This window comes from Spermophilus citellus (genome assembly GCF_964194105.1).
Source record: "Spermophilus citellus genome assembly, chromosome: 9".
NCBI lineage: Eukaryota > Metazoa > Chordata > Mammalia > Rodentia > Sciuridae > Spermophilus > Spermophilus citellus.
In genome coordinates, this window is record NC_138191.1 from 111663794 (window position 1) to 111805534 (window position 141741).

Genomic DNA, 141741 nt, shown 5'->3' on the forward strand with positions numbered 1-141741 from the left:
TAAAAATTATTATTTTTTTTTTTAAAGTGCTGGGGGTGTAACTGAGGGGTAGAATGTTTGCCTTGCATACACGAGGCCCTGAGTTCAGTCCCCAATACTGAAAAAAGTAAATAAATAAATGGAGAAATGACAGTTTCACATAAAGTTGAGGAAATAGAGGGAAAATATGCTAGTGATTTACCCATGTGCTACCACATATGATTGCATTTCCATCTCTTCATTCCTTCATATTTCCAAACGCAGTTTAAGCACAATTTTGTATCCTGCTTTTTCGTCTAAAAGTCAGGTTTTAGGGTTAGGGGCGTAGCTCAGTGATAGAGCTTCCCCAGTATGCGCGAGATCCTAGTTTCGATCCCCTCTCACAAAATTAAATTTTTTTTATTTGCCATAGTTTGCAAATAGTATACTAATGAAAGACCCCAGCCCCATAACCTAAGGCCCGATTATGAAAAGTAGAAAGTATGCAGTAAACAGGTGAGCTCACCACATAACCTGTTAGAAAGGGCACCCTGCCCACATTACAGGATATGCTTGAGCAAACTGGGATCATAAGCGGGAACAGGGAGGAAACAAAATGTAAACCTGTGAGATTTATGAGTTTTTCGGGAACCTATAGTGAAAAACAAGTTTATCATAGTGAAAAACAAGTTTACCCTTTAAGTGACATGTATGCTGGATTCAAAAACACCTGTTATTGTGCTAGATGGAAAACAACTCCTTTTTCCCTATAAAAGATCTGTACCCCAAAGCCCGGTGTGCCAGTTCACCAAAGCTTTGGCTGAGGTTCTGCTGTGCACCCGCAGGCGCCTGTGTATTAATAAACTTGCCTCTTGCTTTTGCAGCCAGTGTGACGCTAGTTCTCTTTTGGACGGGGGATTTGAGGGTCTGGGGGTCTTTCACTAATAACCACAATCCATCCAATAATCAACTAAATGATTCACTATTGCCATGCATTTGGATTATCTCCATTTACAATTACTAATAACGGAGCAACAAAAAGCCTTGGAAAGTGAAAAAACTCAGAAGTTTGCTTCCCCCCCCCCCAAGAGTAGAAATAGCTTTATTGATTATAATGAATTTCAAACGTAGAAACAGAAATAATAACAGTGGCCAAAATTTACTAAGCCTTTAAAACTGTGCCAACAATTATATGCTGACAGTTAAGTTTTCGTTATGAAATATAAAGGGCTGGGGGTGTAACTTGGAGGTGAAGCGCCAAGGTCTACCTATGAAGTAGTCACAAGTTTGCTTTTGAAACTTAAAATTCCCGCCTCCCGAGATGGGCCAATTGCGGTCCCGCCCAAGAAGGAATCGTCACGTGCTCAGCTTCTCCGCCGCGAGGGCTTCTGGGAGAGTGCGTACCCGGAAGCGGAAGTTCGGTGGCCAAATTCGTCATTTCCTTCAGGGAGAAGAGCGTAACGGACCTATTTTTTCTTTCGCTCAACCAAACTCGCAGAATGAAGGAGGTGAAAAGCGAGAGGGATCGAGGAAACCGGCGAAGGCACCGGGATGGGGACGTGATGGCGGCAGCGACGGTGGTGGTGAAGCAGGAGCGCCTCAGCCCGGAATCCGCGCCTCCAATCCACCGCCGTTCGGACTTCTCCGGCGGCAGCCCGTCCCCGCCACCCGGCGAGGCCGGCCGCCCCGGCCACCGTGGGAACCGAGCCCGAGGAGTTAGCCGGTACGTGGGAAGCAGCCCGAGTGGACCTTGGGTCGAGCTGATGGAGAAAGGAAGGCAGAGCTAACGTCAGAAATAGGCCTCGAATGCCGAGCGCAGCAGCCTGGGCTTAATGCTGAGACGTTGGGAGTGACCCCAAGGTGCCCGTATTAAAGAATGTTTACTCCAGCACCGGTCACTTGCATTGTAGCTGGATGTTGAGAATCTAAAGCTTATTACGGGCAGGATCCCGCCCCTTCATTCTTGTGTCCCCAGCACTTAGTACAGTACGGCCCAGCGGGTAGCACTGGTCGTCCGAGTTGAATGTCTCCCCATCTGCACAAGAATGGAGTGCAGGTGGTGTCTTTCCAGTTACGTGCCCCAAAAGATTGATAGGATTGATCCAGAATCTTGGCAGGGGAAACAACATGGGCAAAGAACTTAAAGTAGAATTGTCATTGTCTTAGAAACTAGGGGGAAAAATGTATTTGGAGTCTAGTGATTGAAGTAGATAGAGTGTTAAGGAGGAGGCAGAGCACAGGACTTGTGATTATTGGGGAAGGCAGGGTGTTGGTGGTGAGGAAAAAACCAAAGAGGCCAAGAGCAGCTTCTGGATGGTGGTACCAATTAGAGAGATGACACAGACTCTGAGAAGAAAGGTTTTTGAGGGTTGAGAACCAAGAGTTATGTTACCCAAGTGAGAAAGTTCAGTAGGCAGTTAGTTATATATGAGTGTCTGGAACTCAAGGGAGATATCAGGGCTGGGAAAATGAAGCCTCTGACTCCATTGGAGCTCAGCAGAGATCTTCACAAATGTGGTGTTTGTGTTTAGTTGGTAAGCCTGATATTTAAAGCTAACATGTGGGGGAAGGGAAATTGAGATAAAATCCTGTGTGTACCATGCTCCGAAAAGGTCCCCAGCCAAAAAGAAAAACAAGTCTTCAGGGAGAAGAAGCAAGTCTCCTCGGAATAAGAGAAGCCGAAGTCCTCATCACTCAACAGTCAAAGTGAAGCAGGTAAGTGGATTGGGTGTTTTGATAATTTGTCCAAATCTAGAGTCACTTCACTTGCCATCTAGCTAAAGTGTATATGTGTGTGTTCTGCAGTGGGCTTCTAAAAGCTGGGTGTGTTTGCTTTTTTTTTTTCTGCTTGTTTTTTTAAATTAGCTTTTTGTTTTGAGTAATTGTTCATTTACATGTGTTGGTTATATTTGTCACAATTAATAGAAAGGTGTACTCTACCTTGTTTTTGCTAATAGTAAAATCTTTCAGAGCTATAGTGCAGTATCACAATTGGAATTTTGTTGATACAGTCAAGATACAGCATATTTCTATCACCCTGATATTGTCCTTTTGTAACCACACCCATTTCTTTCACAGTTTTATCTTTATTTAACTCCAGGAGGCTTCTAATCTCTTCTGGAGGCTGCTAATCTGTTTTCCATTTCTATACTTTCGTTATTTCAAGAGTGTTACATAGGAGCTGGGGCTATTTGCGCGCGCGCGCGCGCGTGTGTGGTGTGTGTATGTGTGGTGTGTGTGTGTCAGTCACTAGGTTCAATTCTCAGCACCACATAAAAATAAATAAATATGGGGCTGGGGATGTGGCTCAAGCGGTAGCGCACTCGCCTGGCATGCGTGCGGCCCGGGTTTGATCCTCAGCCCACATGCAAACAAAGATGTTGTTGTGTCCGCCAAAAACTAAAAAATACATTTCAAAAATAAATAAATAAATAAAGATAGATATTGTGTCCATCTACAACTAAAAAATATTTTTTAAAAAAGAGAGTGTTACATAGATAGAATCATATGGTATGTGACCTTTGAGATTAGATTTTTTTCATTCAACAAAATTCTTTGGATTTCATTCAGGTTGTTGCATCCATCAGTAGTTTCTTCATTCCTTTTTACTGCTGAACAGTGTTCAGTGGTATGGATTTAGCCATTTGCCTGTTAAAAAAAACAGGTGCTTTTCATTTTGGGGCTGTTAAACATATAGCTGCTGTCTGATCATTTGTGTATAGGTTTTTCTGGGAACATTTCATTTCTCTGGATTAAATGCCTACAAATGAATTGCTGAATTGAATGGTAGTTGCATTTTTAATTTCTTAAGAATTGCCCAATAGTTTTTCTGGAGTGATTATTAATTTGCCAGGGCTGCCATAAAAATATCATAGACTAGGTGGCTTAAATAATGGATTTATTTTCTCATTGTTCTGTAAGCCAGAAGTCCTAGATTAAGGTCAGCAGATTTAGTTTCTTCTGAGACTTTTCTCCTTGGTTTACAGATGGCTGCCTTCTTGATGTGTCCTCACACAACCTTTTTTTCTGCACAGACTTACCTTTTGTCTGTTTTTTTTCTTTTTCTTTTTCTTTTTGTGTGTGTGAGTTGCTGGGGATTGAACCCAGGGCCTTGTGCCTGCAAGGCAAGCACTCTACCAACTGAGGTATATCTCCAGCCCATGTTGTCTATCCTTAAAAAGGACACCAGCCATATTGGATCAGGGATCCACCTGATCCAATTTTATAACCACACCCACTTTTTAACCACACCCACTTTCACAGTTTTATCTTTATTTAACTCATGGAGTTAAAGAAAGTTTGTTAATTATTATGAAATACAGTTTAACTTAATCATGTATTTCCAGACCTCATCTTCAAAAAATGGTTACAATCTGAGTATTGTGGTCTTGGAACTTTAATATATTAATTTTGTAGGATACCATTTAGTCCATAACCATGGCTGTACTATTTTACATTCCCACCAGCAATGTATGAGTGATCCAATTTCTCTGCCCATGCCCCCTTTTTAGGGGCAGTTCTGGGGTTGAATCCAGGGCCTTGTTCAAGCCAGGCAAGCATTCTGCCACGGAGCTACATGAATTTTTGAGACAGGATCTCAGCAAGTTGCCCAGGCTAGCCTTGAACATGGAGTCAGTCTCCTGAATAGCAGTCTTTTGGATGTGTGGTTTATAAATATTTTCTCTCACTCTGTAGCTTGTCTTTCATTTTCTTAACAGCTTTTTAAATTTTTTTCCAGAGCAAAAGTTTGTTAATTATTATGATACAGTTTATTTTTTTCTCTTATGGATTATGCTTTTGGAGGTCATAACAAATAACTTTTTGCCTAACTCTAGATCCTGAAGATTTTCTACTATATATTTTTTCTTTTTCTTTTTTTTAAGACATACTAGAAACAGATTTATCAAAAATAAAAACAGGGGCTGGGGACGTGGCTCAAGTGGTAGCGCACTCGCCTGGCATGCGTGCGGCCCGGCTTCGATCCTCAGCACCACATACAAAGATGTTGTGTCTACTGGAAAAAAAAAAACTAAAAAATAAATAAAATTCTCTCTCTCTCTCAAAAAAAAAAAAAAAAAAAAAAACAGTGATTCTTTTATACAACTACACACATGTAGAAAAACAGATTTTGGGGCTGGGGATGTGGCTCAAGCGGTAGCGTGCTTGCCTGGCATGCGTGCGGCCGGGGTTCGATCCTCAGCACCACATACAAACAACGATGTTGTGTCCGCCGAGAAATGGAAAATAAATATTAAAAAATTAAAAAAAAAAACAAAACAGATTTTGAAAACTGAGAAGCAAATAAAAACTGACCATAAAGGAATAAGCGCATCAACCCACAAAGACAGTAGCAGTAAAATAGACATATCCTTATAATTTACAGTTTCTGCTTTAAGTATTATTAAGGAACTAAAGGTAATAAATAACTCAGCATTTTCTTCCAAGGGAGGCTACATTTTAAGACACACACATGATAGTGTTTATCACTAGGGGGTCCTCATTAAATAACTTTTAAAGAATGTACTTTCTGGAGTGGGAAATTGAAGCTACCACAAAAGGATGACATGCAAGAAGAATTGTTGTCCAACAATCTGAGTTTACAATATAAGGCCATAAATATTCTCTGGGCACTTGGTGTACTTGCAACAACCCAATAACCAGCTGCCCTGAAAAACAAATGGACTAATGTAAGCCTGCAACATAAAGTTAGATGTCATGGAGAAAGACCTTCCATGACAGCTTTTGATTAGGAGCAGTGTTACCACTTAGATGATTGAAAAATCCATCAGACATATTTGCTATTTAATATAAATGCAGCAATACCACCACTGAGACCCCTAAAGTATGAGTTATCTTCAAAGCTTATCAAGGCTAAGGGTGTCATGTATTGGACTTCAAATAAGGAATAGGAGATAACATTCAAGTTTTAAACAGAAGGTATTGTGGACAATAGGACTTAAATACTATTTTTTTCTTTTCAAATTTCCTACATAATTGTGAGAAAATGAAAGCAATTTTCTTCTAAAGTATAATTTTTTTAAGTACTGCAAATATTTAAATTTTCTCATAAGTAAATAAACCAATTATTAAATATTCACATTTTATTAAATATTCACATTTTATTTTTGCATTGCTGGTGGGATAATAATAAAATTATTTTTCAATAATAAAATTAATTTTCTGGATATATTTCCTCTGAGTATTTGAAATATTATTAAAATTATAATTTTAAGCAATTTCTTTTAGCAGGTCCTGAACACAGGCACTAACTAGATGTTTTCTCTTAAAATTCTATATTTAAGTCCATTATCTATTTTTTTTTTTTTAAAGAGAGAGTGAGAGAGGAGAGAGTTAGAGAGGAGAGAGAGAGAGAATTTTTAATATTTATTTTTTAGTTCTCGGCGGACACAACATCTTTGTTGGTATGTGGTGCTGAGGATCGAACCTGGGCCGCACGCATGCCAGGCGAGTGCACTACAGCTTGAGCCACATCCCCAGCCCTCCATTATCTATTTTTAGTGTCTGTGTGGCAGGGTGATAGAACCCGGGAGTGCTCTACCATTGAGCTACATTCACAGTCCTTTTTATTTTATTTTTGAGGCAGGGTCTTGCTGAGTTGCCCAAGCTGGCCTCAAATTTGTAATTTTCCTGCCTCTGACTCCCCAGTTGCTGCGATTACAGGTATATGCCACCACACCTGGTTTAAAATAATATATATATATATATATTTTGAAAAAGGAAGTCTTAGGGGCTGGGAATATAGCTCAGTTGGTAGAGCGCTTGCCTCGCATGCACAAAGCCCAGGGTTTGATCTCCAGCACCCCATAAAAAAGCTAAAAAGGAAGTCTTTTTTTTTTTTTTTAAATAACTGCCTCAGCTTCCTGAGCCACTGGGTTACAGGTGTGACCACTGCACCCGGCTATAACTTTATTTTTTAAAAAACTTATTCTTATGTGGTGCTGAGGATCAAACCCAGTGCCTTACATGTGCAGGGCAAGTGCTCTACCACTGAGCAACAACCCTAGTCCAATTTTTTTTTTTTTTTAATTTTAGTTGTAGATGGACACAGTACCTACCTACCTACCTACCTTTCTTTCTTTCTTTCTTTCTTTCTTTTGAGAGAGAATTTTTTTAATATTTATTTCTTTTTTAGTTTTCAGTGGACACAACATCTTTGTTTGTATGTGGTGCTGAGGATCGAACCCGGGCCGCATGCATGCCAGACGAGCGCGCTGCCGCTTGAGCCACATCTCCAGCCCCCTTTATTTATTTTTATGTGGTGCTGAGGGATTGAACTCAGTGCCTTACGTGTGCTAGGCAAGTGCTGTACCACTGAGCTACAACCCCATCCCCTATAGTAATATTCTTGATGGGAGAGAATGAGATCAAGCTCCCAGGTATAGGAATTAGTTTTAGATAACAGTACAGATAGTTCATTTTTGGTCCCAGGAATGGGGGAAGGGAAGATAGAATATATGTGTGTAGGTACTGTTGGATAGATAGATGAGGGAAGATCTGACTCTCTAAGGAAGGGATGGAGAAGAGTTATTGGAGACTGAGGAGAGAGAAGGAGTGAAACAGTCATTAAGGGAAATTAATGGATTAGAAAAAGATAGGGTAGTTGCTGAACATCCTTAAAAGAGGCTTGAGTTGGGGGCAGGGAGCAAGATGTATGCATAAGTAAGCAGTCTTGCTTAACTCTGGTCTAGTTGATCATTCTTTCTGTTCTGGTTCTAGGAGGTGGCTCTGGAGAAGTCCTTATCACCTGATGGGGCAGTCTTCATTTTCTGGCTTTGTATGTTTGCCTGTCAGATTTGTGATCCTGAAAGGGGGCATTTTGGTTTCCATTATATGATTGCTCCTACTTGGTTGGGGGGCAGTCTTATCATGTGACAATGTGTCTGCAAGGCTCCACTGTTCTTAGAAGGTGTAGAGGAATGAATAAGGACTTGTAGATGCTACTACAGGGGTCTGAAACAGCATGCTATATTGTCCCTATAGATCTTGCATCTGTCTTGAAGGAGGACAAGATAGGTAAGGTATAGGGATGATAAACCTTGTATTGTTAGTTTTGGATTGAACATTCCATAAGTGTTTCATATGCCTGTGTGCAGAGCAGCAGGAAACTTACTCAAAGTTTAAATTAATAGAGGAGACAGATAATGAAGGTAAAGATGCCAGGCTTTATCCTGCTTTTAGTTACACATTGGGCATCTGCAAGCCTTAGAGTCTCTGCTTTTAGCAAAGGCAGCCTCTCTAAGTCACTCTTATATTGGGATCAGTCAGAGTGATTTTGATTTGATTTGATATTTTATTTGATTTTCAGCCATATTTATTTATTGGTGATGGTTGTGGTTTTGCCAAGAGAGTACAACAGAACAGCATGGGGACAAGAGATTTCAGTGTGCATGCAAGGGAGTGACCATACTGCTTGGCTGTGGAGCTTAATAGTAGGCTAAAAGAGAGTTTAGAGGTGGGAGACTTGTGCATAGGTGATAGAATCAAAGGATTGGCTTGCTGGGATAAGAGCCATTGGAGTTGGGATAAAATGTGAGCTGGAAAGAATAATGGTGGCCAGAAAGAAGGTTCCTTGAAATTAAGATTATAGTGGGGTTCAAGTTGCTAGAAATGAAAAAGGTCTATTGACAATAGGTGACTGAGGTGAAGGAGAGACAAATGGCATCCTTGAAAGAGAGGAACTCACTGCCTATGTGTTACCCAAGTCACTGAGGCTAATGTTGGAGAGGGTTAGAGTAGTGGGTGATAATCGTCTGTGAGATTCAGAACTGGGGGTTTGGGACAGGCGTGGTAGCACATGCCTGTAATCCAAGCTGCTCCGGAGGCTGAGTCAGGAGGAGCAAGTTCAAAAACCAGCCTCAGCAATGGTGAGGCACTTGGCAACTCAGTGAGACCCTGTTTCTAAATGAAATACAAAATAGGGCTGGGGATGTGGCTCGGTGGTTGAGTGTCCCTGAGTTCAATCCCCAGTACCAAAAGAAAGAAAAAAGAAACTGAGGTTTGGGGGTAGAGAGGAGGGTTTGGGTTGTGTATTACATTGGCAAGGAAGATACCTGACTTATATCCAGGCCCAGAGATGGTGTAGGAAGGAGGAGGGGTTGGGTGGGGGGAACTACTGCCATTTGAGAGCTGTAGGGGAGCACTGTCCTTAGAGCTGAGGGAGGGTTCTCTTTGAGCAAAAGGTGAAGGGAACAGAGAAAACATTGAGAATGTAGGTTTTGCTGAGCTTTATGTTCTAGGGAGAATAGTGCAGTGCGGTGGTTTCAGGAGTTAAAAAAGGGTGGGATTTGAACAGAGTATTGGAAGTATAGAGCCTTGTGGGAATATAGAATGCAAGGAGGTGGGTATATATGTATAATAAAAATTATTTAAAAAAAAGGAGAAGAATGCAAGGAGATGGGGTTGATGCTCTCTTTTTATTTTGTTTGTTTATTTTTATGTGGTGCTGAGGATCCAACCCAGTGCCTCACACATGCAAGGTAAGCGCTCTACCTCTGAGCTACAACCCTAGCCTGCATCCTAGCCCTTTTTATTTGTTAAGTCAAGGTCTTGCTAAATTGCTTAGGCCTTGCTAAGGCTGGCTTTAAACTTGAGATTCTCTTGCATTAGCCTCCTGAGCCACTGGGATTACAGGCATGCACCACCACACCCAGCTAGTGACTGATACTTGTTAAAATCAGGGATAATGGGGTATTGTGGTGTGTTCCTGTAATCCCAGTGACTTGGGAGGCTGAGGTAGAAAGGTGGCAAGTTTGAGGTTAGCCTAAGCAATTTAGTGAGACCCTGTCTCAAAAAATTAAAAAAAGGGCTTGGGATGCAGCTCATTGGTAAAGTGTTCCTGGGATCAATCCCCAGTACTACTACTACTACAACAACAACATCATCATCATCATCATCAATTAAATGATAAAGAACATAAAAGATTAGTTCTGGTGAACTCAAGGCAGGTACCACCTTGAATAATGTTTGCAGGTATGAAGGGGATCGGTGTTTGGGTATACCTCTGAATACTTATTTTTAGAGGCTAGGAAATCCAGAGAAACTTACTCTGAGCATTCAGGGTACATTTGATCCCTCTTTGTGCTAGAGAGAAGGATTTGGGGTGGGGAGAGACCTTTTGCTGCAGTACTCAGAAGTTCCTCCTCACCCTCTCCTGAGGTCATAGCTTTGCTCACATTGTTCAGGGTTCTGTCCCTCTTGACTCTGGACATGTTTAACATCTGGGGAAACCAGGACATCAGAATGATTATGCCCATGCCTTCCCTACCCTCCTTGTTCCCTGATGATAGGGAGACTTCTTTTTATTCCTTTGCTTCCAAAAAACTCCCTGACCCCCAAAAAAGGGTCTTTTTGCTTTGATGTTTTGCAGCGTGGTTACCATGTACCTAAACAGCAATTTTTTTTTTCCCTTTTGGTACCTGGGTGCTTTACCACTGAGCTATATTCACAGTCCTATTTATTTATTATTTTGAGTCAAGACTCTTACTTAGTTTCTGAGGCTGATCTTGAACTTGTAATCCTTCCACCTCAGCTTCCCAGGTCATTGGGATTATAAACAGTATCGCCATCCTAGAGGCAAATTTCTTTTTGTTTACCCACTTCAGGATTTTAAAAGCTCTGCTTGCTTCTTTTTCCTTTTTTTTTTTTTTTTCCTTTGGAGGTACAAGATTTTGAACATGTGTAGGCAAATGCTCTGCCATTGAGTTACATCCCCAGCCCTTATCTGGGTATTTTTGTTTAACTTTTTATTGAGAAAAATATAAAGCATATTTAATGAACCTTCATGTATCTGTCACTTGGCTTAAATAATTATAAGTAGTCAGCCTACCATGCCTATTCCTATCCACTTCCTTCTTTGCCCTGGATTGATTGTTTTAAAGCAAGTTCTGGATGTACCATTCCATCTGTAAATATTTTAAGCACATGTCCCTAAAAGATGAGGATTTAAAAAAAAAATAATGATAACCACAAATCCATTATCCCACCTAATGTTTTATTTTTCACTATTGGGGTTTGAACGCAGCAGTGCTGTACCACTGAGCTACAACCCCCACCCCGTTTTATTTTGGTTTGAGAAGAGGTCTTGCTAATTTGCCCACACTGGCCTCAAATTTGCAATCCTCCTGCATCAGCCACTTGAGTCACTGGGATTATAGATGTGTACCATTCTGCCCAGTTTAAGTATTCTAATTTTGGGAAAAATATAAAATTCACTCTTAACTTTTTAAAGTATCCAATTACTAGTATTAAATACATTCCCATTGTTGTGTAGCCATCAGCATCATCCTTCTCTAGAACTCTTTTTCATCTTGTAAAACTCTGTACCAGCTAAACAATAATTCCTCTCTCTTCCCAGCCCCTGGTAACCACCATTCTACTTTCTGTCTTTATAAATGTAACTACTTCAGGCAACTCTCATAAGGAGACTGATGTATTATTTGTCGTACTGGGTCTGGCTTATTTTACTTAGAATAATATCCTCATGATTCGTCCATGTTATAGCATGTGTCAGAATTTCCTTTTTAGGGTTAAATAATCTTACATTGTATGTATATACCACATTTTGTTTGTCCATTCATCTATGGATGGTGTGGGTTACTTTTACCTTTAGGCTATTGTGAATTATGTTGCTGAGTTCAAAAGGATTAAACCACATGTACAAATAACATTTTTTTTTGTACCCCCTGGTTCAATCCTTTTGAACTCAGAGGCACTCGACCACTGAGCCACATCCCTAGCCATGTTTTTATTTTATTTATAGACGGCGTCTCACTGAGTTGCTTAGCACCTTGCTTTTGCTGACGCTGGCTATGAACTCGTGATCCTCCTGCCTCAGCCTCCCAAACTGCTGGGATTACAGACGTGCCCCACCACGCCTGCCTACCAACAACTGTTTGAGATCCTGTTTTCTTTTTTTTTTTTTTTTTAAATACCGGCGATTGAACCCAGGAGTGCTTAACTACTGAGCCATATCCTCAGCACTTTTTTATTTTTGATTAACAAGACAGAGTCTTGTTAAGTTGCTTAGGGCCTCCCTAAATTGCTGAGGCTGGCTTTGAATTTGAGATCATCCTGCCTCAGCCTCCTGAGTTGCTGGGAATACAGGCATACACCACCCTGCCCAGATCATTTCTTTTCTACATACCCAGAAATGAAATTACTGAATCATATAATGGTTTTTAAATTTTTTGCAGACCACCATTTTGTTTGGCTATACCATTTTACATTCCTCTCAGTAGTACATAAGGGTTCCAGTCTTTCTGTGTTTTCACCAATAGTTGTTATTTTCTGGTTCTCCTCAACCTCCATCCCTGTGCTGGGATTGAACCTAGGGCTTTCTGGCTGTTTAAAAATTGTTAACTTTAATCATTTGTAATTCCTCCCTACCTCCCTTTTTTCCTTCTTTCCCATGTTGGGGGAAAAAACACCAAACTCAGGGCCTCACGCATGCTAGGCAAGTGCTCTACCACTGAGCTACATCCCTAACTGTTTTTATTTTATTTTGAGACAGGGTCTAGCTGAGTTGCTTAGGCTGGTCTCAAACTTGTAAAACTCTTGCCTCAGCCTCCTGAGTTCTGGGATTACAGGCATGTGCCACCATGCCCAACTGCAAACATTTTTATACATAAATATGCTTTATATTCTATATCTTACTAGTACAATGTCTGAAGTCCTTGGGGATTTAAATCTATAGGAGTTGTTTCTGTTGTTCCTCATAAACATAGGCTTGTTTTTTTGTGTGTCTAGTGCTTTTTAATTTTTGAGCTTATGTTTAGTTGATCCCCCTCCCAAAGATTTTCCCTTGCTTTCTGTGAGTTTAACAAAGTTTTATCTGATATTTAGTTGAATTGTAGTGGGAATACCCCTCTAAGTATCTTACCTGCTGAGTGGAGATTTTTCTATATATTGTGAAACTTATCCCCTTCTCTTTTATTTTAGGTATACTCTTTTGGGGGTGGGGAGGGTATTGGGGATTGAACCCAGGGGCTCTTAACCACTGAGCCACATCCCCAGTCCTCCTTTTTTTTTTGTACACGGGTCTTGCTAAGTTGCTGAGGCTGGCTTTGAACTTGGGATCTTTCTATTTCAACCTCCCAAGCTATCTCCTTTTTTTTAATAACTCTGAAGTAACCCTTTGTATGAATATATAGTCAATTTATTTAACCATTTTATTATTGTCTTCAGTTTTTATTACTACAAATAAGATTGCAGTAAGCATCCTTACATATTTATCTTTGTGCATTTTTGCCTGATATTTCTATAAAATAGATTCCTGTGAGTTGGATTACTGGTCGGTGAAATCAATATTGAATACTGCAGTATTGCCCTAATAGGATGTACCAGTTTGCATTTGCAGTAGCAGTGACTGAGGATATCTCATTTTCTTTTTTTTGTCACTAGCTATTATCTTTTTATGATCTTTTTAAATGAGCTTTTTAATTTTGCTGATCTAAGAAAATTCATATTATTTTTAGAACTTTTGTTTGGTTATTAGTGAGGGTAAACATCTCTTCAAGAATTTATTAGACATTTCATCTGAAAATTGCTTTTTTTTAATGCCCATTTTTCTATTGAACTTACTGTTTATTTTTAATTGTATATTAATATATGGGACCTGTGGTGAACATTTTCTGGCAGGCTGTTTTTCAACACTTGTTTTTCATGAAATTATGGTATGTGTATCCATTTTTTTCAGGTCTTTAATACATTTTTATAGATTTCTTTTATCTTTCATGTTTCTTAAGCTTATTCTTCAATATTGAGTAATTTTTATTACTGCTGAAGTAGGATTTTTGAAAAATTAACTATTATGGTTTCATTTTTGGCAGAAGAGAAAGGTAGTGTTTTCTTTTTTGAATCTTGGATATGCTGTTTAATTCTTTGTTCCATTTTCTTTATAGCTTCCCTGCAGGTTTGCCTGTAGTTAAGCATATTCTGAAAGGGAGGGTATTACTTTTTCTTCTCTGTATATGAATTAATCTCTTGATTTTAGGACTGTAGCCATGAATTTGTGCTGTTAGGGTTGTAGTTGAGCAGCAGCATGGCCTCATGAGGGAACATAACCACCATACTGTCAAAATCCAGAGGACAAATTACTTTTTGAATGCAGCTTTTTAAAAAATAAATTGTGGACTGCCTTTGATTTATTGAGTCCTTTTGAATTTTAGGAGCGGGAGGATCATCCCCGGAGAGGACGGGAGGATCGGCAGCACCGTGAATCATCAGAACAGGAACACAGGAGAGCTAGGAACAGTGACCGAGACAGACACCGTGGCCATTCCCGCCAAAGGAGAAGTTCTGATGAGAGGCCTGGGAGCGGGCAGGCCTCTGGACGGGATCGGGACAGCCAAAACCTGCAGGCTCAGGAGGAAGAGCGGGAGTTTTATAATGCCAGGCGCCGGGAGCATCGCCAGAAGAATGAAATCAGTGGCAGTGCTAATGAGGCTCAGGAGGTGATTCCTCGACCTGGTGGCAATAATAAAGACAAAGAGGTGCCTGCTAAAGAAAAACCAAGCTTTGAACTTTCTGGTGCACTTCTTGAGGACACCAACACTTTCCGGGGTGTAGTCATTAAATACAGTGAGCCCCCAGAAGCTCGTATCCCCAAAAAACGATGGCGTCTCTACCCCTTTAAAAATGATGAGGTACTTCCAGTCATGTATATCCATCGACAGAGTGCCTACCTTTTGGGTCGACACCGCCGCATTGCAGACATTCCAATTGATCATCCCTCGTGTTCAAAGCAACATGCAGTCTTTCAGTATCGGTAGGTATGCCTTCAGAGGAAGAACCTGAAATGCCAGCAGAAACCGAATAGCTTCCTTAGTTAAGATTACTAAGATTTGCATCATGTATTTGCAGAAGAATCCAGTACCCCTCGTGTCTAATATTAAATACCTTTCCCCCCTTGCATCCTGCCATGCTGGGAGTAGACCTAGGGCCCCAAGCATGCTAGGCAAGTGCTCTACCACTGAGCTGCGTCCCCAGCCCTAATGTTAATTTTAGAGTACTGTAAATCTAAATGCACATTTACTAATTGCTTATATGTGTAGAAGAGCTTGATCTTGGTATCAGAAACCCAGATTTAAAATCCTGTCATTGCCAGTTACAAGTATTTGACCCTGGGCAAGCTTCTCTCAGGGCCTGTTTCCATCTTCCCTACAGGGCTGTTATGAGGTTTAAATGGAAATATATCAAAAAATGCCTGGCATATATGTTACCTAAATCTGCATCTTAATAGCTTACATAATGTATCTGTGACCATTTGATTCTCAGAACAATCCTGTGAGGAAGATAGGATCAGTATTAATATCTCCATCTGACAGATGAGAAAACTAAAGCTCAGCAAAGCCAGGTGACTTCCTAATAAATAATTGCCATAATAGAACTCTGGCTCAAGTTTGGCTCCCTTGACTTTGAAGTCCAAGGCCATGGTTTTCTCCATTTGGAATGAAGCTAAAACATATCAAAATATAGGTTTAAGAAGCATTTTATTGATTAGAAACAACAGGGGAAAAAATTTTCTTTTTCATGGCAAAAGACTTGAATTCTGCATTTCGAACTTTTGATCTACCCCCCAAGAATGAACTCAAATGTACATTCTTACCTTTCTACTAAGTATATCTAAGCTGCTCCCAATTTCCCTATCCAAGGCAATGCTTTCCCCCTTTCCTAAAGTTTTAACTTGAATCCTGTTTCAGCCAGGTTATTGACATCATTAGCTCTAGAGAAGGCTAGATGATCTGAGGCAGGATTTTCCTCATAGGCTGTCTCCTTTCTCTCTTGCTAGGCTTGTGGAATACACCCGTGCTGATGGCACAATTGGCCGAAGGGTGAAGCCCTACATCATTGACCTTGGCTCAGGCAATGGAACCTTCTTGAACAACAAGCGCATTGAGCCACAGAGATATTATGAACTGAAAGAAAAGGATGTGCTTAAATTTGGATTCAGCAGCAGAGAGTATGTCTTGCTTCATGAGTCATCAGATACCTCTGAACTAGACAGAAAGGAAGATGAGGATGACGAGGAGGAGGAGGAAATAGTGTCTGACAGCTAGCAAACTTAACCAAACCATTGAGACATTTTTCCTTCTTGGAAGACTTTAGGATTGCCTCAAAGAGCACGGTGGTGCTCTCTGTAATGCCTTTTATTGCCTTAAGTCTTTCCTGTGTTGCTGACCAGCTTATTTTACAGTGTAAGAACACTGACTTAGGTTTTGTTGAACTTTTTTCTGTGGCCCATCAGCCACGTGTCTGTGCCATTTGTTTTCAGAAGAGTCTCACCAATTACAACACGTCGTTTTAGTAGAAGCATTGTGGCTTTAGTTGGTGCTTTCAGAACTGCTGCCTAGGAAACTAACCCTTATTTGAAGGGGAGTCATGGCTTGTTCTCTTTGTATAGTTACTTTATTATTTATTTAGTTGTTAAGCTTTGTGGACCAGGAGTTTTTGGGGGCAAACCTCTAAACAGAATCTTAATAAGCTTTGGTTGTCACCAAAACAGCCTCCACCAAAGCTTTGACCTGGTTGAGCTCTTGAGTCATAGAAGTTGATTTTGCACTTAGCTTTTTTGGGGGATGGGAGAGGAGGGGGTTTACCGTGTGACCTCATTAGTGACTGTTTAACTTAAACAGATGCTTTATGGCACCTGCTTAAGTACATGACTGTACAGGAAGATCATGGCTACTACCAACGGGTGCTGATTTAATATCATGAGAGGCTGAAATGCATTGTGGATCTGTTTCTTAAGAGAAAATTCCTGATTTCTTTGTAGAACATGTATATAACAATTTTGATCATCTTATCTGTTCTAAAGTTTGCCTTTTTGTTCAAATGTTATTTCCCTTTTTTTTTCCCCTTTGAGTAATAACACTGTTGCTAATGTGGCAGGATCCTTATTCTAACAACATGTATATATGTCTAAAGGAGATTGTGTAGCTTACATGTTTCTACACATTTCATCCTTAAAAAAATTGTTCAAAGGTTGTATTTACCATCCAAGTCTGGAAATCAAGGGGACTGTCCAGTTTCCAAATTTTCTACCAGAGGACTATGTGTAAGTAGGAAAAAAGTCTTTAACTACTTACATATAGTTTGTGTGTGTGTGTGTATGTGTGTATGTATGTATATACATATATATATATATATATATATACACACAAATTGTGTTAAAGAGCTGTGTACCAATTTTCATAAGACAATGTTTTGTGATATAAATGTAATACCACATGATAGGCAAAGGCCTCCCTGCATTTGAAGAGCAGGTTTTTGTTTATATGTATTTTTGGGATAAAAAATAAAATTTGTAAATATAGCCACATTTCAAAGGGTAATACTTTCCTAGCATAGAGGGCTATGTGTATATAGGTATGTTTGCTGCTGAAGGAGTCTTTGTATCCAGTGTTTTTAAGGTAAAAATAGGTAGTCTTGTTGAGTGCCACTGAGAGAGACCAGGAACTAATGAAGAGAGGACCTACATCTGCCCTGGAATCCAGTCTTCAGATCACAGTGAGTGAATATTGGTTACCTTGAAGCAACGGTGCTTTTCTGAACTGGCAGTGAAGGGTTTTTGCATCCTAGAGTATTCAGAACTTAAGGCAGGTTAGGTGTAATTGGCCTTTCACACAGTGAAACACCATCTCTACCATTTCGTCCTCACGTGGTAGGGGTGCTGGGCAAAAGGAGATGCAGCTCACTCAGTGCTGCTCTTGACTCTCCTAGGTTGAAACTTAGGCTGCTGTTGAGTTAGATTCTCTTCTTTTCCACTGTTTTTACATTATGGTATCACATATGCAGGTGTACTCAGGGGTAAAGTTTGGCTAGAGCAGGGAGGAGCAGCTCTGACTAGTGTTTATTCAAAAGAAATTGAAAGATCCCTTTGAAGAGTGACCACTTAATAAGGCCAATTAGATGAAAGGCAAGATTAAGGAAAACTACAGCAACCAAGGGAATGACAATTGCTACTTCACATCTCATGTGTTTTACACTGGCCCCTACAATTGCTACTTAGTGCCGTATGTCAGGTAATACATATGTGCATGTCTTAAAAGTAGATTCTGTTTTGATTAATTTTTCTCTTGGGGCTGGAATTGTGGCTCAGCGGTAGAGCGCACGCCTAGCACGGGCGGGACCCGGAGTTCGATCCTCAGCACCACATAAAAATAAAAGCATTGTGTTGTGTCCATCTACACCTAAAAAATAAATATTAAAAATTTTTTTTTTCCTCTTGACCCAGATAGGTTTTCTTTCTGGGATTAGGTAGTAATCTGATAATCTTACTCCAGGGCCCCTTTATTTGGTGTTTGTTGCTGAAATTGCTCCTTGGTAGCCTTGAACTTGGCTTCAAAACACCTTCCTTGTGGGCACTGTGATAGGCTGCTTTGCCTACATTATTTAAAAAGAGGTCCCAATTATATAGTGAACTTCTGCTTTAGTGGAGGAATAACTTCCTAAATTAAGGTATTTTTCCCTTCCTTGCTGAACGTGGTGGCTCATACCTGAAAATACCAGTGACTAGGGAGGCTGAGGCAGGAAGTTTGCAAGTTTGAGGACAGCCTCAGCAATTTTTCAAGGCCCCAAGCAATTTAGTGAGACCCTGTCTCAAAATAAAAAAGGGGTAGGAATATAGCTCAGAGATAAAGTGTCCCTGGTTTCACTCTCTATTCCTAAAGAAAAAGAAAAGAAAAACACTGTCTCCAGAACCTAGAAACTTCTGTTCATCGTGGCTATTTGCTGCTGCTTCATTCTTTCTCCTCTGGGGCTGGCTTTTCTGTGAATCATTGCTGTCAAAATCAAAGCTACATGCAAAACAGCCCTTTGCTTCTGAGTCCCTCCTCCAAGTCTTCTTGGTCATCAGCAATTCTGCGGAGGTATGAGACAAAATCTTCAGATTTTCCCCATTGGGCCTCTTATTTTCTTTTTCTCTCTAGTGCCTGGGATTGAGTCCAGGGGCCTGTACCACTGAGCTATGTCCATAGGATCTCACTCATTAAGTTGCTAAGGTTGTCCTAGAACTTAATCCTACTTCAGCCCTCAAATTGCTGAGTTCATGGAAGTGTGCCACAGTGCCCAGCTCCCATCAGTCTTCTAGCAACTCTAACCCACTCACTCATTCTATTATTGACAAAGGATAGCTCATTAAGTGCCATTGGTGATGTAACTTTATATTACTTTATTGTGTGCTGGTGATAAGATGAAACAGAAGTAACCAAGATAAAGAAAAATTTTTATTGTTTTGAGTGTGTTAGTATACAATAGCTTAGTTTTAAAGAACTTAGAACTTAAATATGTATTTCAGGTTGAGTATCCTTTGATATGTTGCACAGGTAGTTATATTTTTTAACATCCTTCCTGTTGTGAAAATCAGTTGTGGATCTGAGGAACAAAATGTCCTGTTAATTAGAGTCTAAATGTGGCACAGAATGTCAGCAATGCCTATTTAAGAAATAATGTTCTGGTTATGTGAGTTTATATCAAGTGAAAAGGCTACTTGGTTTAAATTAAAATTATGGATCTTAAAGCTTCAGTGTATTTATCAAATGGGAAACAATTTAAAAAGACAGTTGCTTAAAAACTCTTTTGAGATTTCCCTTCCCCAACAAGCACATTTTATGGTGGCATGTCGATTTTTTTCTTTTTTTTTTTTTTTTTGAGACAGGGTCTCCCTAAATTGCTGTGTGTACCACTGTGCTTGGTGGTATTCCACAGTATGTTAATTTTAAAAATTTAAAAGGGCTGGGGATGTAGTTCAGTGGTAGAGCACTTGCCTAGCACTTCTAGCAAGGAGCCAGGGATAATATAACCCCCAAGGGCATGTATCCAGTGACCTACTTCCTCCAGCCACATCCTACTTGCCTACAGTTACCATCCATTAAAATTATTAATCCAGCTCTGTGTGGTGGCACATACCTTGATCTTCAGCACTGCAAAAATACGTAAAAAAAAAGTAAAAAGTGGTTTTTTCATTAAAAAAATAGAAGTGAATTTGTTTATACTGAGTGAATTTCCCATCAGCAGATGCATAGTGTGCTAGCAGTTGGTTTATCACTGAGTCAGACATAGGGAGCAAAAATTTGAAGGTGAACTGCATCTTGTATAAGAGATGATGTGTGGTTTGGATATGAGTTATTCCCTGAAAGCTTGTGTGCAGGGATGTTCAGAGGTGAAATCATTCAATTATGAGAGATAACTAATCAGTGGGTTAAACCATTTGCTGGATTAATACATATGAATATATATTTTTGGTACTAGGGATGAACTCAGAGGCACTTAACCACTGAGCCACAATCCCAATCCTATTTTGTATTTTATGTAAAGATAGGGTCTCGCTGAGTTGCGTAGTGCCTCGCCATTGCTGAGGCTGGCTTTGAACTGGCAATCCTCTTGTCTCAGCCTCCCAAGCCGCTGGGATTACAGGCATGTGCCACCACACTGGGCTGGATTAATAATTTTAATGGATGGTAATTGTAGGCAAGTAGGATGTGGCTGGAGGAAGTAGGTCACTGGGTACATGCCTTTGGGGGTTATATTATCTCTGGCTCCTTGCTTGCAAGTTCTCTTTGCTTCCTAGCTGTCAAGAACTGATCAGCTTTCTTCTGCCACGCCCTCTCTACCATGATGCTTTGCCTCACCTATGGCCTAGGGCTATGGAGTGAACTGACCATAGACTGGACTAAAATAAACTTTTCTTCCTCTAAGTTGTTTTTGTCAGGTCTTTTGGTCACAGTGATTCAAAGCTGAACTAACAGATGGAATCTGAAATATGCCTTAGAGGACAGGCTGATTTTGGACTACTGAAGAAGCCTGAATAGTCTAGGGAGCAACACCCACAGTGGGGGATTTTGGAAAGGATTCTATACATTGTTTGCCTCAAGTTCCATAATGATAGTGAGAAATCATGCAGTCCTGGTTCAAGTCATCTTTCCTCTGGACTGTTGGTGTCCAACTGCAGAACTTCATAAAAAGAAGACAGATGATTCATTAAGCTGCCCATTTCACAGGGATCTCAAGGAGATCAGATTAGATGGGACTTCTGGGGGTAGAGAAGTCACCCCCAAACTTACATCACCAAGTCACAGCTGGAGCTACTTGGAAATGATCTTGTTGATTCATAAAAGTTTTCAGTAATTGAATGTGGAAGAAGTGCTATCAATTTGAGACTTTAATAATAAAGCTGGCTGGGATTGAGGAGCACTTTCTATGAATAAGTACAGAGCTAAGCATGTACTAACTCTCATGTATTCTTAATTCATCTTCATAACTCAGATGAGGCAGGCTTCAACCATTGTTCCATTTTGCAAATGGGAAAACTGAGGCATAGAAGGTTAAGGTCATACAATGGTAGGCAGTACTGGTATTATTCAAACACTCTTTTCTTTCTGAGATGGGCTTTTGGTATGTTGCCCAGGCTGCTCTTCAACTCCTGGGTTCAAATGAGTGAATCTCAGTATCCCAAGTAGCTAGACCTTTAGCGTTAAGATGTACAAAGGCTGGCCCTTGCAGAGCCATAGAATCAGCCATATACATCAATAGATGGATGACACATTGGGGATTGTTTAAGTGAAAAGCTGGGGTTAAGGGAGCCTTATGAATAGAAGAATGAGGAGTTACACAGAACAAGCCAAGCAATGGCACTAGAAATGCTAAAGGAGGCTTTGGGAAAACTTGAAGTTCAGTAGGGTAATTGAGGTAGTGAGACTTCTGGTTTCTTTTCACAATGGAACTACATTATTTTGATGAACCCACCTGCAAAAACTTAAAGGTAAAATATGAACAGAAAAAGTTCTTGATGATTCCAAGAACAGACAAATTAGTAAAAAGTTATCAGTCAAACTAGGCATGGTGATGCATATAATCTAGCAACTCAGGAGGCTGAGGCCAGACCCTGTCTCCAAAACAAAACAAAAAACAAAAAAACTGGGGATGTAGCTTAGTGGTAGAGTGTTTACCTAGCATGTGGGAAACCCTGGGTTTGATCCCTGGTAGCAAACACAAAGTTAACAGTCAAAAGTGAAGATAAAACCAGGTGTAGTGGCCCATGTCTGTAATCCCAGCAACTCAGGAGGCTGAGGCAGGAGGATCACAAGTTTGAGGCCCTGTCTTTTTTAAGGGTTGGGGATGTGCCTTGTGGTTAAGTATACCTGTGTTTGATCCCCAGGCCCAAAAAAAGAAAATAAAGATAAACAAGAATCCAGAAAGAAATGGAGTACGGATGCAATGCTGGAGATCACATTGAGGGTATGGTGTATGCTAGGTAAGTACTCAACCACTGAGCTACACTGCTGCTCAACCCCAGCCATGTAAACCACATTTGACCTAAAGGAAAACCATGTTTGATTCTAGCAAATCAGACTTCACATTGAGTGGGACAGAAATCAAAACCCAAAGTCCACATATAATGGGGAGTCTAATGTTTCATTTTTAAACAAAAACTGGCATACCGTACACCTTTCAGAGTAAAAGAGTAGGTCAGGAATAAAATCTTAAGGATTTACAACTCAGGAATTTAGGAATACTCAAGCTATGTTTCTGTATTGTTAGTGTCTTGGATATCTGATAGAAATAAATGAAAATACTTTCTAGAAGAATGGATTTTCTAATCTAATTATTTCTATATTCTTTCCCCAGAGACACAGTTATTTTTATTTTTTTTGGGGGGGTGGGGTACCGAGGATTGAATTTACGGGCACTCAGCCACTGAGCCATATCTCCAGCCCTATTTTGTATTTTATTTAGAGACGGTCTCACTGAGTCCATTGCTGAGACTGTTTTGAACTCTTGATCCTCCTTCCTCAGCCTCCCAAGCAGCTGGGATTACACATGTGAGCCGCCATGCCCAGCTCACAGTTATATTTCTTAAAACACAGGAAAACATGCCATCATAATCCCAGGTAGTTGGTAGGCTGAGGCAGGAGGATCTCAAATGTGAGGCCAGCCTGGGCAACTTAACCAGACCCTGCCACAAAAAGGGCTGGGGATGTGGCTCAGTGGTAGAGGGCTTGCCTAGCATATGTGAGGTCATGGGTTCAATCTGCAGTACCCCACAAAGAAAAATCTGTAACCCATTGTATCAACAGGCTACAGAAGAAAAATAACATGATCATGCCAACTGATTCAGGAAAAAAAAACCTTGATAATATTCAATGGTAATTGGTGATTCTAGGCATATAGAAGAACTTTCTGGCCTTGATAAAGAGCATCTACAAAACCTCTAAATAGCTAACATACTTCATGGTGAAAGACTGCTTTTCCCCTTTGAAAAAGAACAAGGCAAATATGTCCACTTTTATCACTCTTAGTACATATAAAAGTCCTCCTACTCAGGGTAATAAGGCAGAAAGGAAAATAAAAAGCATTCAGACTGGAAAGGGAAAAAAAATCAACTTCCTATTTGCAGATGAAATTTGCAGGGAAATGCCAAGGAACGAACACACAAAACACACACACACTCTACAAAATTAATAAGGGAGACCAGCAAGATGCCAGGTTGTATTGTACTGACACAAAACAAATTATCCAGGGGCTGGGGATGTGGCTCAAGCGGTAGCCTGCTGGCCTGGCATGCGTGCAGCCCGGGTTCAATCCTCAGCACCACATACCAACAAAGATGTTGTGTCCGCCAAATACTAAAAAATAAATATTAAAAATTCTCTCTCTCTCTCTCTCTCTTAAAACAACAACAACAACAACAAAAAACACAAATTATCCAGACTGTTGTAACAGAGAGACAAAAAGAAAATGCAGACAGTTGGTTAAAAAAAAAAAATTCTTATGTCTTAATTACAGGGGAGAGAAAAATGAATAGGCATTTGAAGAAAAATGACAGAATTTTCCAGGATTGATGAAAGATACCAACTTCAAGATTAAAGAAACCCAACAGGGCTGGGGATGTGGCTCAAGCGGTAGCGCGCTCGCCTGGCATGCGTGCGGCCCAGGTTCGATCCTCAGCACCACATACCAACAAAGATGTTGTGTCCGCCGAGAACTAAAAAATAAATATTAAAAATTCTCTCTCTCTCCCTCCCTCCCTCCCTCCCTCCCTCCCTCCCTCCTCTCTCACTCTCTCTTAAAAAAAAAAAAAAAAAAAAAAAAAAAAACCCAACAGCTTCCATGCAAGGGAGGAAAATAGAATCCCACCTAGACCTGTTGCAAAATTGCAAAATATTCAGAACGGGGCTGGAGAAGTTAGATGGGGCCAACGTTAACAATATTGGACCTAATGATAAAAACTAATACATGATCCTTTTTATTTGCCAAGCCCCTTACATACATCAAGCGATTTATTCCTTACAGCATCATGTAGGTTCTATAATAAGGGAGTTGAGATAAGTTTAGTCCTTGCCAAGGTGGCACAGTTTACGAATGTAGAGGAAAGATCTTGAACAAGGTAGTTCTGGCCCCCATTTGTGCTCTTACCTGCTATACACATTTGTCTCTCTAAGACAAGGGGGAAGCCGTTAAAAACCTTACCCAAGGGAGGGACATCACATTTGTTTTGGGAAGATCATCCAGGCACCACTCCGGATAAGGGATTGGATGGAGCCAAAGATAGAGGTGTGAGACTTTTGGAAAATGGGGGCCCAAATAGGGAGGGCCTGAATGAACTAAGGAAGTGATAAGAGGGGCAGACAAAAGTGAACGGGTTGCGAGGTCATCTGGGGTGCAGTCCACGGGACTCGGTTTTGGATGGATCTAAATCAAGGGTGGATTGAGGATGGTACCCAAGTTCTGACGGGCAATTCCGAGAACAGTGAAAGGCATTCACCGAGGCGGGGCACACAGGATTCTTGGGAGGCTTAAGGAGCTTCTCGGCTTTGGCACCGTACAGGTGTGGCGTCCGCAGATCCCGGCCGCAGAAGCCCCATTGGCCCCACGCGGCAAGCTGGGCTAGGAGCACGCGGGCGCCCCGCGGCGCCGGAAGCCGCGCGCGCAGGCGCAGTGCAGCGGGCGCCCCCTGGCGGGCGGCGGCGGCGCGCAGAGACCGCCCCCAGCCTCGCGCCGCCGCCGCCGCCGCCGCCGCCTCAGCCCAACATGGCGATGCACAACAAGGCGGCGCCACCGCAGATCCCGGACACCCGGCGGGAGCTGGCAGAGCTCGTGAAGCGGAAGCAGGAGCTGGCGGTGAGCGGCTGGGGCCGGGACACCGGCCTGGGCCCCGCGCCCGCTGCCGCCCGCCGCGCAGGCCGTTGGTTACGCCAGGGCGAGCGCGGCGGGCTGGGGCCCGGAGCGCGCTGCGCGGCCCTCCGGCAGCTCTGCTGCCCGGGCTGCGGAGCCCGCGGGAAGCGGGCGGCGCGGGGCGGAGGCCGGGCGGGCTGCCGTGAGGGCGCCGGCTGGCCGTGCGTGAGGGCGGCCGCAGCCGCGGGCGCGGGCGTCGCCTCGGTGGGCATCGGGGTGGGAGGGAGGCGGCGGTGGGAGGGTCTCCCGGCGCCCGGTCTGGCCGCCGAGGGTGGGGAAAGCATGTCCATTTCGGTGCTGGGAGGAGGTGGCTGGGGATTTTGATGGACAGGGATGTGATGTGTTTGGGAACATCTGGAAGGTGACAGGCAAAGGGAGAGGACCCGGGCTAGGGAATTCGGATTGTGACGTGCACCCAGGGTCCCATGCAGCCTGCGGCTCGGTCCCCCCTGCCCCCAGCGCTTTGGCTTGCGCAATCGGGAGGCTCATCTCACCTGAAGCTGCCCTTCCAGGTTTCCATAGCAACTGCAGCCCGCGCAGAGGGGAGCCCGTGGATGCTGAAAAGCTTCTCACCCTTGGCTCTCCTGGTAGCAACACCTTTAGTGAGTGGGAGTGGAGACTGCCCACGTTCCGTCTCAGACCTGTTCTTGACACTCAGGTTTCCCTTTGGAGTATATGCAGAATTTTGCCTGTGTGTGCGTTTTTCTGAGGACAGGCTCTATATATTCCATTCTGTTCACCAAAGGGTTCATCATCCCCAGGAGGTCTGGACTGTCTTTGGCTTGGACTACCTGGCACTCCCCATATCATCCCTCTCTCCACAAAAATGTATCCGTGAGGGCGAGCTTGGCTTTACAAGGCTGATATCAGGATTTCATATTATCCTTAATAGACACATTAAAAAGACTTTCCATGACCTTGTTTTTCCATCTCTAGGAAACACTGGCAAACTTGGAGAGACAGATTTATGCTTTTGAAGGAAGCTACCTGGAAGACACTCAGATGTATGGCAATATTATTCGTGGCTGGGATCGGTATTTGACCAACCAAAAGTGAGTGTCAGAAGCCAGTAATGTTCCTGTTGTGCCCTAGTAATATTTGTTTGGAGGACAGTGTTCTTGGTAGCAACTTTGCAGAGAGGCAGTAGTAAAAATGATGGTATGAAAAGAGGTCTGGGTTTGAACTTGGCTTCTGGCTCACTTCTGCCACTGCCACCACCTCACTGAGTAACCTTGGACAGAGCCCACATCTGTAAATGGGGAAGTTGGCCCTATCAGCAGAGTTGTGTGAGGTTTAAATGAAATACAGCATATGCCAGTACCTTATACAACAGCACTCTATTGGTATTTTCCACATTTCCACCCTCAGTCTGCCATACTTGTATGCCAATTTTACCACTATTTACTTAATAATATTCTGTAAAAAATTTCTAAAGTTTTGGAAAATTTTCAAACCTAGAAAAATTGAAAGAATATGGTACATGAACATTTTTTATCCTTCACCTATACTCACAAATTGTTAACATGTTGCCACATTTGTGCTGTTATGTATTCTCTTCTCCTTCTGTGATATAAACACCTGCATATACTTAAGATTTTTTAAAATTTGAATAATATTTTATTATTTGAAATAATTATAGATTCATGGGAAGTTGCAAAAAATGGTATACAGAGGTCTCATGTACCCCTTCACTCAGTTTTCCCCAGTGGTTGCATTTCATGTAAATGTAGTATATTATTAAAACCAGGAATCAACATAGGTACAATGTGTATATATAGTTCTATGGCATATTATCACATGTGTAGATTCATATAACCATAGTCAAGGTACAGAGCTATTCAATCACCATGAAGCTCTCCCTCATGCTATTCCAGATATCATGAGACTTTGCACCTAATTATGTCAATGGTTACCTCCAGAGAACAAGAACATTTCTTCTACCATTGTATGGCTACGCAATGATCATACTTAGTATATTAACAATGCTAATGTATTATTAACATTATGTGTAATGTTAGTAGTATCATCTGTTATAGTCTTTCTTCATATTTCCTCAGTTGTCCTGAAAATGCTTTGCGTTAATCCAGCATCCAGTCAGTATTTCAGTATTAAGTCTCTGTAGTCTTAATATTTAGGAGTCCCTCTCTTTTTTTTTTTTTTTTTTCCAGCAGTGCTTTACTGCTGAGCCACATCCCTAGGCCTTTTTATTTTTTATTTTTATTTATTTATTTATTTATTTATTTATTTTTAAAGAGAGAGTGAGAGAGGAGAGAGAGTGAGAGAGAGAGAATTTTTAATATTTATTTTTTTTTTAGTTCTCGGCGGACACAACATCTTTGTTGGTATGTGGTGCTGAGGATCGAACCCAGGCCGCACGCATGCGAGGCGAGCACGCTACCGCTTGAGCCACATCCCCAGCCCTTATTTTTTGTTTTGAGACAGGTCTTACTAAGTTGCTGAGGCTGGCCTTGAACTTGTGATCCTCTTGCCCCCTCCCAAGTTGCTGGGATTATAGTTGAGCACCACTGCTTCTGGTGCTGTCACTCTTTTTGTAGTGGTAGTCATGACATTGTCCCATAGAATGTTCTAGTTCACACTTTTCTTATTGTGACCTCATGAGCAATCCTTTAAAGATTTTTGGCAAAAACAGTGTGATTTGTGTGCCTTTTATTATATGTCTATGATCAGGAGGCACATACTGCCAGATTGTCTAATTATTGGTGCTGCTGAGATTGGGCATATAATATCTCTGCTGTAAAAGTTCACCTCCCGTGGTGATTAGAAGGTTACTCTTTAAGATATTATGAATATATTGCTTCCCCCAAGTGTTTATTCAGTAGTTTTACTATATATTACTGATTTTACCAACATTGGTTTTTATACTGGAAGTTGTAAAATGATGATTTTCTAATTTTATTATTTCCTTTACATTTTTTGTTTCAAAATATATTTTTTAGTTGTCAATGGACCTTTATGTTATTTATTTAAAATGGTGCTGAGAATCGAACCCAGTGCCTCACACATGCTAGGCAAGTGCTCTTTACTGAGCTACAACCCCAGCTCTCCTTTACATTTATTGTTGGTATTCTGAAAGAAAAGTCTTAATTTTTTTTTATTCTGTTCCTTTTGTTCTCTCTCTTTTTTTCCTCTTGGTACTGGGGATTGAAATCAGGGGCACTTGACCCCTGAGCCACAACTCCAGCCCTGTTTTGTATTTTATTTAGAGACAGGGTCTCACTAAGGTGCTTAGTGCTGTGTGGTTGCCGGGGCTAACTTTGAATTAGCCATCCTCCTGTCTCAGCCTCCCAAGCTGTTGGGATTACAGGCATACATCACTGGCCCAGCTCTTTCTCCTCTCTCTTTTTTGATTAATAGAGTCATAAATTGAAACAAATTGGCCATATGTGGTACACGTCTTGCTGAGGCAAGAGGATCACAAGTTTGAGAGCCTGAGCAAATTCAAGAGACCCTGTCTCAAAATAAAAAATAAAAAGGTCTGGAATGTAGCTCAGTGGTAGAACACCCCTGGGTTACATCCCCAGTACTGCAAAACAAACCACAAAAAAAGCCAAAGTGAATCAGTGTTGAAATCTAGTATTGTCACTTTTCTCTCTTTTTTATAGAGGCTTATTTTTAGTGAAATATATACAAATAAGTACACAAGTCTTAAGTATACTGCTCATTGCTTTTTCATAATGTAAACATACTCTTTGTTATCCTTTTTGATGTTTTCTTTGTCCCAACTGTAGAGCCTTCTTGAAATGTTTCTTTGTCCTTTTGACATAACTCTGTTAGTCTCTGAGCACTTGTACTTTCTGGCCCAAAAGAGGTCCTAGACTGACCATGTCCTTTTCTTGCCCTAGCCATTTCTCTAAGGAAACTGTTCTTATAAATTAGAAAATTAAGTTTATTTAACAAAGATACTGCATATCACTAGCGTGTGCTGATTGTGTTCTTTTTCTTTTTTAATAGCATTACTGGTGATTGAGCCCAGGAGTATTCTGCCTTTGGGTTAGATCCCCAGCTCTTTTGAGGGTCTTACTAAGTTGCCCAGGCTGACTTTGAATTTACAATCCTGCCTCAGCCTTCTGGGTCGCTGAGATTACAGATTTGTGCCACCATGCCTGGGTTTGTGCTGAGGTGTTTTTCTTTCTTTCCTTTTTTTTTTTTTTTTTTTTGTGCTGGGTATTGAACCCAGGGTTGTTTAACCACTGAGCCACATCCCCAGCACCCCCCTCCCCCCGCCCTTTTTTTGGAATTTTTTTTTTTTGAGACAAGGCATTGTTAAGTTGCTGAGGTTGGTCTCAGACTTGTAATCCTCCTGACTCAGCCTCCCAAATTGCTGGGATTACAGGCATGTACCACAGTGCCTGGCTGTGCTAGTTATTTTTACTAATAAACATTCAAATAAATTCTTAATAAAGTAAAATGGGGAGAAGGGTTTGGGCTGGGCAGGCACCTGGTGCCCACCAACCACATATTGGCTGGGCATTAGTACACTATATTTTGATGATAGGCAAGACATGCCTTAAATGTGCTCCAGGCCTCTGAGCCCCTTAAAAGATAGATAGATAGATAGATAGATAGATAAAATGAAAATATTTGTGAAGCAACTAAAATAATCTCTCTTCCCATAGTGGGGCATATGCCATACATTGGGAAACATTGCTATCTCCTTAGGCATTCAACATAATAATTGTTTGGGCCAATCCAAAAGGATTGGAGGCATTCCTGTAAGGAACTTGATTAAAAAAAAAAAAAAGTCTTTTTATATTTGCCCTGGACATCCCCAACTTGAGCGATGGACTTAATTTGATGTTTATAATGAATTTCTTTTGTGTGCTTTTAGAAACTCCAATAGCAAAAATGATAGAAGAAACCGGAAGTTTAAGGAAGCTGAGCGGCTCTTCAGTAAATCCTCAGTTACGTCGGCAGCTGTAAGTGGTAGTGGTGGTGGCTTGGAGGGCGGTGTGTGTTTTCTATGGTATGTAGTTAAGGAAGGTGAGTTTTCTCTTTCCCTTCCTCTCTATATGGAAATGCTCTCCTGAGGTCTGTGGTCACTTTTCTAGTAACTGGTGGCTTTTCTTTTAGGCAGTAAGTGCATTGGCAGGAGTTCAGGACCAGCTCATTGAAAAGAGTAAGTTTATGTTTTCACTTTCCTTGTCGGTTTATTTTTAAGCTGCCACAATCCCTAAATTTAACTTGTATCCAACTGTGTATCTGCGATCTGCATCACTTAATGCTCTGCCTTTTCTATCTAGAAGTTGGGAAGCCTTTTGGGCATCTTTAATCATGCCTTTCTTTGGAGGAAGAAACTACTATGCCCTTCTTGCCTCTTCTGTCACATGAAGATTGGCTTTATTGCTCAGAGACACAAAGCTATGTCGTTGCTCCTGATAAGTCTTTTAAATTCTTAGAGATTTAAAAAAAATTTATTTTATATATATTTTTTAATATTTATTTTTTAGGGCTGGGGATGTGGCTCAAGTGGTAGCGCGCTCGCCTCGCATGCGTGCGGCCCGGGTTCGATCCTCAGCACCACATACAAACAAAGATGTTGTGTCTGCCGAAAACTAATAAATAAATATTAAAAATTCTCTCTCTCTCTCTCTCTCTCTCTCTCTCTCTCTCTCTCCCTCCCCCCCTGTCTCACTCTCTTTAAAAAAAAAAAAATTATTTTTTAGTTGTAGTTGGACACAATACCTTTATTTTACTTATTTATTTTTATGTGGTGCTGAGAATTGAACCCAGGGCCTTGCACATGCTAAGCAAGCACTCTACCACTGAGCCACAACCCCAGCCCAGGGATTTTTTTTTTTAATTAAAAAAACTTTTGTGGAAAGTTGCAAACATATAATGAAATCTTAGAGCTCAATAATTTAAAATAAATTCTAAGTAGTACCTATGTTCTTAAATATAAAATGGGGAATATGTACCATTTATTTTATTTAAAAATTCCACTATTTTCTGTATGTAAGCCAGATGGTCTAATTTTGTTCTAATTTCTAGTGATGAGACATAGATCTGTACATTTTACTTTGCTGAATCAGGCTCTCCGTAGCTGAATTGGGTATCCTCTGTGTGCATGGGATCACTTTGAAATATAACCTGTTTTTTGTATTTCACCTGTGTACTTCTTTCAGATGATATATCTTGTTGTAGGATCTAGTTCTCTAGTTTTCCTTGGGGCAGTGTTTTGTGGAAAAGGAATTTTGGTATTTGGGAATTATAACTACTCAGTGACTTCAGTTTCTCTTGTCTTATCTCATACACCTTTCCTGAACATTAATCCTGCCTTTCCTTTAGACATTTCCATTTGGATATTTAAACTCAAACATTTCATCTAAAACAGAACTGTTCTGTTTTCTTCTATTGTCTGCCTAATTTTTTTGTTATGATACTACTGTTCTCCCTCATTCAGAACTCTTTTACTCCTTTCTACCATCCTTATCAATTGTACCAAGTCTTTTTGATTTTTCCTTTACTATGACTCTCAGCTGAGTCTTATTATTTAATTTTTTCAATTAATACCAACCTCTCAAGTGTAGAGGAACTTTGTAGAGTACCAAGACTAGTTAAAGAATATGCTGGACCTCTCTTCTGAGTTGAGATGGAGTGATGTTGGACTTCTCAGTTTTCACAGGAGCCTGTAATTCTTCCCCTGCTTATGTGATAATTCAGTATGTGGCTCTGTACTTATTTTAGGATATCTATGCCCAGGCCCTTCTCAGGAAAAGACTCTTAAATTAAGTCACTCCTTTCAGAAACTTGACTGAAACAAAAACTTACGTATGAAAGATTTTCTAAAGTGTACGCAGGCCATTCATTCCCCTAAAATCTTTGTTCTGGATGGAGCCACCTGCCTGGGTTGCATCATAACTGCTTTTCTTTGTTTTTTCCCAAAAAGTTATTTTTTGCAAAATTATATACTTTGGTCCCTTAAAATGTTATTGTGTTGTTACAAGGACATTCCAGATGTTGTTTATTATCAAAACTGACTCCTGTAGGAATAGTTCTCCCTGGCTGGGCACAGTGGTGCACACCTGTAATCCCAACAGCTTGGGAGGCTGAGGCAGGAGAATTGCAAATTCAAAGCCATCCTCAGCAACTCAGCGAGATCCTGTTTCTAAATAAAATATAAAAAAAAGGGCTGGGGATGTGATTCCCTGGGTTCAATCCCTGGTACTAAAAAAAAAAAAAAAAAAAAAGGAATAGTTTTCCCTAAATACTTGTTTTTTCTTTTTTAACTGAAAAATCTTTTATTTTAATTTTTGTGGTGCTAGGATTGAACCCAGGGCTTGATATGTGCTAGGCAAGCACTCTGCCAGTGAACCACATCCTCAGACCTTTAAATCTTGTTTGATTGTTTCCATTTGTGTGGTCACTAAAATTCATAAAGCCAAATTTGTGGTCTACCCCTAGCCCAAGCAAGCAAGTAGGAATTTGTAACATGCATTTTGGGAATGAATCTCAGTGCTGTATCCAGCTTACTTTCCTCTTCTGTTTATCATTGCTTTACTTATTCATTTATTCTTATTTTATATTTATTCTGTTGGATAGCATTATATGATTCTTAGTAAGCTCCCTTGAGTTCCTTTTGGAGGAAGGCAGGTATACTGAATTAAATGAATAATGGAGTTCATTAATTCAAATGGTCAGAGCCCTTTTACATAACCCTCTTTATCCCCATATTGGGGATTGAACCCAGGGGTGCAAACTGAGCAATATCCCTAGCCCTTTCTGTGTTTTTTATTTTTGAGAGAAGGTCTTTCCAAGTTGTCCAGGCTGGTGTCAAGCTTCTTATCCTCCTCCCTCAGCCTCCCAACTAGCTGTAGTTACAGGTGTGAGCCACTGCTCCTAGCCCTTTATTTTTATTCTATGGCATTTTATTTCACCATTTTCACCATTACCACTTCCCACTGCTAGTTTTTAAATTTTTATTTTTATCTAGATTTTCTGCAGTTAACTACTGTTGTTTAAATGTAAATTTCTTATTTATCTGGATGGGTTTCTTTTATTTTTTAATTGGTCCATAGTAATTACACATTTATTGGGCACATTTCATAATATGTGTGATATTTCATTATGTTTACAATGGGTAACAATCAAACTTGAGTAATTAGCATATCCATCACCTCAAGCATTATCAAAATCCTTTTTTTTCTGGCTATTTTGAATAATACATTGTATAGTACATTAATATGAATACCTAATATTATTAGTGAACCATAGTTACTCTACTGTGCAGGAAAATATGAGAACTTATTCCTACTGTCCGTAGCTTTGTACATGTTGTCCAGCCTCTCCTCAGCCCCGCTCCCCACCCTATTCTGGTAACCAACTTTCTGTTTTCCAGTTCTATGAGATCAACTTTTGTGATACCCAAATGAATGAGGTCATGCCTGATTTGATTTTCCTCTGTGCCTGGCTTATTTCACTTAGCATAACATCCTCTAGGCTCATCTATGTTGCCACAAATTACAAAATTTCATTCTTTTTAATGGCCAAATAGTATTTCATTAGACTTTTTGAAACAGTGGTTTGGTATTTTTTATCATTTCTTGAAAATTTCTTCTGTTACCTCTTCAGAGATTGCATTTGCCCCAAGCCCTCTTTACTTTCCTCCTGATACCTGATTAAATGTATTTAAACCTTCTCGTTTTAGCCTTTATTTATTATTTTTTTACTATCCTTTCATTTTTGCCTCTGCTCTCTCATGAGTGCTTCTTTCCCTGACCTATCTACGAGTTCACTAGTTCCCTTTAACTGTTTGATCTGTTGTTAAACCTTCCCTTGATTTTAAGTCCTTTGTTTTTGCAATTTTAATTTCCATAAGTTCTACTTATTTTAAAAAAACATATTTAACTTTTTCATACCTTTCTCTACAGCTATTTTATTTTTGGTGCTAGGGATTGAACCCAGTGCATGTAAGGCAAGCATTCTACCAACTAAGCTATATCTCCAACTCTTTCTACAGTTATTTTTAAACTTGTCTTTACTCTGTGAAAATTGTCAGAATCACAGTGGAGTCACTTGTATCAAGCCCTGTCAACAACAGAAAAATAAAGCCAAGAGGTTATGAACGAGGGGATCTCATGTACATATGTTTGAAAACAAAAACTATCACAAAAGACTTCGAGAACCACAACCTTGCAGGATGGCCACCACAACCTTACACAGAAAATACTTCTGCAAGGACATCTGTCCAGGAACTGTCTGTCCAACCTTAGACTGACGCCACCCTTGCTATTGATCCTTGTAACCAAGAATAGTTGATCCAGAACCCTCCTCATTTTGCCTTTAAAATCTCCCCCTTGCCATATCCTCTTTCCAGTCAACCTAGGCATTAAATTTAATTAATTAATTAATTAATTTAGACAGTCCTAGGAATTAAACTCAGGTCCTCAAGCATGCTGGGCCAGCACATAACCACTGAGCTGCATTCCTAGCTCTTTCTAGATCTCTTTGAGTATGCTCATATGACACATCCATGTCACACATCTTCCCATTGCAGGCTCTTTTGTCCTGAATAAATTTATTAATCTTTGGAGAATCTTTTTCTGTTTGTTATTTAGGATGACAACCTCTTTAAGTATATTAAGCATTGTCACTTTGTACTCTGTTTAATTTAAATCTCTGAAGTCTTTATGAATCTGTTTGTGTCTGGGCCTAGTGGTGTACACCTATAATCCTAGCCATTTGGAAGGTTTAGGATTCAGAGATTGAGTCCAGTCTGGGCAATTTAGCAAAACTCCTCCAAAAAAACAGGAGCTTCTTTCTGTAATCTGTTGTTTCTGTTGGTTATTGTTTGTGAAGTCTACTTTCCTTGAGTACTAGGTAATCTTTGTGTCTGCTCATTTTAGTTAAAAATACAGTGTTTTTGGTATATGTCAGAATCCCATTCCAAGACAGACTTAGTATACTAATATCCATGGATATTCAAGTTCCTTATTTTAAATGATAGGGTATTTATATATAACTTCCACATATCCTTCTGAATGCTTTATTTATTATTTTGTGGTATTGGGAATTGAATCTAGTTCCTTTCTTATATACTTTGTTTTTTTATTTTTATATTTTACAGAACTGGGAATTGAATCCCAGGGGTGTTCTACTGCTGAGCTCTATATCCAGCTCTTTTAATTTTTTTTAACATTTTTTTTTTTTTTAATAATAGATGGACACAATACCTGTATGTGGTGCTGAGGTTCGAATTCAGTGCCTCACACGTGCTAGCCAAGCACTGTACCAACTGAACTACAACCCCATCCCTATTTTTTTTATTTTTTAGACAAGGTCTTACTTAGTTGCTGAGGCTGGCCTTAAGTTTGTGATCCTCCTGTCTTAGCCTCCTGAATAGCTGGAATATCATATATATAGCCTGGTTTCTTATATACTTTAAATTGTCTCTAGATTACTTATGATACCTAATGCGATATAAGTGCTGCAAAAATTGTTTTTGTATTGTATTGTTTAAGGAATAATGACAAGGAAAATAGGTCTTTGTGTGTTTAATACAGATGCAGGTTTTTTCTGAATATTTTCTTTTTGTGGGGGCATGCTGAGGATTGAACCCAGGGGCATTTAACCACTGAGCCACTTAACCAGTCTTTTTTTTTTTTTTTTTTTTGGTATTTTATTTAGAGACAGGGTCTTACTGAATTGCTTAGGCTTTCACTAAATTATTGAGGCTGGCTTGTGATCCTTCTGCTTCAGGCTCCCAAGCTGCCGGGAATTCAGGCGTGTACCACCATGCCTGGCTGTTCTGAATATTTTCTGTCTGCAGTTGGTTGATTCCTCAGAAGTGGGACCCAGGAATGTGGACTACATTAGTGAAAAAAAAAAAAATTTTTTTTTTTTTTTTTAAGAGAGAGAGAGAGAGAAAGAGAGAGAATTTTAATATTTATTTTTTTTAGTTTTCGGCGGACAACATCTTTGTTTGTATGTGGTGCTGAGGATCGAACCCGGGCCGCACGCATGCCAGGCGAGCACGCTACCGCTTGAGCCACATCCCCAGCCCATAGTGAAAAAATTTGAGGGCTAGGAAAGGTACTGTCTTCCAGAGAGAAGACTTGTGTTTGCTTCTGGTTGGTGCTTGGGCCTCTTTAAGCCAGGTTTAGTGCTTGAGGGTCCCTGGAAGATCCAGATAATTCAAACCAAGCTTTAATTCCATGAGAGGAATTGTCTACTTTCTCTTTTATTCCTCCCCCTTTTTTTTTTGTACCAGAGATTGAACCAGAGGTGCTTTACCACTGAGCCACATCTCTAGCCCTTTTTTAGTTTTTTATTTTTGAGACAGGATCTCACTAAGTTGCTAGGGCCTCACTAAGTTGCTGAGGCTGGCCTTAAACCTGCAATCCTCCTGTCTCAGCCTCCGGAGCCACTGGAATTATAGGTATGCACCACCAGGCCCATTTTACTTCTTTTGTTTTATGTAGAATCCCTCCAGTGCTTCAGAATTTCTGAGAAACAAGTCTGGTGAGATGAGTTTTGTGTTTTTAATGCCTTTGCTTTTTGATAGGAATGAAATAAACATTCTTTTAGAATTTTGCCTTGCATATTCTTTTTTTAAAATATATATTTTTTTAGTTGTAAGTGGACACAATATTTTATTTTATTTATTTATATGTGGTGCTGAGGATCGAACCCAGGGCCTCACCCATGCTAGGCGAGCACTCTACCACTGAACCGAAACCCCAGCCCCTTGCCTTACATGTTCTTAGATGTCCTGATTTTGGAGTTTTGCACTTTGAGAATTTTATTTTAAACCATTTTGAAAAACTTCCTCAAAAATGCGATACTTGGGCTGGGGCTGTAGCTTGGTGGCAGAGTGCTTGCCTGCCATGTGTGAGGCACTAGGTTCCATCCTTAGCACCACATAAAGACAAATAAATAAAATAATTTTTTTAAATGCAATACTTGAGGGCCTGGGGTTGTAGCTTAGTGGTAGAGCGCTTGCTTAGTGCAAGGAGGCCCTGGGTTCGATCCTCAACACCACATAATTAAAAAAAAAAAAAATGTAATACTTGACGGGTTTTGTGGTGCAAGCCTGGAATCCCAGTGACTTGGGAGGATGAGACATTAGAATCTCAAGTTCGAGGCCAGCCTCAGCAACTTAAATGACATCCTGTCTCAAAATAAAAATAAATAAAAAGGGCTGGGGATGTAGCTCAGTGGTATAGCACCCTTGGATTAAATCCCTAGTACTATCCCCCAAAATGCAATGCTTTCTACTATCTTTGGTTTCGTATGTATCCAGGCTAGAAAGAAAGTGTATTTGCATCATCCCTAAAGAGGACTTTTTGCAAATTTATGAAGCATTCTAAAAAGAATAAAGCAGAAGAAAAGGAAAATAGGCAGATTTGTATCTGGTTTCCTTTGAAAGATCAACAATCTCTACTGTTTGTTTTACTGAGCTTCTCTGAAACAGATCTCTCTTCAGCATTTATTTACATCATTCAAGTAGGTAAGTATGATTCTGGATAGTTTTCCTTCTCCTCTAGCCTTTTCATGCTGATTAGAAGTTACACCTTTAATAGCCATTCCTTTCTTTTAGTAGCTAGACTTTCTCATTTGTAGATTTATTTATTTATTTCGGATAGATGCCTTTATTTTATTTTTTTATGTGGTGCTAAGGATTGAACCCAGTGCCTCATACATGTTAGGCAAGCACTCTGCCACTGAACTATAGCCCCAGCCCTCATTTATAGATTCATTAATCAAAATCTGATCTTTGCTCAAAGAACAAGTTGCTTTTTAAAAAAACGTTTTGAATTTTTTCAATTGTTGTTGGACAACAATATATTTTATTTATTTATGTATTTATTTTTGTGTGGTGCTGAGGATCGAACCCAAGGCCTCACACGGGCTAGGTGACCGTTCTACCTTTGAGCCACAACCCCAGCCCCACTTTTTTTTATTTTTTATTTTTAATATCATGTTCATGTCTTGCACAGTGACAGCATCATTCAGTGGAATGATTGACTTTCTGCTGCACTTGGAGGTATTGTGACCTGCTCCTGTTATGAGCATGCTTCTTGTGTTTCTATGAACTAAAGAAAAATGTTTTTCTTATTTTGTGGTCTTACTTTGTATTTTAATAGCACTTAGTCTTCCCATCCCTCTTATAAACCACTACCAGCCTAGTAATCCTACAATACAGGTCTGTACAAAGAGCTGAATATTGATCATTTTATGTCATTCAGAAATTCCTGGTAGCTTTCCCTTGTTCTGTCACAGTTGTTTCACTACATATAGTCTTCACTCTATTTAGAGTTTGACTTGCACGTTTGTAGATCTCAAAGGTATCGAGATTTGAGCACTTACTAGGTTCCAGACTCTGAGCAGTTTCTTTTGTTTGTTTATTTATTTTTTAGTTGTAGTTTCACACAATACCTTAATTTTACTTATTTATTTTTATGTGGAGTTGAGATTCCAACCCAGGGCCTTGCATGGGATACCTCTGAGCCACAACCCCAGCCCCTCTGAGCAGGTTCTTTACTTGCATTACCTTCTTTAATTCTTAGAGCTGCTTCCTGAGGATAGGTGTAGATTGCAAACTCCATGGAAGCAGGGACTGTTGCCGAAGGACTGTGTCCAGCTAGTTCCTCGCCCATGAGAGAGATTCAAGTGTTTGCACATGAGAGGAAGAATTCCTATTTTGCTGTTGGGGGAACAGGCTCAAAAGGTTAAGCAAAAAGTCATTTCTCTTCTCTGTCACCTTATACTGTCTTCCTAGATGAAGTCTGACAAATATGACTTATTAACCTGTCTTTCCATTTTACCTTCCATTTCTCAGGCTCTCTATTTAATTCATTTGTCCCTTGTGTTTTCTTACCTATGTACCTTATCTTGTGCTTTTTTTGTACTTTTTTTTTTTTTTGCTTTTCATTTTTCAAATTCTAGGTGGTTTTTTTTTTTTTAATATTTATCCAGGCCCTCAGTTATAACTAAGCTATATCCCCAACCTCAAAGTCCATTTTAAATTCTATTCCCTCAGTGAAACTTTTTCTGAACAATATATACTTTTCTCTGCTGTGGTATTTCATGTCCATATGAGTCCTTTGAGGTGTCTGTTATTGCCTCAGGTGTTATCTTTTCAGAGACAGGACACAAGTGAATTCTCCATCATAGGACTTTGGTAGGATTGAAACTGTTTCCTAAGTGTACTTATAGAATGTGAGTGACACATTCATTTACTTAGTAGTGCCACAGCAGCTTGCCCCAAATGAGAAAACAGTTGGGTTTTCCTGTCGGTGTCTTTAATAGAATTGCAGCATGGACAGAATTTGCTGTGTCTAACTTGCCTTTCTTGCCTTTCTCTTATATTTCAGTTATTCCTTTTCTCTTCCTGTATCCAGCCCACTTACTTACCCAGTCCTGTGTCCCTTCTGCCATCCTGTCTCTGATGCAAAGCTTTGTGGCCTCATGCCCTGTCAGCCTTCTTCTCATCAACCAGTGCTTTCACAGAGTTGTATTTTCAGAAATGATTTTTTTTTTTTTTTGTCTATGGGAAAGGAGGGCTGTCTTGACCATCCTTCAGGTTTTATATTTCATTAGTTTGGTTTTTTTTTTTTTTTTTTTTAATGTGGTGCTGAGGATTGAACACAGGGCCTTATGCATGCTAGACAAGCACTCTACCAATTGAGCTATACCCCCAGCCCTCATTAGATTTTTTTTTTTTTTTAAAGAGAGAGTGAGAGAGGAGGGAGAGAGAGAGAATTTTCAATATTTATTTTTTAGTTCTCGGCGGACACAACATCTTTGTTGGTATGTGGTGCTGAGGATCGAACCCGGGCCGCACGCATGCCAGGCGAGCGCGCTACCGCTTGAGCCACATCCCCAGCCCCTCATTAGATTTTTTTAAAACTACAAAAGTAACCCCTTCTTATTGTGGTAAGTAATTTAGTCATGTAAAAAAGTTACTCCTACTTCCATCCTAACTTTGTGAGGTAACTGACATTAACAGGTTGGTATTAGCCTAACACATCTTTCTGAATGACTTATTGGTCATTTATATATCTTTAGAGAAATATCTATTCAAATTCTTTGCTAAGTTATTTTAATTTAATTTTTTAATACTTTGCCCAGGCTGGTCTTGAACTTGTGGGCTCCAGTTATCCTACCTCAGTCTTCTGAGTAGCTGGAACTGGGGGCCCAACTTTTCCACTGTGCCAGGCTCCTTTGATAATTTAAATTTCACTTTGTATATCTTTTTTTTTTTTTTTTTTTTTTGTACTGGGGATTGAACCCAGGGCCACTTTACCACAGACCTATATCCCCAGTTCTCTTTATTTTTTATTTTGAGACAGGGTCTTGCTAAATTGCTTAGGGCCTTATTAAATTGCTAAGTCTGGCCTTGAACTTGCAATTTGTGATCCTTCAGTCCTAGCCTCCCAAGTTACTAGAATTACAGGCATGGGCCGGAGTGCCCAGCCCTGCTTCATTCTTTTGCATGTAAATATTTGGTTGTCCAGCATTGTTTATTGAAAAACTTTTCATTGAATTGCTTGCCTTATTGCTCTTTTCAAAAATTAATTGACATTAAAGGTACAGTTTTATATCTGGATTCTGAATTCTGTTCCCTTGATATATGTGTTTATGCTTCTGCCACTATCACACACTATTGATTACTGTAGCTTTGGTAGTAAGTTTTTAGAATCTTTTGGTAATATTTACTTATTTAGGTATTTACGTGGTGCTGGGGATTGAACCCAGGGCCTCAAATGATAGGCAAGTGCTTTACCAATGAGCTACCACTCCAGCCCTCTTTTGGTAATTTTTTCTCCCCAGTACTGAGGATTGAACCCAGGTCTGTTCCACTTCTGAACTACATCCCAATCCCCCCTGCCTTTTAATTTTTAATTTTGAGCAAGGGTCTCAGTAAGTTGGTGATGCTGGCCTCAAACTTGGGCTCTTCCTGACTCAATGTTCTGAGTAGTTGGAATTACAGACAGGTGCCACATACCTAGCCTTTTGCAATAATTTTTTGTGTGAAATCAGTTTTGAATTTTAGAAGGGTGGGATACTTTTTCTGGTTTCATAGCTCTAGAGCTCCCTCTTCTGTTGCGTTTATGAAATGTGTTCAAAATAGTGCATGATTTCTGAGATCTGGCTGTTTCTTCTGATATTTTGGGAATTTTTTTTCCCTCTACTTCTGGTGTGCTTTCCATACAATCAAAAAAAAATTTTTTTTGAGGGGGGGATACTGGGGATAGAACTTAGGAATATTCTCCCTCTGAGCTACATCCCCAGTCCTTTTTTATATTGAAATAGGGTCTTGCAAAGTTGCTGAGGCTGGCCTTGAACTTGCAGTCCTCCTGCCTCAGCTTCCTGAGCAGTTGGAATTATAGGGTATGCATCACTGTGCCTGGTCCTTTTGACAGTTTTTAGCAAGAGATAATGCATTTATTTATGGTCCATTGATGGTTGAGTAAAGTGAAAATCTTTCCCCCATCCTTATCCATTAAGTTTCAAGAAACACCTTCCTGGGGCTGGGGATCCTCAGCACCACATACAAATAAAATAAAGATGTTGTGTCCACTGAAAACTAAAAAAATAAATAATAAAAAAATTTAAAAAAAAAAGAATCATTTCCCATTCTTTAAAAAAAAAAAAAGAAAGAAAAAAGAAACACCTTCCTTCTGGGCGTGCTGGCATACACCGGTAATCCCAGTGGCTTGGGAAGGTGAGGTAGGAGGATTGCAAGTTCAAATCCAGTCTCAGCATCTTAGTGAGGCCTTAAACAACTCAGAGACCCTGTCTCTAAATAAAATATAAAAAAATTAAAAAGGGCTGGGGATAGGGCTAAGTGGTTAAGTGCCCTGGGTTCAATCCCTGATACTAAAAAAAAAAAAAGGAAGAAAGAAAAAATTTTTTTCAGGATAAACTAGTATATATTTAAAGGGAAAGAAACTAGTGTGTTTTTTTCCAAAATATGTTTAATTTAATTTATTTTTAAAAAATTTCCTTGGGCTGAGGATGGAATTCAGGGCTAGTAGTCAAGAGCGCTACCATTTAGCAACATCCTTAGCCCTTAAATCACCTTCTCCCCATACTGGGGATTGAACTCATGGGCACTCTATCACAGAGCTACACCCCCATCTTTATTTGTTTGTTTGTTTGTTTATTTATTGAAAGGATCTCACTAAGTTGCTGAGGCTGTTTTTATTGACTGAAAGGATCTCACTAAGTTGCTGAGGCTGGCCTCAAATTTGTGATCCTCTTGCCTCAGCTTCCTGAGTTGCTGGGATTATAGGCATGTGCCATTGCACCTTGCTAATTATACTCTTAAGAATAAATGCATACTTAAAATGTTCTTGAGCTTGGTTCTGTTTAATTAGTATAACAAGTGAACTTTTTTAGGGGATAGGAAAGGTAGCAGAATACAACAATTACTAATAGGGCATTATGTAAAATTGTGGATGTGTAACCGACGTGATTCTGCAATCTGCATTTGGGGTAAAATTGGGGGTTCATAACCCACTTCAATCTAATGTATGAAATATGATATGTCAAGAGCTTTGTAATGTTGTGAACAACCAATAAAAAAAAAAGAAAAAAAAACCAAGTGAACTTTTAAAATAGGGCTCGTATGTCAGGTGAAGAGTACTGTTACTGCTTTTTCAAAACATTCTTGGATTGGGAATGTAGCTGAGTTTTAGAGCACTTGCCTAGCATGTGGGAGGCCCTGGGTTTGATCTCAAATACCACCATACATAAATAAATAAATACTTACGACTTATTGAGGTAATTTAGGGAATGGACTCTTCTCCCTTTTTGGTATGTTTTTCGGGGCAGGGGCCAACTTTTCTTGATAGATTTTCTGTATGATTTGGGTAAAGAATCAGGGCCAGCTGTGGGCAATTTTGTCAAGATCATCCCTTGTCTCCTGGAGACCTGTCTAATATTTTCAGTCACACTTTTTGTATAATTATTAACCCCATTATTGTATTCTATGTTTAAATAAACTTTATGCGGGGAGGTTATCCTGGTTGTATGTTCCCAACTCCCAGCTGTCCTTAGACCTCTTGCCCCTGGTTACACTGTTTCAGATTACATGTTTTTTAGGAACTCTAGTAACTTTGTATCTTCTCTGTCATTTAGCATGTATGCTCAAAAAACTCTTTCCAGATAATGGACCAGTTGTCTGAGGTTTTGGGGGGATTTGTGTTTTATTTCTTCCAGGGGAGCCAGGAAGTGGGACAGAAAGTGATACTTCTCCAGACTTCCACAATCAGGAAAATGAGCCCAGCCAGGAGGACCCTGAGGATCTGGATGGATCTGTGCAGGGAGTGAAACCTCAGAAGGCTGCTTCTTCTACTTCCTCAGGGAGTCATCACAGCAGCCATAAAAAACGGAAGAATAAAAACCGGCACAGGTCAGTGACAGGGACCCCATTCCCAGACCTTCCGTGTACTTTCCTAGAGTAAAACACTATAGGATTGTTTCAGAGCCTTCTACTGTGGATGGGCAAGAATTCCTTTGGGCCAAATGAAATGGGCTAGTGTTCTCTCTGAGGGAGGACTTGGTGGGTATCAGAGTAACCCTGAATGATTCGGGTCAAAAGTCAGGGCCAGCTGTGAGCAATTTTGCCAAGATGGACTCCAGGGCATCTATGTATGTAGTTTGAAACATGACACTAGGAAGTTTTGCAAAGCTGCAAAGTTAGAGGCTTTTCATTCTGATTCCTGCTTTACGAGAACCGATGTGACTCGTCTTTTTTCTATTCTAATTACAAGTTTTTTTGATTGCTTATGGTTTTTCTGTTTTGGTATTTCTCTGCAATATGCTAACTTCAGATATTGGAAAACAATATAAAGCCTATAAAATATGACAGTGCCTTCCTAGAGAACATTTGTCCACCATGTTTTTTTGCAGTACATAATGAGTTAGGCCTGACATCAGTGGACAGAGAGGTCAGGTGTCTTCCAGAGAGGATTTTTAGCTTTCACTCTCTCTGGGGTTTGTATGACAATGCTGGGGCCTGTTAACTCAGATAATTGGAATTTACACAGCTTCATTAAGAGAGGGTAATAAATAGTTTCTACAGTGAGGAATCTTGTCCTGGCCTCATACCTTCTGAGAGGCATGGAAACTGGATTTGCATTGACTGGCTTTGTCCTACTGTCCTTGGAGGCCTGCATGCAGAAAAGGTGAAAGGGGCATGCAAGGGTTGGGTGGGGTTCTTTGTCCTCCAATTGGCTTCGATATTGTGTTATTTTAGAAACCTGTAGGATATTCCTTCATGTACCCACAGTATTAAAACTGTTGGCTTTATGGATATGGATGGGGATATGTAGAATTTATTCTCACTGGTTTGAACCTCTTTGGCATTAGCTGATTCTTTAATTCACTTAAGAATGTTTTTTGTTGTTGATGGTAATGGTGAAATAGTATTTCCTGCAAATAGTGACAAAGGACTGCTGCTTAACATTTTTCTGCAAACCAGAAGTCACCATGCCAGCCTCAAAACTGTAGTAGGAAATAGCAAAATTTGCTTTCGCTTTTTTTGGGGGGCTATGGATTATTTGACCACCATGATGGTATTGGTGCTGGCTTCTAAACAGCAGATACTTATACTCTTAAAAAATTCATTAATTTATTTTTTGTTGTTGGGATCAAACACAGGACCTCATGCTTGCTAGGCAAGCACTGTTACACTCCCCTAGCCCGTTAAAGAAATATTTTTAAAATTGTCAAGATAATTAAATATTATGCTTTATGTTGCTCTTATTTAATTTACTCCAGTGGGTTTTTTTTTTTTTTTTTTAATGTGTGTGTGTATATGTGGTACTAAGGTCCAGTGTCATTTTAAAGTAATTCTTTTCCTATTTCAGAGTCTAGAGTAGGGACAATATTCTTGAAAAAAAAGTCTGTGACTTTTTCCATTACTGATAAGTTTACTCTCTAGACAGCTATTTATTTCAGGTAATACTTCATTTTCATTAATGACCCGACCATTAGTGACTGAAGATTGACAAAAGGGAATTGGAGAGGCATGAAACTTAATTAACTTTCTTCTTGAAGTTTTCTAGTAAATTTCCATAGGATCTATATTTCTTGCTTATTCTTTCCTCGGCTGGCCTAGGAACTAATTCCTCCCAGAAAAACACTAGCATTTATAAAGATTTTTGTGTTAGTTATTGCTCTCATCAATGATGTCTCCAGTTCAGAGAGCAGGGTCCTAATTTTTATTGCTTTCCCTGTCTTTCCTTTCTCCTTAAGGGCTTATCTGCCTGAATGAAGGGGGGGACCTGATTTGCTTTCTTTCTTGGGAAACCAGGTTCAGGACACCTTAGTAGCATCTTAGGGGCCAGTTAAGATGTTTGGGTTCCTGCCATCTTTAGTGAGGAATTGTATCTGGCCCAAATCCCTTGCCCCTGGAGGATGGCTTAGTGGTGCTGACCACTCAGGGTGAAGATGGAGTAGGTCCTCTAGGCATATTGGTAGGTCAGTACCGGGTACATAGTTGTTTCTCCTCCAAGGTGCTGATAGTAGACTATTTTAAGAAATGTTTGAGTATACTATATGCGAGGCACTGTCTAGTGGTGAATTAAGATGGTACTTTAGCAGAAGGAAATAACTTGAATTTGCCCTCTTCTGGAATATGAAAATATATCAGTTTTTCAACATTCATAAATGATCAAATGAATGCTTACATTTGTATGTTATCTGAACAATAATTAAGTCCTAGTGTCTTTAAAGAAAAAATTGAAAGAATAACTCACAGCTGTTAGAGTTTTACTACTATAGCAAGCCCAAGTTTAACCAAGATTAACCAAGTACACTCTTTTTTATATATTTATTTCCAGTGCTAGGGATTGAACATGTTAAGCAACATACTCTACCAATGAGCTGCACCCTGTTTTTTAATTGTCTTTTTTTTTGGCGGTGGGTACTGGGGATTGAACTCAGGAGCACTCAACCACTGAGCCACATCCCCAGCTCTGTTTTGTATTTTATTTAGAGACAGGGTCTCACTGAGTTGCTTTAATACCTCGCTAAATTGCTGAGGCTGGCTTTGAACTCGCGATCCTCCTGCTTCTGGCTCCTGAGGCTCTGGGATTACAGCCTTGCGCCACTGCACCTGGCTTGTCTTATTTTTATATTGTCTATTTTAGTGATGAACAAAATTAAAGTCAGGCTGAAAGTAAAATATTTTTTAATTCCTGGTTTGTACACTGTATGCTTTCCCAAATGTCATAAATGAAACTATTGAATAAGGGATATGGCAGTTAAACTTCCAATTTCACTCTTGTAAACATGGTCTAGGAGGAAAGCTCTTTGCATATTGTTTTTCCCCTTTTCTACAGTGTGAAAGGCACTGGAGTCAGCTGTGGAGCTGGTGTCATGCTCCAAGTTGATGTTTGCTTTGGGGCTCTGCCCGGACCATCATCTGTTATAGCAGTGATGGCACACAATGGCCTCCTCTCTACTGCTCCCTTCCAGATCCTTGAGGCTGGGGTGCTTATGGATGCCAACTTTCCTTTGTTTTAAAAAGGGTTCTGAAAAAAGGGGGGAGGGTTCTGCAGACTTTGGTGTTAAATGTCACCTTGATATAAACAATTAATTGTCATCACCATCTTATGGGGCCGAATAGTGTTTTACTCTTCAGTTTCTGGAACAAGACTCAACCCTACAGCATGTTCATTCAACCCCTGACTTCTAGGATGAATGCTGTAGCAATGGAGCACCAGCTTCCTGGACACATTTAGAACATAAAACTTGAGTACAAGTTGCAAAATGTTTTCCTTTTTTTAAAGTTTAAAATGTTTTTGTCATCTTACTTTAGCGAAAGCCTATTATGCTGAGTTTTATAAGCACCTTTCATTATATGACTAAACCTTTCTTTCTCTGTTTCTTCTAATGCCCTAATTATATTTTATGATACAAATATTTTGAAAGTTCTAACTCTGAATCTGGTAGCTAATAAAAAGGCTCCAGGTGTCTGTAGTTTTCTAATGATATAACTTTTTCTTTCATAGTCTATTCTTTGGCTGTGGAATCTGTTGAGGGAAGGGATTCTTCTGACCATAGAATCTTTGGTGCTTTCATGTTTAAAACTTATGGCTTAAGATCTTAAAGCTGGTTTTGTTTCTATAAATCTTGCTAGGGTGGCTAATCGACTAATTTATTCAATTAGTGTATTAATTTCTATTGCTTTCTTCCTTTCAAATGCTGCCCCTCAGCCCGTCTGGCATGTTTGATTATGACTTTGAGTAAGTTTGATTTGAATTAGTATTTGTGCTGTGTTTTTTAGTGTGTAGACACCAGTATGCCTTTTTGAGACCTTTCTAACCCATAGTTTATCTGTTTAATTGTAGGTATGTATATTAGGTTAGGCTGGGAAGTTTTTTTTAAAAACAGAAAAACGTGATGGAGGTAACATTTTATTTAATAACTTAAGCAAAATTAAGTAAACTTCACTTTTATGCATTTTAATTTCTTTTTAAATAGATAACCTTTAATTCATATTTAAATTGATTTTCTGGCTTTGCTTCATAAGGAGATTAATAGTTAAAGATTTTGATATTTTGCTTTGGAAAGATTTAAAAATTGAAATTCATGTAATTTCTTTTGTGTTTCATGTCCAGAAATACAAACTCCTAGTCTCTCTTCTATTCTTAATCACCACATGTCTCAGTAATTTTCAGTGATATAGTTATAAAGCTAACATATTAACATAGAGCATGCCTTCTTAATCCAATCTCTTTAACATGTAACTTTGGAATATTTTTAAAAGATTAAATGACTTTTGCAACTGCTGTATATTTCTTTTTAAATTATCCAAGTTTACCTTATGGCAAAAGTATCTGCTCATATTTTTTAATACTTGCTTAATATCTGGGTAAACAACTAAATATGACATAGTCTAATGAAGAATGTGGATTTTACTTAACCAAATAGCCTTTGTTATAGCTTATGCCCTATGCAATAGCTAATTGTTGGACCCTTTTTCTGTAAATTAAAATGCAAATATCTTTTATCTTTCCTATCACAGAATTGATCTGAAGTTAAACAAAAAACCACGAGCTGTAAGTATCAGCCAGACTACTTCAGAAAGGCTGGAAATTTTGTAGATGATTAGGAAAATGTATCATCTTCAGAGTCTGAGTGTCTCTAATCTGGGTCACACTCTAATTTTAAAGTCTGGGATGTCCATTTGTATATACTGCAACTTTTAGATAATATTTGCTTTATTTTGGAGAAAGAGCAGTTGCGCATATTTTTACTGAAGAAAAATTCCCTCTGATTAAATAACAAGTTGTTGATACTAACTCCTTTTTTTGGGGAGGGCTGGTGAGTTTAGGTCTAGGAAGAGCAGAGTTGATGTTTCAGTTGATTTTCCTTATAGACTCAGAAGACAGGCCATTTTCCGTTGTGAAATGTTCTACATTACATTTGAGATATCTTGGAGTATAGAACAATCCCCTAGTACAGTTGTTTGTGAGATTTTTTTTTTCTCTAGATTGAAATGAGTGTTTTGTTGAGTAAGTTGAGATTTTTCTTTCTTTCTCTTTAGGACTATTAGAAGACTCATTAGTGCAGAAGCCTCCAGGCTGTAGAGCTCTGCTTCCCTTCTCCGACCTCATACAGATAAAGATAAACATCCCTCACCTGAGTGCGTGGCCATCCACCCCTGCTCTCCCAGACCCAGTGCCTGTGACTCTGAGTAGTTTGTTCTAAATGTTGTGACAAACAAGTCATTTCTGTAAGACATCGGATCATTTGCTTTGTGTCATTTTTAGTAACAGAGCTGCAGGAAGACCAAGACATGGTTATAATCGCAGCAAGTTGTTAACTGTGCATTTCTCCCTTCTTAGAATGAACATTTTTCCCCAAACTGGCTGCTGCCAGCCACATCCATGATCCCTGTTGAGAAATATTCTCTGGTTTTCTTTTATGCTAAGTAGAACACAAGTCACAATGATGTAGGCTGTAAATATCTGGCATTCTCTTACTTTGTTGTGTTTTATTTTCTGTTGTTATTTTACCATCTCATTTTCTTTGGGGACTTTTTGTAATGCCTTTGTACAGCTCATACCTTCCTGCCAACATATCTGGTAATCTATTTCATGCAGTTGCCAATATTCCAACTGAAAATAATGTGGCTTACCATAGTAAAATGGGAAACTTGGCTCTTTGTTTTCTTGCAGGAGGAAGGTAAAGAGTGTTTATTTAAAAATTACCTATCTTAAATCTTTGAGTTGAAAGCAGTTTCATGTTCAAGGAACAGGAAAAGCGGAAAAACACAAGTTAAAATCAGTTCTTTTAAAATAGATATTTTTATTCTTTTGTATAAATAAAATTTCACAGGCTTTGACTTCTCATGCTTTACTTTTAAACCTGAGATTGTTTTTTTACTTATTTATTCATATCATGCCTTATTGGAAATTTCTTTTTTCCCATCTTTTTGTTAGTAATCACCTGATTAAATATTGCTATAAAAATCACCAAGGCAATGGAAAGTCTCAAAATTCCACCAGAAGCTGATAATGTAAGGTTCTTGAGCGGAGTGAAAGGTAGCATCAGCAGAGCCAGCACTGCCCCAGGGACATTGTCCTTGCAGGGGTCAGTAGGCAGAGGAACTTGCTGATGATTGTGCTTGATTCAGTGCAGTGGTCACATACTTTGGCAGCAGATTGTAATCACCTAGGAACCCTAAAAATGCTGATGTCTGGGCCCTGCTCCCAGAGACCCTAGGGTCCATACAGCCTGCTTACTAGGATTTCTTTTCGAAGGGTCCTGGTGATGCTGATAAGAAGCCATGTGGAGAGCCACTGCCTTAGGAAACTGAATACTTTGATTAAGTGCTATGCTGTGAATCATTCTAAGATTTGGGCCTTGCCTTTCTGTGACTCTATTTAGTCATAGTCCTTTATGTATGTCCATCTCTTTGTAAGAAGAAATATGTTCATTGTGATCTCAGTGGAGCTGAATATGGATGGCATCTGTTATCAGAACAAAGCTGCCTTGTCAGGTGTGCAAAACCTTTCACTTTTGTTCTCAAATAAACTTTTTTTTTTTTTCCTCTGTGATGATTTAGACATCTTTGGCTATGTCTTTGGCAGCAGAACTCCAATGTTGCAATGTTTTAAGGAAATAGTTTCTTAGATTGTTCCTTTAAAACAAAAACCTTGAAGTATTCTGTGTCCTTCTTTGTCAGTTCATCTCCTTTTCCAAGAAGGAAGAGTGGGATTTCCTGCACTTTCCTTACCTCTAAGGAAAGTGCTGAGCTGACTTTAAAATATCTCTGACACTCAGAGTTTGGCATTTGCTAGAGATGCAGTAGTATTGTTGTTTAAAAGGTATGTTATTTATTTTGTTTTATTTATTTTTACAATGCTTGGGGTAGAACCAGGGCCTCAAGCACATTTTACTGCTGAGCTACACTCCCAGCCCTTCTAAAGATATTGTTTAAAAGATATCTATGCCAGGTATGGTGATACACACCTATAATCCCAGTAACTCATGAGGCTAAGACATGAGGATCACAAGTTCAAGGCTAGCCTCAGGAATTTAGGGAGGATCTGAACAACTTAGGGAAACCCTATTTCAAATTTTTTAAAAATTAAAAGGACTTGGGGATATAGCTCAGTGCTAAAGTGCCCCTGGATTCAATCCCCAGTACCAATAAAAAATAAAAGTGTATCTATGTGATTACACCTGTGTGTATATAAAAATCATGATTATGGGCAGGCTACTGGCTTTATAGCTATATAAAGTTTAACCACTGATTAGCAGACCTTTCAGTTTTCCTGTAAGTTGGCCAGGGATACTGGTCTGAGAGATTACTTAGTTTCCCTACATGGGGATATTTTAGAAAAAAAGCACCAAGGGGTGCACCATTGTGCTTATAATACTTAACTTTGGTTATTAGTTAGATTGCTTGTGAGTGAATGTGCCAACCTAAAGAGACATTAATGTCAGTGGATGGATAACATTGGTAGCATGTGCAAGGCTCTAGGTTCAGCACTGAAGAAAAAAGCAAGTCCATCCACTGGGTGGCTTGTGTTCTCCCACTTTAGCCCTGCTGCAGCCTCTTAACTGGACCTTCTCTGAGGACCACTGAGAAGATGCTTCCTCCCAGGCCTGCCCTCACTGGCTCAGTTTTTAAAAACAATATTTTTAGTTGTATAAGGATACAATCCCTTTATTTTTATGCGGCACTGGGGTTGAACTCAGTGCCTTACACGTGCTAGGCAAGTGCTCCCAGCCCTCAGTTGGGTTTTGAGTAGTGCTTTGCTACACATTATAGGTTATTGAACAAATTGGTTTAAAGAACTAGAGCTGATTGAGGAAGCTGTGTCCTGGAATATATCCTTCCTTCTTCCCTTTTTTCCTATTCCAGAGGGACTAAAGTGGGAATGGGAAGACTGAGGGGGCCGTACATGTTTGTTTCTGCCATCTGGGTACACTTTCTGTACTTTACATTTCTCTTAAACGTGGGAATAGGTTTTCCTTTGCTCCTCTTAGTAGATATGACATTAGAATAAAAAGTCAAGGCCCTTGTAACATTTTTGTCTCCTACTAGGAGCATAGTGCCAGCGCAGAGTTCCTGGGAATCTCAGGTGAACTCAGCCCCTCTGAGGACTGGGAAAATGGTTCATTCTATTTAAACGTAGAATGTTTTAAACCCATCATACCGAACAAGTTGAAGATGGAGAGCAGGAGTAAACCACAGAGTAGAAGCCTGGAAGCCATTTGGGGCCTAGGGGAGGGCTATGGGCAAGGCCAGTGGGAACCGATAGAGGCCTCCAAAGCTGCTGTGGTGATCTGGAGAGGCCATATATCTTAGGGGCCTTGGAACACAGAAAGAAATTGATCAATCATGACATGGGTCAAACATTTTCCCCACAAATGAGTTCATACTATTTGCTTAGAAGATCCTTTGTTCTGTAAGAGAAGGAAGCAGTATTTCTGCCTCCACACTTGAGCCCTTGGTTTCTGGGTACAGTACTCTAAATATCCTGTGAAGAGTGAGCTTGACATCTTGACCCGTACAGTAAATAAGAGCATTGAAATGAGTGTTAAATAGCCTACACTTGCTTGTAAGTGGTTACATGTATTGTTTTGAAATACCGTTTTTCATTGCATAATCATCACAGATTTTATGCCAAAAAAATTTTTTTTAAAGTGGGATGCAACTTTATGTGAAGCCCCTCTCTCTTTTAAAAAAGAAGTCATGCTCGTATTAACTTAAAAATTATTTATTACTAAACTATCTTTGGTGTAAGATTAGAATGCATGGGATACTCGTGAATATATGTTACTGCATCAGTGATGATTATGTGGTGAAATACAGCACTCCTTGTTTTTGTATTCTGACTTTTCTGTCCCTCAGCCTTCTCTGGATTTCTGAAGCAAAGTCACATCTGAAGTCCTGATTCCATGCTGTTCGGGTAGGAGAAAGTACAGGACTGTTTTGTGCACCTTTACTTCTCCAGGGTGGTGTATTCAGTGCCTAGGAAGGTGATACAGTGGTGATGGGAAGGGATTGGAATTTTCATTCTATGATACTCTAAATGAGTATTATCATGTCTGAATCTTCTAAGTGGTAAACTTCATGATTTCAAACAGTTTTCTGGAGTAAAAGTTGTCATTACTGGTAGGGATGTGTGCATTTGGTGTTGATCCTCAGGGTAGTGGTCTCCAAGGAAGAGGGTATGGAGGATGGCCGGGGGGTGTGGGAAGGAAAGATTAGATTAGGACTTTGATGTGTGCTTCACTTTTGAGATCAGCATTATGTAGTTCTTCACTTTGAATGTGTTGTATAATATGAGTAAATATTAGCTCATTACTACATGCAGATAATTTATAAATAAATATTAGGTTGAACCACAAGAAATTGCTGATATTCAAATCATTTTGATCTATTAAAAATGAAAGTTATTGCCAGGCACAGTGGTACATGCCTATTATCCCAACAACTTGGGACACCAAGGTAGGAGGATCACAAGTTCAAGGCCAACCTCAGCAATTTAGTGAGACTCTGTCTCAAAAAAATAAAAAGGGCTGGGAATGTGGCTCAGTAATAGAGAACTCCTGGGTTTAATCCCCAATACCACAAAACAAACAAAAACATCTATCATGGTTTAATAACACATACCTGTTATAGATGTATATATTCCAAAATTTTTTGCACTGGAGATTGAACCCAGGGGTGCTTTACAACTGAACTACATCCCAAACCCTTTTTATTATTTTTTTTTATTTTTAAAAAAATATTTATTCTTAAGTTTTAGGTGGACACAATATCTTTATGTGGTGCTGAGGATCGAACCTAGTGTCCTGTGCATGGTAGGCGAGCACTTTACCACTGAGCCACAACCCCTGCCCCCCTTTTTATTTTTTACGACAGAGTCTTCCTAAGTTGCTGAGACTGGCCTAGAACTTGGGATCCTGCTGCCCCAGCCTTTTGAGTCACTGGAATTACTAGTATCACTGCACCTGATCCAAGTTTGACCTTTGGCCAGTATAGCCCTCCCTACTGCTACCCACTTACTGGTAACCCCAAAACTTATTTCTGTATCCTAGAATGGGGGACATTAAAATATTTAATTAATTTGAATTCATATGTCAGTCTGTTAGGACTGCTATAACAAAATTAGCATAAACTAAGATGGCTTATAAATCGTAAACATTTCTCACAGCTCTGGAAGCTAGTACATCTAGGTCAGCTATCAGCAGATTCAGCCTCTGGTGCAGGCCTGATTTCTGGTTCTTAGCCCTTCACATGATGGAAGGGGAACAAGCTCTTTTATAAAAACATTAATTCCATGGGCTGGGGATGTGGCTCAAGCGGTAGCACGCTTGCCTGGCATGCGTGCGGCCCAGGTTCGATCTTCAGCACCACATACAAACAAAGATGTTGTGTCCGCCGAGAACTAAAAAATAAATATGAAAAAATTCTCTCTAAACAAACAAACAAACAAACAAACATTATTTCCATTCATGATCTGATCGCCTCCTAAAGACCTCCCTCTCGACACCATCTCCTTGGGGTTTAGAATTTGGGTAGAATTTGGGGGAGACACAACATTCAAACCATAGCAACATGAAACTAGCATACATTTAAATGGTCCTGAAGTGTATTCAGTGGAAAAGCAAGTCCTCCTGTCCTCCAACCACCAGTTTCCTTCCCAAAGACAACTCTGAGGGTCTTGTGTTCCTTCAGAGGAACTTGGTACATGTATGAGCAGTGTACACACATGTGTCTATTTACAAAAATGGGTAGAGGAAGTAGTAGTGTAATATGCACTATTTCTACCCTTGCTTTTTAAATTTAGCAATCTAGCAAAAAGTGTTCAGCTATTTATTTTTACTGACTCCTTAATGTTCCGTTGCATGTGGGTATCAGAATTTATACAGCCAGTGCCCTGTTGCTGACATTAATATTGTTCCCCATCTTTTGCTGTGTCAGACAGTCCTGTAGTAAATAGCCTTAACACATGTAATTTTGCAAATGAGCGCCTGTGGGATAAATTCATAGCATTGGTATTGTTGAGTTGAGGGGTATGTACCGCTATGCATGCTAGGCAAGTGCTCTACAACTGAGCTATATCACCAACCTGAGTTGTTTTTTTTTTTTTTTTTTTTTTTTTTTTTTTATAATTTGTTACCTGGAACAGTCAAAACCTTCTGGAATTTTAGACTGTAGAAGGTATGACAGTGACCTCTGGTTGCAAGTCATTAAGAATCCCCTATTTTAGCCAAGTAGTGGTGCATGCTTGTCATCTCAGTAACTTGAGAAGCTGAGGCAGGAGGATCACAGGTTCAAAGCCAGTTTCAGCAATTTAGTGAGCCCCTAGGCAACTTAGTGAGACCCTGTCTCAAGATGAACATGAAAAGGGCTGGAGTGTAGCTCAGTTGTGGAGTACTTGCCTAGTACACTAGGCCCTGTCTTCTATCCCCAGAAATAAAGAAGAAAAAGAGACAGGCATAAACCAGGCAAGGTGGTTCATGCCTGGTTCACCCCACTGACTCAGAAGACTAAGGCAGGAGGTTCGCAAGTTTGAGGCCAACCTGGGCAACTCAGTGAGACTCCAGTCTCAGGAAAAAAAAAATCCTGCTAACAAAGAAGGAGTTCCCTGCTTTTGCTTTAGCATGTCATTTGCCATATTCTCCTAGATTCTTGTTTCCAAGGCCCATCATTCCAGGCCAGTGCTGGTCATCCCAGGGAGTAGGCAGGGTTTTCCCTAGGCAGTAGTGCCAGGAGGCACCAGCAGGTGGCAGGCAAGACACCACATGCCTTCAGTGAGCTTCCTCTGGAGCGCTGCCAGAATGGGAGCCTTTGGGTGGTTTCCTGACCTGACCTCCCAGCAGCAGACCTGGCTTAATGTTGGGTGGGGTGCCTGATCCTTTCCTCCCACCTAGTCTTCTGCCATTTCTTAAATTGGTGAGCAGTTTAAGTTCACTAGCAGCTGCCTTGAGAGGAGCTCCAAGAGGCCACACCCAGAGGTGCCAGGCTGGGCCGCCACCCCCTCCAGGAACTGGCTGGAAGTATTTGCATGCTGTGGCCTGGGATGACTTAGGTTTCCTTAATTGCAGGGCTCTACTTCCTGTCTCTTTCAGCCAAATCTCCCACACCCTTCCCATGAACTAGGAGGTCCCCAGAACAGACATTTACCACTTGTACTCCACCCACTTTGCTACGGGCTAAGGAAAAAGAATGAGCTAGAGGTCTGAGCAGGGCCCTGGACTGCCTTACCTGGGAGTCAGGGCTCAGGCTGTTGGCCCCGCCCCCCGAGACTACTGTTTCCTCTGCTCAGGCAGTCTGGTAGAGGCCTGCCTACCACTTCCCTTGGGTCCAGTTAGAGGACGTGTGCAGGTTGCCCTTCAGTGCCTGGGGGAGTCTTGGGGAAGGAGGGAGAGCAGAGGACTTGGGAAGTGGGATGAAATAGCATCTGTGGTAAGTGCTGACCCCTTCCCAGCTACTATCTGGTCTATTGCCCCACAAGAGACTAGCAATATTTGGGGATTAACAGCACTGGGAGGGCTGATCCCCTGGAGCCCAAAGCTCTCCTGCCCTTAGTTTAGGTCTCCCGATCTTCAGAGACTGCCTAATTTCCCCTCAGCCTGAAGGAGTATGATGGGATGGAGGGGCAGAGACATAATGAGCAGGGAAGTTTTATCTCACTGTGGGCTGATGAGTCTCTGCTGTGAGGGAGGCCCAGGAGGCTGGAGGTTTCCTGTCTTACACACAGTCTGTGCCCCAGAGTAACTCCTGCAAGACAGAGCTTGCAAGAAAATTCAGGGTCAGCCCCTGCTGCTGATGAGAGCCTGAGGGCCAGGGGTGGGGACCCATGGTGGGAAAAGGTGGGCAGGCAGCTGTCCTCTGTGGCTCCCCAGGATCATTTCCCAGCATGCAGGAATTTGCATATCTCTGGTTTCCCCATCAGTTTCTTGGCTTGTGGAACCAGGAAAACAAGAAGAGGAAAAAGCAAGTGGGGCAGCTACTTGGAATTTGATCCCTTCTAGTCCACGCCTCGTGGCTTGAGCTTTGGTCTCAGGAATCATATTCTGTCCGTGTCTGCCACCCTCTCCCTGGAAGCTCACGTGGAGCTGGGTGGGCCAGGCAGCTGAGGCCCTAAGAAGGGTAATAAGTTGTCTTGAACAGTCCATGAGTGGTGCTCGAACCCAGGTCTTTCCTGCTGCCTCTACATGAATTGAAGTATCAGATTGTCAAATCTAGAAAAAGACAAGGATCACTGTGTTCTTTTATAGGTGGTGAGGCTGAGACCCCATGAGTGAATGCCACCTGACTAAGCTGCTTGAACAGGCAGTGGGACAGGAGGTAGTAGGAGAATTTTGGAGTTAAAACCCAAGTCATGGGAAAAAAACAGCCTTGGCATTGGACCTGGCAACTTGAGTAGCTCTGCGCGGAAGCCAGATTGAGGAAGAGGCCCAGAGGGGAGGCTCTAAACACTGGACGGCAGGCCCAGCCGGGCTGAGCTTGTCAGAAAAGTACAGGATGCTAGCATGGGTCGTTGGTGGTGCTGAACTGACCCAGCCATCCCGAGGGCTTGGCCCTGGCTGGTGCCTGCTGCACAAGCCCTCCTTGGTGCCCATCTGAACCAGCAAGGCCAGACCCAGCCTCCTGCCATTAGCTGCAGCCGGCTGGGACTAACACCACTGCCCACTTGCCCCGGGAATACTTGGTTGCCCTCACACCCACGGAGCAGGAGGGCACATGAGCACAAGTTCAGCTCTGGTTCAGGAACAGGTGTGAGAGAGTGCCCTACTTCTTCCAGGTGACCCCTGTGGCACACACAAGACAAGGCTGTGGCACCTGCTGCTGAGCGGGTGGGTAGAGTGACCATCCCACCTGCTGCCAGAGAACTCATTGGAATGTTGTCAAACTCAGGGGCTGAGGGCACCCTGTGTCCCTCCAAGGCCCAAGGTGCTGCAAGCAGGTGCCAAGGCTGCCCTTCCTCAGGTGTGGGGGCCAAGGACTAGTGTTCAAGCCCTGGCCCAGCCAGTCCTCCTCCATGGGACCTTGGGCAAGTCACTCAACATTGCCAAGTGGCCGATAATGAACTAGATGGTCCGGTATTTTAGTTTCCTGCCCAAACAGGCCCATAAATAGCCTTTTAATCTGGAATACAGTCCTTTATTTATTTTTTACCTTTATTTTCTTCTACCTGGTTTTTTTTTTTGGTGCATTAGTTGTAAGTGTTGATAGGATTTGGTGCTGCATATTCCTGTATGCACATGGTGTGACCATATGATTTGGCCAGTTCCACTTTCCAGCACTCCCCCCCGCCCCCCAGAATACAGTTCTTGATTGGAAAAAAATAAAAATAGGGCGAGGGCATTTCCCTGTGTAGATAACACCTGAGCCATCTGGAAGGAACAGGCAGCGGTGCCTTGAACAGCACTCAGTGGGAGACTGAGCTACTGCTTGCCAAAGTCCTGAGTGCCGAATCCCTCCTTGATTTCTGTCTGGAAGCGCTGGCTTCCAGAGCTGCTCCAGGGTGAAGAAGGTGGTGAGGCCCCAGGTACAGGGCTGGCCACGATGGCACTGTCTCCCACGTGCTTTACAGCTGTTCTGTGCTGAAGCAGTTCCTCCAAAAAAAATGCAAATACTATAAAAGCCTCATGACAAAGTACAAGTCAGGTGAGATGTTCAAGACACAATTATTAAAACTGCATTTTATCCATTTTACCTGACTGATAATGTATGTTTGGAGAATCATTTGATGACCTTTTGCATTTAAAATATTTAACATTCAGCCAGGTGCAGTGGCTTATGCCTGTAATCCCAGCAACTGGGAAGGTTGAGGTGTGAGGATCACAAGTTTGAGGCTAGCCTCAGCAACTTGGCAAGACCTTCAGCAACCTAGGGTGACTGTCTCAAAATAAAATAAAAAAAATTTAAAAAAGGGCTGGGGATGTGGCTCAGTGGTAAAGTACTCCTGGTTTCAATTCCCAGTACCAAAAGGAAAAAAAAAATTCACACTCATCTTTTCAACTGCAAGGGAAAGGGAGAGAGGAAGAAAAGAAAGGTCTCTTTCTGAGGTCAGATGAGAAGTTAAGACTGGATGAAGGTGGAAATTCTGCGAACGTAGCAGTGGGTCATTCTAGAGGCCTCTTAAAGAGCAGTTGCTATGTGCCAAGTCTGGGGTCACCTAGCATACGTTATCTCCTGTAATCCCCATGACAACCCCAAGGTAGGTGCCATTATTATCCCCATTTCATAAATGAGGAAACTGGAGACCCAGTAAGGGCCAATCATTTGCCCCAGATGATAAAGTCAGTGGCAGAGCCAGTTCTTGAGTTTGAGGTAGACCAGGCCTAACCTGGAAGACCCCCTGGCATTGTCTCTCCAACTGCTGCTGCCCAGCACTCCTCCCCAGCCCTGTAGCCCCATTTCTAGAGCAAGGCAACATCTAGAAGATGGGGCCAGCACTGAGCACCGAGGAGCTCCTCTACACCTGCTCCAAGCCCCCAGAAGCCACCATCTCACTCCTTTGCCATCCTCAGCTCTGGTCAGCACACAAAAAAGGAGAAACCCTCTACTACCCCTCAGAGCCATCCCTCCCCATGCTGCAGCCACAGGACTCTAAACCCTTAAACTTCTGCTTAACCCCCACATCCTGTCCCAAACCCTTCCTGTGTCAATAGCTACCTCCAACAGAGGACCAGCCGGAGGCCGCAGGAAAGATGCCTCCTCTCCAAGAGACCCAGCACTCTTGGAAACCTGCCTTCCAGAGGAGGGTCAGGGCACTTGGCATAGCATGGTTCCCTTGGGAGGCAGGTCAGCTTGCCCCCCCCCCCCCCATGAAGATGATCACCTCCCGAAAGGGCTCACATTGATTTTTATTGATGTCTTACAGGTAAGGACATTCCACCTATATTTCAAATTTATAACTGTACACAGCATACACATGTCCCCCCACCTTTGGGGAAGGGCGCAGAAGACAGGGTGGGGACAGAGGCCCTGGAGCCCTGGCAGGGGTGGTGGGGCAGATAAACAGAGTGGGTAGAGGTGGGTTTAAAGAAGCATCTTGCTTACTGACATGAAGCCTCACGACCCACAAGGGGTGCGGATGAGGCCTCATTGGCTTATGGGAGGGGTGTTGGAGGGCAGGCACACGGTGCCCAACTAGCCGGCCACGCCGGCGTCCCAGGGACGGGGTGGAGGTGGGGGCCCTGCCCAGGCCTCTGTTCTCCCAGGCCTCTCTCCCCGCCCTCTGAGAGAAAAGAGGGTTTGGGCCTCAGCCACGGACCAACGGCCTAATCGGCAGCGTCTCCTTAAACGAGATACAATGTGCATCAACGGGGCGATCGCCTCTGGCCCACAGGGCAGGCTGCGGGTGCCACGTGCGCCAGAGCCAATCCTACAGGATCTTAGGTGGGGGTCCCTTCCCTACTAGAATTCTCCCTCTGCCCAGCATCCAGGCGGCCTCGGGGCTGGCTTGGGAGCCCCTTGCGGGCCACGCGGCTGGCTCACTCAGTGAGGTGCTGCGACTTGTAAGAAAGGATCTCCACCGCCAGCTGCTGGGGGTCCAGGAGCTGTGGGAAGCGCCCCATCACGGCCTCCACCAGGTGCGGGGGGAAGACGCCACACAGCTTGGTGTACACACTGGCCCGCTCCTTGGCCAGGCCCCCCGCCCCGCCCCAGGGACCCCCGCCAGCCCCTGGGCCTGGCACCGGGGCCTCCTGGAGGACTGGGGTAGGTGGGGGCAGCGGGTACGGCTCAGACCAGTACTCTCGGGAGGCGAATGCACGTGGTGGGGGTGTGTAATCAGCAGGGACACTGAAGTGGCCGGCACCCATGGCCCGTCCAAAGGCAGGGAAGGCAGGCACAGCCTGGAGCTCGGACCCATAATGGCGGTAGCCAGAGTAGGGGCCCTGAGGGGGTCCCGGCTCACCAGGGCCTCCCGCCCGAACCCCCCACAGTTCTGACATCTGACTTTCCAGGGAGCCGATGCCAGAGTCCAGGCAATCCTGGGAGATGTATGGGAGCGAGTCCAGGGTCTGCGGGAGCCAGTCTGTGGGCCCCAAGTGGCCGCCGCTGCCTCCGCTGGGTGGGCGGCCCCTGCCCGCAGGGGCAAAGGTCTGTGTCAGCCCCTCCTGGCGGGGCCCTGAGGGTGCTTGAGCCCCCAGCTTCTTTCCCTCCTGGCTGCTCTGCTCACCCTCTGCAGGCAGAGAACCAGACTGAGAGGAAGTGGAAGGCCGCTGGCTACTTTTGTCCTTGCCAGGGGCCCTGGGGGGTGAGAGGAGGGCGTTGGCACGGAGCTCATCAGCCACGGAGCGCTGGGGGCGGCTGGGCCGCTCAGGGTGGAAGAATCGGCACTTGACCCCGTAGGTGCATTTCCTCCCTGCAGAGGGGAAGGGAGGTGGGCTGAGTCGGGCAGGAGGTGGTCGTGGCAGGGAAACTTGGGGCTGGCTGGTCCCATGATGGTGCCACCCAGGAGGAGGCACCTAGGGCCCAGGTGAGGGGAGGGCAGAGCTGGGTCTCACCATAAGGGCACGGCTGTTTTCTGTGCTCAGAAGGAAGTGGCTTCTTACGCAGGAAGTTGTCCAGGCTGGGTCCGTGCCGGCCCAAGGGGTCATCCGGAGGCATGAACCTGTAGAGGGCAAAAAGAACTCTCAGGAGTGGGAGACACAAAGGGGGACTTCCAATTGCTGAGGACATCCAGCCTTGCTGCAAATTCAGCCATAAAACTGGGGCCTATCTTTAGGACAGAACAGTGCCAAAGTAGAAGGGGGATCCCCCAGCTCAGGGGTCACAGCTCAGGGGCATCTTTAGGGCAACTCCCAGGCTAGGATCTTTCCAAGGTCATCAGGAAACCACAATAGGTATCCCAGCTTCGGGCTGCTTTCAAGAGAAATAGTGTGCAGCTGGACAGGCTGTCCTGACGCTGACCACATCCTGTCTCAAGTGCTACTTCTCCATCCCTGAATCAAAGAACAACCGTCCCACCTAGTCCTAGCCGGATATCTGCTGTCCCTTTCACTCCCAAAGCTGCCAGGAGCCCAGGTGGTGGCTCCCAATGGCCATAGGACCCAGCAGAGCCTGGTACCAGCCCCACCCTCGGGAGGGCATCCCTGGCTGCCTCCCAGAGCCAAGTTCATTGGGTCCCCCAGAACATACTTGTCATTGACAAAGGAGTACATGAGCAGTCGCTCCTCGATGAAGCGCTTCCACTCCTGCCGTTCGCCCTGGAGGTCCCGGTAGGTGTCATTGGAGACCACAACCCCATCCGAGTCGTAAGCGAGCTTCACGATGAAGCGGTCATCATAGCATACCACCCGCTTGCCTCCCACGCGCCGGGACGGCGTGAACACCAGGATCTTCTTCTTCTCCAGTTCCCGCAGAATGTGCTGGTCTGGGGGTGACAGGGAGAAAGTCAGGGCCCACTCAGGACCTAGAGCCAGGCCACAGGGCTCCCTAACCTCCCAGTGGCCAGGCTCTGGGGCTGTTAACCCACATTCACAAGGGTGGAGACCCGTTCTGCGGAGGCCCCTGCTGGTTTGCTGCCTGAAGACTATGGACACCTGAGCCCAGGCTGCAGTGGGGCTCTGGGCACGGACTGGCCCTTTGGCTTCTCACACTCTGACATCAGGCCTGCTCAATCAGAGGGGTTTGGCTTTGGCTGTCCACCCAGCCTGTCCTGTAGGGGTCCATGAAGAAGTGTCCTGGCTCTGTCCCTGGACAAGGGACAGAGTTCCCTTTGGAAAGGGCCACTCCTCCTGGAGCTCACAGCCAGACAGCCTGCCCCTGGATCTCCAGACTCCTGGAGAAATGGTGGTTTTAATCTAGGCTGGGGCTCGAGAGCGTGCAGCCGGGGTTAGCACAGGCTGACACTCACCAGGCACCAGGAGAGCACCTCTAGATTAGCTCACAGGTCCACAGCAGGTGGGAGGAAGGCTCTGTACCAAACCCTGCCCCACCCTGTTTTTCAGATGAGGAACGAGATTTAGAGCAGGGCTTCGGGGTCCTTGCCTGGGTCCCAGAGCCAGGAATGGACAGTCAGAATGCCAGGCCTCACTGTCCTGGCCCAGAGCCATCAGCCCTAACCACTGAGACACACGGCCCCTCTGCCACTGGGGATGATGAATGAGTGACATGCCACCAGAAGGATGAGGGAGGCACCCAGTATCTAAGGCAGAGGCCTGGACAAGGTGACATCTAGACCACTGTTTACAGCAGGGTTTTGGGGATACAAAAGCCCTGGAAAGAGATGCTGATCCCTGGTCTCGAAGTCTAAAAGTTGTCAGCCCTGCCCAAGGGGTCCCTCTTGAGGAGAACCAGGGCTGTGGGACAGTGATATTGGTCACCTCCAGAGTCCCACACACCTGTGATGGGCACGTCGGGCCGAGGCTGCTCCTTCCTCCAGGACGGTACGAACACTGTGATGTCGGTGTGGCCCCGCTCTAGAAACCAGGTCACAGCCAGTAGGATGCCCCGGCAGGAGAACACCTCCTTGTTCCCGTGGCTGGGGGGAAGGAGGGACAGGTCAGCCCACAGGGCCAGCTAGCTGGTCCTCACCCTACAGCAGGGCTCAGCTCGGGTCCTCTGTCTGTGGGCCCAAGGCCTCTGTTCCTGGGCTGGTTCCCACAACGCCTGAATGGCCAGACCAGCTGCGGGACTTTCCCCAAGATTCCATCTGCCTAAAGTGGGGATCCACCCAGGAATCTGGCAGCACTGGCTCCCCGTGGAGGGGAGGGTCAGGCACTTGCAACACACCTGGGGGTGGGGAAAAGGTGCAGGGAGATTTCTGGTTCCTGCCCCACCCGGAGCTTCTGGGACCAGGGGACACAGATGTGCACAGGCAGACTGAGTCACCTCCCTCCCTGCTCCACTGCGGCTCCTTGTCAGAGGTGGGGGTGGGGGAAGAACCAGCCGGCTAACCAGGGAGAAACCAGATTGTTCCGGATTAAAGTTCGGCCACGCACACAGCCTAGGGCAGGGACCCCAAGGGGTTCAGGGCAGGGGCTGGTGCTTCCACCCTTCCAGGAGGGACAGGAAGTGACGGCAGGAGGTGCTGGCTGGTTCCCTTTCAGTGTGAAAGTGAAAGGCCAGAGCTTTTCCTCCCAAGGCACCAGCTCCCGGCACCGCCAGGGCCAGCCCCACGCCTCCTCACTGAGCCAGGAGGGTGTGACCTACAGCAGAAAAATAGTCAGAAAGGGGCTGGAAGGCTGGGGGATTCAGCCACTCCCAAAGAGAACCCAGAGAGGGACCTCCTCCCTGCCCTGGTCTGAGGGCAGTTCCATACAAATGCATCTGGACCCAGAAGAAAGCCTGGAGGTGCTGGGCTGCAACAGCTCAGTTTCTTCAGCTGAGAAAAGGGCCCAGTGGCCTGCAGCTTTCTTAAGATGGATGGGTCAGTGACACAGGTTTACACTGGCTGGAGGCCAGAGACCTGCAAAGCAGAGATTCCCTGGGACTTCCTGGGAGGGCTGGAGGGGGCACTGGGGCTTCTTCCCCAGAGGCCCTGCCTGTCACTGGCCCCTTGGTGACAACTCAGACTCTCATATTTGGCAAATCAAACTGAATAAATGTTACGCAAAAGAGGCAAGTCCAGGGTCGACCACATCCTGTGGGTGGCTTGTTGGGGTGATAGCTGGAGGCCCGAGAGAAGGCAGGCGGGAGGTGTGGGGCGAGGCTGGGGTTCCAGATGCCGAAGGTCTTGCAAATTGTAGGGGAGACAAAGTCCAGCCCCAAGGCAGCACTCATCCCCATCTGCTGTCCCCCAGTAGCCTGCTCATAACAAGAGTTAACATGTATTGAGAGCTGTGGCCTTGACTGCTCTAAGTGCAAGCCCATGAGGAGAGTACCATAGTGACCATTCCCTTCCCTTTTGTCAGATGAGGAAACTGTAGTCCAGAGAGGGTAACAGTCACCAGGGTCACACAACAATAATGCAGAGATGCAGACCCAGAGCCACGGCTTGGATGCCACTCTGTGGATGCTTGGACAGGTTCAAGGACAGGCACAGACTCTGATGGAGGGGAAGGGGCAGGGGAGGGGGTTCTGAGCTCCAGTGAACAGCTTCATCCTACAAGGCTTGCTACAGTAAAGGAAAGGAAGTTTCCATGACCTACCCAAGGTCACCTGGCTAGTGCCAAGAGTTGGAAATTGAACCCAGTTTGGGGCCAGTGAGTTGCCACCTGTCCCTAACAGAAGTCCTGGAGTCTATTTGGGAGGAAAAAAGCTCCAAACGTGTTTGCACAAAGTGTGCCGCAAGAGAAGAGCAGGTGGGAGTGGGAGGAAGGGCGTCTCTCCTGCTCTTCCTGCAGGAACACAGGTTAGGAGACTTCGAGGCTTCCCTGGCTGGCCAGGTCCCTGGTCTGTGGTCCTCACAATGCCCTGTGCTGCCCCCTTCCCTGGGCCCTCTGCATGGTCTCCCAAGGCCTGGCTGTGGTTGTTCCCAGGCTCTGCTGCCTGTCCCAGCCACACAAGTGTGCTGCTCACCTGCCTCCCTCTGAACACATGAACACACTCAGGTATGTGCTTGTGCCCCTCCTGGCCAGCGTCTTCAAGCCCTGGGACCTGGTGTCCTGCCTGTGGGCACCAAACACACTGGTGGGGACATCTACTCTCAGCAGGTGGAGCCCTCCTCTTCCTGCAGTGGAGAGCTCCGTGGGCTCAGGAGACCAGACCTCTCCTCACCCTCACTGAGTCCTAACTGCCCAGGAGGTCAGGGCCCCCCAGCCTGGCCAAGGAGACTGATAGGATGTGTACATGGGAGCCTCCAGCCGCTGTTCCTGCTCCAGACAGAGGCAGGGCTGGGCGGGCTCCAAGGTGAAAAGACCTGCCTGGGCTGGGTCTGATTAGAGGAGAAAAATTCCCTTAGAAGGAAACAGAGGTGAATTTCCCCACGATTTGCATATGGTGGGGGCTAGCCAGCCTGCCTGCCCCTGGGGGGAGGGGGCATCAGGGCAGGAACCCAGCGACAGCTGAGACAGGAAGTGTGAAGCTGGAATTCCCCTCCTGCCACAGCCCCAGCTCAGAAACCCCCAGCAGGCAGGCGGGCAGGCGGTGCTGTCTCCAGGGTCAGCTCCCAAGTGCCCCCCACTGCTGCCCTCCTCCCTCCTCCCAGGCTCCTCCTCCTTTTACCAGGACACAAACACACAGAGCACATGGCTGTCCCCAGGGCTCAGCCACTTCTGTGGGCCTGAAGCCCACAGGGGCAGAGTCACAGGCTCATCCTAGCTCCTCAGCCTGGCTCAGGCTCGAGCGTGAGGGGACCCGACCTTCCTGTGACCTGCCTCCCTCTGGCATGGAAGCCCCCTTTTCTCAGCCTCCCATCCAGGACCTACCCAGTTCAGGAATGGGAATGGTGGGGAAGGGGCTCCCCTGCGCTTGTGCTGAGCTAGGCCAGGACCAGCTGACCTGGTCTGCCCTGCTGGGCTGGAGCAGGTGGAGGGCAGAGGCTGACTGGGAGAGTCCTCAGGGAAGCGGGGAAGGTGCTCACACCGCCTCCCGCCCTGTGTTTGGGGTCTCCCCGCATCCCTGCCAACAGGAACTTTTCCTGATGAGTGATCCACCCGTCCTGACTCACCAGCCACCTCGTAGGGAACTGGGAGAAAGCAGCAGGGAAGGCGGGGCCACAGATCCAAGGGAGAAGTCAGATTCTCAGGTCAGGAGCAACCCTGGCCTCATCCTCGGCTCCCACCCCTCCCCACATAGGAGGCCACAGTTAGGGGGCTGTGTGCTGACTTTGGCTCTGGGAGCCCCAGAGACCAGTCTAGCAGAGACTTGGGTCACCTGAGGCCAGAGCATCAGGCCACCCACCCACACCCCATGGAGAATCAGAGCCAGCCTTGAGGTCACTCCAGGTCACAGCCCTGAAGGTCTCAGTAGCTGGGCCTGCTTCCATGGGAGCCCGGGCCTGGGACAGGAAGGCCTCAGAAGACCCAGGCCCTGAACAGTAACAACAACTCCTGTTCACTGAGCACCTGTGACTTTCCAGGTGCCATGCCTTTGCTCTCACAATGACCACCTGAAGCAGCAGGAGATAAAGCCCAGAGTGGCTAAGTAACCGCTCCCATCTGGAGCACTGGCGCTCACAGGCAAATCCCCGGCCGCCACGGTCTCGCCTCCTGTTACAGGCGAGGAATTTAGATGGACATGGCTGGCCTCAGGAGACCCAAACATAAAGGGAATTCTGGGGACACAGAACCTGAATTCCAATCCTTGCTCCACTAGCTACCAGTAGTGTGACCCTGGACAAGGCTTTGAGCCCGAGTTTCATCCGCATGACCTGTCACAAGGCTTAAGGGAGCCTCCTGGCGTGAAACAGGCCCTCATAAGGGCTTTCCCTTCCTCTAGCCCAGTCCACCAGAGAAGTCAACTCCTGCCTGAAAGCTCCTCCACAGAACAGCAGGGACAGAGCCACCTCTCCACTCATCTCCACAGAAGTGACGCGTACCTCATGGCCACGTTGCTCCCATCGATGACCACTGGCCTCAGGTCACTGCCCTCCTTGTCCTCCTCTGGGAGTGAGGGCTCCAGGCTGGGGGCCTTGGGGGTGCCCCCACCCCGGGGCACCAGAGGGAGCTGAGGGCCGGGGTCTTGAGAGGCCTGGCGCTCATGCTCGTTAGCTGCGCTATGCTTCACCAGCTCCCCCAGCACTGTGTTGGTGTCTGCCTGGACCCCCAGCTTCTGCAGGACGCTGTGGATCTCAGAGGATGAGTAGCCCAGCTTCCGGAAGAAGTCCACCTTCATCTGTAGCTCCAAAGCTGACGCCTCCTCTGGGGTGGGCTCCCGGGCAGGCCGGGGGGTACCCCGACAGCTGTGGCTGTCCTCAAGCCCCCACAGACTCATGGTGGGGCTGGCTTCCTGGACAGGCCTCTCTCCTCGGGTGCCACTCATATCTCACACTCCTGGAAGGCACCTGTCACAGCTCCTATGGGACAACACAGGGTTAGGGATGGGGAATGTTGCTCTCATCCCCTCTCCTGCCTGCCCTTCCCAACAGGATGAGGCAACACTGGACTGGTGACACTATGTCGGCTCAGGTTGTCCCCTCAAAAGCTCTCTCAGCTAAGGATTATCTTTCCCATTATATAAAGGGGGAAACTGAGGCACGGGTGCTAAGAACTTGCTCAAGGTCTTCCAACTGTTAGCTGGTGACGCAAGAATTTGAAGTTAGTCTGATCCCACCCCCAAGCCCAACCCCTCACGCTAACACCGGGAGGGAGGGGGCCAGAAGGCAGGGGCGGGGCTCTCATACGGAAACCTGGGCGGGAAGTGCGCTCCGGGATGTGGGGGCCACGGGGCCAGTGGGCTGGCGGGCCAGGGTGGGGGGCTTCCCCGTTGAGGTCATCGCCTTCATCCGCCCGCCCGCCCCACACTCAGAACCCAGGCCTAGAAGGGGCAGGGCCGGGGCCAGCCTCCCGGGCCGCGGGAGGGCAAGTTTCCGGGGTGACCCACTGGAGAAAAAAGTTGCTGGGAGACTCTGGTTGGCTCCCGGGCGCCGGTGACGCGGAGGCTGTCCCGGTAGAGACCCGCACTGTCGCGGCGCTGCCCCAGGACCTCGGGACCCTCCCCGGGGCTCCCCCAACTGGAGCTAAGTTGGAGGGGGTCTAGAGGAGCCGGGGAAGCCGGACCCCGCCGCGCCCTCCCCGCTCCCTTCTCCCCGGGCCCCGCCGCGCGCCTCACCCCGCTGCGCCCCAGCCGCGGCCGGCGGCGGATCCATGGGGCCGAGTCCCCGGCGCCTTTGTACCGCAGGGGGCGAGGCAGGTGCTTTAAGAACCGTGACGCGGAAGCCGGGCAGGGCCGTCGCCCCTTCCTGCTCCGCCCCCCGCGCCCGCCCCGCCCCCGGGCTCGGCCCCTCCCCCCAGGCTCAGTCCCACCCCGCCCCGGGCTCGGCCCCGCCCCCGGCCCCGGCGCCTCGCCCCGCTCCCGGCCCCTGCGCCTCGCCTCGCCCAGCCAGTGCAGGGTCGGCGCGCGCAGCACCCGACGCGCTGACCGGCCCTGCAGCGGCGTGACCTGCCCGCGGGTGGAGCGCACAGGCCGCCTGCATCCCCTCTGCGTGAGGTCACCAGGTACGCGCACCTGTCAGGTAAGGGCCGACGGAGGTGCGCACCAGCAGTACAAGAACAGGTACAGTTTTCATCGTTCGAATGGAAGAACTTAAAAGGATGCGCGCGAAATGAATCTGGTACGCAAAGGTGGGACCGTAGTTTTAAAGAGAGGTACACCCAGACAGGCACTTCTCAGATGGAGCCAGGACTCCCAATGATCGGTCGTGGTTGAAGCGGTTACCCAGAGGCGCGCCACACCCAGAATCAGGTACACTTTTTCTGATGTAAGCACCTTCTAAAATAGGATGATGCACAACGAGTGGGAGAAAACCCAGGGAAAGAAGGGACATTGACACCAATCCCCATCTGTTCATGGAAGGATACTGTTACCTATGGCCTCACTGGAGGAAGCACCCACCCCCTCCATGAGGATATCTATAGGTCCTGGGTCAGTTGGTCATGATTCCTCACATGTGAACAGCACTTTACAGTGTCTACCCAGGGGCTTTTATAAGGAAGGCAGAGATTGTTGTGCCCACTTGCCTTGGGGAAATTCAAAAAAAGCTAAATCTCCCCAGCTAGAGAGACTTGGAACCAGGACCAGTGCATCGGTGCCATCTCAGGAGCCTCCAATGGCCCCGGGTAGGGGGAGCTGACTTTCAGTCTGGGCATGCTGGCGGGTGGGGGCCATAGAGAATCCATAAGCTAGAGGACAAAGTCTCCATCTTTCCATCCAGTTGTCTTGCAGATGGGGACACTGATGCCCAAAGAGCTCAAAACTAAGTGCTTCTTACTCTGTGCTGGTACTTTAATTACGTCATCTCAGCCTTCTTAAAAGCACCTGTCCTGTAAGGGCACTATTTTGTTGTAATAAAAAATATGTATTGTAAAAGACACCATGTACAACCGTACAGGTACAGCTTAAAGAATAACAGTATTCACTTCAAAAAAACCCATGCATTTATTATCTAACTTAAAAATACCAGTACTTAAGCTGGGCATCACATGCCTGTCGTTCCAGCCACCTGGGAGGCTGCAGCAAGAGAATCTCAAGTTCAAAGAAGCAACTTAGCAAGACTCTGTCTCAAAATTAAAATAAGAGCAGTTTTTAAAAGGGCTGGGGATGTGGCTCAGTGGCTAAGCGCTACTGGGTTCACTCCCAGGTACAAACAAACATACAAGCAAACAAGCAGCCTGTACTTTTGAGGCCTTCTGGGTGCCCCTGGCAATCTCCTTCACTCATCCTGAGGAACCACTTTCCTGGATTGGCACTAGTCGTTCTTTGGCTTTTTTTAAACCACCTTCGTATAAATTCTTCAATACTATATTGTTCTGTTTTCCTTTATGTAAATAGAATCACTCTATAATTATGTGCTTCCTTTTTTAATATTTATTTTTTATGTGTAGTTGGACACGATGCCTTTATTTTATTTACTTATTTTTATGTGGTGCTGAGGATCGAACCCAGGATACTGTTACCCAGGGCCTCACACATACCAGGCGAGTACTCTACCCACTGAGCTACTACCCCAGCCCCGTGTGCTTCCTTTTTCACACTGCATGTTTTTTAAAATCCATGTCTATTACCTACCTATAATTTATTTATTTTACTACTGACCAGTACTCCATTTTGTGAATATACTCCTGGTTATTTATCCATTCAAAATATCATAAATTTTAAATTTTTTTTTTCTATTACATGCCTGGGTTCAAACCCCCCCCCCCACACACATACACATTGAGTCCCTTTGATATTCTCGATGTGTCTTCCCAGTTGCAGAGTTGAAGAAATAATGGCTCATGGGATTAGGAAAGGTAAGTGCCTTGTGCAAGGCCCTGGACTCCTGCTCATGGGGAGGCCGCAGGAGACCACGAGGAGGAGGAGGGCGTGTGCATGGCAGGTCAGGTCTGAGGCTGTCCCTTGGGCTTGCCTGACCCCACCTCATTATGTACTTGTTTTTGTGCCTTTGAAGACCCCAAGTGTCCCCCTCTCTGTGTCTCTCCAGTCCCCAGGACTGTGGAGCAAGGGGACACGGAGCCAGCTCTGTGTCAGAGTTGAGCACACACAGTCACTGCAGCCGGGCACAGTGCAACTATGTCCCTGTCACCGCCCCTCTTGTGGATGCAGTCGGGCACACTGCAACTATGTCCCCGTCACCGCCCCTCTTGTGGACCAGGAGAGCTCAGGGGTGGCAGGCACTTACTCATTGCAGTAACTGCCTTTAAGATGGGAAAAATATTAAGTGATGTGTCCAGGTTAATATAATAATGAGACTAATAATTTGCCACAGTGATCATGCCTCACGTTTGGAGAGGGCTTGTGGGGTGGGCACTGTGCCAGCCCTGGAAGACACTTTTCCTCTGCTTCTGCTCGTCTCTCAGCGGGAGTGCCCTCCCCACTCCACCTGATGGCTGCCTGGCCAGTTCCATCAATCTTTCTGATGATGTCACCTCCCCCATGAGTCCTGCCAGGACTCCTGAGATGCTGGAGATGCTGAGCGGCTTCCTCCTGGGGCTCCCGCTGCACCCTGCTTGTGCCCTCCCTACGTGCTGAATCGCTGTGGCCAACCTCGGACCTCCTTCCGGCCAGGACCGGGCTGGGATTCCACCCACGCTCCAGGCCCCATGCTGTCCGGCACGTGCTATGGGAGCTGGCAGGACTGGGCCATGAGTCACACGCCTCCCTGCCCTCTGAAGTCTCGCTCTCTTCCTGCTCCTGATGGTGGCTCCTTCCTGAGAAGCTGAAGCTCTTCTGCAGAACCCAGGGCTGCTCTGGGGAGCCCCTGCTCCACTGAGAGCTGGAGTTTGCAGACCTCAGTCCCGTCCCCAGGAGCCCTGTGGACCCAATGGTGCTGACCAGCGCCCCGCCCACCTCTTGCACCCCCTTCTTGGAGCCTTGGCCTGCCAGTCCCTTCCTGGAGCTTGCCTGTCCCCTGGCCACCTGCCTGTGCCCAGCCAGCCGTGGTGAAGGCTACAGAACTCCTCAGCTGGTCACCTCTTGGGGTCTGTGGGTGAGGCTGGACATGGGAAGATCCCAGGAATGACCTCAGGCAGCTCAGCCTGGGGAGGGCACCAGGAGCTAGGCCGCCTCTGTCTGTGGAACGCCCCCCTAACATAGCAGAGAGGCTGAAGAATTCAACAAGGGCTCCCGGACCTAGGGAAGGGCTCAGGCCCCTCCTGTGTTTTGAGGCTCTTTCTACATTTTGAAACTATTTGTTGTGAGCTGGGTGCAGTGGCAAATGACTGTAATCCTAGCAGTGGCCCGGGAGACGGAGGCAGGAGGATCCCAAGTTCAAGGCCAGCCTCAGTGATTTAGTGAGGTCCTAAGCAACTTAGTGAGACCCTGTCTCAAAAAATAAAAAGAGCCAGGCATGGTGGCGCAGGCCTGTAATCCCAGTGGCTTCGGAGGCTGAGACTGGAGGATCTCGAGTTGAAAGCCAGCCTCAGGGAGCTGGGGTTGTGGCTCAGCAGTAGAGCACTCGCCTACCATGTGTGAGGCCCTGAGTTCGATCCTCAGCACCATGTATAAATAGAGGTATTGTGTGCAAGTACAACTAAAAAATAAATAAGTTAAAAAAAAAGAAAGAAAGCCAGCCTCAGCAAAAGCCAGGCCCTAGGCAACTCAGTGAGACCCTGTCTCTAAATAAAATACAAAATAGGGCGGGGGGTGTGGCTCAGTGGTTAAGTACCCCTGGGTTCAGTCCCTGGTACCAAAAGGAAAAGACCAAAACCAAACTTGTCAAAGCCGGTCTACAAAAACTGACGTATGTTTTATTTATTTATTTATTTATTTATTTTAAAGAGAGAGAGAGAGAGAGAATTTTAATATTTATTTTTTAGCTCTCGGCGGACACAACATCTTTGTTGGTATGTGGTGCTGAGGATCGAACCCGGGCCGCACGCATGCCAGGCGAGCGCGCTACCGCTTGAGCCACATCCCCAGCCCAGGTAACTGAGCAAATGCATTCTTTTGATTGTGCACTGGAAGGCGGTGCAGTGTGTGCATTACCAACGAGAAAATTAGAGGACTTGACTTAGAAATATTTATTTCCTTTGACAAATGTCTGATTCTACAGCTGGAACAGGGGAAAGGTGAGCCTGGAGCATCTTGTGGTGCCCAAGAGTTGAAAAGTTGCTCTGAGGGCAAAATAATTGAGACCATGAGCTGAAAGGGCCCCCAGGGGACAATGAACAATGGAACAACTAGGAGAATATTGGATTATAGGATGACCATCCCTGAATCCAGACAATAGGAATCAAGTACTGAATGGATAGCTAACTGAGGGAGGGGAATGTGAACCCCGTGGTGGGACGAGTGCGCTCTGGGCTCGGTGACTCCTTCCTAACAAGAGTATGGAAAGGACAAAAGCCCACAACTCTGCAGTAGACTCCTAACGGATGGCGCCTCAGCCAGGGCCTCCAGGGAACATGACCGGCGATAGTCAAGTGGACGTCATGTGACACCCTTTATCCTCTATGATGTTATGTGACCCAAAGGGGAACTTCACCGCTGTGGTGTCAGAGAAAAGCACCGGACGATCCAAGTTAAAGAACAGTCTACAGCTGGGAGTGATGTTGGCCGATCCTGTGTCAAAGAATCCCATCGTCGTGTGCAATTATAGTGCACCAGGACAAGATAAGAACAAGTGCAGCCTAAGAAGGACCCGACCAGGACTCCTCCACACCGTCAAGGTCGTGAACACCACAGAAGCCAGCAATGGTCACCGACCACAGGACTCTGAGACAGACTGGGTGGGTGCAGGAGGGTGCCCTGGGCGGGTGCCCGGGACAGAGGAGTAAATGCCAAGGCTGCTGAGACCCCAGAGGCCCTGGAGTCGGCTCCCGGTGTTGTGCTGAGACGGCGTCCTGACAGGTATTCCCTGGTGGTGAAGGATGATGATCCTGGGGGAGCCGGGTCTGGGTGAGGGGTCCACGGGACTCTGTGCTCTCTTTGTAGCTTTTCTCTAAACCTAAAGTTCATCCCCAAATCCAACAGTTTATTCGGGAAGTGCACACATAATGTCCTGGGCCTCTCAGATGGTGTGTGTGGGTGACGGGCCACGGTCTGTGTCCAGTTCTGTGGGTGTGCATCTTGCGACTGACTGTGATCCCATCTGGGGAAGATCTCCAAAGTCTATACTTGAGATCTTTTTGTCCAGATGAGCTTCCGGCCTCTCCTCTTCTCCCCGTACCCCCAGTTTGGCTGCCCCCCACTCCCTCCTTTCCAACCCGAGAATCCATCGGCTGGAGTTGGAAAGCCCCGTGGACACTTATTAACCCGGAGCTGGTTTATGGTTGGGGAGAAGTGGGGGTGGAGGGAGGGCGGCGAGAGCCGGACCCCTGGCCACGTGCCAAGGTGACTTAGGCCCAGCTACAAAGGAGGGAGCCAGGCTCTCTCCATGTCAGGCATCCCTGGGGACCTGGTGGGGACAGTGCTTGATGGGAAGGAAGGGCAGGACAGCAGAGGCCAACCAGGAGTGGACGCTGTTCCTTGGGCTTTGGGGTGTGTCCCCTTTGCAGGTGAATCCCACCTGGTGTGGAAGTTCCGGGAGGAGGTAGGTCCTAAAAGGGGGCCAAGAATTGAGTATCTGTCCCCTGCCACCCCCACCCAAAGCCACTGCACCCAAGGGCCAGAGAGGACCCTGCAAAGGCCCGAGCATGTGAAGAGGGGTTGGGTCCCGTCTTGGGGTCCGAAGCTCCCTGGTCTGCACTGGGGGACACAGTGTTGAGGACATACTCGAAGCTGCCAGAGAACCCCCTGGCCTTCCCTGGGACCTGGGGCCTGGGCCCTGGGCTGTGGGTGCTGGGCGCACACTCCTGCCTGCGGGCCTGGGAGGTACAGTGCCCGCCTCAGGGCTTCCCCACCCACGTCATCTCCAAGGCCCCACCATGGCCCCTCAGGGCAGTGGCTCCCCAAAGGTGGGCCCACCTCTATGACCTCTCCTCCCCAGGACAGGACCGTGGCAGATGGACGTCCCCGGGTATCCACCAAGGGCAGTCACAGGCCTGGGGACTCCAGGCTCCCCTGGGGTCTTCAGGAAACCAACCCTGAAGATCCCCTGGGAGTGGAGGACTGAACCCACCGTGAGGCCGGATCTCGCCACAGGGTCAAGAGCTTGCTGTTGGCTGGGCTGATGTCAGCTGTGTGATCAGAATGGCCACTCACAGGGTGGTCACAGCAAGTGCCCCACAGGATCCTGGGGGCACTAATGTGCAGTTCACAGGCTGGTCAGAAATCCCATGGTGCATGCCTGTAATCCCAGAGACTTGGGAGGCTGAGGCAGGAGGATCAAAAGGTTGAGCCTCAGAAACTTAGCGAGGCTCTAAGCAACTCAGCAAGGCCTTGTCTCAAAGTAAAAAATAGAAAGGGCTGGGATACAGCTCAGAGGTAAAGCACCCGGGGTTTGATCCCAAGGACCAAAAAAAAAAAAAAAAAAAAAAACCAGAGATTTCACTGGCTGATGAACACGCCACAGCGAGAGACTGACAGTACTGGGAATTTCCTAGCCTTATTATCTGGTCAGAAATGACCCCGTCCCAGGGGTGGGGCTTAGCCGGCTTAAGCAAATCAGAAAATCTCATCCTCTAGGCTCTAGAAATTGGTCCAGAAAAGACAACATGGCCCAATTTAGGCCAATCAGAGCTAATGAATCTCAATGCCAGGTCTTTTCTTCAAGCCAACTGGGAGGCACACTGTTTATCACTAATCACAAATGACAAAAGCAAGTAGTGCCAGGAATTTCTGGCAGCTACCTTGGACACATCATAGGAGGTGGAGCCAAGAGACAGAGCACAGATCCTTGGTAACCCGCTGCTGGATCAAGCTTTGCCTGAAGCTATCCCGAGTGCTAGGCTTTTAGGTTATGTAAGCCCCATAAATATAGCCACTCACAACCAAAAATATCCTTTCTAATGGTAACAATAATCACTTGGTAATTGTTAAGTATATAGTAATTACATAAATACAGCTTGGGAGATAAAAACCTTACAAACTATGAAGTCTGTATTTGGAGATAATTAAATAGACTGAGTGGTGAAAAGTCCAGCAGATTGCTGGTGTAGTTCAGGCTTAGCTCTTTGGCACATGGTTAAACTCAGGCTCAGAGAAGTCGTGAGGCTGGTTCAAGATTTTTACAGCTGCTTAGTAAGGCTTCCTGTCCCTCAGCCCACCGATTCTTGATTTTTGAATGATAACTGGAATGTTTGAATTTCGGTGCTTTCTCAGTGAAATCATCACTCCGTGTTTTTCTCTTTCCTTTGAGAATGGCAGTAATTCTTTTCATTCCAAATGGGGAGGCAGAAGCCCAGAGAGGCTAATAGATTTAGTAAAGGTCACACAGCAAAGCACTGATAGTGTTCCCTGGATGCCAGATGTCCTGAATGTCACTTTGGGTTCAGCCACCTCCACCCCACCCCTTGCTACCCGCCTCTGCCTCCCTTAAGACAGGAGTCAAGATTAGGGGCATGTTGGGGCTCTTTTCTGGCCCTCCTTCTCAGTTGCTCAGTAACTTGACGTTCTCTTGAAACAGCCTGATGGAGAGATTGTGGGTAGCAGTAGATGAGTCCCTTCCCCTACCTTAGGAAACTTATGGTTATACGGCTCAGAGAAAACTTAGGATGTGTGTGTTGCTAGAGGCTCCAAAAGGGAGGCCAGCTTAGATGAGAGGCTATATGCATGAGATTCTGGCCTCATATCCCTACAACCTCAGCCGTGGCACCTGCCCTCTCTTGAACCCCAATCATCTGTGGCTCTCCAGCATTTTCAGTAGCCACAGGATTGATGTTCATGGCTGTTCTGGTGATGCCCTGCAGAATTTGGATTAGGGTCTGCATGGTGCCCTCTGAAGTTGTGCAGTTTACAGCTTGCGCGACCACACGTAGCAGGCCTCATTTGCATTTCTCAACGTGTTTGGGTGATCAAATAATTTTCTCAGCAATTGATGACCTTGCAAATCACTTTTTAATAAGAAAAACATTTTATTGGTATAAGATACAGAAGATATATTGATAAACTTATCTTATTTTAGATCATTCTGATTCCAGAAATTATGTTAAAATGTCTACAGGTAGCCGGGCATGGTGGCTCACACCAGTAATCCCTGCTACTCGGGAGTTTGAGGCTGAAAGATCACACGTTCCAGTTTAGCCCCAGCAACTCAGCAAGACCTTTACAAACAAACAAACAAACAATCAACAACAAGAAAAACAGGCTGGAGGTGTAGCTTAGTGGAAAAGTGCCCTGGGTTTCAACCCTGAGTAACCCCCTCCAAAAAAAAAAAATTACTGTAGCCAGATATGGTGGTGCACACCTATAATCCTAACTCCTCAGGGGGCTGAGGCAGGAGGATTGCAGGTTTCAGGCCAGGCTGGGCAATGTAGTGAGACTGTGTCACAAAAATAAATAAATAAATAAATGGGACTGGGGATGTGGCTGGAGATATAGTGGGGCACCCCTGGATTCAGCCCCCCATATGGGGCTGGGGGGGAGTTCACATGTAGAAAGATTCATTATTTTTAAGGGCTACTTTTGGTTGTTTTCTATTTAATAAGCAGAGCCTACTGTTTAATAGAATTTAAATTAATTTCATGATGAAAAGCAAGATTTATAGGCAAATGAATTAGGAATAATTGGTCAGGCTTGACTTAGGAGCTGAAGGTACACCAAAGTCATCACTGCCGATCGAACCTTACGTGCTGTCAAATTGTCACAAATGGGATTTATTTGCTTTTAATACCTGGGGGTTTAGAATTCTTGCATCTTGGGCTTCGCCTTTGTGACGGATTTGGTGATTTTAAAAACAAATTTTCTGCTTTGTTTCTAAATGAAGAGATAAGAGAGAAGATATCACTTCCTCAAATGACCCATTGCTGTTCCGAATAGCTGTTATTTTCAAAAAAGATGAAAAGCCCCAAATGGCTATATTTTCCCTCTTTACTCTCCATTTTTGAAGTAGTAGAAACATCTTGATGTTCTCCATAAGATTAAAAAAACAAACAAACAAACAGGTGACACATTAACAATGGGAAGGCATCAAAGGTGCAGGTGTGTTTGCAGCCGAGACAAGATCTCTCCCTGTCCTCTGTGTGTGGCTCCCCAGGACATTCGAAGTTTGCAGTTTCTCCTGTGTCTTGCCCAGAAGAATCTTTGCATCTGTGAGCAAATATTTACACATGCACATCCATATTTCTTTGTCTTTATCTTTATTATATTATATTTTTGTTATTATTATTGTTTTTGGTACTGGGGATTGAACCCAGGGGCACTCAACCACTGAGCCTCTTCCCCAGCCCTTCTTTGTATTTTATTTAGAGACAGGGTCTCACTGAGTTGCTTAGCGCCTCATTAAGTTGCTGAGGCTGGTTTTGAACTCACAATCCTCCTGCCTCAGCCTCCCAAGCCACTGGGATTATTGTGTGCCACTGAGCCCAGCTATTATTATTATTATATTTTGTGGTGCTGGGGACGAAACCCAGGGCCTCGAACATGCTAAGCAAGCTCTCTCCCTCTGAGCTGCACCCCAGCCCTGTTTCTCTTTATTTTTATACAAATGAGGCCTTCTCCACAGCCATCTGCACTGTGCTTTTCTCATTTGAGAATGATTTGAGATCATTCTAATCAGTACACACTACCCTGTTTCAATTCTGTCATCAGTTGATAAAACCATTCTACTGTAACAACGTGCCACAGTGTATCTCGGCAGTGTGTGATGGACAGGTGTCTAGAGTGCTTGTGGTCTTCAGCCATTACAAACACAACTGCAACATAATCCCCTTCTACTCAGCTCTCTCCTTCACTGTGACAAAACGCCTGAGAAAAATCAACTTAAAAGGAGGAAAGATGCATTTTGACTCCCAGTTTCAGAGATTTCAGCCCATGGTTGCTTGGCCCCATGGTCACTGGGCCTATGGTGAGGTGAGATGGGCACAAGAAGCTTCTCACTTCATATCAGCCAGGAAGGAGAGAGAGGGAGGAAGGGGCCAGGGCCCATTAGCCCTTCAAGGGCGTTCCCTGTGACCTCACTTCCTTCTGCTAGGCCCCACCTCCTCAAGTTTCCGCCATCTCCCAATAGTGGCACAGGCTGAGGTCCAGGCCTTCAACACATGGGGGAGAGTTCAAATTTAAGCTATAGCAGTATCCTCTTGCTTAGTCAAGGGGCCTTGGTTTGCTAGGCTGTGGTGATAAAGTACTACCACCGGTAGCTAGAGCAGCAGATATGGGTTCCTTATGGCTCAGGGGCTAGAAATCCAAGATACCTTGCACCTAATAAAAGTAAAAGGTGTCTGGCAGGCAGAGCTGGCTCCTTCTGAAGGCTGTGACGTAGCTCTACCCTTAGCAATGCCTCAGCGCTTTTTATTTTTTTTTTATTTTGAGATAGGGTGTCACTAAGTTGCTGAGGTTGGCCTCCAACTGGCAATCCTCCTGCCTCAGCCTCCCAAATAGCTGGGATCACAGGTGTGCACCCCTGTGCACGATGCCCAGCTCGTGGGTTAGGATTTCAACACATGAATTAGTTGGTGTGGGTGATAGAATACAACCCACGACGTAAAGTCCCTGAGCATTTACTTGCATAGTCTACTTTTTGCAGTGCTGGGGATGGAACCCGGGGCCTCACACCCTAGGCAAGTGCTTTCTCACTGAGCCACATTCCCAGCCTGGGATTTACTTTTAGGAAAATATTGCCCAATGACTCTTCATAGAAATCGTGCCATTTCCTCCCCACAGGCAACAATGAAGACAATCTAGGTCATGTGGGTGCAGCCCAGCCAACAGCAGGCCACAGACCTGTCCGCCTTTGCCCATTGAGTAGGAGAAAATGGCCTCTCGTGGGTGGGCATCCACCTTGCACGACCCCTCCAGGTGAGGACGAAGGCTCCTTTTCACACATTGAAGACCAAGTTACATGGCTTTGGGGACCAGTCTTCTATATCCTTCTATATCCTGTTTTTCTGTTTGTTGCATGATTGGCCTTTTATTTTCCTTGATTGGAGGAGCTCTTTTAAGATGAGGGAAATGAGCATTTTGTGATCTTTTTCATATATTTTCTTTTCCTGCTAGTTGATTGTTATTTGACTTTGTATATTAATTTCTTTCTTCTTCTTCTTTTTTAAACCTGGGAAAATGTTCAGTTTTATGTAGACAAAGAGATCCTTTTCCTTTTATGAAATTGGGGTTTTCTGTGATTTTTTAAAAAGAAGTCCTTTCATTTTAAGATTAAGACACAAATTTTCACACTCTTTTCTAACACATTTTTTTTAAAGGGGGAATTACCAGGGATGGAAGCACCCAAGGGTGCTTAGCCACTGAGCTACATCCCCATCCCCAGCCCTTTTTAATATTTTATTTAGAGACAGGGTCTTGCTAAGTTGCTTAGGGCCTTGCTAAGTTCCTGAAGCTGGCTTTGAACTCACGATCCTCCTGTCTCAACCTCCGGAGCCGTTGGTGTGCACCACCAGGCCTGGCCACATTCATGGTTGTTATGTGCAGTGTTTTTGCTCCGTTGGGATGCATTTTGCCCTAAGATGTAAGGAAGAGACCCCATTTAACAATCCTGGTGGATGGATGCTTCGTGGTTCCCAGCAGCATTTATCAGCCAATGTACGAGAATTATGATCGGGTACCAGCATGAATAGTTAGGGGATTTACAGAAATATTTTTGTTAAAAAAAAAACAAACAAAAAACCTTCCCTGGTGAACTTGTATTTCAGCATCAATGTTATTTAGAGTTTTTGTCTTTCATCAGTAATCCGCTATGGGCAGAGGACTACACATTTCTTATTATAATAAAAGGAATTTAAAACTATTTAGAAAGCAAAACTGCCCCAGGGACTGGCAGTGTTCCACGTAGTGACAAAAAGACTGCATTTGACAAGCTCGGAGTCTCCAGAACTGTTCCACTTAACAAAATTAATAAACAAGTATCAATTGGTTCAAATGTAGAAATAGAAACAGACACTAGTTTCTATTTCCAGCTGCAACAAATGACACAATTTCCTGGAAGGTGCTAGGAAACCTGGGGCCTCATGGGAGGAGGGTCGGGAATCTGCCCCCTTCCAGCCCTCTGCCACCTGGAGTAACTTGCTTCATGTCCCTGGGCCACTTTTCTCCTCAGTTATAAAAGGGATAGTAACTGAAAGATGACATTAGGGGAATAAGAATTGTAGGGTCTGCAACTTATGTGAACGGGAGGGGGGCACTTAGAAGTTACAGACAGAGGGCTGGCGTGTGGCTCAGGCAGAGCACCAGCCTCCACACAGGAGAATCCGGGTTCGATTCCCAGCAGTGCCTCAAAAACAAACAAAAAGTTACAAATAAGAAATTCGGCACTCGCCCTGAAGGATCTGGGAAGGGACCTTGGAGGTTGAACTTGGCCTGCTTCCTGCAAACGCATCTGTGTTAATAGTGGAAGCTCCATGGGACTCCTGGGAGTAGGGACAGCGGTGGTGTCTTCTGCATCTGGCACCTGGCTGGGGTGCGGCAGGTCTGACTCCCAGACTACAAGCTCAGGTGTGCAAGAACCTCACTTTCTTCACAGCCTGCCTGAGGTTGTGACGCTGTGCCCCAGTTTCACGGAGCTGCCAAACATCCTGTCTTCAGTCATTGTGAAGCTCAATCCAACTTGCCTCAGCCTCCCAGATAGCTGGGATCATGGGCCAGGCTTGGTGTCCCTTTCTGAAGTTCCTCCCCAGCCTTCAGCTCTCCCCTGCTTCTGAGCTGTGCGTGGGACTTGGAGGGCTTGAGAGGAGTTTGAAGGGTCTGTACTGGGGTCCCTGGGGCCCTGTTCTAGGCTACACCTGAGGTCCTGCTCTCTCAAGATGGGCAGTGAGCCAGGGTGATTGAGAGCATCGTTTTATGTGCCAGACAGAATGGGGTTCAAATCCTGCCAGGTCTTGTTTTCCTACCTGAGAATGAGGAGGAGGATAGCAATACCTCCCTCAAGGAACTGGTGTGAAAAATCACATCACAATGTTCGCAAAGAGCGTTGGCCTAGTGTCCCCCACATAATACAGAGATGTGTTCACTGAGGTCCTCTCTGTACTCTTGTTCTACCAGACAGGGAAACCAAGGTCCCAGACACAGTGGCTGGCCAGAGCACAGTCCCCATCCGACCTTCCTGTCAACAACTAGGCAAAGGCACAGAAAGCGCCATCATCTGACTCTCATGTGACTCAAAACTGAAAGCAGGGGTTGTTTTTCTGTTTGTTTATTTCTCCAGGCACTGGGTACCCAGGGGTGCTCTACCGTGGAGCTACATCTGCAGCCCTTTCTATTTTTAATTTGGAGGCAGGCTCTAAGTTGCCTGTGTTGGCCTTGAACTTAGGATTTTCCTTTCTCAGCCTTCCCAGTAACCAGGGTTGCAGGCCTGCGCCACAACACTTGGCTGCAGGAACAGAGGTTTTAAATGACCAAAGAAGGTCCCCCAAAGCACCCAAACCAGATGACACAATAGACCGACCCCTCTGAAGTAAATAGGGATGCGATGTCAAATGTAAAGATTTTTGCGAGAAAAAGGTTTTGTACGAATGTTCAACCTAATCCTAGGTCACTGCCCCACCCTGCTGTGCTCTCTGGCTGCATCCACAGATGGGCAGGGTGCAGGGAGGTGACACTGGAGCACTGTGTTCACTTCTGGTTGAACGCGACCCATGTTTGAAGAGGCAGGGAGAGAAGAGAGTCCAGTTTTTGAAGGAGGAAGAACTGTGTGGAGGAACTGGGGACCCTGAACTTGAAGAGAGGACATGGCACACTGCTGGGCCTCACTGTCACTCACGGAGACAAGGAGCAGAGAAGTAGCTCTGGCTGTCAGAACTATCTGGAAAGGAAAAGGATTGCTCTCAGAGGTAGAGAATTCCCCGTCCCCAATGGCAGGTTTTAGCAACAAGTCCTAGACCCTCTGTAGGGTCTAAATTCCTTGTTGGCTATCTATACTCAGATGATAGTCAGCCATGTAGCATCTGCATTTCCCATATTTTGACCTACCTTATATTATTGTCACTGAATGGCAGTGTTGGGGATGGAACCCAGGGCCTCATGCATGTGAGGTGAGTGCACTTCCCCTCGGCTACATCTCCAGTCCCAAAGTCACCGAAACTGGGACTATTTTACAGTCGTTGAATACATCCTTCTTTCTGGAAAAGTTGTTATTCGAATCAGGAAAACTAAAGTGTATCATCCAGGAAGTCCTCTGTGACAATCCCTGTTTCATCATAATGTGTGTCATTGGAATGGACGTCTTGAATTAAGAAAAAAAAAAAAAAAGCGGGCATTCTCTTCTTAGTGAAGCCATGCTCCATCCATTGAATCCATCAACCAGCGACATTCCACCTGTCACGGCCGCCCTGGCATCTGAAACGGAGTGGAGACAGGTTATTAAACCACTCTTAACAAATTCAGAGCAGCGGGTTCTTGGCCCCGGGGAGGGATTGCATTTAGCAAGAGACTTTATTCCTCCAAAGGACCAGGCTCTACTTCTCAAAGAGCATTGGGAGGGGGCTTTTGTTCTGCGGGGACAGCATCTGGATTTGAAGGTGCCCGTGGGGAGAGGAGATGTCTCATAATGGACCAAACACTTCAAGCACAAGGCACCTGGCCAGGCCCTGGAGGACTGGACTGGTCAGGCCCTGGCGTCCACTGCACGAGCTCTGGAGATGGGACAGCTCCTGCTCCCTGCGTGTCCCTGTCGCCCTGAAAGACTCGCTGCCACCCTCTGTCCTCGGCCCCCTCCGGGAATTTGGGAGCTGAATTCATTTATAAAACATTTGTGGTTGCAGGAGTCAGTCTCTCTCTCTCTCTCTCTCTCTCTCTCTCTCTCTCTCTCAGAGCTGCCGAGGGCTCCCAGGGCCTGGAGAGGGGAAAGGCCAGGCCAAGGCCGAGGCCAGCCTCCCAGCTGCGCTCCCGGGCTGCGTGCAGCCACCTGCGCGCGGTGGGGCGCCCCGGGGCCAATCCCTGCCCTGCCAGTCAGCTGGCCGCCCGCCACCTCGGGGGAAGTTGTGTAACCCAGGCCCGCGACGCCCTTTCCTGGAGCCCGGAGCTGGAGCGAAGCCCCTGGGGCCTTGACATCAGAGGTGACGCGAGTCTTCGCAGGCGATGACTCGGCAGAGGACTGGCCACTCCCTTTCCCACGTCCGGCTGCTCGGGGTGGGTCCCCTCCCACCAGATGGCCTGGCCCCTCCAACAGCTCTCCCGATGTTCTGAACTCGGGGTCCTCACGACCCCTCGGACCCTCACTAGGCCTTGGGACCTTCACTGTACCCTGTGTGACAGACCCCGTTTCAGATAACCGTCCTAAGACTGGCCTGTGGCGCTCCCTCCTGGTGACTGCAGGGAGTACCCTGAACAAAAGGAAGTCCCTCCTGGGGTCTAACCTCCATCTCGGGGGAGGGGTGGTGGTGGAGGGTTTCCTTGAGAGTGCAGAACAGCTGAAGGTAGCTTGTTCCCTCCTCCACCTTACAGCATAGACTGTGGAGTCCAGGCAGGTATTTTATTTTTGTTGGGCTGGGCCATCTTGAGGCCCAAATGGACTGGACCACCGGGAACGTGCCCTAGGCAGGATTTCTGTGTAAACTGGCCCTGTGGGGAGTAGGCTTGGGGACTGTGAGGGCGGGGTGCGCGTGCGTGCGTGTGTGTGTGTGTGTGTGTGTGTGTGTGTGTGTGTCTCTTACCTGGGTGTGGGAGGCCTTGGTGGAGGGGGGAAGGAAAGGATGTAGGTTAGGGCTTTGTGGAGGGAAAAACTGAGGGTGGGGAGTTTGGGCCTGGACAGGTTTCTGTGGCCCCTAACCCTACCCCTGGAGTGGGCTTCAGCCCCTACCCTGCCCCCCACCCCATCTTCCCTTCATCAACATTGGTGAAAGGCCTTTCTCATAGGAAAAGAGAAAGCAAGAGGGTTCTGAGTGAAACACGAGGCAGAACTTCCCAATTATGAGGAACATCTGACATCTGGCCTCAGAAAGGCAAACAGAAAAGGGACCTTCCCATTTGGAGAGTCCCAGGGGAAGCGGGGCGTGGGAGAAGAGGTGAGATGTCCCCCGAAGTTGACTGTCAAGAGGTGGGAGTCGCTAGAGGGTAGCCCGTGGGGTCCTGGCACTGGAAGGCCTCTGGTGAGGTTCTGGGTGGCGTGGCCTTTGGGGTGGGAGGAGTCTGCAGGTGAGGAAGGCAGGGGCCATTGCCACCCATGCTGCCCTGCCTGGGGACTCGGCCTGCTCCTCTGCTTGGCTCCTGGCTCCCCTCCGTGGGCTCCCTTCCATCATGGCCGCCCGGCTGTGCCGTCCACGCAGGCTGAGGCCTGCCTTGCCCCATCCTGGCTGTGTCCCCAGCCATGGCAGCACCCGCCAGCACATCCCTGGTGCTCAGTGAATGCTGGAGGACTTGGACTGACTTGGGCAGGGGCCTGGGTCTCCCTTGGGTCAGCTCCGCTTGGCTTTAGAAGGTGCAGGCAGAGGAGAGGCAGGGCCCTGAGGCTGGACTGACGGGTGACCTGGACGGGCCACCTCTCATTCTCTGCCGTCTCCCCCCCCTTGTTTATTTATTTATTTATTTATTTATTTATTTATTTATTTATTTTTTATTGGATGTTCACAACATTACAAAGCTCATGACAAATCATATTTCATAGATTAGAATCAATTGGGTTATGAACTCCCATTTTTACCCCAAACACAGATTGCAGAATCACATCGGTTACACATCCACATTTTTACATACTGCCATATTAGTGACTGTTGTATTCTGCTACCTTTCCTATCCTCTACTATCCCCCCTCCCCTCCCCTCCCATCTTCTCTCTACCCCATCTACTGTAATTCATTTCCCTCCATGTTTGTTATCCCCTTCCCCTCGTAAACTCTTATATGTTATTTTGTATAACTATGAGGGTCTCCCTCCATTTCCATGTGATTTCCCTTTTTTTTTCTCCCTTTCCCTCCCGCCTCATGTCTCTGTTTAATGCTAATCTTTTCTTCCTGCTCATCCTCCCTGTTTTGTTCTTAGTTGCTCTCATTATATCAAAGAAGACATTTGGTATTTGTTTTTTAGGGATTGGCTAGCTTCACTAAGCATAATCTGCTCTAGTGCCATCCATTTCCCTGCAAATTCCGTGATTTTGTCATTTTTTAGTGCTGCGTAATACTCCATGGTGTATAACTGCCACATTTTTTTTTATCCATTCATCTATTGAAGGGCCTCTGGGTTGATTCCACAGTCTAGCAATTGTGAATTATGCTGCTATGAACATCGATGTGGCAGTATCCCTGTAGTGTGCTCTTTTAAGGTCTTCAGGAAATAGTCCGAGTAGGGCAATAGCTGGGTCAAATGGTGGTTCCATTCCCAGCTTTCCCAGGAATCTCCATACTGCTTTCCAAATAAGATGGAAAAATATACCCTGTTCATGGATAGGCAGAACTAACATCATCAAAATGGCGATATTACCAAAAGTTCTCTATAGGTTCAATGCAATGCCAATCAAAATCCCAATGGCATTTCTTGTAGAAATAGATAAAGCAATCATGAAATTCATATGGAAAAATAAAAGACCCAGAATAGCAAAAACAATTCTAAGCAGGAAGTGTGAATCAGGTGGTATAGCGATACCAGATTTCAAACTATATTACAGAGCAATAGTAATAAAAACAGCATGGTACTGGTACCAGAACAGGCAGGTGGACCAATGGTACAGAATAGAAGACACAGAGACTAATCCACAAAGCTACAACTATCTTATATTTGATAAAGGAGCTAAAAACATGCAATGGAGAAAGGATAGCATCTTCAACAAATGGTGTTGGGAAAACTGGAAATCCATATGCAACAAAATGAAACTGAATCCCCTCCTCTCGCCACGCACAAAAGTCAACTCAAAGTGGATAAAGGAGCTAGATATCAAATCAGAGACTCTCCGTCTGATAGAAGAAAAAGTTGGCTCCGATCTACAGATTGTGGGGACGGGCTCAAAATTCCTTAATAGGACACCCATAGCACAAGAGTTAATAACAAGAATCAACAAATGGGACTTTCTTAAACTGAAAAGTTTTTTCTCAGCAAGAGAAACAATAAGAGAGGTAAATAGGGAGCCTACATCCTGGGAACAAATTTTTACTCCTCACACTTCAGATAGAGCCCTAATATCCAGAGTATACAAAGAACTCAAAAAATTAGACAATAAGATAACAAATAACCCAATCAACAAATGGGCCAAGGACCTGAACAGACACTTCTCAGAGGAGGATATACAATCAATCAACAAGTACATGAAAAAATGCTCACCATCTCTAGCAGTCAAGGAAATGCAAATCAAAACCACCCTAAGATACCACCTCACCCCAGTAAGATTGGCAGCTATGATGAAGTCAAACAACAACAAGTGCTGGCGAGGATGTGGGGAAAAGGGTACTCTTGTACACTGCTGGTGGGACTGCAAACGTCTCCCCCCTTTAGATGGACCCTCATCACTGCGCAGGAGGCTCCTGTGCCTGGGTTCCCACGCAGCACCCCCACACCCTGGCTTCCTTGCTCCCTCTGACGGGACTCTGATGCCCACACTAGGCAGCCCCATGTGTGGGTGCCCTTCGCCCCACTGTATGCTGACACCCCCCCCCCCCAGGCCACCTGCCTACATGGGCCCCTCCTCACCCTCCCACACCACCTGCCTGGTCTTCCATTCCCCATGCCCCCCACTCCCATGAAGACCTTTCCTTGGTGGCACCCACTGGCTTTAGGACTCGAGGTTCAGGAAGAAGTCAGAGGGGGAAGCAAAGCCATGGTCTTGAACAAAATATTTTAACTGAGGATTTTTGTACTAGCAAAATTTTGCAGAGAATATATAAAATAGAGCGACTGGTGGAAGGGAGAGGGGAGGGATGAGGGAGGGCAAGAAGAAGAGCAGGAGGAGGGTTTGTGCCTGGAGTCCCATCCACTTGGTCCTCTTTGAATTGACATCTGTCAAGAAGTCCTAGGGGTTCCTTGGTGTACAATTTGGGAACCTCTGGGAAAGAATTCTGCCTGCAATAGTTGAGAGGCGCGTGGTGGCAGCACCAGCGTGGAGCTGGAGGGCAGCGGCCTGCCTGGAGGAGAGGTCTCCGAGAAGGGCCAGGGCCCTGAGCGGGTGCTGGGGTGTCAGTGGGTCAGGGTCTGCAGGATACAGGCTGTGAGCTGAGGACTTCCACATGCGGGGGATCGGAACACACGCTTCCTCCCCTGACACCCCCACCCTATCCATGCCCATTGGTGACCCTCAGTGCCCCAGCTCTGTCCCCTCAAAGGTGACTTCCAGGAACAGGACCTGAGGTTCTGCTTTGGTGGCTGGTACGATGCCTCTGGCCTCTGGCGCTACTCTTCAGACAGTGCACGGCACACTATAGTTTACAAAGCACGTTCCCATTGTCACTTGCTGTGAGTTCATCTTTGCAGCCTCTGCTAAGAAAATGTACTATTACTTAATTCCCTCTGTGGAGAGGAGGAAGTTAAGGATCACAGGTTATGTAAATTGCCCTCAGCGGAGGCCAGGAAACCTGAAAGACTCTAAATCCCTACCCGCCCCCCATCCCCCTCAGGCTCTCCCCACCCTGTCTGCCTCTTTATAATGCTAATCGAGGTAAGAAGTTTCCCAGCTACAGCCCGGGCAGGTTGGGGCTGGGGTTGGAAGTCAAAGTTTTCGGGCAGGCTTAAGGGACTGACCAGGAGAACGTGTCCAGGGGTTGATTGGCAGGTGAGGATACCTTTAAGAGCAGGCCAAGTGCAGTAGCCCTGCCCCCATCGGCTGCAGATCTCCAGATACCCTCCTGGCTGCTGTAGCTCCTGCTGATGCAAGAGCCACCACTGGGCAAGTGTCTGTGCCCTGCGCTCCCCAGGGCTCGTTTTTTCTGTCTTCATGACAGCATGTGGCTGTTGGACGTATGGTCCCCCTGTTATTGATGGAGAGACTGAGGTCCAGAAGAAACTTGCTCAAGAATACACTGCGGCTAAGTGTCGGAGCTGGGCTTCGACTCCCAGGGGTTCACCTCCCTCCAAAGGATGATCACAAAAGTGTAAGGATTTGGTCTGAGCCACAGGAATCCTGCCTGGGAATGGGCTCCCGGAGACGTGCCCCAGCTCTCCTCCCAGTCCCTCTGCAGTGTGGGGACCCCATTAGCAGGAACTTTGAATAATCAAGGGGGAGAGGGACCCGTCGCCAAGAGGAGAAGGGAAAGGTGTGCGGCAGGAGGAATGTGCTGGGAACCTGCGGGATGGGACGGGTCAGAGCTAGTTGCTAAGCACCAACTGTGTACCAGGCTCTGTTTTGTTTTCAAGGTATTAACCTATTTGAGCCTCTCAAAAACCTGTTACTAAATTCGACTATGATTCCCTTTTTACAGAAGAGCAAACTTTGTCCCCCATGACACAGCAAGTGACCGAGGCAGGCCCGCCCAGGTGGCCCAGCTTCCCAGCCAGCGAGTTTGACCATGGCGGGCGGCCTGGGGAAGGAGGGTGCGCCTGGTACAGGGGTGCCTTAGCCCTGCTCCCCCAGGCTCTGCAGGGGGCCAGTTTTCAGTGTGGGGGGAGAGTCCGTCTGGGGACCCCGCAGAGTGTCCCTAGACTTCCTGCTCTGCATCTCTGTGGGGGCTCAGGAGGGCGGATATGGGGGCTGAGGCCAAGTCCTCTCACTTTCACTCATTTTCTTTAAATGCTTCTTGCTCTTTTTTTTTTTTTTTAAACTTCTCTCTCTGTTTTTAAATCTAATTTTTCAGCTTCTTTTTTATCCTTGCTCAAGTTGCTTTAATGAAACGAAGATGTGTCTGTTCCCCTGCTGGAGCTGCCCGGGGAATTTCAATATAAAACAAACAAGTCGGCTTTTAAAATTAAAATTTTATGGGTGGCATTTCCTCATTTAATGGGAGGCAGAGGAGGCTGGTGTAAAACAATTAACACGGGGTCGGGCCTCAGCGTTCAGCAAAATTAAACGCCAGGAGAGCGCAGTGTCAGGAGCGCGCGGTGTCAGGAGCGCGCGGTGTCAGGAGCGCGCGGTGTCAGGAGCGCGCGGTGTCAGGAGCGCGCGGTGTCAGGAGCGCGCGGTGTCAGGAGCGCGCGGTGTCAGGAGCGCGCGGTGTCAGGAGCGCGCGGTGTCAGGAGCGCGCGGTGTCAGGAGCGCGCGGTGTCAGGAGCGCGCGGTGTCAGGAGCGCGCGGTGTCAGGAGCGCGCGCGCAGGCGAGGGGGCACCCAGGTTAGACGGGCACATGCCGACGTGCCACCCTCAGCTCCCTGGCCTGACCTTGCCCCCGGCCCAGGTGCCTGGTGCCCCTTCCCCGGCCCTTCCCACGGTGGGCGATGGTTGGGGGTGAGAGCGCTGCGTAGCTGCCTTGGAGCCCGGGAGTCCTGACACTGGGGTCTGGAGAAGCGTCTGTGAAAGGAGCCGCGGTCTCTGCAAAGGCCAGATCTCCCTTGCTCGGGTAGTGAGCCCCTGGCACACGCAGGTGGGCACCCCCCCTCAGTGACAGCTATGCCCCAGGCAGACAGTGCCAGGAGCGCAGCAGGTGCTCCGAGGTCCCTGACGCTTGAAGGACCGGCTTCACCTGGGCAGGCAAGGGGGCACCCCTGCTCTCCTGGGCCCCAGTGCCGGGAGGTGCTTGGGGAGGAACAGGTGAAGGTGCCTGAGGAGACCTGAGGAGGAGGGGCTCCTGGGTCCCCCCTGCCCAGCTCCGCTAAGTGCATCCGCCAGGGCCCAGCGCCAGGAGGGAGGCGGGTAGGATGGAGGCGGAGGGGCATGTGGCTGCATCTGGCCAGAAAGCGAGCTGTGTGCAGGCGTGGACTCGGGTGGGGCAGAACCTTGACAGAAGTGCCTTGGAAGGGTGTGACAGGAGCCTCGACTTCACCTTGGGGGCCCTGGGGACTCATGGAAGGTTCTAGAGAGGCAGGTGGGGTCCCAGGAGACTGATTCTGGAGGCTGGTGGGAGGGGAAGGAAGGGCCCACCAGATGTGGTGGCCTGGCCTTAGTCCAGCTGCGCTGTGGCTGCTGCGGGAGGGGAGGGACGGTGATGGGCCTTCCCTGAGCAGGAGACCTGGAGGAGGAGCAGCTGGGAAACCTGAGGGCTCAGTTGTGGTGACACCAGCAGGCCCCCTCCAAAGTCACGGCTGTGCCAAGGACACAAGGAGCAGGTCTCAGAATGACCGGACCCTGTAAATGCAGGAGGGACATGGGATCGCAGCCTCCCAGGCCGCCCCCAGGGAAACAGGCTCCATTTTGGGGCAAAGGGCTCAGGACACCTCATCTGTTTCCTTCCCCTCCCCTCCCCCCACTCATCCTCTCTGTCCCCCACTGGGACAGCCCTCTCCCCACCCTCTCTGCCCCCTGGGCCCCATTCTATGGAGAAGACCCCTCTGTTACCAGAACCTCCATAAGATGGGGGGGGGGAGCCAGGTTCCCCACCCCCATCAGGCCTCGGGCTGGTGGCCACTGTCAGCAGTCGGACCTCCAGACCCAGGGTCCTGCAGGCTGGTGGCCACCGTCAGGACCCAGGGTCCTGCAGGCTGGAGGGAGACCCCCAGCAAGGAGCTGACAGTGGGTGACAGGCCCAGTCTTGGGGGCCTGGAGGGAGACATGGAAGGAAGGGGCTTCCTGGTGCAAATCTGTGTCTGGGCCATTCCCACCGAAGGTCCCTCCGAGCCCTGTAGGAAGATCCAGGTGAGGCTGTCTGTGAGGCCATGTGGAGGACCTTCTGAGCTTATCTGCAAGTTTCTCTGAGGCCCGTTTGAAGGCCAAAAGCCTGGGTTGGCCTGAGGGCCACTAGCAAAAAGCCCAAGGCCCAGATTGACTCTGATCCTTCTCCCTCTGTTTAGCAAGGAGAGAAGATGGGTCAAGCTAGAAGTGGGTTCTTATGGCTTGGGGCAAAGGGCGCAGGCCACCTCCTCTGGCAGAGTGGCTGGTGTCTTTCCTTTGCTGATGGATGGAGTTTGTTCCAAGCCACTAAACAGTTGACCAGAGCCCCTGCTGCAGCCAGTTGACTGATCTTGCCACATCTGGCCCCAGCAGCATCCCTCTGCAGGACCAAAATACATGCCCACACCTACCTGGGGAAAGGGACATGCTGGAATGGGTTTTTAAGTATGAATAGGACTTCATCTGGCTTCCCAGCTAGGGAAAGGCAATCATGACTGAGGAACACCAGTGAAGGGAGAAATTGGGAAGCAGTTCTCTGGGTCAAGGAAACTACAAGTGCAACCACAAAAAACTACAAGTATAGTTTTTCTGGAGTTTAGAGCCTGCAGGGCCAGACATGAATATCACACAAAATAAAGTAAGAGAAAGAGCCTCACAAATTGTACCTCGCCACAGAAAATGAGGCATTTCCACAACCACCCACCCCACCAACTGAGATGTGAGGTGTTGCACGGTGAACCGGAAGAGTGTTTATAGAAATGTTAATTAATATATTTAGGGAGCAGGTAGATGAAGTGTGAGATGTAGCAGACAATTAGAAGATCTGCTAATTTCTCCCATGAATTCACATTGGAGGAAATGTTTGTAAACTGAGAGTTCTAATTACTTTTCTCCCTCACACCTCTTCTCAAATGAGTGTATTGCCAACGGATGATCAGATCTGTTAAAAATATGGTCAATTTCCCCATGTATCAGTAGGGACTTGGTATAAAGAGAGTGGAAGGTGCACATGCCAACAGCCTCGGCCAGTCCTGGGTGTGCAACTCCGGTGAGCCGAAGGCGGTGAGCCGAAGGCCGGGAGGCAGGAGCAATCCCATCCATCCCGAGTCTGTGACTCCTGACAGAAGCCCGTCTATCTCCATCCTCAGCTGCATTTCTGACTGGGCTGCCTTGGGTCCATGCGGTGGGGACTCCAGGCCTGTTTGGCTCCAGTCTGGATGAAGTGCCCATCCCTATTGCTGTGGTACCAGAAGCCCACCCCGATGCCCGCCGCCCCTGTCGTTCAGGGGGACCACTGGGCTGCGGGCCTGGAGTGGCGTCCACTTTGCTGCCCTAGTTGCTGATCCCTGGCTTGGAATTTCTTTTCCTGAAGTTCTTCCTTGGCCGTCCTGCCACCAGCCCAGGCTCCGTCCCCTCAGCCCACCCTTCGACTACGAGTACACGGTTTCTTTTGGCTACCTGCTCGGTCACTAGCCTCTTTGCTTGCCAATAATTTTTTTTTTCTAAAGTTGCTCAAAAGCTTGACACATGCAATCATAACAAAGAACATATGTTGCTGATGCGGTGGCACCCGCCTATCATTCCAGCAGCTCAGGAGGCCCGGGCAGGAGGACGGCAAGTTCAAGACCAGCCTGGGCCACTTAGCAAGCCCCTGCCTCAATCTAAAAAATAAAAATGGCTGTGGCTGTGGCTCAATGGTAGAGCACTCCAGGGTTCAATTCCCCAGAAACACAAAAAACAAATGAAACCACTGACCAAGACCACGTATTACAGTCGCTGTGATAAGCGAGAAAACATAATTATGAAATTTATGGGAAAATTATCATTATTTGTCAAAGACTCAATATTATAACTGGAAAATCCAATAAAATTAATAAAAACACAATTAATTATGGCAAGTGAGAGTTTAGTAAGATGTCAGGTATAAATGAATGAACGTTTAAAGCTGTTAAAAAAAACAGCCATGATCATTGTAAAAATATTATAGCAGGTTAGCTGGAGAAGAAGGTCTTTCATTTTATTAAGTCAAGGAGGCTCGGTTTGGAGCAGTGGTCTTCTAGAAACCATATCTGTTTTAGAGGTGTGCACGCTCATGACCTGGAATCACACCTCCCTACTCCTATTGTAAGAAAATCACCAGGATGGGTCCTGTCACCCACCGCAAGGCAGAGACAGCCTGTTGTTCTAGGAGGAATTCTGCATGAAGAAACCTCAGGGCGGGGATGCCATCGGAGGTGTTAAACCGTGTTTGGTAACGACCACTGGCAGGCAGGTTTGCTGTGGAAGGGACCTGACTTCACTGCCTGGGTGCCAGCAGGGGTTAAGTGCAGAGAGCCCAAGGCTATGTCCCTCCAACAGCGCCCCTGAGACTGGTGTAGTGCCTGGGGCCCCTGGAACATGAGCAGGTGTAGAGGTGGCAAATGAGGAAGAAGGATGAGAGGAAGGGCAAGGGGGGTGAAGAGAGAGAGAGAGAGAGAGGAGGGGGAGGGGGAGAGGGAGAGAGGGAGGGAGAGAGAGACACAAGGGAGGAAGAGGAGGAGGAGGTGGTGCAGGTGGAAGAGGGTGGAGGGGAGGAAAGCCAGGAGAATGAGCAGGGGAACAGTGCAGGTGACAAGCATGTGGGACACATCTAGGTTCAAAATTCTCAAAATATTGGAAACACAATTCTCATGCAATATAATAACGAGCAACGATCCACATAGTTCAGTGAGAGAATCTTTGAGAAGGGGGTTCCAGGAGGGTGTGAGAAACGCGGCCGTGGAATCTCGAAGACTAAATGAGATACAAAGTTGGCTGATATCGAGGGGGACAATAAAGCCCTCACCTTTGAGGTTGTTTTCTCTACTGGATGGGAATCATCTGTCCCTGTCAGTTTGCACAAATGGCTGTGGAGCTTTGCAAAGCCGGGACCTCCCTGGTGGTCATTAGAACATCAGACGGAGGCAGGTGACCTGAGGACCAGCTGGCGTCAGGGGCTCAGGCCTAAGGGGGCAGGGGTAGGCCACACCTGGAGACTCACGTGCACAATTCCGCCTGCTTTGGGAACTTCAGTATGACAGGTCCAGTGTGGGTGAAGGGACAAGAGGCATTAAAAATGGACCCTGGGAAAAATATGAGCCCAACCTGGACCCCAACCCAGGGAAGTGATCCTATAAGGGCAGGGCCAGTTGGTGACAGTGGCTTGGTGGGCACCTGGTGGAGGTGGGAGGATGGCCTGTCCCCATCCCTGTGCCAGGCCCTGAAGCATGTTCCTTGGGCTCAGAGTCACACTCAGAGACTTTTATTTTCTGGGTTTTTTTTAATGAAAAAAAATTATTGTGGTAAAATACAACACAAAATTACCATTTCCACTATTTTTTCATTCATTCTAATTAGTTACACATGATTGGGCTGACTTGGGTCCATGCAGGTAGAATGCCTGTTGACCCATCATATATAAATGGAGTATGACTCTCATTCTTCTGGTGGTACTTGATGTAGAGCCCACTGATCTTACAGTCACGTAGCACACAGGTAATAATGCCCGATTCGTCCTTCCTACCCCGCGCCCCCTCCTCCCTTCACTCCCCTCTGTCAACCCAAAATACCTCTATCTATTCTATTTAAGTATACAATTCATGACACCAAGCACCCTCGTATTGCTCTGTGTAACCATCACCACCATCCAGCTCCAAACCTTTTCATCTTGTCAAACTGAAATTCTGTATCCATGAAGAGTCCCTGCAGTCCTCCCGCCCACCTTCTCAGCCACCAATTTTTATTTTTTTTATTATTATTTTTTTGTGGTGCTGGGGATTGAGCCCAGGGCCTCACACAGGCTGGGCAAACCCCCTGCCTCTGAGCTACGCCCCCAGCCCCCATTGCAGGATTCTGAGCACAGAAGCAACAAGAGCTGACATTCTGCAATATGTCAGCTCTCCAGACCTATGTATTGAGAGCAAACTGGGGGGTGGGTTGGGGAGAGTCGCCCAGACCCCCTGGGCCCTCCCCAGCTTCCCTCCTCCTCCTCCACCCAGCGCCATTTCAAGGGGGCCCTGATGACGGGGGCAGAGCAGCTATAGGGCTCCCTGCCCTCGGGTCTGGAGAAGGGGGAGTCCACCAGCAGGGTCTGTTCCTTCACTGAGAGGCCTTCTGAAAAGCCCCTTTAGGGCCGGACTTGGGTTTGTCAGGCACCTTGATCCTTCTAGTTGATCCGGCAGAGCTGCCCCTGGAGTAGCTGCATGGAAACTGGGGGCCACCCTACTTCCCTTACTCCTAGCTGACCAAGCAGCAGGCACTCAGTCAGTGTTTCCTGAGCACCTACTGTGTGCCAGGCTGGAGATGTAGCAACGAATCAGACTGGCGCGTTCTCAGGGAGCTCCTGGTTTGATGCAGAGCTGGGGTAGAGGGAGTAGGAGCCATCCTGGTGGCAGCAGGCTCAGAGCAAAGGTGCCAGCTCTAGGTAAGTCAGGGAAGGCTTCCTGGAGGAGGTGGCATGGCCACAGGGGAGCTTCTCAGAGGAAGCTCTTTGCTAGGTCTTGTGAGGTGACTAGGAGTTTCCTGGATATGACAGGTGGGAGCATCGGAGAGGAGGGAACGGCCCCAGTCAGAGGCTGGAAGGAAAGAACAGGAGAGGGGAGATACAGCCAGGGAATTGCTTTGGGCTAGATTTGAGGGGCTTGAAGACCACACTCTGGAATTTGGGTTTGATGTGACTGTGGAGACGGTACGAATGGGGCTCAGGAAAGGGTTGGAGTCAGGAAGCTTTTTTTTTTTTTTTTTTTTCAATACGGAGAATGAATGAAACCACACAAGTGAAGCACATTGTGCAAAGGGGATGCTCCAAGGACGAACTTGACCATGACAAGGTGCTCAGCCAGACTGTGGTCCAGGGTCACCCACACATCCCTCCAGATGCTTAGGGACATAGCTATACAGTCATGTGAACTACAATCACCACGAGGCCCACACGGGTACTGCTCTCCACCTGGGCACACGCAGACCAACACTCATCAAGCTCCAGAACAGGGGTCTGTGGAGGTGAGTTCATCTTTGAGGGACCTGCTAAGGCCAGAAGCACTATGTGGGGTCTTTTCCTTTGCTTCCTGGGACTGTGGGCTGTAGGGATAGGGCTGAGTCAGGGAGGACATCTCCTCGGGTCACCCCAGTAGTCCCTTTGCTCTGTAGAACATGACCCTTGACAACTGCAGCTGGAAAGCCTGAAGCTCCTCTCAGGAAGAACTAGAAGCCAGTAGCAGAGCAACTTTCTGCAGCTAGGGGTGCCAATTACCACCCAGGCCTGAGCGATTGTTTAGGCAGACATACCTGGTTTGGGGCAGGAAGCTGTTTCACCTCAAGCAGAACCTTGACCTCTTCCTAGATCAGGATCTCAGGGTCCCCAGGGGTCTCCCCAGGCGGGCTTGGGCAGAGGGGATGGGAGTTGTGTGTGTGCATTGCGACTGGTACGTGTATCTGCAGTGGATGACCAGAGGCCCTGCCCCATGAGTATCTGAGGAGCAACAGAGGAGTCAGGGAAATGAGAGGGCCAGGAGGCTCCGGGGGCTGGGTGCGGAGCCAGCTTTCCAGGGATGCTGGGTGCAGAAGGGCGTGGGGCATGTTGACTCCAGAGCCTCTCCCACCTACCCAAGCGGGTGTGCCCGCATCCATTCTACAGAGGCCGAGCCAAGTGCGCTGTGCGCATCACACAGCTCCTAGGTGGTGGAGGCTCATGGGAACCCAGACCGATGGGTCTCAGAGTCCACTCGTCATGGACTCAGGTGGCCTGTCCCTGCAGGGAGCCCCGTGAGGACAGGTGGACAGAGCTTCGTCTTTGCGCTCCCAGCAGCCTGGTAGTTGCCCACAGGTCTGGATGGAGGAAGGAGAAGGGAAGGAGGGAAGGCTGGGGGCGGAGGCCTGTCCAGAGCAGCCGTGGGCACCTGGGACCTCCCGGCCTGTCCCGGCACTCCCTCCCCACCCCTGGGAGCCCTCCTGCACCTGCCGACAGCCCTGGGTCCTCCAGGTCTCAGGAGCCCAGCTGCCTCCTTGTCCAATTCCATTCTTTCTGCAGACAAACGAGGGTCTGGACCCGCCTCTCCGTTCACACCGACAGGCGGGCTGTCAGCTGCTGTGGCATCTGTTCTTGTCAGAAAAATTAAGAAGGAAGAGAAAGAAGTTCTGGAGCTGCGGGCTTGGGGGAGAGTCTGTGCCTGGCCTCTCCTGGGAGGACGCTGGCTCCTCTGGGTGACCCTGGGGGCAGGCCAGGGCGGACAGGGACCTCCTCATGTCCTCTTCTCTAGGAGGGCGGTGTGGTTAACAGTGTGGCCTCTGGGCCAGCCCCTGGGCTGAGCTCCAGCTCTGAACTTACCAGCTGTTTGGGTGTTACTCGTTGTGCCCTAGTTTTCCTATCTGCAAAACGGGCTCAGCGAATTAATAGAACTAAAGCACTTGGAACAGAATGTCCATCAGGCACTTAGCAAGTGCTTTGGGAATGTCGGAGGCTATTCTAAGGTCTAAGTCTCTTTCTTGTCCTAGGTTTTGCTCCTCTGAGTGAGAGGCTCAGCCCATCCATCAGATGGGGCCAGAGCAGGGAGCTCTCCCAATGGACTGAGAAGGCTTCATGCACTGTGCAGACCTCTACTGACCCCAGGACTCTGGTCCCTTCCCTGGGGAATGTTCAGGCTGGTGGGGAGAGGCAGGTGCATAATCAGAGAATTAATACAAGGGGCAGGTGTGCGACATTCAGGAACAAGAGGAGGAAGCCTCTGATGATCCTGGAGCCGGAGAAAGGAAGGGGTCGGGAGCTTCTAGATGGTCTGGACCAGGGAGCAGGCTTGGGCTTAGCAGGAGAGCATAGAGCTGAAGGTTTGGGGCCTCGGGGAGAGTTTAGAGTCTTCTTTCTTTGAAACCGCATCTCACCGTTTCCCAGGATGGCTTCCTGCCTCAGCCTTCCAAGTAGCTGGGACTGCCGTGGGGTCTGTCTCCTAAGGTCTCCAGAGTATGGGGCTGTGCTGGTTGGGAGCGGAAGGTCATGGCATGACCGGCTCTGTCCAGCAGGGGGCAGCCGCAATGCGCGCACGGGCCGCCGCACCTCCACACCTGCGCTCTGGGTCTGTGGTGGTGGCGCGTTAGACCCCGGTGTCCCGGCTTTCTCCAGGAACTGCAGGGAGTGGGGGCATCTTTATACCTCAAAATGATTGACTGGGGCAGCCCCTCCCGAGACCAAGGATTGCTGCAGAACTCAGGAGGCCAAATAGTCACATCAGTAATTTTCAACGCTGGGGGCGCCTTAGAAACAACCCCCCCACCAGCTTTAGAAAACTGCGCCCTGCCCAGATCAATTTGAATCCGAGTCTCTGGGCGGTGGAGCCTGGGCTTTAGCAATTAAAAAAATCTCCCGTGGCGAATCTAATGCACACCGAATTACCTGGTTGCAGGGATTTGAGACTGAACAGACAAATGTCAGGGCCACTTTCCCCTCCTGTGTGGGAGGTCGTGTCATTTACATTTCCTGACAGGGAAAGTGCCAGGAGTGGGTCCAAGGTCCCTTGGCTTCAGATGGAACATCTGGAGGGGGAGAGAAGGTGGTGGGGTGAGCAAAACACCCAGGAGGTGCCTGCCCCCACCTGTGGGAGGATGGGGGGGTTCTGAGCCAGCTGTGGGGCGTGGGTCCATGATCATGTCTCTGCATCCTGTGTTTGTGTGGGCGCATTCTCGTGCGGGGTGCTGGGCATCTCCATGCATGCAGATGTATCCCTCTGGGCATGTGCAGGGACATCTGGGCCTTACTCTGCTTGCCATGGGCGGGTGCTTTGGCCTCTGTGCTCCATGTCAGTGTCACTGTGGCCAGAGCTGAGCTGTCTCTGTGTGTCTCTGTGTACATGTGTGTCCCCCATGACCCATGGCGGGTGGCTGTCCCAGAGCTGGCCCCGTGTGCAGCCTGTGCTGTGTGGGTCTTTTAGACAGTGGGGAAGCTGACGCTCTGCCGTTTGAAGGCATTTCCCCCCTCTTTCTTCTCTCCTTCCAGCCTGATCGATATGCTGCTCCCGTGAAGCCTCCCTAAAGACCACACGCGGGCGAGCTCTGTGTGGACAGAGTCAAGTGTGGGCTTAGAAAAATCCACAGCCCCTCCAGGTACAATTTCCTCAGTCGGCTTCTCGGTGGGCAGCGGCCTTGCTGGCTGGAGTGTCCTCATGGTGGATGCAGCCTGCACTGGGTGCCCATGGAGGGTGCCAGGCCCGCCATCTTGGAAAGGTCAGGGGAGGCCCCAAGCTAAGAAGGGTCAGCTGGGGATACCTCCTAGTCAGGGCAACTAGTTGATGTCAGTTTATGTCCGTATCCTTCCAGCATTTGTCCAACATTTATTCAGCGTATGGGCAGGTGTAAGTTAGTGAAAACGGTGTATTTGCTTTAGGGAACACATGATTTATTGCATGTTCTGAGCATGACGTACATTTTAATTTATTTAGAGTAGACTTTGATATCAGAATATTTCTGTCATTTATAAGTGGAGGTGAATTCACTAAGGATAGAGATAACTGGATGTGGCTATAAAGTCTGTTCTCATAGACAGGATTCTATCAGGATTTATCTGGATTGAGAATTTTGGCTCTCTCTGCAGAGCCATGCTTAACCTAAGTAAGTACTTCTGTGGACTGGAAGAAAGTGCCTCATTCAAGCAGCCCAGCCCTGGACATGGACTTCAGCCCTCGGTCAGGTGGTATATTTGTAGTGTGCAGCTTTTATGATTGGGTGAGTTGGGTGTTCCGTGTGTGTGTGTGTGTGTGTGTGTGTGTGTGTGTTTGCATATCTGTGAATGGGTTCCTGGGGACAGACAGATCCAAGGTCTCAGCCCTCCAGTCAAGATATTGCAGCCTTGGGTAGACCTTCCCAGGGCTCCCACAAGCCACAGGCTGCCGTGGAGAGGGGGTGGGCTCTATCCTGCTGCTGCCCCAATTATATTTCCTTGTGGGGTCCTATCTGTGGGCTTGAAGGAATGAGTCCTTTAAGTAGGAGGGACGGTTGGTGGCAGTTTGCACAGGTGCTTTGCCCTGACCCAGGAGCCTCTGAGAGGCTCATCTGGGGGCCACCTGGAGTCACCCCTTTCCTACCCCCCACTCCGGCCCCTGATTGAACCACGGCGGTAGTTTCCCCCCGTCTTCTCTGCCTCTCTTCTCCACCCTTTCTTCCCCTATTCTTCACACTGTAACCAACGTGTTTCTCCAAATCCCAAACCCAAAGGGTGACCCTCCTTACTTAAAACCCTTATGACCTGCCTGCTGCCTGCAGGATGAAGGCCAAGTTCCTTCACCTGGCACATAAGGCCTCCACCACTGACCCTGGTCTGCCTCCTGCCCTGTGCCCTCTATGCCAAGGGCCACCTGCTCCACTTCCTCAGCAAGGAGCCTCCAGCTGTCCCCTCCCTGGTTTCCAGCTCCTCTGAGGCAGAACTGATGGTGCCTCCCTCGGCACCCTCCTCCGCCCTCCGCCGACACTGCCCACCCAGCCCGGTCACGGTCACGGGGGCGCATGTCCCCACCACCTCGTGGGCTCCTTTGGGGCTGTCTCAGGGATGCTCCCGGGCCAGCCTGGCACCTCAGACTCTGACTCCAACTTCTGGGGGGTCCACTCTGAGCCGGCTTCCTGGGTCCACTCACGCTGCTGAGGTGGCCATGGGAGATGGTGACGTTTTCTTTTTCCTCTGTTTGGACAAGCAGCTGGCCTGAGCTTCCTTGTGACTGGTTGGGACGAGGTGTTGTCTGCCAGGTGCTTCTCTGATTGGGTTTTGTTTTCCTGTGCTGGGCCTTTCCTGGGGATTGAGCTGGGTGTCCTGATGGGAGAGGTGAGAGAAAGTGGCAAAGAGTTAGAACTTTGCCGCTTTCTCTGGCCTCTCCCACCAGGAGAGAAGCTGCATGGAGTCTGGGTCCTGGGGCGTGACGGAAGTCCCAGGCAAAGGGCACTGGTGTGTGCTCCCTGGCAGGGCCCTGGGCCAAGTGGGATTTGCAAGGGCCTGTGTGGCTCCTGGCCTTGCCAAGTGTGCTAGTGGGGGAGGTGAAAGGGTCCTGGGGACTGAGACGGTGTGTGTCCCACAGCAATCCTTATTGAATACTGGCCCTGAAGAGAGAGGCCTCCCCAGGGGCTGGGCACTACATGGCCAATTCTGAGAACCTGGATGTGTGTGGGGGGAAGTGGGCAGAGAGGAAGTCATTGTACCCAGTGTGTCAAGTGGAGATAAGAATAAATTATTGTCCTCTTGATGACAAGATTGATGAGATAATGATAGTCAACTCTTTTTGTGGGGGGAAGGTATTGGTATTTAAACCCAGGGGTGCTTTACCACTGAGCCAAATCCCCAGTCCTTTTTGAGATAGGATCTTGCTAAGTTGCTGAGGCTGGCCTCAAACTTGTAATCCTCCTACCTCAGCCTCCTGAGTTGCTGGAATTACAGGTGTGCTCCACTGTCCCTGGCGACATCAGCTCTTGGAGATCCCGTCTCCTGAGTACTACATGGCTCTGAGCACATTGCCTCTCTCATCCCCATAACAACCCATGGGGCTGACACCATTGTCACCTGGCCTGGGGAGGGGGAACTGAGGGAGTGACTTGTGTGCAGTCTTTTGTGTGGTCTGCTGCCTGAACCCCAACTCTTAACCACTATGTCTTTGGTTAAAGGGTGCCAAGTCCTCAGGAAACAGTAAGCACATAATAAGTGCTGGCAACACATAAGGGGATATGTTTACTGCCAGCAGCCCTGTCGGTGAGGCGTCGGGATCCCATCCATATGCCACATCTATGCTCGTCCCTGGCTCTGTCGTCGGCAGGGCTCTGGCTTTCATCCTTGAGTTAAGTAGCCCCATAAGTGGCCTTTGCCCTTCCTGGCATTGAGTACCTCTGGCGCTCCCGCCTTGGGCAGCCTGCTTGCTCAGCCTCGCGGTGTGCGTACCTCTGGTGCGTTAAAGCTCTTAGGGTCTGTCTGATTTATTTTGTTACGATTAATTTAGCTCCGCTGGTTTTGTTTGGCTTCTCGACAGTTCTTAATAAATGTTAGCAGCACACAGGCGTCTCAGTCTGCATATTCACATGGGCAAGAGAGAGCATGTTTTTTTCTCCGTTTGAACCCTTCTCACTCTCTGACATTGGAACCCTCCTCCTCCCTCCTGGATGTGGCAATCAGCCACAGACACTCTCGGGGCTAAGTTGGGGTGTGCGTGTGGAGAGGGGTGGAGGCGGGCTCCTCTACCAAGAGCAGCGTCGGTGGAGTGGACAGGAGCCCCGGGCCTCACTGCAGCTGCTGGTCAGGATGCACTGAGCAGAGGCTCTATGTGGCTGCGAGCTCCTGAGCCCGAGCCTCATGTCCTACCCCCTCTCCTATGTGGCCTGGCGTTTTTCCTTGGGGATGTGTCCAGGACACTCATGCAGACTGGTTCATCAGAAGCCTCCTGCTCTACTTTGACCCCCCAGACCACTCCATGTGGGCCTCTGGGAGGGCGCTGACTACAGCCTGTTTTGGGTGCAGTGTTCATTGTATTTGATTCAATTCAGCCTGATTCTCTTCAGTCCGGCAGTGTTAGACCCTGCGCCAGACGCTGAATGACACATGACTCCTGCCCTCTGGAGCCTGGAGATAAGTGGTGCTGGAGACACTTGGTGAAGATGCATGGACAGCAGGCACAGGGAGCGTCAGGCAAGGCTGTCCAGCCTGGGCTGGGCTCAGTGAGGCTTCCCAGGTAGAGGCGGTGTCTAAGTCCAGACCTCGGGGATGCAGGGGAGAAGGTTTCAAGATGGTGTGCTGTGGACACGGGAGGCCAGAGAATGTGGGGTCTGGAGATGACTTCTCTGGGGCATGGGATCTGGGAGGACCATGTGGGGAGATGGTCAAGGAAGAAGCCAGAGTGGCCATCTGGAGCTGGGCACACGGGGCTTTGGAGGCCTTGCCTTTCAGAGATGGAGCTTACCCGTGGGCAGTGTAGAGCTGTGGACCCTTTATTGGCAGTCTTTAAAGAACACCCGTGCCAGGCATGGGGGTGCACACCTGTAATCCCAGCGACCCTGGAGGTTGAGGCAGGAGGATGGCAAGCTTGAGGCCAACCTGGGCAACTTAGTGAGACCCCGCCCAGAGGAAAATAACAAGGACTGGGGGTGTCGCTTAGTGGTACAGCTGCCCTGGGTGCTGCCCAGTACAGCAAACCAAACAACCACAACAGCCAAACCCCCTCGTGGTAGGCTGGCCGGAGATCAACACCTGTCACTCTAGAACAAAAGCCCTTTTGTCAATTTCTATGGCGTAAATTCTCTCATCATGACCTCAAGCTATCAGCAAGACATCACTGCCTGCAGAGGTGGGTGAGAGGCTACCAGTCTGTCCCCCTGAGCCGGTGCAATCTGGACACTGCATGCCACAGGTTGGAGGGCTGTGGGGAGGCCTCATTTCTCCTAGAGTAAGCCAGTGAGCAGGTGAGCTGCCCTTGCATTTCCCGCGTCTCCTGTCCAAGCACTGAGCCCAGGCCCTATACAGAGCTGGCACTGAGGCCAGAGATATTCTGGAAGGACAAACAGAACAGAGAAACTTCAGGAGCATCCTATCCCACTTCCTGCAGAGACCTGAGGACAGGCTCTTGGGAGGAAGTCAGAGGCAGGAAAGGGTGCCCATGTGATCAGACTTCAGGGCTGAGGACGGAGGAGAGCATGCTGGGATGAGAGGCTGATGAGCTGATGATAATAATTATGACAATTATGCAAAATACACAAATAATAATTATGGAAAATCAGGATTATTATTTGTGGGTGTGAGATGCCTCTAGCTTTCTGGAACCACATAGAAGCCTTGGGTGCCCCTTTTCTTGTGGGTGGCTGAGTGTCACAGCCAAGCTCGGGGCTGGCTGGCGGGAGCTGAGGTTTCTACTCCTCTCCAGACAGCTGTCTCCTGCCCTGGGTCATGGTGGGCTCCTGCCTTCCTCAGCCAGTGCCAGGCCTGCGTGACGGTCTGCACGTCCAGGAACGGCGAGCCCACACCTCCTTTCTGGCTCTAGTTGCAGAGCCTTTCTGATGACTTGGCTGTGGGTGCAGGTGGGTTGGTCGAGGGCACGGATCACTTAGAGGCAGAAGAATGCACTTCTCCTGATGGACGACTCTTCTGGCTCGTGGTCAACTGGACATTTGACCCAAAATGCAAATGAGATGTCAGAGTATCCTTTCTGGAAATGGAGTACTGGGGCTGGGAGAGGGCGGGGTAGTCCGTTGAGTGACTGGTCTCTCCCTGGGAAGCCAGGAGTGGCCAAGGGCACTGCAGAGTAAGAGAATGGGTTGTCTGGTTGCAGTGGCCCTCTGCATTCTGGTCCCAGTGTTCTCCCCTGAAATCCCTTGTGTGGGTCCTAAAAGCCCCCGTGATGCCAGCTTGTACCTGTTGCTTATAGCCGCGACTCTAAGCAGATGGTACTGCAAAGAGCCTCCCATGTGGACACAAATCTGCTCAGGCTATTTCATCAAAGGCCCTGGAGGTAGGCTCGGGACATTCTTATGGACTTGCAACCAGAGAAACTGTCAGGGCAGGGGCTCCTGGGAAACCAAGGCAGATCAGATGCAAGAGGGCACCGGAACCTCAGCCGCTGCAGGGCGTTTACCATTTCTCTTAACCCAGGTTCAATTCTTTGTGTCTGCCTTTTCTCTCTTGCTATCAGCCAATTCTTCTCATTTTCCTTCTAGTTCAAATTCCTGAAAGAAGAAACCCGATTGGCCCAGCTAAGACTAGTGTGTCTTTGTGGAGCCTTTTTGTGTCAGGTTATGTGATAGGCTAACAGGTAGCCTATGGAGGGGCTGCCCTTGTGTCAGGTGCTCATTCTGGTCCAGTCAGGGGCTAGCCCTGAGCTGGCAGGCTTCGGCAGAAGAAAAGTGGTGGTGCCAGTGGAGTGACTGGCATGTCATGTGCGGATGCCAGGCTCGGTGGCAGGGAGGTGACGACTGCTCCCACTGTCCATTGAGGTGATGAGCAGGGCTGGCCTCATCTAGAGGGCAGGGCTGGGCCAGGCCAGGGGCCGTGAGGCTGGTGGTGCTCACGGTCAAGGTGAGCCTTGCAGGAACCGGAGAGGGCCTCTTTCACTTTGCTTCTTGTGCCTTACCCTGCTTCTGGCCCTGGATAGGAGGGTGGCAAAGACACCTGGGTTCACAGGCGTGGTCATCGGGGGTTTGTAGCTGGCCAGGGAGAATTCCTTCTGTGGGTGAGAACTGAGGCCTGTGGTCTCGTGGCTTGGAGGACCAGGAGGCCAGGCCTGGAGTTGGGAAGCAGGAGGAGGGTGGGCATCTTGGTGCAGAAGGCTGCAGGGTTCACTTTAGAGGCCGGTGGGATGTGGAGGGTGAGGTTTCTAGTGGACAGATGGGAATGTGGGTCTGGAGCTTGGAGGGAAGCCCGAGATGCGAGGTGGCCTCTGGGGGTTGATCAGCACCCAGGCTTCCACAGAACATTGCTCAGGAAAGTGTTGGTAATTCGTACTTGAAGTCATCTGCCAGGGACTGGTGCAGGGAGGCCCCTCAGGGAGGCATTTCAAGCTGCTAGCAATGGCATCTGGGTTAGGGCACATTCGTGGGGACGGGATTCTTTTGCAGGTCTTTAGATGATCCCACCCTCAGGGGTTCTTGGGGCACAAATGCCTGGTTGGAGGGTTGAGGACCAAGGTCACAGGAAAGTCCCTGCTCCTCTGAAAAGTGGCTTCTTGCCAACTGTCCAGAGATTATACCTGTCACAGGGGGGACAGCAGCACCAGCCCCCATGCCAGCATGGGTCAGTGGTTGCTCAAGGTGATTCCGAAGTCACGGATTTATTTAGCTGTCATTTCCTTGCGAAGGAGAAAGCACAGGGCTCGTCATCTGTTTTCCAGATGAGTCTCCAAGAGGTAAAGTAACTAACTGAGAGCTACCAGGTCGGTCAGGGAAGGCTGGACTGGAATCCAGGTCCATTAAAGCACACCCACAGTCACTGGAACCTGCCAGACGTCAGGCCTTGCCGGCTTTCCCTAGAGGGTGATAGTGAGATGATGTCATAGTTACACACAGGGCCAGAGTTTATTAAGGATCTACGTGCTGGATACTGTACTTTACATTTAAAACTTACTGAAACCACATGACAATCCCACGATGTAGGTCCTATCATCCATCTATTGACAAGAATAAAAAAGGTAGGAGCGGTGGCACATGCCAGTAATCCCAGTGACTCAGAGGCAGGAGGATTCCAAGTTTGAGGCCAACCTCAGCCACTTAGCGAGGCCCTAAGCAATTTAGTGAGACCCTGTTTCAAAAAAGTAAAAAGGGCTGGGGACCTAGCTCAGGGGCAAACCACCCCTGGTTTCAATCCCCAGCAAATAAATAATAAATAATTAAATTTCAAAAAAAAGGTTGAAGATATGACTCAGCCGTGAGTTCAATCCCCCAGCAACCCTAAAACAAACCAACAAACATAGGTAATGTCCTGTCCAGGCATGACGCAGGCAAGGGCTCCGGATGTCCCGGGGGAGTGAGGAGTGCTCAGAGTGTTAGGAACGACATCAGCAGCACCAATTAATATTTAAAGTATGAACAGTCTGATTCACAAACCCTTCGTCTGGGAGTCCATGGTGTGGAACGTAAAGATCCGCGAATGTCGATCCCAGCACCTGTGTTGTCCTGAGCGTGCAGTCTGACGTGAATCCTGTGCTTTAGTAGATAAACAAATAGAAATAAAGGAGGAGGAGAGCCACGTCCCACACACCACCTGCTGGGACCCCAGGTGACAGACAGCCTGGAGGGGGCTGTGTGGAGAGCATTCATCGTTCATGGCTCCTCTCCTGCAGCCTGCGACAGTCACAACAGTCACGGTGGCTCCACACAGGTGACTCTGAGGGCTGAAGGACAGATGGGCGTTTGCTGTTCAGTGGGACCTGGAGTGAGGGGGATGGCGCTGCAGGCAGAGCCAGGTGGTGTGAGAGCGCATGCGTGTGGGGAAGGGCCCAGGCTCCCCATGACTGACCCAGGGCCTCCCTAGGAGCGGCGCGGAGACCATTCCAGTGGCCTTCTGCTGCAGGTGCATTGCCCAGGCCTGCCCCAGGTCCCGCTCCGAGAGCTGGATGGTCTGATGCTCGCCCTGCAGTGGCACTCCATTAAAGATCTGAGTGGCAAAGGCATGAGGTGGGGCGGGTGTGAGGGCGGGGCTGGTGGACCATGGGCAGGGCCTCCTCTTTGTCCACTTGATTCCTCTTCCTCTTCTTTCTTAAACCCCTGCTTTGTCTTCCCAGTTTCCCTTCCTCTTCCTCTTCCTACTGCTAATTCTTTTTGGGGGGGGGCGTTGAGGATTGAACCCACAGGTGCTTAACCACTGAGCCACACCCCCAGCCGTTTTTAATACTTTATTTAGAGACAGGGTCTGGCTAAGTTGCTGAGAGCCTCCCTAAATTGCTGAGGCTGGCTTTGAACTTACCATCCTCCTGTCTCAGCCTCCTGAGCCTCTGGGATTACAGATGGGCGCCATTGCACCTGGCTCCCCCTTGCTCTTGAACAGAGAAGAGGACAGCCAAGGAACAGTCATCTGGACATGTTGTGACCCTCCTTTGTTGCTCTTGTTATCCCCCTGGTCTGGGCAATTCAGGTGATACACCGGCTGTAAGGTTCAAATCAACCTGGGTTCAAATCTCAGCTCTTCCACTTACGAGCTGTGTGATTTCAGGCAGGTGACTGAATATCTCTGAGTTTTATCATCTGTAAAATGTGCGTAATGATTCTTCTCTATGGGTTTGTTGTGAACATTAAATGAGAAAATGTTTACATCTAGCAATGACTTCATAGATTTAGACACACACATATTTTCTGGGGATCGAACTCGGGGGGCACTCGATCATGGGGCCACATCCCCAGCCCTATTTTGTACTTTATTTAGAGACAGGGTCTCACTGAGTTGCTTAGTGCCTCACTTTTGCTGAGGCTGGCTTTGAACTCAGGATCCTCCTGTCTCAGCCTTTGGGATTACAGGCATGTGCCACGGCTCAGGGCTATAGCATATCATATTTTCTTATTAATATTCTTTCACCCTGATTGTAGAGGAGATCTTGACAACCTCTTTGAGCCTCTGACATTCCCTTGCCTGCCCCCCCGTACTGAGCATTGAACCCAGGGCCTGGGGCATGCTGGGCAAAGGCTCTCCCACTGAGCTACATCCCCAGCCTATTCCAAATTTTATTTTGAGACAGAGTCTCCCTAAGCTTCTGTGGCTGACCTGGAACTTGCTGTCCTCCTGCCTCAGCCTCCTGAGTACCTGGGATTCCAGGTGTGTGCTTCAGAGCCTAGCTCCTGCTGTCTTTTTGTTTACAGGGCTTCCCTCCTCCTTGTCTAACGCTGGAACCGGGCTGAGGATTATCCACAGTCAGTGTTCAGTTCTCTGTGGTGCGGGTTTCGCTGTCTTCCCTGTCCCTCAAACCTACAGAAGCAAGTCCCTGAGAAGAGCACCAGGTGCAGAGCCAGCTCAGAGGAGGCCAGCTCTGGGATGGTGGAGCCAAGGTCGACTCGGGGAGGACAGAGGGGCCACTGTCGCAGGCAGAGGCAGGCGGCAGAGGACTCCGAGGCTTCGCTTCCTGGGGCGGGGGTGTCCCCCAGCCCCACAGGAGTTCCTCCCTGGCTCCTGGGTATGTGTGAGGGACCTTGGAAGGGGCCCTTTAGCAGGGACAGGAAGAGCCGGGAGTTATTAATGGTGTTTGTGTTGTAAGCTCCGCTAGTGACCACAGTCACATGCATCATGATGATGTGTGTTCTAAAGCTCTAGAACGAATGAATAGATGAGCTGGGACTCTGACGGCCATGTGAGTGTGAGCTAGACCATGACCTTAGGTAAACAGCCCTGGCACAGCCTGGTGGGGAGCGGGGTGCAGGGGAGCAGGGGAGAGGCTGGGTGAAGAGGTGGTGCCGGCGTGGGTAGACCTGAAGGTGTCTGTGCTCAGGGTCTTCTCAGCAGTGTGACCTTGCTGTCTCGGTCTCTAGCCAAGCCTCGGTTTTCCTGTCCGTAAATTGGAAGTGAAAACAGTCCTTGTCCAGGAGAGCTACGGGGATTAAATGAGATAATGCACCCCAACAGGCAGCATCTCTCTGCGCCTGCCTTCCTGGCTCACCCTGGCCATGCTGGATGCTTTGCTCCTAGGGCGGCAGAGGGTGGCGCTGATGCCACTTCCGTGCCTGCTGTCCCCTCCCCGCTGGAGTGCTCTCCTAGGTACCCCTGCAGCTTGTCCCTCCTCCTCTGGGGAGCCTTTCGGATCCCCTTGTCTGAAACAGCACCCCACGCTCTCCTCTTTGCTTCATTTATTTATTTTATAAACTTTTTTTCTATTTTAGAGGAGGAAAAGTTGGCTACGGTCTCAGAGGTCTCAGTCCGTGGTCACCTGACTCCTTGCTCTGGGCCTGAGGTGACAGGATGTCACAGTGGAGGACAGCAGCTCCGTCGCGCAACTAGGAGGCAGACAGAGCTGCCTGCTCATTGGCGTCTGCAGACCTGGTGTGGCACAGGTGCTGTCCGTCACCCTCTGGGCTCTCCCCACATCTAGACTGTGTGTGACAGGAGGAGGGCTTATTCCCCTCGCTGTGGGACCTCCAGCACCTGGCACCCAGGAGGCGGCAGGAGATGCTGGAGGAAGGGCCAGCTCTGTGATGGGCCTGGGTTCGTGCCCCGCCGAGGGCGCATTGGGTTCAGGTGAAGCTTCGAGAGGGGATCGTCTCTGAGGGCTGCCTCCTCACTGCGTCTCTCCTGCCCTTCCGCCCTCCCCCCCCCCCGTCCCTGGTCATCAGGAGGGAGAAGAGCTGGCGTTGATCTTGGCCCCGGCTTCAGACCATGTCGTGGAGTAGATGTGCCAGACGTGGGGTGGCAGTGCGCTCGTGTGGACGAAGAATGAGGGTCCTGTGCCTAAGTGGCCATAAGAAGCCATCCTGGGTCTTTCTGCCAGACCCCTGAATCCTACCTAAAGTGTCTCCAAAACCGCGTGTGTCCGTGGGTGTGCTGGGAGGCGTGTCCTGGTGCGTGTGTGCCCACTGTGCGTCCTGTGCTCACTGCCCTGTGAGCTGGGTCTGGCCGCTCAGCGGGTGTGGCTTGCGTGTTTGGGTGGATCCTTGTGTGTGTGAACATACATGAATGCTGGGTGCAGGTTGCCTGGAGGATACACCAGTGCGTGCGTGTGTGGGTGTGAGTTTGCCACGTGCCTTTGCTTGCAGGCGAGCAGCGGGTGCGTGTTCATGAAGCTCACGGCGGGGCACACGTGTGCTCGCGTGTGAGTGGGTTTGGATGTGTTCTATGTGCACACTTTGTGAGACAGTGGATGATCAGGCGTAAACAGTGCTCACGTGGCTTGTGTGTGGGGCTTTGTGTGTGTGTGGCTGTGATTGAAGCCCCGTGATTGATCATCAAGGATTTCTGTGGCTGCGAGTATTTTGTTTGTAGAGACTCATCACAGAAGAGACGGGTTGTATCATTTTGCTTGTGCTCCTGGGACAAGGTACCCTGACACCGAGCCACAGAGAGAGGGGAGGCTCTTGGGAAGATTGCTGCCATTTCATCAGAAACACAATTATTTCACGAGGCCAGGCAGACGGGGTTGGAAATAGCTGAGCGCGGAGCTGGGGCGGCAGGGACCACATCCCCATTTGGTGCTAATTGGTTTGATGATGATAATTGGTGTATTGCAGACAGTGTGACTATCTCCTAATTTAATATAATCAATAAGGTAACAACAGCTCAATGCAAATGAGGTACAGGAAGCATGGGGCCATCCGTAAGCCATGTTCTAATGTGTTTGGCTAATTGGCGTCGCGGGGCTCCCTGTCCTGGGGTGCAGAGGAGTGATCTTCTGAACTGCCATGTTTTCTCCGGGGAGGCCCAGGGAGGACTCATCCTAGAGCTCCCCGGGACCTCAAAACTCTTAGGGCCACAGCAAGGGTAGGAAGGCAATGGTTCATAACACCCCCAGGTTGAGCCCCGCAGTTCACCGCCTCTTCCATCTGCCTGGGACATACTCAGGGCAGGGGCTGGACCTTTTCCATGAGGCAGGTGGCTCTGTCACACAGGGACCTGTGCCTCTTTCACTGAGGCAAAGCTGCAAAGCCCCTGCTGGGTTTTACCCGTTAGCTCCAGGCCTGGCCAAGGCGCTGGGGACTGCCTTTCTTTTTTTTTTTTTTAGGGTCTTCCAGAGCGGGGCTAGGGATCTGCTCCAAGCCTGGTACCTGTTCAGACTCCTTGCTCAGACCTTGCCTGTGTGCATGGGCAGGTGGGTTTATTGCAGTGTGGCTCAGGTACTGAGAAGCAGAGCACGGCAGTAGGGATGCGGCTGACTATAGGGTTCAAGAGAGACTCTGGATCCAGACTGCTTGGATTTAACTCCCAGCTCCAAAACCTATTAGCTGTGCAATCTTAGGCAAATTAATTGACTTCTCTGGGCCTCAGTTTTGTCATTCTACAAATAGGGACAATAAGGAGTAGTACTTATACATAGATCACTTGTGATATCATTTTAATATTTACCAAAGTTAAAAAAATATTCTTCAGTCTCAGCCACATTTCAGTTGCTCAGTAGCAAAATGGGTCTAGTGGCTAGAGTTTTGGACAGAGCAGATATAGGACGTTTTTATCATTACAGAAAGTTCTACTGAACAGCGCTGCTCTAGCCTTCTTTTTTTCCCCCTGCAGTACTGGGTATGAAGCCAGAACTTCACATGTGCTAGGCAAGTGCTCTACCACTGAGCTACATCCCCAGCCCTTTTTATCTTGAGACAGGACTTCTCTGAGTTGCTGAGGTTGGCCTTGGACTTGTGACCTGCCTGCCCCAGCCTCCCGAGTCTCTGGAACTGTAGGCATGTGCCACTGTGCCTGAGTGCTGCAGTCCTTTAATGTGGAACGACTTGAACTCCAAGGAGACCCTGCACTTGTCCAGATTTGGGGATGGGTGCACTTACACTTTCTCCCAATTCTAATTCTGTGTGGTGCAAAAACACCTCTCTGTTTACAGAAAGAACCCTGTTCTGTCACCTTTGTCGTGTCCCCTGCACCTGACGCCCAGCACGGGAGATACCGTAGCTGCTGTGCCAGATGGCCTGGGACTTGTTAAGGAGAGACTCTGTGGTGTGCATATGCCCGGGCTGGGCCATGTGCTGTGGTCATCATTTCCAAGGCTTCTTTGGGGAAGTGACAAATGGCATCCTAGCTCAGGGGTCCTTTGTGAGGACACCTCATAAATCAGTGTGAAAGGTTCCTGCTCCCTCCTGACCTGTCCCATAACCCCATAGCTAAGTGACCCAAAGGCCCCAAGCCTTCCATGGATTCACCTTCCTCTGTGTCCTCTCTGGACCCCTGGACCATGTGGACATCGTGCTGGTTTGACTGTCCTGACCCTGGTCCTGGCTCTCCCAATAACCAGTGGTCCATTCCTGGCCGAGTCACCTTTGCTCTCTAGGCCCCAATATTCCCATCTGTTAAATGGGGGAAGGAGAAGGAGCAACCCATGACCCCTATAATGTGGGGTGGGGACTGCAAAGGGATGCCCTTCTTAAATATTCAGATTTCTGCACCCCACTCTAGAAGGATATGTGGATTCAGGATCTCTGTGGAAGGTGACTTTGCCTTTAAAATTTTTTAATTGGTGCATGAAGATTACACACAGTGGTGGGATTCACTGTGACATGTTTGCATGTGCACATGACATAATTTGGTCAATTTCACTCCCCGACCCCTCTCCTGTCTGTCCCCTCCTTTCTCCCCTGATTCCCTTACTCAGCTCTGCTGATCTCCTTCTGTTCTCCCGAGGTCCCCCTTTTTAATGTTTTTCTCTCCAGTTTCCACCTGTGAGAGAGAACATGTGACCTGGGGCTTTCTGATTCTGGCTCATCTTGCTCAGCCCGATGCTCTCCAGTTCTATCTACTTTCCCGCAAATGACATAATTTCATTCTCTTTTATGGCTGAATACAATTCTGTTGTGTATATATGCCACATTTTCTTTTTCCATTCGTCTGTTGGTGGACACTAGACTGGTTCTGTAACTTGGCTATTGTGACTTGCACTGCTGTAAACATGGGTACGCCTGTGTCCTTGTGGTGTGCTGATTGAGGAGTGGCACTAAGTGGTTCCATTCCTAGTTTTTTGAGGAACCTCCAGACTGAGTTCCACAGTGGTCGTGCTAATTTGCAATCCCACCAACAGTGTCAAAGTGTTCCTTTCCCTCCACATCCTCTCCAGCATTTATTATGATTTTGCATTATTAGTATTTTTTGGTCCTGGGGATTGGATCCAGGGGTGCTTTACTACTGAACCACATCCCTTTACTTATTTTTATCTTTTATTTTTTTGAGGGAGGTACCAGGGATTGAACTCAGGGGCACCTGACCCCTGAGCTACCTCACCAGCCCTTTTTTTGTATTTCATTTAGAGAGAGGGCCTTACTGAGTTGCTTAGCGCCTCACTGTTGCTGAGGCTGGCTTTGAACTCGTGATCCTCCTACCTCAGTCCCCTGAGCTGTGCTATCCTGCCCAACTACTTTTATTTTTTATTGAGAGGTAGGATCTAGTCTGGCCTCGAACTTATGATCCTCCTGCTTCAGTCCCCCCAGTTGCTGGGACTACAGTTGGACACCCCCTGCCCGGCTCATGTGGTATTCTCAATGGCTGCCATTCTAAATGGAGGGAGATGAAATCTCAATGCAGTTTTGATTTACGTTTCCCTGATTGCTGAAGATATCGAACATTTTTTCATATATTTGTTGTCCATTTAAATTTCTTCTTTTGAGAAATGTCTATTTAGTTCATTTGCCCGTTTATTGATTGGGTTATTTGTTTTTCTGGTGTTGAGTGTGCTAAGTGCTCTCTGTAGTCGGCAGTTGGTCCTGTAGGAGGCCCGTCTGGCCTAGCTCTGCCTTTGCAGGGGCTTCCCTAGTAATTCTCATGCACCCAAGCGTCTGAGAGCTTTTGGCCCAAAGGGCACACGCGCCACCCCCTGTGCTCCTGCTTCTGCTGGGTTCAGTGTAGGAAAGGGGCTAGGGAGGAGCCTGTGGCTGGGGTGAGGAGGGCTGTGTCTAACCCGCAGCCGAGGTCCAGCCAGCTTGGTTAAACTGGGGTCCAGTCCGGCTCCTAAGAGAAGCCTAGCCCGGGATTCTCCTTCTTTCCTTGCCATATTTTTATTAGAGCTTTATAGTTTATACATAGTCATTGGGTTCATCCCGCCCTACTCACACATGCGTGGAAATCAATTTCAGTTCACAGTCCCTCCTTTTCCCTCCCATCCTCTGTCCCCTCTCCCACTCTCCTTCCTCGCTCTCTGAGACTTCCTTTTCCTCCTCTATTAATTTATATTTTACTGGTTCTTTGTTTTTAAAAAAAATGTTTACAGTTGTAGTTGGACACAAGACCTTTATCTTACTATTTATTTTTATGGGGTGCTGAGGATTGAACCCAGGTCCTCTCACGCTCTAGGCGAGTGCTCTGCCACTGAGCCACAGGCCCAGCCCTTGATGGGTTCTTTATTTACCCTGTGTCCCCCTCCCCCTTTCCTTTATTTCACTCTAGCTTCTGCAGATGAGGAAAACATTGGACCTTTGAGTTTTTTTCTGAGTTTGGTTAATTTCACTTAGCATGATATTCTCAAAAATTTCCATCCATTTATTGGCAAACGCCTTAATTTCGTTCTTTTTTATGGTTGAGTAGAGCTCCATGGTGTGTGTGTGTGTTTCATCTATTGACAGGCATCTGGGTTGATTCCATAATTCAGCTCTTGTGGATTGTGCTGCTATGAACATTGAAGGGGCTGCATCCCAGCCCTGAAGTCTGATTCCATAGGGCAGGTGGGAGGGAGAACTTCCTTTAGGGTGGGGTTATTTCTCTATGAGGGGAGGCCCTAATGAAATGGGCTTCCGGAATTCAGCCAGAGCGAGGCTGGTTAGGGCAGGGGTGAAGGTGCTCCAGTTTGGGAGCCCCCACAGAACAGGGTTCAAATCCTGGCTGGACAGCACTTTAGCCATGTGACATTGGCCAAGCCATATAACCTCATCTGCAGGGGAGGACTGGCACTTGAGATACTCGTATGTTCTTCTCTTCCCCAGGCAGCTTCTAGAACGCCCCTTGACAAGGCTCTGAGCGACACGGAGTCCTGGACAGGATTGGGATAGCATCTGCCTTGTGCACAGGGTCAGTGATTCCTGAGCATTTTCATGTCCATTATCTCAGGGTGGCCTGGGGCGGCACTGATGGGGAAACTGAGTTTGGAGAAATTTGGTGACATGCTTAAAGTCACTTTCTGGAATGGAGAAAAGGGGGAGGTACACCTCTGTCCTAAAGGGACCACTGTTCACAATTGGCCCCTGGATTGCTGGTGGTCCAGAGCTTTCCTGAACATAGTGGGGCGGGGCACAGCGGGGTGGGTGGAGCTACAGGGAGGCTGCTGGGGAGTTTCCGTGTGGGCGGGGCTCCTGTCTGGCCATGGATGGGAGGAAATGGGTTTCTGTTGACTGGGACTTGCTGGTGGGGTGGGATTGGGGTGGGCAGGTCTGTTTCTCCTTCCTTTGATCTTGCTGCCAGGCTTCCTGGGTGCTCGGCCGAGGCTGAGTGCCCCTTCTTGTGGCTAATTCGCCACTGTGTATTGCCAGCTGTGCTTTTGGAAGATGAGTGGCTGCCATGCTGGGAAAAGCAGGGTAAACTGATCAGGCGCGTAGACCGTGGTTAATGACCTTTGGTTCTGGGCAGATGGCTGGCAGAGAAGCTAGCCCAGGCCAGGCCAGGCATGAATTGGGGCAGGCTGCAGGAAGCCATGGTCAGGCAGGAAGTGGAGCTGGGCAGGCATCTGGCTCCGGGTTTGACCGAGGTCAGACAGCATGTGTCAGGGACTGACAGCTGGCATTAACCTCAGGCCGAGGCCGTCAGCACCACGGACAGCTCCCGGGTCTGTGTTCCATGTGGTCCAGACTGCAATTTGAGACTTTTATTCCAAGTCATTTAAATCTCCTCCCTGAAGCTCTGGTTGCTAAAGAGACTGGGTACACCATTCCTAGCTGGGTCCTAAGAGCCCCCCAACAGCTCTCATGCTCTTTCCCAGAAGAACGCCCCTGACTTTGACCTGCTGGCGTGGGCGGGGGGGGGGATTCTCTGAAGAGGCTCACATCCTTCAAGGTCAATCTTTTGGGTGATCTGGCTATTCTCTGGGGTACCCATATATTTAGTGTAGGGACAGGGACCCTGTTTTAATGTGAACAGGCCACCAAAGTGGAGGCCTGGCTTCAGAGGTGGGATGGGCTGCTTCCCCTCAATTCACTCACGACTCTGTCCTCTGGCGTCCTCCTGCCCCATACAGTGAGCTTCCTCCCTCCTGCCCCCCCTTTTTTTTTGCTTTAGTAAATCAGGCTGAAGATCAGAAGAGCCTTCCCCACTAATGAGGGGGGGCCTCAGGCCCCTCCCTCGGCCCCGCCCTGCCCTGTTCACTTATTTATAACAAATGGTGCCATCCTCCGAGTCCCCCGGAGGAAAAAGGGCCAGTCAGCTTGCAGTGCTGCCAGTCAACCTGTGGCAGAAGGGCAGGTGGGAGAGGGTGACCCGTTCAGAGGTGTCTAAGGGGGTGAAGTGACCTCTTAGATCCACACAGCCAGAGATGACCAAGCCAAGAACCAGAATCTGGTCTTGCCATTCCCAGTCCAGCACCATTTCTACCACAGACACTCCTTTCAAAATGTATTTAATGGGAAGAGTGAAGCGAAGCCTCTGTTTATGTGACAGCCTGGTGTCCTGCTGTCTGTCAACACTTCGATAAATTTAGAAGAAATGGACTTATTTTGGTGCAGCTGGGGACACTCGGAAAGATCAAGATTGCCACTGTGATGATTCCTTCACTCCGCCACCTTGGGACAAAATGGCAGTTGACACAAGCGTTTTCAAGGGGACAGGCTGTCTTTAACTCTTAGCAGACTCCGGCATAATTTGACTCGAGGGTAGACATTATGGTGGCTGTGTCTGCCCTGAGTTGACCTGTAGGTCACGGTGACTCTTCCTTACAGAAGTTGTGACATTCACTCCACGACAGACAAGATGGCCAGAGGGGGTGGAGAGGTCCGTGAGTGTTTGAAGGGTTGTTATCACTGTTACCCATGATGATGGATAGAAAGGCCTTTGGTGCTCGATGTCCTGGTTGGACGTGGGCCGGGAGGAAGAATCTGCATAAACCCTGGCATCCTGGGGCCTCCAGACTCCCTTCCCCACCCATCTAGGCATTTCCCTCTCACCACTCACCCCGGAAGCACTGGACGCCCTGGGCTCAGAGGACCCTCTGGGGTGGGTCTGGTTTCATTTTCCACATCATCAACTCCAAAGGTCGAATTTCCCATGAGCTTTGGGGGACACCGGTGGGGGTCACTTTGGACAATCCGTGCTCTTGGTCCTCACAGAAATTGGGGAGGAGCAGTGGCAGGGCTCAGAAGCCTGGTTAGGGCAGTGGTGAAGGTGTGGATCATTTCAGGGGGAGGACTTCAGGGTGTGTTCTTCCTACACCATTTCCCCACATCCCAGAGCAGGATTTAGCCCATGGCAACCTCCCTCCTGATCTTCAAGCTCACACACTGAACCCCGCCCCCCACCCGACTGCAGATGTCCAGTCAAGGCTAGAAACCAGCTCATTTCCCCCAACCTTGCTCTCTCCCGCGTCCACCACCCAAAACCTGGGCTGTCTAGACCTGGTCAGTGTACTCCATGGATTTCTGATTACCATGGTGAGCCAGTAGCACCTTATAAGATGACACCAACATTTCCTAACCCTGACTATGCCTCCAGGACCCATCAGATACAATTTCCTAGGCCTAATAGTTTCTAGAAACTTCCAAGATCCCAACATAATGTTCAAAGACATTTTCCCTACCTTCCATGTGTCCCGGTGGGCAGTACCTTCAGAGGTGAGCAGTCATTACTGTTCCCCAAGAATAATGAAGATGGACTTTATTACCTTTACTGGACCCACAAAGCCCCCTGTTTCTTTGATCATAGATAGCATTATTTCCCTTCATCCTGAGCATTGGTTGGAGCCTTTTTTTGGGGGGGGACATGGATCTCCTTGAGAGGCTTAACAAAAACTAAGAATATTCTTTGAGAAAGAAAAGTGCCTCCCTATGACCCCAAAGACTCCAATATTAAAAAATTGCCCCACATTTGCACCCCAGATTCATAGGACATTTTTAAAGCCCAAGTGAATTGTGCTTCGAGCGGCCAGATGCTGTCCCCAGGAGGTCACCTGCTACTGAGATATACGGATGCTCCTCCTTCCTCCAGCCGAACTCAAGTCTATCTCATGACTTAGTCCTCCGTCTTGAATAGAAGTCACAGAAGGCCTTTTTTGAGGTAGGCATGGATCTCTTTGAGAGATTGTTAAAAACCAAAGACCTCCTTTTAGAAAACCGTGTACACTTAGAACAATGTGGTGGTTGTGAGGGGCTGCAGACCTCCTGTACCCTATCCCTGGGCCCCAGGGGAAGAATTTCTACCCTGAAAGATGCTCTTTCTTAGTTTTTGTGGCTTCTACCTCTTGACATGACCTTGGTACACATGGGCTTTACTGATGCTCCAGCAGTCATCGGGGTCTTGGGGATTCCGTGGATTTCCAGAAGGGCCTTTAAGATACCGTTCAGCATGTCAGGGACAGTGCCAAGGCCAGCGTTCAATCTCAGAGATGAAGATGTCACCCAGGGCTGGGGTTGTGGCTCAGCGGTAGAGCGCTCGCCTAGCACGGGTGGAACCTGGGTTCGATCCTCAGTACCACATAAAAAATAAAGGCATTGTGTTGTGTCCATCTACACCAAAAAAAAAAAATATATATATATATATATATTTTAAATGATGTCGCCCAGTGGTCCTCTAGAGCTCACTGGCTGGAAGGCCAAAGAACACAGTTCCCAGCCTCATGGCTGCTAATCTAGCTGCTCATCTCCTATGTGCACCTGCTGTCTCGACTGACTGTCCTGAGAGAGACACTCAGGACTCATCTCAGTAATTCTCTGCGGGGAATCTGAGTATGAAGTACGGGGAAGCAAGTAAGAGACACATGTACTACCCGAGCCAGCCCAGCACCCATGGCCGACGTGGCTAATAAATCACTGCTTGCTTTCCCATTGGGCCCAGCTATGGTCTTATAATCCTTCTCAAATAGTAATTTAGGGAGACATCACCAATCCATCAGAGCTGGCATGTGGGATGAAATATCCTTGCCATCCTGTATGCAGGGGAGTAGGGCTGGGTGCTTTGGTTCTCGGCCTACCTCATGCCAGTCCAGGGAGTCAGGCCCCACACCCAGGCCTCTGTGGGTCTCAGAGAGACCTCCATGTGGTTAGCCAAGCTGGACTCTGAGGCAGATCCTGGTCTCCTCCTTTATCTCCTATATGAACTTTCCAGCCCTCTGCTCCCGGGTCTTTAGCGTCCTTTGCTGACCCTCACTTTAACCTTCTGTGTCAGGCCCTAGTGGCCTCCAGCCTGGAGATGTTGCCTCTCAACTCTTTCCTGAGCCGGTTTTTACGACCCCTGCACTTTGTGCGCATGCTTCCTGGAGCATAGCATGCATCCCCTCATGCCCATGTTTGAAATCCTTCAGTCCTTTAAGAGAGAAGATCCACATTTTTTAAAACGCACGGCACACATAGCCATTTGCAGTCTGGCCCCGACTTTCTTTTCAGTTTCTCTGGCCACCGTGGTCCCACCCTCAGACGAGACCTGGGGACAGGCTCTTTCCTGACATTCTGGGCGTTCACACAATCCCGGCCTCTCCAAGCAGTCCCTTCTGTCTGGAGCACTCCCCCGCCCCCAGCCCTTTTCTCTGCCTGGTGAACTCTTGCCTTCTCTCAAAACCCTTCTCCAAGGCTGCTTTGTGTCATTCTGTCTCATGTTTACTTTGGAATTCCTGTAGCCCCCTCCCTCCTAGGCTCTCTCTGCATATTTTTATCCTTTTACATGGTCCAGTAGTTGCCTGTGTCTTGATGGGACACACCCCTGCGTCCTAGCACACCATCCAAGGCAAGGCACAGAGCAGGGACTTTGCTGACACACACTGCAGGTGGCTCAGGTGGGTCAGGATCCCCAGCCTGGTCTCCCTGTGCCCCGGGGCAGCATTTGGTCTATCCCCCGCCTCTTGCTAAGCAAAAGCAGCCTTTGCCTTTTAAATGATGGCCTTCCTCCTCCCGGCAGAAAGGGTTCCTCATTGAAATTCACCAGGAATGGGCAGTTTCCCACACGAGCCTCTTGGCTGGCGGGCGGTGCAGCTGCCAGCGCTCAGCACTCCTGGGTGCAGAAGGGCTTTTGTTAGTGAATTGCAAGTGCACCTTTCACTCCTGCCCAGGCCTCAGGGGTAGAGGAACCCTTCTCCTTCTCCATGGGCCCCTCCCAGACCCCTCTGGCTCCTCTCTCCTTGGCTGGGGCAATGAGGGGGCTGGGACCCCCAGTGAGGGGGGAAATGGCCTGTGAGAGGCCTGCTGAAAGTTGCAGCTGGGGAAGAGCTGTCTGCAGGGAAGGGGCTGCAGGCTTCCATTTAGACAGAGCCGGGTGCAGGCAGCTCTTAGCTGCATGGGACAAATGCTCCTTGGGAGACCTGGGTGGCAAGGCTCATGGCAAGATGGTGCCCTTGCAGATGACTAAAACTAACATGACTAAGAATAATGTCACCCATAAAGCCCTGACTCTGTGCTAGGCACTGCTCCCAATGCTTGTCACATATGAACTTTGGGTCCTTAGGATGACACTTGGTTGTAGGTTTTAGTATTATCCCCATTTTACAGAAGAGCAAGGGGAGGTCCCAGAGAGCTCACCTTCTGATCTCTTTCTGAGCAAGTGGGGACATCGTGGCTGACACCATGGGGGGAGCCCGAGGTTGGGGGTGCTGCGAGCCTAGGAAGAAGGGGGTGTTGGGAAGCTCAAGGACGTCCTGGCTCTCGCCATGAGCAGCTTATTTTGCCTCTGCCCGCCTCTGACTTCTAATCCAGGCAGCAGGATGATTGTGTCTCCTGGACAGTTCAGAGGAAGGGACAGGATGAGCTCCTAGTCTCATGCCCACACACCAGAGGTGATCCATAGCAGCACTGTCGTTATTAATTGCCTAATTGTGCCCTCCCTGGTGCTCTTCCTGTGTCGTGCCCTCCTCCTCCAGACTGGATGGGACCCTTTTTAATGATCTTCTTGTGCTCTGCCTTGCCGCTGCTCCTCAGGCAGCCAGCCTCGCCTACCCAGGGCTCCAGTGGACCCAGGAGGTTTCAGACGAGGAAACGGAAGCTTAGCAAGACAGCTGTGTGCCCAGGTGGACAGGCTGGTAAGTTTCAGAGCCCAGGCCCCTCCCCAAGATATCATGAGATGGGAGGTGGGGAACCCCATTCCAGGGTCTGGGGTGGCCTGGGTGGGAAGCTAAGGTCCTTGCACCTGCAGGAGGGGGAGGTGGGGATGAGAGTCAGGGGCCCTCCTGGGCCTGGGCTGTGAGGCCAGGGAGGAGGGGCTTCCTGGGGGCTTGGTGAGTGATCAGGTGTGAGGAGAGCGGGGAGGGGAGTCTGAGCCGCAGGCTGCCTTGGGGGTGGGGGAATACAGGAGCTCATGGATGGGAGGAGACCACGGGTTAGATTTTGGAAATGCTTGGGGGAGGGGTTCATAGGATAGGCTCCTGTGGGTCTCTAGCAGGCACCTGCAGCTCAGGGCAGGGGGGTGGGGGTGGGGGTGGGGGAAGGACACCTGCTGCAGAAGCGCAGCCTTGGAGTTGGGTTATAGGGCTGAAGCCTGGCTCTCCTCGGCTTTCCAGAGTGACTTAGAGTCAGTCACTTAACCTCTCTGAGTCTTTTTTTCATTCTCTGTGAAAAGGGGGATGATTAGGAATGACCAGCCTAGCCTGTTCCTGTGAAGATCAGATGAGATAAAGCAGATCAGCAAAGAGTTGGGTAAATAACACCCATGGCTATTAGCTGTTCCTGCTTCCAGAATGCTGAGGCCTCTGCCTATGGGCACCAGCCTGTTTCAACCTCTCCCATCCCACCAGCCCTAGGAACCCAGATGCCCGGCAGAGGTGCGTTCCACCTCTCTGTCTTTCGGAGACACCCTGTCCCCAAAGCACCTCCTCTAGTCATTTTAGAAGAGCAGAGATTTGTGAATTCGTCTTCAAATGAGATATCACTTGAATCCTAACTGCCTTCATGCCTTGACCCATAGATGTCACTGATGGAAGGGATAAAGTGGTAGGGACAGGTGGCTACTTTAGGGGTAGAGAAATCTTTCTGATGCATTTGGAAGTTGGCTTCTACGTCTTTATGCATGGGCATCTTGGAGGAGTACAAAGCTCAGACTAAGAGAGGGTCTAGAACTTCTCACTTGGGAGGGAGTGGGGTGTCTTCATGTTCTTTTGGTGATGTCTTCTCTCCTCTCAGCAGGACTAGGTGTGTTAGCATCAGACCATCATTCCCTCTTCCTGTCCCCAGGTCTCAGGATTGCAGGGACCTGTCACTGCCTGACATATAGTATGTGTTTAATCGGTGTGGAGGAGAGGAAGGAGAGACCATTACCGGAGGATCTCCATCAGGTCCTGCCCTTATCTTTACCAGTACGTGGTCTAGGATAAGCTACTTCTCTGAGCCTCAGTGTCTAGAACAGGGGATGTTATCATCCGACTCTTCCAGTGGATGAAATGTTGACTACTATGTTGGCTTGGTTGGTGCAGAACCCCAAGTCCAGTCTGCAGAGGGGGTTTACCCCAGCTTGTGAAGCCGGAGTCTAGCTGCAAACCAGTTATGCAGAAGTGCTAAGTCCAGGGCTGCGAGAGGAGAGGGATCACCCTGGTTATTTGCTGAGGCTCTCGGACCCATGGATGGGAGGAAGAGTTGCTTTCTGCCGGACCATTTTACTGTTGTGCTTTCCAAGCCAGTGGCAGTTCCTGCAGGTGCCTATAAGGCTCAGAGATCTTGACACGGTGTAAGCATTCAGGAATCCTGAGCTCTGGTCACGTCCAAGCTGAAGAACTACCTCAGAAGCCCTTTCAGTGACTCTGCAAAGTTCTAGGTCTTGACTCAGCTGCAAAATGAATGGACTGCTCATCTCACCAGCACACAGTGGGTTTGGGCCAAACTGCTCGCTCAGTTTTATGGGGCCAATACATCTGCAGAATCACTTCCCCGTCAGTCTGCAGACGGAATGCATTATTTCGGGAAACTTTCTTTTCCCTTTCCCCCCCAAAAAACTTTTATTCCCTGGTGGAAATGGTTTATCAACGTCTCTAAAAAACCCACTCAGATCTTCTTGGCAACCTCTGATACCATAAAAGAGCGGCTGTGCGCATGCAAATGAGTTGGAGGGCATTAAAAAACCTTCTTGCTTCAGCAGCTCAAGTGGAGAAGGGCCGGATGATGGATAGCGCACGGTTTTCTGCTGAGCGATTTTGCTCTTTTTACAGCTGCCAATGGCTGATGTATTTCATCTTTTGTTGCCTTTACTGCCGCTTACGGAGCCACCCTCAGGCTGGGGGTATGTCCCTAGGCACCCACTTGTCCCACCTCCCCCGGGAGAGCTGCAGCCAGCTGTTCCATACTCGCCTCCTGATTCAGGGAAGGCAGGGGCTGCCCAGCTGGAGGGGCCCCAGGGAGCACCCCTCCCAGGGCTGAGTTCAGGGGAGGAATCTGCTAAGGAGGCAGAAGTGCACCCTGGTCCCCTGAGGGACACGTGCCTCAGCCTCTTCCACTCCACTGTTGTTAACTGAGGCCTACGGTGTGCCAGGCACCGTGTGGATACCAAGAAGTGAGGCACCCAGCTCTGCCCTCCACAATCCCACCATCGGGATCTTAGGCACATTTACACACTCAGCGTGACCTTTCCATAGGCATCCGCGTGCCTCCACCTGCATGAGGCTCATGCTCACTTCCACACCACCCACACAGATACCGCGCATGCACGCGCACACAAACACACACACACACACACAAATACACGCTCCTGCACACCAACAGTGAAACAAAAACTGTGTATCATCCGCAGCCAGGATGAGTGGGCAGATGAGAGAGAATTCAGAGGATGTCACTGTGGAACTAACGCTACTGTGGGAATTTGCCTTTCTGGTCTCGGTGGAGTCTTCTAGTGGCTGTGTGACCTTGGTCAAGGCTCTTCACCTCTCTGAGTTTCAGTTTCCGTATTTGATGCTGAGTTCTTTCAGATACAAGAGCCCCTGATTTTGTGAAATCAGAAGTTCAGAAGTCAATGTGGGCTGAAGCAATAGCAGTAATAGCAATAATAATAGCTAATCCATGGTGAGCACTTACTGTGGGTTACACTCTGTGTGAAGCACTTTATGTACATTATTTCTTTTAATTCTCACAATAACCCTAAAAGATGGGTACTATTATTAACTGTGGGTTTTTTTTTTCGGGGGGAGGTACTGGGAATTGAACCCAGAGGTGCTCTACGCTGACTATCTCTCTAGCCCTTTTTAGTTTTTATTTTGAGACAGGGTCTCACTAAATTGCTGAGGCTGACCTTCAACTTGGGATCCTCCTGCCTCAGCCTCCCAAGTTGCTAAGAATTACAGGTGTGTACACTGTGTCCAACTTTGTGTGTTACAGGTGAGAAAACAGGCTCATAGAGGTAAATTACTACCCCAGGGTCACACAGGGAAAGTGTTACAGTGTACTTGAACCCAGCAGGTTGACTTCAGGGCCTGAAGTTTTTAGCCACGTTAACATGTGCTGAGTTGGACTCCTGGTGGCATTGGGGACTGGGAGGTGAACAAGACATAGCTCCTGCCCTCAAGAGGCCCTGGCCTAGAAGCAAGGCAGTCCCATGCTGGGCAGTCAGGACGAGGTGCGTTGATTGTTGCTGGGGAGGTCTGGGTTTCTGGAGACCCTCTTCCCCTTGTGGCGATGGCTCTTGTTTGTGAATTTTGTGGGTTAGGACAGCTCAGTGGGGCCCTGGGGGTGTCACTGGACAGGGATCTCTGGTCGGACAGACTGGGTGTCCAGATAGTGAGCTCCCAGGCAAGCTCAGGAGGCCAAGGCTGACCTGGGAGTGTGTGGTTTTCGTGTCTTTGTGCCTCAGGTGAGGACACATGGGGACATTTCCCTGTGTCCTGGCCTTGGCCTGGGCTGGGGCCTCCATGGCTCATGATGGCGTTGGGGAAATAAGAGAAAGACCTGCTGTCCAGAGCACTGCAGACCCCCACCAGGACAGGCATGTGCTTGGTCAGCAGAGCCTAGGAGCCTCAGCTGGATCTCAGTTCCCGGTTCATTCCTAGATCTTGGTAGGGCCAGAGGGTGGTGGGTGTGTGTGTGTGTGTGTGTGTGTGTGTGTGTGTGTGGTGTGTGCATGTGTATACGTGTATGTGTTGGGGGCAGTGCTGAGTGTGGATGAAGTGGCACCCCATTTCTCTTAACTGGGCTTCTCCAGAAATCTTCACCCTGGCTGATTTTAGGACTGTCAGCAAAAGAGTCTACAAAAGAGTTCAATGTAGATTAACATCCTATTTTCGTGTTGCCCTGTTTTACTTGGCCACTGGCCGAGAAGATACCAGCAGTCCAGGTGCTGGACACCTCCTTACTAGTTTTTCACAAACATCCAGTATAGTACTTTGTAGAAATGTGCAAACAAGGTTTCTGGCCTTGAGCTGGGCTTCATAGAGATGTCTACATTTTTAAAATAAGAGAAGATACCAACTGGGCTCCATGGTAACAGCTGGCAGGGGGAGGAAAGAAAGGGGAGAAGAAGCTCTCCCCTTCTCAGGTATTGTCCTTGAAGGGTTAACCTGCCCAGAACAGTGGAAGAAAAAGCTGCTTTTATGTGAACTTCTAAGCCCCTCCCCTTTCATGCTGGGTATAAAACTCTGAAACTTGGGGCTGGGGGTGTGGCTCAAGGGGTAGCGCGCTCGCCTGGCATGTGTGCGACCCGGGTTCAATCCTCAGCACCACATACAAACAAAGATGTTGTGTCCGCCGAAAACTAAAAAATAAATATTAAAAAATTCAAAGCAAAACAAAACAAAACTCTGAAACTCCCTGAACTCGGGTTCAGGGGATTGATTGATTACAGCAAAAGCTGTGCCCTCTGAACCTGGCTGCAGCCAAATAAAACTGTTTCCTGCTATCCTCAGTGCCTTGCCTCATCTGTCCCTACAACAGGGGGGTAAAAGGTCCAGCTGTCTTTCCACTTCTGCTGCCCATCCTCCTCCCACCAGACCCCCATCACCACCCAATCACCTTCCTTTTCAAGGTCAATTGAGGTGGAACTGTCTGTCTGATGGTGATGAGGTCAGTGACGGTTAGTACATTCACAGTGCTCTTCAACGTCCACCTCTATTACTTTCAAACATTTCTGTCACCTCCAGAGAAAGCCCCTCCCACTGGGCAGTCCTCCCATTTTCCTCTCCTCCCAGCCTCTGGCCACCTCCGGGGTACATTCTGTCTCTATGGATTTGCCTGCTTTGGAAATTTCATGTAAACAGAATTTTACAACATGTGACCTTCTGTTTCTGGCTCCTTTCACTTGGCAGGTGTTCAAGGTTCACCCGGGCCGCAGCCTGGGTCAGTCATTAGGGCTGAATGCTATTCCTTCCTGTGGACTTTATTTGTTATCCATTTGTGCATCAACAGGCGTTTGGGGTGTTTCTGCCCTCCGACTGTCAAGAACAGTGATGCTGTTTGTGTACATGCGCGTCTGTCTGCGTCGCTCTGTTCCATTCTTTTGGGTAGATACCCAGGAGGGGCAGTGTGGAGCCGCGTGGTTACCTTTGTTGGGCTCTGGGGACCGAATGGCAGGCTGTTCCTGCAGCTCTCCACCATTTTCCAGTCCCCCAAGCTGTGCACAGCTGCCTTCTCTTCTATAGATCTGACCTGTTCCCTTCCAAGACCCACCTGGAGCTCCTTGTGACTTACTGTGGTGGCTTTCAAGCGCCTCGCTGAAAAACTGGAAATTTAATATGCAAAATGGATAAAAGAGGGAAAAGGGTGACGCGGGGACAAAGAGCTGCGGCCAGCGTCCTCTCCCTCCACACAGTGGCCTGCAGCTCTGGAGAAGCTCCGTCTAGGGTGACCCCCTGCTTACGTGGAAGGGGGAACTGAAGCCATGAGAGGGGAAGGAACCTGGCTAAGGTCACTGAGTTGGTAGCAGCAGGGGCCTGGAACCAGAGTCTTCTGTCCTCTAAAGTGCTCTTGCTTTCTTTCTTTCAAAAGGGAAAAATTACAGAAGTGGTATGTGCTTGCACTAATGAATTCAGACCCTGAAGAAATAAGTCAAAACTGAAAGTTTTCTCTATCCCCAGCTCTGTATTCACAGTCAGAAGTCTGACTGTGTCCTTGTGGAGTGTTTTGTGTGAGCATGTGCGCACACACGCATGTGCATACCCATCGATTCAGTTATACACATAGGCGCATACGTGTGTTGTGTTTGTTCTTTTGCTTGCTTGTTTTTACAAAAGTTGAATTAAACTTACTGTTCTGTGGTTTGGGTGGGGGTACTGGGGCTTGAACCCAGGGCCTCGCACATGCTAGGCAAGCATTCTACCACTGAGCTGCATCCCGGCCCTTTAACGTTTTTTGAAAACATGTTAAGATACAGTCTCACTAAGATGCCCAGGCTGACCTTGAACTTGAGATCCTCTTACCTCAGACTCGGCATCCCTACACTCGGCTTTTGGTGGCTTTTTAAGTCTGGAAGGACAAGTGTTTGCCCTGGAGATTTTATAGATAGAGGCATGTGCCATGGAATAAGGGAAGTGTCTGGGTCACATCTGTGCCCGAGAAGGGAGCAGGAGCTCGGGGAGCCTGCAGGCCCGTGCACAGGGGCAGGCGGGAGCCAGCCAGGCGAAGCTTCACAATGACAACCGTGAGCTGAGTTGGCCAGAAGGGCTTGAGTTGGGGAGGCTGGGCTGGGGGAAGGGGTCAGGCTGCGCAGGGCCTTGGATGGAGGGGACACAGGGTCCACTAGGCAGTGGGAGCCACAGACAGGAGAGTGAAAGTGAAGCACCTGGTAGGAGGAAGGTCAGTCTCCAGAGTGCATGGTGGCACGCGCCTGCCTGTGGGGTGTGTGCCGTGTGCACACGGGTGCAGATGGCAGGCACGGGCCTGGGGTTGGATGGCACCAGCAGGAAGGATCCAGGGGGAGACTGTGGCCCAGGAAGGTGGAAAGAGTGGCTGCAGAGAAGGACCTGAGAGGCCGAACCTGAGGGAGTGGCCGTGGGGGTGGGGCCCCTGGAGGTTGGGATTCTTGGGGATGTGGGTGAAGGGGAGCTGGGGGCTCTTCCCCAAGGAGAGGGGAAGGCAAACCTTGGTTATCTGCCCCTGGGGCACCGGAGCCTGACTCCTGAGCAGTCGGAGGGGCTGGGCGGCGATGGTGGGTGTGGGACGCTCTCGGCCTGCCTGCCCTCTCCCACCCACCCGACAGGGAGACTTCTCTTTGTCCTTGCTTCCCCGTTCACTGCCCTCTAAGGAGCCCTCTGGGCAGAGACAGGACTGGAGGCGTTGAGGGTGGCAGGAGTGGAGGGTCCAGCCACCTCCTTTTCAGGGCTCTCCTTTGGTTCAGGAGAAAGGAGAAAATAAAAGGCCCAATGCTCCAAACACTTGTGGAAGAGGAGAGGGAGGGGGGCAGCAGGGGCCGGGCGGTGGGGCAGGGGCCGGGCGGGAGGCCCAGACGTGGGATCCCCTGCAGAGTGCTCTGAGAGAGCCTGGGAAGGGTCAGAATACCTTTTTTTTTTTTTTTCCACATTAACAAGCCTTTTTATTGTTGTCTTTTTTTGTTTGTTTTTTGTTTTTTAATTGAAGGTCGCTTACTGATCCTGCTTCCATGAATGGTCAAGACCAAGAGAAAAGGGAGGGGAACCAGCCGGCACAGGGAGGGATCATCTCCACAATATTCCATTTATACACAGAACTAAACAGACAAGCACAGAGTCACTATTGCGGTTAGAAGTTGGCAGCATGGGATGAGGAAGGAACAGGTGTGAAATAGGGGTGTCGTTAAAAAAAATACAGCCCCCCCCAAACTGGGTGCCTGGGGGAAGACTTGGTCTGTTTCAACCCAAGAGGAATAGAAGATCAAAAGCAGTTTGGGAAGGCCAGAACTGTCAGGGATGGAGGGAGGAGGAAGGTCCAGGGGGTTGGGGGGCTGTTTGGCAACTGGGGTGAAGGGAATGCCCTCCCCCTGCTGGGATCCCCCCAGCCCCTCCGGTCTGGCAGGAAGGGGGCAGCCTGCAACCCCCTAGGGCAGGTCTGGGGCTGCCAGATTTAATTGCTTCTGGCTACCAGACTTCCTGTGGGTGTAATGTTAAGGAGAGCTCTCGCGCTGGGGGCAGAGGGTGCCCTGGGATCGCCGAGGACGTGTGCCCCACCCCCTCCTCATATATTGTCTGGGGCGCACACGTTGTTGGAAAGTTAAGATGGAATTTCACATTAATGGAAACATACTGATTAACGTCTCTGTGGAAGGAACAGACACCCTAAGTTGCTGGTCACAGGGGGAACTTGACCCTAAGGATGCCGTGGTGCTCGACGAGTGGGTCCTCAGGAAAGGACCTGAGTGGGCAGCTAGGAGTCCACCAGTGTCACTCTCTGCCCCTTCCTGGCTGCCTGCCTTTATATCCGCATCCTTTGCTCCCCTGGGCCCATGACAGAGAACTCAGCTTCAGCCCTGGGGGTTTTGGGGAACAACACCCAGCGTCTCAGGGGGAGCTGAACACCTCCGATGGTTCCAAGTGTCTGGAGGATGGATGGTTGTGGCCCTGGAGGGCGAGGCGCCCCTCCCACACCTGTGGCTGGGGCCTGTGGAGGTGGAGGAAACTCACGAGGCTGCCTGAGTCTCCAGCTACAGCCCTGCTGCAGGCGGCAGAGAGCAGTTCGCAGAGACAGGTGGCAGGGCAGGCGACCTGGTGGCTTTTTGGAGGTGTTCCTCCTTTCCTGAGTGCTTAATTACTGTGCCAGTGCAAGAATGATGATGAAACTCTGATGTTGCCTGTGCTTGAAGACAGAGCTAAGAGCCCTGGGTTCCATCTGCTGCTCCGAAGGGGACCCAGGTGGAAGGCAGAGCACAGGGCCCCTGGGCCTCAGCACACAGCTTCTTCAGCTGGTGTCTGGTGCAGAGCCCCCCCTCCCCCTCGCCTGTCCCAGCAGGGAGGGACTTGAGACTCTGCACATGTGGGTCCCCTAAATCCTTTCCCCTCCTTGCTGCTCCTCTGCTTTGTTCTGTCAAACAGATCACCCTGAACCCCACTGGATCCCCCCTGTGGGACTCGATGACCTAGAAGCCCAGATAGGAAGAGGGTGGCTCTTGTCTCTCTGTTTCTTAGTGACAAGACACTGACCTGGGGCTGTTCCCGCTCCTTGGCCATCCCTTCCTCCAGGTGCTGGCTTCAGAGGGTCATCGTGGGCAGGTGTGGTCCAGGCAGATGACCTCAGTCCCCCCAGGCTCCTGGTGTGGGGGGCTACTTTATGGGCAAACCTGAGCACAGGCTTAGGGCACCAGAAAGGGCAAAGCAGTTACCCTAGATGATCTTGAATCTCATAATCTAAAAACCTAGAAAGCAGCCCTTTTAATTTCCCAAAGCATCATAATAATGGCACCTGATGGGCTTCCAGTGTGAGGAGAGTTTTGTCCTGAACACTTAATCTGTATCATCCCCTTGGTCCTCACCACCGCCTGGGGGAGCGGAGAGTAGTTCCCACAGACACTGAGGGAGACAGAGGTGTTCCTGGAGATAGTCCTCCTTCTGATGTCATCACCTGCACTTCACAGAGTTCATGGGATGTGCTGGAAGTCAGGATTCACGTCCAGGCAGCCTAGTTCCAGGGTCTGCACCAGCCAGTATGCCTACTTGCCTTCGTTGGTCCTGTTGACTTTGGTGTCACTTCAAAAAATTAAATGTTATTTTGACATGGTGGGGGTGGGGGACGGTACCAAACTCCTCAGTTTTGGAGCATCTGAAGAGCTAACCTTGACTTTGTCTGCTTGGAGCTGATTTGTTCTTTTTGGTCAGAGGGGACTAAGACCCCTCTCTCTGGCTGCCTCCCCATCGAGAACATTCCTGTTCTCTTACGCGGTTCTGGCCAAGGCCTGCTCCCTCCCTCCTGGGCCTGCCTCTCTGGAGGCCTCCATCCATGGCGGGGGCGTTCCAGCGTGGTGCTCAGCCTGCCGGGATGGTGGTGGACAGCCAGAGTCTGGCGCTGCGCTCCCACCCCTGCCCTGCTGGAGAGGCCGAAGCCTCTGGCCTGGCAGGAGCACAAAGCCCTTTCACACCCTGTTTCCCCGCTCCTAGCTGGCTCCGATTCCCTCCCAACAGCCCCAGGCTGGCAGCAGATGGCTCAGCCTCTCCTTCGCAGAGCCCGCTCCTGGGAGGCCCCAACACATCAAAAGCAGATTTGATTCTGGGCTTTCACAGGCCGAGGGGCAGGTGTCTGCAGGAGGGACTTGCGTTTATTAAACACCTCCGGAGCCAGCTGCTGGGCAGGACTGATGCTCCACAGGGCTGTGTGTCAGGGACATGCCGAAGCCGAGCATGGCATGGGTCTGACTGCCCCGGGGACAAGGGGCTTTCGAGGCAAGCCATGCTGGGCCTCAACTCCTCATCTCAACAACGGGGACAGCTCCCTGAGGAAGCGGAGAGAGGGAGAGCTTCGCCCTGTCATTAATAACAATGATCACGGTGATGAAGACAATAATAGCTAAAATTTATTGAATGCTTACCACGTATCCATCTCTTAGTGATAAGGCTGTACATGTGTCATCCACTCAGTAATCAATATTAATTATGTCTACACAATGGGAGGCGCCTTTTGAGGTGTTAGAGAATGCTACCACACAAGTGCTTACAATAGCAATCGATTTACGTATACAGCTCCCTCCCCCTGGTCTGTGATTTCACTATCCATAGTTCTAGTGACCAGAGGTCAACTACAATCTGAAAATATTAAAAGGAAAATTCCAGAAACGAGCAGTGCGTAAGTTTTAGATCGTGTGCTGTTCCGAGTAGCATGATGAAATCTCTCTGTCCCGCTCCATCCTGCCTGGGACAAGTGTCAGCCCTTTGTCCAGCGTATCCATGCGGTATACACTACCCACTCTCAGTCACGGAGTAGCTGTCTCTGTTGTTGTGGTATTAGAGTACTTGTGTTCGAGAAATACTTAGTTAAAGTAAGTATAAATAAATACAATAAACAAAGAAATCCTTATTTTACATAACGAATCTCACTATTATGTATAATTATAATACAATAATCAAACAGAACAGCAAACACAAGGAAGAAATCCTTGTGAGGTGTGGTGGTGCATGTCTGTCATCCCCAGTAACTTGGGAGGCCAAGGCAGGAGGATTAAAAGTGCAATGACAACCGAGCGAGACCTTGTCTTGCAATAAAATAAAAAGGGCTGAGGTGTAGCTCAGTGGTAGAGCACCCCTGGGTTCAGTCCCCAGTTCCACACCCCCCACCCCCCACACAAAATAAATTCTTATTTTATTTAATAATGGAGATATAATAATGCAGATGAGGCACCAGGACATAAAACATGGAAGGACAGATTAACTCTGGTACTGTGTGGTCACGCTGCAGTGCATATAGGAAAAACCATAGTGACCACAGGGTTCAGTACTATTCATGATTTCAGGCATCCTCCAGGGGTCTTGGAACATATCCCCCCTCAGATAAGGGGGGGCTGGTATAATATGCTACTTAGTTTTTACGTCAGCCCTTCAGGTAGGTGCTATTACAATGACCATTTTACAGATGTTAAAAAGTGAGTCCCAGAGTGGTTGAATAATTTACCCAAGGTCACACAGCTGGTAGGTAGCAGCATCAGGATTTGAACTCGGCAAGTTTAGCTGCACAGATTGTGTTCTTAAACTTCCCCGTGTTCTAGATGTGAAGGAAGCTGACTTCAGGAGGCAACGAATTAATACACCAGGATGAGACCAGCCTGGAGAGAAATGACGTCAGACAATGCAATCCCCACACTTGGTTGTTGTGCAGATTGGTTTGCTATTTCCAGATGAGCACAGTGAGACTTTGGGAGGTTGGATAGGGAGCCAGAAAGGGGCAGAGGGACTCCATCCAGGGGCTTGGCCTCTAATACTGCAGCCTGATCAGGGCCGAGGGGGCTCCCTGCGCTGTGCTCTGGCCGGGGAAGAGGGCTCTTTGCTCATGACAGGGTGTGGGGACTGTGGGTCTCCCCCAGAGGACTCGGACTCGCTCTTCGTCTGAAGCACCGGGAGGGAATTGCCTTTGTCTCTGCCTGGCTCACTGTCTGCTGTGGGGCCGGGTGTGTGCATGTGCGCGGGCACCGTGTGGGCGTGCGTGTGTGCCTCGCTCGTTCCTATGACTCTGCACCCTTCCTGCAGCCTCCTGCTCACAGACCATCCTGACCTTTCATTAGGTCACCTCATAATTGATGAAAATGTCCCAGGTAGCTTTTCTGAACTCCAGGGTGATTATGACAATTTTGATGATTATCAAGTTAAAAAAAAAAAGGAGAGAGAGAGAGAGAGAGAGAGAGAGAGAGAGAGAGAGAGAGAGAGGTGGGGGGGAAGGGGCTGGGGGCTGGGAATCCGGAGAGCGAGCTTGCTGTCATTAAGCGACATTGTGTGAGATTGTTCGCCTTCAAAAGGCAGGCTGTGAAGAGGAGAGAGCGTCTTTTTTTAAAAAAAGGCCTATTATGCAGGCAGCGCAGGGCACACAGCGCTGGCGGGAGGACTGTGGGGTGTAATTAGGGCAGTGACAGCCGGAATTACATGGTATCTCGGTCTTCGGTGCCACCTCTGGGTTGGGGGGGCGCGGAGGCGGGGACAGGTAATGGCTGGGACGTTCTGGACCCTTGCCAGGAGCTGCAGGGTCCTTTGGCAAGCAGGGTGACCTGGGAGTGAGCAGAAGGGACAGGGAATGCTGGCTGCCAGAGCTATTTATTTTTGCACCAGGGAGGTGGCCTCTCATTTTGGGAAGCCTTTATTGATGGCTTGCTGTCCCTCCAGGCTTTTGGAGCGTCCCACCCCTCTAGGAAGTTGGCAGAGGAAAACCAATTGTGTGGAATGGAGGAGGCAGGTACATAATTCTCCACCTTCCTCTGCTCAGGGCTGCCATCCGCAGCAGCGCAGCTGCGCCTCCTGCTGGCCTGCCCCGGGCCTGCGGGCGGGCTGGTGCTTACCTGCAAGGCTGGCTGCAGCCTCTCCATGGCCCACCAGAGAGGGATTAAAGGGCCTCTCCCAGGTGGAAGTGCCTGACGCCCCAATTTTTCCTAACCTACCATAGAATGGGGCTCTGTGGGTGACTCAGTCTTCCCCCTTTTCTCTCTCAAAAGTTGCATCCTCAGCAGAGGTGCAGAGGACAGCCCAGTGTCCCGCGGACACTGAGGCATTGATAAAACTTTCTTTTTTTTTTTTTAATTCTATTTTTTAAATTTTTTTATTGGTTGTTCAAAACATTACATAGTTCTTGATATATCATATTTCACACTTTGATTCAAGTGGGTAGGGGAAAGGGAAAAATAATACAAGGGGGAAAAATGAATTACAGTAGAGGGGGTAGAGAGAGAAGAGGGGAGGGGAGGGGAGGGGAGGGGAGGGGGGATAGTAGAGGATAGGAAAGGCAGCAGAATACAACAGACATGAGTATGTCAATATGTAAATCAGTGGAAGTGTAACTGATGTGACTCTGCAATCTGTATACGGGGTAAAAATGGGAGTTCATAACCCACTTGATAAAACTTTCTTTTGGAGCTGCCCAGGCTGATTTTACCAGAAGATAACCCTTTATCACCGGGAGCTAAAACCAGGCGGCTTCTCCATTGATCCCGGCCCCTCTTCCCAGGGCCACTGACCGCACTTGGCTGTTCACTGATCTCCATCAGTCAGTGCAGGTTAGGGCCTGGCAGGGCCGGGCATTGTGTGGGGCACGCAGTGTCTGCCGAGCCCCGGCTTCTCCAGCAGCTGGTCCTTTCCCTGCTTGACACTCTTGTCTGTGCCTGTCCTGTAGTGAGGGGCAACCTGGCCACAACCCTAGCTGTGACCTGACCCAGGAGCAAACAGTCCAACAGGGAGGCAGGCTGTTTGGGGTGGGGAGACAGTCAAGGCCGGGGGCTGAGACTTTTCTGTTCCCTAGGGCAGCCAGCAGAGGGGGTTACAGCACCCCACCCCCCGGGGAGCCCAGGCCGCCACAGAAGGGCCACTGCGTCTGGAGGAGGCTGCTTGCTCTCGACCTGGGGACGTCCCAGCTCTGAGCCAGCTTCCGTCAATGGATCACAGGGTCACCGCCACCCACCAGAGGGGACTTTAATGTTGTTATTACTATTTTTTTTGACTCTAACAAGCAAAGTCAGAACCTCTGTTTCCTGGAACTCCTCGCGCTGTTGTTTAGATAAGTTTAAATGAGCTGTGATTAAGCTAATTTTGAGGTAATTAACTTGGGGAAGGAATCCTTCACTTCTTAAAATTCCAAGTGACTGTTCATTATAAGAGGGAGCACTCACAAGGCAGGCACGCGGCTTCCAGGAGCCCCGCTTAATTAAAACATAAGGAACTCAGCCACAGAGCGAGAGTTTACCGTCATTAATGAAAAATGAATATTCTTTATCTAATTACACGGCATAATTAATTGGAGTCTCCAACCACAGAGGCGGAGGGGGCAGGGGAAGCCATGGGAAGGCAGAGGCTCCTGCTCCCACAGACCCCAGGAAGGGCTCAAGCCTGCCTCGAGGCCCCATTGAGGGCTCCAAAGTTCAGGGCCCAGGGAGACCCCCCCAGCCCAGGGGCAGGGGGCCAGGCAGGGAGGGGGCAGACCCCCGCTGTGTCCTTGCCTCCTCACAAGGCCGGGAGCACGGGTCCCAGTGGGTCCCTTTGGTGGCAGTTTGAGCCTGTGTCGGCTGTCCTGGGTCTTCTCATTCTTTCTCAGTTGGTAAATTTATTGAGCACCTACTATGTGCTGGACTAAATAAAACAGACGGAAGCCCCTGCCCCTTATGAGCGCACGTTTTGGTGAGCCGGGCTTAGCCATTTCGTAGCCGTGACGATCTCGGGCAATTTCCCTGATGTTGCGTTCCTCACTCTTCTTATCTACAAGATGGAATCAGCACTAGTGGTGGTCATAGGTTGTTATGAGGCTCGGAGGAATGGACGGACACTCACGGAGCGCTTAGGACAGAGTGTCCCGCCCCTCAGCCTGGCTGGGCGGCCGGCTCCTGGACCCAGAGCAGCCTGGGGTCTCTGGGTGGGTCTGCAGCGTCCCTGGCTTAGCTTCTAGTCTGACTCAAGGTGCTTTCTGAGAAGTTCTTTCCTTTCCTGCCTCCTTTCCCGTCTTCCTCTCATTTTCACAGAGCCAGGTGCCGGGGTCTGAAGAGCAGGAAGGCCCCACCCACTTCTGGGCAGGTGCCCCCAGTCTGGTCGCATCTGTCAGGGTGGTGGCTCTGACCACCAGATCCCATGCCCCACTTTCTCTGCCTGGTGGGGAACACGTCTTTGGTGGGGGAGACACGAGGGAAGAAGAAGGGGCAGGGTCTCTGGCTGAGCTGAGCTGGTCGTACTCTGGACACGGCTTCTGTTTAATCTCTAAAGTGTTTTGACATTGGTTTTGAGGAAGAGGGGCAAGTGGCCCTGAGGAGGGGCCAGGAGAGATCAGGCAGCGATTTATGGGATTAAAGCACAGGATAACCCCGGAGAAGAGACCTTTAGGAGCCTGTCATTGGCTGTCCCAAAGTATAATTTGAAATGCTCCCAGCATTTTGGAAAGTCCTTTGTTCTGTCCTTTCTGAGGACACCAGAGCCTCCCCAGGGGTGGATTCCTAAGAGACCAAGTCTCAGGTGGGGCAGGAGGGACCCGGGGACAGAGTTGCACCAGTGGCTGTTGAGTGGGAACACTGTGGGCTGGTTCCCGTAGCCCGCCCCCCTTCTGTCACCCTGACGCAGCAGCCTGATGGGTGGGGTCCCCTCCTGGCTCAGTGCTCCTGCAGACCCGTCTCTTCTTCAAAGCCACAGCGGCTTCCCCGGTGACTGCAGACAGGGCCTGGGATCCCGTCTGCAAAGCTGACCTGCAGCACAAGGCATGACATTGGCAGGAAGGAGAAGGCTCCTGGGCAGGAGAGGTAGGTGTCCCTGCTTCTGGTCCCTGGAGCTCCTGGGCTTCTCCAGTCCCCGTCAGCCCCAGCTTCTCCTTAATTTGATGGTTCTTGAGATAGCGGGAGGCTCTTGGCTCCCTGCTCACATGGGCGGGTTTGAGAAGCCAAATCGACTGCGAGCGTGATTTCAATCACCTGTCTGAAAGGCTCGATGCAACCCTCTGGTCGGCAGATGGGCTTCAATCAATGTCCGTCCAAAAGAGCACATTCCCCCTCAAAATCACTTTGCATGTTATTAAATAATAGCATCACCCCCGAGTCTCCCTGGAGCCCCTGGCTGCATTTTGAGAAGAGGCAGGCGACACTTTGGAAGGTGTGGTTTCTCTTCGCAGCTTCTTTCAGGTCCATTTGGCGGCCCTGTGGGCAGATAACAGGTGACACTTGACTTTCCAGGAGGCAGAAGGAGGAGATTCCTGCCTTTGCAGTGGCAGGACCGTGGGGGTGCTGTGGGGCCTGGCCACGTGAGGGTGTGCCCATCCTAGACAGGCAGGTCAGTCAGACAAGTCCAGGTGCTCTGAATGGGCCCCAGGATCTTCCCCTCGGGAGACGTAGCCCTGGCCTTGGACTTGGCCGGAGCTGGGTTCAGGTGTAGCTCTGCTGATCCTTGGCTGTGTGGCTTTCCCAAACCTCATCGTCCTTCATTGTCCAACCTGGTGGCCTTGTTGTAAGGAATAAGTGGGACCACACAGACCAAGTGGCTGGTTCTTACCAGAGACTCAGCTAGTTGAAGTTCCCTTTTTGGAAGGTTGCAGATCCATCTTGGTTATTTCTGGATTTTTGAATGCTGGGTGCAGAGAAGGCATTTACTAATTTGAACAAGTGAAAAAAAATATTTTTTTTTGATACCAGGATTGAACTCAGGGGCACTTGACCACTGATCCACATCCCCTGCCCTATTTTGTATTTTATTTAGAGACGGGGTCTCACTGAATTGCTTAGCGCCTGGCTTTTTGCTGAGGCTGGATTTGAACTTGCGATCCTCCTGCCTCAGCTTCCCGAGCCTCTGGGATTATAGGTGTGCAAATGAAATAAAAAAAAAAAAAAGAAATCTGTATAGTTCAGAAATTTTACTTCTAGCTAAAGAGCTAGACCTGTGATTTCCAGATTTTAAAAGGCAGGTTGTGACACGCTGTGGTTTTGCTTAGGCCAGGGGCCAGCGAACTGTAGCCCGTGAGCCAAAGCTGCCTGTTTTTGTCAGTCGTGTTCGTATTGGACCCAACAGCACCCTACGGTTTGCGTGTTCCTGTGTGTATCTGTGGCTGCATTCACCCTACCTACACAGCTGAACCTAGGGTGCGACAGGAGCTCTGTAGCCCACGGAGCCTGAATCTGGCTCTCTTGTTCTTTCTGGAAGAGTTCGCTGACATCTGGCTGAGGCTGCTGGTTCTCAAACCCTTGCTTGCATCAGAATCATCAAAAGTGCATGTTAAACACAGAGTGCTGGACCCAGCCGCAGAGTCTGTCATTTAATAGGCCTATGGCAGGGCATCTCTATGAGGTTTCTGGGGGATGCTGTTGCTGCTGACCTGTGGACTGCACTTTGAAAACCCTGGCACGGGCTTGTTCCTTGTGCCCCGAGTGTCTTTTCCCCATCTGCCTTTCAAACTGCAGCCCTCCTTCAAAGGTCAGTGCCAATGCACCCTTGATCACAGTTTGTGAATTGAACACCTGCTACGTGCCAGGCACTGAGAATGTTATTGGACCTATACCTACAATTTGGTGAATGAAATAGATACATGTTTTTTTCTTGAGCGGCATATAGTTTAGTGGGGACATGAGCAATGAGCAGTTAAAAAACCCAAACAAATGTCACCACCCATGGGAATGAGTTGGAGGAAGGGTTCCATGAGCAGGGTCACCATGCATGCTACTTTTCAATTTTTGGTGCTGGGGACCAAGCCCAGGGCTTGCACATGCTAAGTGCACATTCTACCACTGAGCCACACCCTCAGCCCTGGATTCTACTTTCATTGGGGGTTATGAGCGGCCTCTCTAAGGAAGTGACATTTAAGACGAGATCTGAAGGATGAGAGGAAGACATTCCAAAAGAGAATGAAGAAGAGCTTCTTCCAGGCAGAGGTCTTGGGGTGGGAAAGAATGTGTTGATCTGAGGGAGTAAAGAAAGGCCAGTGTGATTGGGGCAAAGAGAAGACACGGTGTGAGCTGGCGGGTCTGGGATTCGGGGGTGGGGGCATGGGGTGCAGTTTGCAACATTGGCCCTGATTCTATTTATCTTTTTTGCAGTGTTGGGGATGGAACATGGGGTCTGTCCATGCTGGGCAAGCACTCCACCACTGAGCCACACCCCCAGCTGGGCCCTAATTCTTGACTCCTCCCTGCATCCACACCCGTGCCATGGTGTTACTGGGCTGAGTGGCCTTTCTGTCCTGGCCTTTGGGTTTCCTTTGGCCAATCATATATCTGCTTAGAAGTTCCAAGCCCATGTCTCACTTGGTTTCTCATAACAGCTATCATCACAAGAACAACTCATGAAGGCTGATCTGCTGCTCCAAAGACACATGGAAGAGCCACTAGGGTCAAATCAGCTGATCCAGCTGATCTACCGACATACGAGGGTTCCTTGTTGTTGGTGGCCCACTGTGTTTTGGAGTGGTTTGTTTTGGGGCAGTTTGTTATGCGGCAGTAGCTGACTAAGAGAATCCTGTTGAAAAATTCAAGCTTCATTCAAAGTACAATCAGATGACACTGAACATTCGATTAGCCTGATCAGTGACTTGAGGGATCTGGTTTGTGATTGTAAATAGTTTCTGGCTGCTGTGAGGAGGGTGAGGAGTATGGAGGAAACGGGAGAACCTTCTGAGCTATGGTCTGTGCCCAGACTCAGAGCACAGTGGTTGACACAGAGGTGGCACCTGGGAACCTGTGGTGCCGCATAGCACTGTGGCACAGCTTTCTGGGGGCTGGATGAGCTCTCTGGGCCCTTCTTACCCGTGACTTGGCAGTAACGGAGCTCATCATACTCCTTCCTGTGGATGGTGGGATTCCTGAGGGCAGGGACCTGGCCCCACCCTGTAGATCTCTCTGAGCCCCTCTACCCTGTGTAGGCTCAGCTCAAGCCAAAGTCAATCACCACCCTGAGATGAATGAATACAGAAGCTCCTTCTGCGGCTGTTTCAAGTTGGAGTTTCCCTTCAGTGGTCTCTAACGGATCCAGACGTTTAAGTGACTTCTACCAGGTCACGAGGAGGCTTTTCTTAAAACCTCATTGGCAAACAGAGACCACCTGAGTGGTTCCCCTTTAGCCTGAGGATGTGCAGAATGGATCCGGTGGGGAGGGAGCTCTGTGCCAGGAGCAGCGGTGACTCCTGTGCCCAGATTGGGGAGCCGGCTATGAAAGTCAGAGGGAGCCTCTCCTAAAACACTGGAGCCCACGAGTGCGGCTGTTATGGGGAGCCCTGTTCCATGCGGGTGTTTCCCCACACATTTTAGCTTCAAAATCTCTGGGGGGGGGAACGCAGCCTGCATATACACAATCCAATTTAAATAAGAAAATCTGTTTGTTTGAATTAATTTCATCCACTCTGCTCCTCACTGTATTTACTCAAGAGGCTCAGAGTGCGCAACCCAAACATTTCATGACTAACACTAGGATTATACCCAGAGGAGCAGGCCAGAAGTGGGGATAGACTGTCCTGAACATTTTTACAGGAAGACCAAAGCGATCATGCAAAACACTCCCCAGGAGCCTCCGTTCGGCTGCCTGTTTGGGAGGATGAACCTGCAGCAGTTCTGGGTCAACGCGGCACGTCACTATTTACTGAGTGACGAACACACACCCCTCTCTGAGCTAGGCAGTGGTGGGTGGCAAAGATGCTCAAATGCAATGCCTGTTGAAACAGTCTTGGTCTTGGTAAGGCGATAAGATCATTTTTAGAGCAACTATTCATTTCAAGTCAGTTTCTCCAACTAGATGGAGTAAGGCCTGGGTCTGTGTTTTCTACAGCATGGTATCATCAGTGTCTGGCAGCATAGAAGGTGCTCACTAAAATTAGTTTTATAATGAAGTCTAATCTACGTTTAGTGAAATACACAGATCTTACGGACCCATTCTGCTAAGTTTTTTTTTTTTTTTGAGAATTTTTTTAATATTTATTTATTATTATTTTTTTTAGTTCTCGGCAGACACAACATCTTTGTTGGTATGTGGTGCTGAGGATTGAACCCGGGCCGCACGCATGCCAGACGAGCGCGCTACCGCTTGAGCCACATCCCCAGCCCTCTGCTAAGTCTTGATAAATGTGTATCCCGGGTAACCTGCACCCTAACCAAAATCTATAGCAGCAGTGTTGTTCCTCTGAAATCCAAGATGAGTGACCTGGGTAACCAAGTTTTCTAGTAGCTTTCTTTTTTTTTTTTTTTGGTGGTACTGGATGTAAAGCCCAGGGTTACTATACCACTGAGCTATATCCTCAGT

The 141741-nt window shown here is 48.0% G+C and overlaps 3 protein-coding genes across 7 annotated transcripts; 2 read left to right on the top strand and 1 right to left on the bottom strand.

The window, feature by feature from the left end:
- The first annotated feature begins 1396 nt into the window (after positions 1-1396).
- Positions 1397-17296, top strand: SNIP1 (Smad nuclear interacting protein 1). Its single transcript, XM_081307270.1, has 4 exons — positions 1397-1681; positions 2571-2673; positions 14145-14743; positions 15767-17296. Exons 1-4 carry the CDS (start codon positions 1458-1460, stop codon positions 16032-16034), a joined length of 1194 nt encoding a protein of 397 aa, XP_081163396.1. The 5' UTR covers positions 1397-1457; the 3' UTR covers positions 16035-17296.
- Positions 17297-24939: 7643 nt separating this feature from the next.
- MEAF6 (MYST/Esa1 associated factor 6) lies at positions 24940-49479 on the top strand. Of its 5 annotated transcripts, XR_014023861.1 has the most exons (9): positions 24940-25095; positions 26086-26201; positions 29999-30086; positions 30241-30286; positions 43336-43528; positions 47340-47369; positions 47475-47532; positions 48152-48185; positions 48674-49479. XR_014023861.1 is itself a non-coding variant. In XM_081308644.1 (8 exons), exons 1-8 carry the CDS (start codon positions 25006-25008, stop codon positions 48680-48682), a joined length of 606 nt encoding a protein of 201 aa, XP_081164770.1. In that variant the 5' UTR covers positions 24940-25005; the 3' UTR covers positions 48683-49479. The 5 variants fall into 5 exon arrangements, 3 of the variants coding, with proteins under 3 accessions (XP_081164770.1, XP_081164771.1, XP_081164772.1); XR_014023862.1 differs by lacking the exon at positions 47340-47369; XM_081308644.1 differs by lacking the exon at positions 47475-47532.
- A 9960-nt stretch (positions 49480-59439) lies between these two features.
- Positions 59440-68471, bottom strand: ZC3H12A (zinc finger CCCH-type containing 12A). The gene is made up of 6 exons (XM_081305712.1): positions 68270-68471; positions 67038-67514; positions 62959-63098; positions 61754-61988; positions 61120-61226; positions 59440-60977 (listed from the first exon to the last, which is right to left on the bottom strand). Exons 2-6 carry the CDS (start codon positions 67478-67480, stop codon positions 60103-60105), a joined length of 1800 nt encoding a protein of 599 aa, XP_081161838.1. The 5' UTR covers positions 67481-67514; positions 68270-68471; the 3' UTR covers positions 59440-60102.
- Positions 68472-141741: the final 73270 nt, after the last annotated feature.

Excerpts from the sequence above, each read along its gene's own strand:
- SNIP1 (XM_081307270.1), top strand. The coding sequence starts at position 1,458 with ATGAAGGAGGTGAAAAGCGAGAGGGATCGAGGAAACCGGCGAAGGCAC. Across the intron at positions 2,674-14,144 it reads CAACAGTCAAAGTGAAGCAG|GAGCGGGAGGATCATCCCCG; the intron begins GTAAGTGGATTG and ends TTTGAATTTTAG. Across the intron at positions 14,744-15,766 it reads CATGCAGTCTTTCAGTATCG|GCTTGTGGAATACACCCGTG; the intron begins GTAGGTATGCCT and ends CTCTCTTGCTAG.
- MEAF6 (XM_081308644.1), top strand. The coding sequence starts at position 25,006 with ATGGCGATGCACAACAAGGCGGCGCCACCGCAGATCCCGGACACCCGG. Across the intron at positions 25,096-26,085 it reads AGCGGAAGCAGGAGCTGGCG|GAAACACTGGCAAACTTGGA; the intron begins GTGAGCGGCTGG and ends TTCCATCTCTAG. Across the intron at positions 30,087-30,240 it reads CCTCAGTTACGTCGGCAGCT|GCAGTAAGTGCATTGGCAGG; the intron begins GTAAGTGGTAGT and ends CTTTTCTTTTAG.
- ZC3H12A (XM_081305712.1), bottom strand. The coding sequence starts at position 67,480 with ATGAGTGGCACCCGAGGAGAGAGGCCTGTCCAGGAAGCCAGCCCCACC. Across the intron at positions 61,989-62,958 it reads GCCCGACGTGCCCATCACAG|ACCAGCACATTCTGCGGGAA; the intron begins GTGTGTGGGACT and ends TGTCACCCCCAG. Across the intron at positions 61,227-61,753 it reads TACTCCTTTGTCAATGACAA|GTTCATGCCTCCGGATGACC; the intron begins GTATGTTCTGGG and ends TGCCCTCTACAG.